The 144,179-nt window shown below is 41.6% G+C and overlaps 1 long non-coding RNA gene across 13 annotated transcripts; it reads right to left on the bottom strand.

Annotated features, from left to right (window-relative positions):
• Positions 1-18,709: 18,709 nt before the first annotated feature.
• LOC131830692 (uncharacterized) lies at positions 18,710-104,418 on the bottom strand. Of its 13 annotated transcripts, XR_009353304.1 has the most exons (15): positions 104,260-104,418; positions 103,880-103,948; positions 103,754-103,799; positions 96,611-98,326; positions 93,229-93,299; positions 92,458-92,550; positions 85,782-85,917; positions 83,885-84,044; positions 74,460-77,562; positions 58,026-58,107; positions 57,762-57,847; positions 41,932-42,064; positions 22,218-22,322; positions 20,928-21,037; positions 18,710-19,394 (listed from the first exon to the last, which is right to left on the bottom strand). It is a non-coding gene; the product is annotated as an uncharacterized LOC131830692 (long non-coding RNA). The 13 variants fall into 13 exon arrangements; XR_009353308.1 differs by lacking the exons at positions 18,710-19,394; positions 20,928-21,037; positions 22,218-22,322; positions 41,932-42,064 and adding an exon at positions 42,172-42,334 and having other exon boundaries at positions 104,260-104,417; XR_009353307.1 differs by lacking the exons at positions 18,710-19,394; positions 20,928-21,037; positions 22,218-22,322; ... (4 more) ...; positions 83,885-84,044; positions 85,782-85,917 and adding an exon at positions 91,004-91,677 and having other exon boundaries at positions 96,611-96,827; positions 97,338-97,400; positions 98,205-98,326; positions 104,260-104,395.
• Positions 104,419-144,179: the final 39,761 nt, after the last annotated feature.

Raw genomic sequence — 144,179 nt, forward strand, 5'->3', positions numbered from 1 at the left:
ATTTCTTCCTTGATATATCTCCCATGGAATTGAGTGGTGGATGGAGCCCATCCTCTCATATGGCCCCAAAGAGTTGTCCACACCCCAACTCTCTTCCCCAGAGAGTTGTCCACACCCACCGAAGTGAACAACCTTCCAGAGCCCTCTACCCTCACTTGATTCCCTTTCCAAAGTTCTGACACACTGGGTTGACTGAACAGGCTATCACAACTGAGTCCTTCCCTAGGATTAGATGTCCTTGTGGAAAGCATCCAGGTACCTTTGTTCTCTTAGCCTGTGAGCTTCTCTTTCTTTTTACCAGGAGAGGTTCAATATAAAGTATAATGTGTGTTGTTTGTATTTTCATTGATGCATGCAATTATTCCAAGATGATGTTCCCTTTGGTTAATTGTATAAACTATAATTATTGCAGGAGGTTATTTTTGACTGTAACTGCTTAAAGGTACAGAAAAGCAACTCTCTTTATCTTCAAATTCAGAAGAAAATTCTACCTCTACCTTTAAGAGAAGCTGAAAGAAATGAGTACCTTTATTTATCTCTACCTGGCTTTGAATGCGCTTTTTAAAAATTGTATTGGTTTGTGCTCAGAACCAGTAAAGCAATAGGGAAAAAATGGAACAAAATGGTTCTTTATGGGTTTCCTATTTTCTCTCTCCACTGTAATTTTTTTTTTTTTAAAGAACATGCAATGCAGTTCTGCCTCTAGATATTCTCCCTTTGTTCAACATTATTGCCTTTGCCACCTGCCTTGAAATGGTCCTTCAAGGTTTTGATAAATCAGTTGCAAAGGTGTCTGGTTTCATTGTAACATCTGTAAGTGCTTTTTCTGAAAGGCTCCTTTTATGCTACCTAGAGAAATTCACCTCAGTGAGTCTTTGGAGAACCCTAAAATCAGCTCTAATATATCAGAAAGGGAAAGGGTATTATTTTTCTCTCCTATCTTTGCTTTGGAAAGGCACTGAGGGCATTTCAGAGGAAGGAAAGCAAGTAATGAAAGGAAAATGATCATTTTGAGAGACTCCTCTGCAACTGCCTTTTTTTTTTCTTTTTTGTACTATGATGCTAAGAAGTTTAAATATGACCTTAGAGACCTATCCCAGCATTCTCCACTAGTCATTCACCCCTACTGAGGTGTTTCCTTTTTTTCACCCCAGCCAGATGAATGAGGAGATGTTACAGGGACTTACAGACACTGACATCTCCCCCAACCCACCAAGTGAAATTGGCATTTGTCCTTTGCAAGCTCATCTCTAGGATCACAGGACAAAGATTCAGAATAGATGGCCACTGGTTAGGTTGGAAGGAATGAGAGGCATTATCTTATTCTCCTGGGTTCTCAGGAATAAAACTATATATATGCCCACCAGATTGTCCCAAACAACCTACAGATCACTGGTGTATAATGGAGATCCACAGAACTTTAACCAAGAAACTAATTTTACCAAATTATCCAAATGTTCATAAATCAATCAATCCTAGGCTGGTCTGTGATTTTTCTGATTGATGAGTCCATGAGCATAAAGACTATCCAAATTCCATCCTGGGGAATTTTATATGGAATTTTCCCCTGAAGGGGACAGAGATCAGTTGTATGAAGATAGTAATTTGGGGTGTGGAATTAGGCAGTCCATGGAACTGGATGTAGAAGAGACTTGCTTCTTTCTCATTTCTGGATTCTGAGCTAAGAGAAAACTTGGCCACACGGACACAGACTGAGAACAAGAAGCACCATCCAACCTGCACTCTAAGGGAGCAAGAGCAGCACGAGAAGAACGAGAAGACCTCGTCTTCAGGTTCACTCTTGCATCTGAGCTCCAGCCCCAAGAAACAAGTTCTGAGCCTCTGGATAGAGTAGAGAAGCGTTTCTTGCTGGGAACTTCTGGCAAGAGCCAGATCTAAAACCTTTTCTGACTCACCCACCAAGGCACATGAGTGGGTTTAAGGTCCAAATGCCAATTCCATCCTAATTCCATCCTGCATGAATTGCAATAATTGATTGCTGAGAGCTACAAACTCAGATGCCTAGTAGTTCTGCCATGTCATACACTTAATGTGTACACTGGGAGAAGCAGTGATTGGAATTTGAGTAATCTGGAACTCAGCTATCTTGGGTATTGTCCTTGAGGGGACAACTGAGTCCCATTTTTTCTAACTGGTGACTAAGACATTCTTCTCCTCCCCTCTTCTTCCTCCATCTCATCCCTTTCTTACTCCTGAAAATTGTCATTGATCATACCAATACTGTTTATTGGCTATGGCCTATTCATTGATATACCAACAAGTCTTCAAATTCTATACATCTAGAACTAAACCCATCATCTTCCACCCTTGGCCAAATTCTTGCCTGATCTGTCTTTACGTGCCACTACTCATTCTCCTATTTATCAAAACTCAAAATTTCAGCATCCTTTTGGATTTCTTCCCTGGTCACAAACTTCCTATATCTCCCACCTTTACAACCTCTCATCTCTATGCCTTCTTTATTTACCAGAGCCATTAAGGAACTTCTTACCTTCCTTGCAGACAGAAGGTCCTAGAGCACCATTATTGGTTTCCCTGCCATCTGTCTATTCCAGCTAAAATAAACCCTGCACACTTGCCACACAAGTAATCACCTCATATTACTGTTTTGAATATATCAGTTATTGTTCAAAATCCTCAGTAATTCACTACTGCTTATAATGCTGAATCTAAACATAGTTGATTCTCATTAGGCACTGTAATTATACTCTATAAGATCACTCTGAATGCTGAATTAGTAAATACTGAGCCATTGCTCCTAGGTTCCTGAGAGCTTTTAGCCATTCACTTTTATCAACCCATCTATACATAATCTTCTTTAAGTGTTAAAATGCCCCTTTTTTAATACATGCTGTTGGTTCATGAACATTGAACTCATAACCAACAGCACTATAAGTCATGTATTTTTTCTGTAAGACACATAACAGCCTTCTTCCTCTTAAGGAAACTAGACAACATTTCAACACTATGCTTGGGGGACATTCAACACCAATGCAAAATATCTGGCATTAAATATATTGTAAAAAATGATACCTGATTACTGTGTGAAAGCTATGGGTGTCAAGTGGCTCAGGTTTTTTGCTACTCCGCACATGTCAATGAATGACCATGAAAGGGCCATGAGTATTGACTTTTGGGTTAAAAATAAATTCTAGTAAGTAGGAAAAACTTCAAATATGGAATCATGAATAACGAGGATTAACTATGCCCCATTTTGGATTGCAAAGCCTCCAATAACAAGGTCATTGCCTCTCTCTCTAGTATTACATCCCATTATATCCCTATACCCCACTCCTGCTCAGATGCTCAATCTTTCTGAATTTGCTTCCTATTTTTCTGCCTTTTCTTTCTTCATGCCACTCCCTATTTGTGGCATCAATTAATAATTTTTCAGTTGCAAGCAACAGATATTAGTGAGTACCATCTAAAGAAGCACAACAGAGTATTAATGAGAAGAGTGGCTCACAGACTAAAACTGAGAAATCAAAAACCAGGAAGGCTATGTGCCAGGGAAGCTGAGAGATCCAAGCAAAGGGGGCCCATGGACTTTCTAAGATGCTATCTTCTGCATGACTCCACCCCAGCTAATTCCCTATTACTCCCCCTATCTTATGCCTCCAGTTTTCTAATTCTTAGGAGAGACAACCTGATTGGCCTATTTGAATAAATTGTCTCTTACCCTCAAGGTGTCTCAATCCCAGTAGATAAAATAAGGTGGAATGATAATGGAGCTAATCTGGCTCATTTGCTCACCACTTTGGACAGTGTGACAGAGTCCTTCACCAGTGTAAGACTGGAATCAGGTCTGCTCAGATAGACACAATAATCATTGAACTTTTTTTTCTTCATATCCATAGTCTAGAATTCTACTTATCCTTCAATTTCCATCTGAATATATTGCATCATACTCATATTCATATTCAGTCCTATTGTATAGCTATATGAAAAACTTTCTTATCATTCATTCACTTACATATTTAGCAAATATACATTAAGTACCTACCGCATACAGAGATTGTTCTAAGCCTCCCTTGCTCTGGCCTTCTAGAGGGCAGGGACTATGGCCTGTTCATCTTGAAACACCGGCAGAAACTAATAATGGGCCAAATAAATTCCACATGGAATGGCCCATATCCGAGCAGCTTGATTTTATTCAAGAATGAGTTATTTTTTAAGAGTCATGGAGCTTGGTGTAGTTGACTTCCTAGTCAACATTATAACCAATTTTTTCTGTAATTCACTGATGTTATATAATTTACCTCAGAGTGACTCAGGTAGAAGAATTAGATACAACACATTACATAGCAGAATAAAAATGTACACACACAACACACCAGATTCCAGAGGAAAAATTCCAGAGGAAAAATTCTCAAAGGCTTCATAAAACATAGTACCAAAAGAGATTATAGAATTCTTTTCTCCAGTTCTGTTAAGATCCATTCACTACTTCAAGTAGCTTATCTATTTGTCAAGAATTAGCACAGTAGGGGCACCTGGGTGGCCCAGTGGGTTAAGCCTCTGCCTTCAGTTCAGGTCATGATCTCAGGGTCCTGGGATTGAGCCCCGCATCGGGCTCTCTGCTCAGCAGGGATCCTGCTTCCTCCCTCTCTCTCTGCCTCCCTCTCTGCCTACTTGTGATCTCTGTCTGTCAAATAAATAAATAAAATCTTAAAATAAGTAACCATGATAGGAGTTGTAAAGTTCAGCCGACATCCCCAAGAAATGATATCCCCCAATACAATGGCGGGGAGGATATACAATGCATAGTATACTGCCTATACTCTGAATTTCTTTATGGGCCAGAGGATCAAAATCTGGACTCAAAACAAAGAATTTATATCATTCTTGAGACTATTCAAAGCTCTTTTCTAAGATAAGATACAGTCTTTGTCCAGCAAGCCTGTGATGAAGTGGGATGTGTTCTGGATGAGACAGGAAGTCCACATCTTAACCTCTCAGTTCAGCAGGCCAGCTCAGCCTCTTGCATGACTAGCCATTCAGCGTACATTTTGGCTGATAGTCTTGACTGTCTGCATTCCTGAAATTTGTACTTTCCCAAATTGACTGCAACTCAGTACCTACCAAAGGCTCTCTTAAAGCCTTTAATTTGCAAGAAAGGGTCTAAAAGAAATGTTAAGAAATATCTTCCTTCTTCCAGGTTCTCCAAGTGAAGTCCCTGTCATAAAGCAAAGTACCTGGACCACAATACCTAGGCTTCTTATAAATGTCTTTGTGGATTTTTACCACTCTCAACTTTTACAGACAACTGACCCTCAAAAAAAAATTATTTTAATCATGTTTTAAATTTATTTTTATAAGACATTTTTACTTTAAATAAAATAAAACATTTTATTTTTATAAGACATTTTATTTTTATAAAAACATTTTTTTAATTTATATTTTATTTATTTTCGGCATAACAGTACTCATTATTTTTTCACCACACCCAGTGGCTCCATGCAATTCATGCCCTCTATAATACCCACCACCTGGTACCCCAACTTCCCACCCACCCACCAATTCAAACCCCTCAAATTTTTTTTATAGTCCATAGTCTCTCATGGTTCACCTCCCCTTCCAATTTACCCCAACTCCCTTCTCCTCTCTAACTCCCCATGTCCTCCATGCTATTTGTTATGCTCCACAAATAAGTGAAACCATATGATAATTGACTCTCTCTGCTTGACTGATTTCACTCAGCATAATCTCTTCCAGTTCCGTCCATGTTGCTACAAAAGTTGGGTATTCATTCTTTCTGATGGAGGCATAATACTCCATAGTGTATATGGACCACATCTTCCTTATCCATTCGTCCATTGAAGGGCATCTTGGTTCTTTCCATAGTTTGGCTACCGTGGCCATTGCTGCTATAAACATTGGGATACAGATGGCCCTTCTTTTCACTACATCTGTATCTTTGGGGTAAATACCGAGTAGTGCAATTGCAGGGTCATAGGGAAGTTCTATTTTTAATTTCTTGAGGAACCTCCACACTGTTCTCCAAAGAGGCTGCACCAACTTGCATTCCCACCAACAGTGTAAGAGGGTTCCCCTTTCTCCACATCCCCTCCAACACATGTTGTTTCCCGTCTTGCTAATTTTGTCCATTCTAACTGGTGTAAGGTGATATCTCAATGTGGTTTTAATTTGAATCTCCCTGATGGCTAGTGATGATGAACATTTTTCATGTGTCTGATAGCCATTTGTATGTCTTGATTGGAGAAGTGTCTGTTCATATCTTCTGCCCATTTTTTGATATGTTTGTCTGTTTCGTGTGTGTTGAGTTTGAGGAGTTCACTATAGATCCTGGATATCAACCTTTTGTCTGTACTGTCATTTGCAAATATCTTCTCCCATTCCGTGGGTTGCGTCTTTGTTTTTTTGACTGTTTCCTTTGCTGTGCAGAAGCTTTTGATTTTGATGAAGTTCCAAAAGTTTATTTTCGCTTTTGTTTCTTTTGCCTTTAGAGACATATCTTGAAAGAAGTTACTGTGGCTGATACCGAAGAGATGACTGCCTATGTTCTCCTCTAGGATTCTGATGGATTCCTGTCTCACGTTGAGGTCTTTTATCCATTTTGAGTTTATCTTTGTATACGGTGTAAGAGAATGGTCGAGTTTCATTCTTCTACATATAGCTGCCCAGTTTTCCCAGCACCATTTATTGAAGAGACTGTCTTTTTTCCACTGTATATTTTTTCCTACTTTGTCGAAGATTATTTGCCCATAGAGTTGAGGGTCCATATCTGGGCTCTCTACTCTGTTCCATTGGTCTATGTGTCTGTTTTTATGCCAGTACCATGCTGTCTTGGTGATCACAGCTTTGTAGTAAAGCTTGAAATCACGTAGTGTGATGCCCCTAGTTTTATTTTTGTTTTTCAACATTTCCTTAGCGATTCGGGGTCTCTTCTGGTTCCATACAAATTTTTGGATTATTTGCTCCATCTCTTTGAAGAATACTGGTCGAATTTTTAATCACATGACTGCCTTCTTTCTTTCAATTTTTTTCTTGAATGTACTGTATACTAGATACTCAGTGTCCTTTATACAAACACCTACAGGATAAATTCTTCCGTCAGTGGAATTCAAAGACAAAGTTTGCCCCTGTAGAATGAATTTGAAGTTTTCTTGTCATCAAATAATAAAACATTATGCAACTCATTTCCCTTTTTGTCTCTTTTTTGTTCTAGAAAATTCAAGGTCTGAATTCTGACATTGAGTTTGTCTATTGTAAAGTCATTCCTTTCTGAGGGGTGAAGAGATTTGTATCCCCTTTTCCCCTCCCTTTATTGCTCTATAGTATGCAGTGTTTAATTTTTTGAAGCTGTTTCAGACCTTCAGACACTTTAGAAATAGGTGGGAGATAATCTTAAACCAACGCAGATCTAATTTGTGATCCTTCCCCCATTAATTCAGTCTCCTGTCAAGATCCAAAATCAGGAGTAATATCTCCTTGAGTGCTTGTTCAAATGCTATTCAGCACTGGGAAAAGGGGGGAAAGTAATCTGTGTTTTACTTTCTCAAAGATGCAGCCAGTATGAACATTTGTCTGAACATCAATAACAATTAGATCTTAATTGTAAGGATATGTTCCAAGTAACATTCCATTCCCGAAGGAGCAGGTTTGGGTAATTTGAGCCTCAGATTAATTTTGTCCTTTGCCGTGAAAGTCATGCTAATAGTGGATACTAATCAAGTTCAATGTGATGAGGTAGAGGTATAGAGGTATAGATCCTGGACTTGCATCAAACCTTTGCAGTCCTCTTGGCTGATTAAAACCAGACCTATGGAAGAGGAACATTATGTGCTTACTGTTATATTATATTATTATTGCATGTAATTATTTGTGTAGCCCATATTTATACAATAATAATTTAATGAATAAGGTTAGTCAGTTCTTGTAACTCTGATATGATTTCAAACCCTTTGGTTGTCTCTCTCTGCACTGAGAATAAAATCAGAACTCCCTGTATAGCCTATAAGCTATAGGAATGACTTAGCCCCTGCCTAGTCCCCAGGCTCATTTATTTCCAGTACCTTCTGACTCACTCTGTTCCATTTATACTCCAGTCCTTTCTGTTCCTTTAACTTCATATCTATGTCCTTCAACTTCATATCTGTCATCACAGCATCTTATGTGCTTACTGTTCTCTATACCTTCCTGTCCCCCCATGTCTGGTTCTTCCAATCTCAGCTAAAACAATTATTACATCTCCTGGGAAGATGCCCAATCATTGTCTATCACAACACTTTCCTATTTCCTTCCCAGAACTTGTCATATCTGTCTTGTTCACTGTCCATTATATATATATATATATATATATATATATATATATATATATATACTAGTAGTAGTAGTAGTATGTCTACTACTACTATAATAAGCTTCATGAAAGCAGTACCTTACACATATTGAGATCTTTGCATGTAGCTAAGAGCTTTGTTCCTTTTCTTAGATTATTTTGTGGATTGATACAATTGGACCTCCCCAACTCTCAAATGACAGAACAATCCAAAATCAAAAAAGATAGCACATTAGAACCAGAACATCCCTTAGAAGTGATCTAGTCCTTCATTTCATTGAGAACAGAATTTACACATAGAGAAGTGATGTAACTAACCCAAGGTTCATGATGCTAAGACTAGACTGGGACTCTAGTCCAGGCCTCTTATTACCCTTCAGTAAATGCTCTATTTCTTTGGCACCTGTCACCACTGATCTTCCAATGGGTAAAACTTGGCCCAGTTAGGATAATTGAACTGTCCAGGTCTAACCAGACTTTTCTGGTTTTATCACTGAAAGTATCATGTCCCATGAACCCACTCAGTCCTAGACAAATTAAATGGCTGGTCACCCTAAATGGGCCAGTGTCTTATGTTGTGATGTCATCCCGAGTGTTCATGTTGATACATCTTCTCTCCTCCCAGGGTGTGTATTACTACAGGTAATAAAATATGAGCAGTACATGCTCAGATCAACTAAGATGATATTTCCTCAGAAGCTATCACTAGCTACTGATCATCAACTGAAAATCAACAAGCCCAATGTTAGTAGACAGGCCTTGAATTTAGAAACCTTCCTCTTTTTATCAAGAATCTAGGACCCAACAGAATATTCTCTTGGAACAAATGTGTCTTAGTCTGCTCAGGCTGCAGTAACAAAATACTATAGGCTCTGTAGTTTAAGCAACAGAAATTTATTTTCTGACAGTTTTTATAGTATTTTGTTATAGTATTTTGTTATAGTATTTTGTGTTCATAGTGGGTAACCTGCTGGGAGTATCTTTGAGAACAGCAATGAGTATTGACTCTTATTGAAAATATTATACTTGTGCCTTGTATAGGGCTTCCAGGGCCACTATAACAAGATACCACAAACCAGATTGCTTAAATAACACAAACTTATTTCCTCACATTTCTGGAAGCTGAAAGTCTGACACTAAAGTGTCAGCAGGTTTGCTTCTCCTTGGCTTGTAAATGTCTGTCTTTGTGCTGTATTTTCACATGCTTTTTTCCCCTAGTATATGGGAATCATTGGTGTCTCTTACTCTTCTTAAAGGAACACCAGTTACATTGGATTAGGGCCCCACCTTTATGACCTCTTTTAACTTTAATTACCTACTTAAAGGCCCTACCTCTAAATACTATTATATTGCAGATTAGGGCTTTAATATATGAATTACTGGGGATTCACAAAAGGTAAAAAGGAAAAAAAAATCACAGAAGATAAAGATTCATGGGGTTCCTGGGTGGCTCAGTCAGTTGAGCATCTGACTCTTGATTTCAGCTCAGATCATGATCTCAGGGTTGTGTGATGGACCCCTACATCCATAGAACTCCATTTTCAATGCAGAGTTGGCTTCTGTCCCTCTTCCCTTGCTTGTTCTCTCTCTCAAATAAATAAATAAATCTAAAAAAGATAAAGATTCACAAAATATAAAGAAAAGAGAATCAAAGCACACAACTATGGAAAGTCATCAGTTCACAGAGGAAAATAGCAAGAAAGAATGTAAAGGATAGGGAACTACAAAACTAGAAAACAGTTTCTAAGATGAAATGAGTAAGTTCTTATCCAAAAATAATTACTTTAAATGGAAGTGGTTTCAATTTTTCAGTCAAAAGGCAGAAAAAGCATGGCTCAATATATAACACCTCTAAGAGACTCACTTTAGCTTTACTAACACACAAGGCTCTAAAAGAATTGAAAAAAAAAGGTATTCTATGCAAGTGGAAGCCAGAAGAGCTGTGGTAACTATACCTATATCTAAGAGAACAGACTTTAAGCCAAATATGATAACAAGATATGATAATAATGACATTCTTTTTAGAGTCAACTCAAAAAGAAGATATAATAACCCTAAGTATATATGCACCCATTATTGGAGTATCTAAATGTATTAAATACTAACAGATCTGATGGGAGATATATACAAAAGCAAAAAAAAAAAAAAATAGTAGGAGACTTTAATACCCCACTTTCAACAATGCGTAGATCATCCACGCAGAAAATTAACAAGGAAATTGTGATGCTTGAACCATACTTTAGACTAAAAGAACCTAAGGCATATACAGAATATTCCATCCAACAGTGGCAGAATACACCTTCTTCTAAGTACACAGGCAATATTCTCCAGGATAAATCACAAAACAAGTCTTAGCAAATTTAAGTTTGAAATCATACCAAATATCTTTTAAACCACAATAATATGGAACTAGAAATCAACAATAGGAGGAAAGCTAGAAAATTCACAAATATGTGGAAATTAAACAACACACTCCCGAGCAACCAATAAGTCAAAGAAGAAATAAAAAAATATCCTGAAACAAATAAAAATGAAAACACAACATACTGAATCCTATGAGATGCTCCAAAAACAGTTCTAACAATAAATGCTTTCATTGAGAAAAAAAGATCTCAAAAGAACAATCTAACTCAAGGACCTATAAAAAGAACAAACTAACCACAACTAACAAAAGGAAGGAAATAACGAAGATCAGAGCAGAGCAGAAATAAATGAAACACAGACCAGAAATAAAATAGAAAATTTCAACTAAACCAAGAGCTGATTTTTTAAAGATAAACAAAATTGAGAAATATTGAGAAATATTAGCTAGATTAAGAAAAAAAAAAAGGAAAGACTACAATAAATAAAGCCAAGAACGAAGGAAGAGACATCACAACTGATACCACAGAAATGTAAAGAATCATAAGAGACTACTATGAATAATTACACACACACAACTGGATCAACTGGAAGAAATGGATAAATTCCTAAAAACTGCAACCTACCAACAATGAATCGTGAAGAAATAGAAAGTCTAAACAGACCAATAATGAACAAAGAGATTGAATTGGAAATCAGAAACCTCCCAACAAAGAAGAGTTCAGGACCAGACAGTTTCACTAGTGAATTTTACCAAAAGGTTTTTTTTTTTTTTTTTTTTTTTTTTTAATTAATCCCAATCCTTCTTAAACGCTCAGAAAACTGAAGAGGAGAGAATACTCCCAAACCCATTTTATAAAAGCAGTGTCATCCTGCTATTTAAACCAGACAAGGACATCACAAGAAAAGAATATTATCAGCCAATATTCCTGATGAACATATATTTGTATTTCCTATGGAACTGAAAAACTGTTCTCCAAAGCTAAGTGGAAAAGGTACAGTTATTCCTCATCTTCTCCAATACTTAGTATTGTCAATCCTTCTAAACTTAACCATTCTTAAGTGTGTATACAATGTCTCTGTGTTAAGAGGACAAAACCCTTTTCCAGAAGCCTTCCAGCAGACTTAATATATTGGTTGTGGCTTGGTCTCATGCCTATTGCTTAGCTACAAGGGCTGTGTCTTATGTCCATGCCTTAGAAGGTGTGGTGCTTTCAGCCTCTAGAGTAGGCGATGATTATTCAGCAAAAATGAAGAGAAATGAAATGAGTGTTATGGACAACTCTCAATGCTTCCCCAGCATCCCATGGCTCACTGGTTTAGATCTACCGCAAGCTGCTGAATGTAGTGATATGGACTTGATAACTGAGTTCTTTTAAAAAGAGGATAAAAAGGCAAAGCAGACTCAAGTTCTGCGTTTGGGTTCTTAGAGACAGTTGGCATTGTTGGGAAAGGTGTAGAGCCAGATTTGGTTCACACACACTGTATTTGCAGAATCAGACTCCTTTGACCCACAGCCCTTTCAGTGGTCCCTGAGATTTTGAAGTACAGTTCAGTTTTCCTGATTCTTTCAAGAACTTTACAAGTTATCTGGAGGGAACAAAATCACCCCTACCCTGAGGAAATCAAGAGTGAGTGGATCAGAATTGGTTGTCATCACATCATTAGTTCAAGTAAGAGATAAAGCAAGAATCCTTGTACCTCCCCACTCCTTTGGGTCTTGATGAACACTCTAGTTTCTTTCCTATCAAGAGTGCCTTCTGAAAGCACTGGTGTTTGAATGAAAACCTTAGGAATCGTCAGGGAGATACTCTTCCAACAGTCTCCAGTGTGTTCCCAAGTCTTAGGCATGTATTTGCAGAGAAAGACTATCTACCTTGCTAGTCAAATTCAAGTCAATCATCTCTCTTCTTGGGTGTTTCAAGACAGTGACAATATAATGGTAAAAAGCCTTTGTTACAGTCCATGTCACACATTAAAAATATGAGCATGATAGGAAATGATCTCTATTAACCAGAGTTTGATCTCCATTTTTATTTATGCAGATACAAAAGGCTATTTGGATTAGTAATTATGTTTTTGGCATTTCCTGGGGTTTCAAATTACTTACTGGAAACAGCCTGCTGAATTCAAATACTGGATTCTAAATTTCTTATTCATCTCTAAGCCATTGCTCAACAAAGATAATAGAAATGCTGCACCAGTAAGTAACAACTTGGAATGGAAAGTAGATCATTGGAATTCAGAGTGGATTTTTAGGATTTTGGTAACAGCTTCTTACAAAAATTTTAGTGGACTTACCATGTAACTGAGACAGATTTGAAGTTTCCGTTTGTTTTTGTTTTTGTTTTCTTTTTCAGTTCTGTTATTATGGAGTTGTTTGTTTCTATGGAAAATCTAGCATTTTTTTCAAGTCTTGCCAAGGATATGTCTGTGTTATGTAATTTACCAACATGTGCTTCAGTTCGGTTTTCAAATTTCATTATGCCTACTGCCATGTATAGCAGTGGGTGCATGTGTGTGCAGAGAAAGAGAGAGACTCTTTCAAAATTGCCTCAAGAAGATACTCAATATCCAGCCGGTAGTAGTCTATGAGAGCCAATTTCTTAATAGGGAAGGAGATAATTATGAGCATGAACACAGTACTTTTGGGACTCCGTCTCTCAGATTCCCTGGAGAACATATGTTCTCAGAGCCCAGAGGGAGATTTCTGCCACCCCCACTCAGCATGCCCTCTGCATAACAGGCTGACTCTGAGATAAGGGAGAGAATCATTCTTCAAACAACCCTTTCCCTATCTTCCACTAATGATAATGGCAAGTTCGGTGCATTGCTGTCCTACTTTAAAAATCTACTCGTGTGTGTGTGTGTGTGTGTGTGTGTGTGTGTGAGAGAGAGAGAGAGAGCGAGAAAGAGAGAGAGAGAAGGTAGGGGGAGAGAGAGAGAGAGAGGCTATCTTCTACTCAAAAACAGAAAAAAGGGGGCACCTGGGCGCCTGGGTGGCTCAGTGGGTTAAAGCCTCTGCCTTCGGCTCAGGTCATGATCCCAGGGTTCTGGGATTGAGCCCCACATCAGGCTCTCTGCTCAGCAGGGAACCTGCTTCTCTTCCTCTCTCTGCCTGCCTCTCTGCCTACTTGTGATCTCTGCCTGTCAAATAAATAAATAAAATCTTAAAAAAAAAAAAAAAAAACAGAGAAAAAGCATAAGGCATAATGCTCATTTCCTCCCATTACAACTGGCTTTATGTTCCTAGGTCAAGAGGCAGGAGTCTTATTAACCAAGGGTTAGCTCCATGCACATATTAACCTTGTTGCATTTTTATCTTTATCGCTTCTTCTCTTTCCCCCTTCCCAGTGTTCTGATCACACACTCCCCAACTTCATGGCTCTCCCTCCCCTCCTCCATCACTAATGCCTGGGAGGGGGTCTGATTAAGTACCAGTTCCCATTGTAGAGGTGACTCGAAGCAATGATACTCCGCATTTTCCCACACAACACACGTGATGGATGCCACTCACAAGCCAGACATACCTGCTGAAGATCTAAAGGGGCATGTATAATTCCCAGCCCCCAGCCAGTGATAACTCCTCCCTTTTCTCTCACAAGCATAGACAAAAATCTAAATGCAGGTAATTAAGAGAAAGCTACTGCAGGGATAATGTTGAATCTTCTTGAATGTACAAAGAGAAATAATTTGCATGTTGCATTACTTTAAATGTAATTAGCGATAAATTACTTCTGTTACATTTTACCACTGTAACTCTTAATGCTGGCTTTCCTTTCCAGATTGTTTCTCCATCCTTCCCATTCTACTTTGTGCCCTGGGAAGATCTTTTTGATCTGCTTCTCCTCTGTTTCTTTATCTTCTAGCCAGTGGAGACAGTATCAGAATCTTGCCTGGAGAAAAGGGAAGTTATTGCATTTGTTCTCATCTCTTTCTCTGCTGGCCATGGACCCTCTTCCAAAGGCCACTTGACTCCTGGCAGGGAGCGTTCTTCCATACTGGCAACCTTCACTGTAGCTACAGCTCTCTCCAGTGTCCAAGAATGATACCCTCCTCCATTCCCCCAGGGGTAAGGAAAGAGGGGACTTGGAGACGTCCTTGTTATTAACCCAGGGGTGCTTAACCAACTTGGGTTGGTTGCTGGTTCCTCCTAACTTTGTTCATACATTTGTAACACAGTCGAGTGTTCTACTGCGTCCTCTCTTCCCTGCAGGACCCTAATTTTACAGTTGAGAACAAATTGCTTAGATTAACACCCCTCCCATGAGTTCTGATGCTTAATAGGACATTGTTCTTGGTAATGCATGAAGACCAAAATCCCCTGATGTATAAAAGGAATCTCTCTAAAGTGGTGGATTTGGATTCTGGCAACTGAGAGTTAAATTATTTGAGTATGAGATATCTATTCCTCATTAGTACAGCCTGTATGGCCTTTATCTTTCTGAACTCCTAGAGCACAACTTTCTTTCCAGGCTTTTTCTCTTTACCAGATACTCTCTTTTGATCTATATTTTAAGGATCAAATTTATGGCCAAGAATCCATAAAGCCTTTCTTGACCCATGTTTTCCCTCCTTAATCCACTATCCCAGAGTTTAAAGCAATCCCTCAGGGAACACACCCAACACACACACACACACACACACACACACACACACACCTTATAACAACTGTAATTTTCATACTCTAAATATTAATTCTCACTATTCACCAGACCTCAGACAATGATGTTATTCATGATCTGAGTTTGTCTCTTGTATAAACTGGCATTACAGTAAATAATGTAAAAGCACGTCATTGACTTCAGAGTCAGAGGAGTTGGGTTGGAGGCTTAGATCTTCCACTAGCCCACTGTATGTGTATGTGTTGTCTAACTTTGCTATACATCTGCTTTCTGAAAGGAGAAATATATAACAATATTCTCATACAATTGTGAGATATATTGGGATATTTGTCATGTTTTTAAGATTTGTGTTTGTTGCATAGCCAATGCTAAGTAAATATTAGCTAAAACAAACACAGAAGGAACAGGTTGAGTTTTTTCCAGTGAGCTCCATGAAGGTAACAGACTGTCTTCACATCTTTGTGTTCTCCTCAATTAGATTTCCAATATATCCTATGGAGATAGTAACTGTAGCCATCAATGAGACCAGCCTCATATAAAAATTTATTCAGGCTACTTAGACCTTCCTTGGTAGAAACCATGTTTTAAAAGTTTCCAACCAGTCCTTTGGGTCCCTGGATGTGCTTTTTCTTTCTGCTTAATTCACTCAAATCATAGATGCCCACTCTTGCATTTATAGGTTGTCTTTTCATTATTCTTTTAGCAAGGAATCTAAATTCCCTTCTCCATATTTTGCCATCCTTGTTCCAGCTTTTTGGAAGCTTCATACAGGTATTTATCTCCTTTGAAGATTATTTTCACATTGCTTTAAGAGCAAAGGGCGCAGTTCCTGCCAAATCTAACTGCAGAGGATAGAGGAGATCATTAGTTGACTAAATATTTCCACAACAAAAGTTGGGAAATTTCACCCCAAGGGTATTGGTATTTCCAGCCATTCTCTATGGATCAACAATTAGACCAAGTTCATCTATCAATTATGAAACAGCCCAGAAAGAATTTGGACTTTTATTTTTGCCAAGCAGCAAAACAAACTGAAAAGCGTGGAAAATACCACACAAATGCCCAAATTAATTTATTTCTGTGTCTGTGACTGTTTTCCCTCTTCACCAGTCAGAAGTTACTGAATCCAAGTCAATATTTCTTTTACCACCTACTATGTGATAGGCAGTCTGTATACCCACTAAAAGAACTCTTTTGAAATGAAGTCTAATTTAATTAAAACCATCCCTATGATGCATCTGCGTTATTTGAAAAAAGTAGATTCTTTTCTTTTTGGCCAGAATGGTCTCATCTGTGAATGAATTCACCAGCTACAATGGCTTCAGGTTCTCCAAAGATGGTAGAGTGGACTGTCCATAGATTCTGGAGTCACTTTTCATCCTGGCTACAGTTACCAGCTCTGTGGCTGAGTAAGTTGTTTTGTCTGTGTGATCCTCTTTCCTCCACTGAAAAATGAGTGTAATAGGATTTACCTCACTATGCAGAGCTGAAGGATGAATGCAATAGGGCAGGCAAATAGCAGTTTCCCTCATCACTTTATATTCATGCATTTTACATATCATCTAGGACATGCTGGAACAAATGCAAGCCCTACATAACTTGGTTTTTGCTTCCTTATTTAATGACCACAAGAGCAGAAATTTGACCTGATTTATTTTGTGTATCTTCTATTTCTATGAAAGAAATAACTTGGGCTTTGATATGAGATTATTGAAATTTATCTTTTGATTACAGGAGGGAAGTCCTTGTCTTGAATCCTACATGCACATCTATCTCAGATTAGTAGATTAGTGAAAATTCGGATAATAGCCAACGTAAACCTTTAGTGCTAAGGTTCTAAATAAATTGAGTTCTGAGGCTTTATGTCTTTTTCTTCCACTTAAGTGGGAACTCTAACCGCCTATTCTGGGGAAATCTCCTTTGAAGAAGGCCAGGCCTGTTGGTGGGTACCATGGTGCTAGCTGTGGAAGACAAATTAGGCTAATTTAAGTAACAAAAATCCCCTAGATTGGATATTGGATAGCTCACAACAGAACTAAGGTCAGAAATTGGGGGGTGAGGGAAGACAAACAAATAAGGGAGGTTGGGCACCATTAAGATCCTGTGGCAGAAACAGTCTTTGTGGACTGATGCCACCAACCTTGACACTTTTGAGAAGATGTTAAGTTCTAGCAGAGCTACCATAATTAATCTCTGTTTACTCCTGTATAGTTGGGCTACATTCTTGAGATTCATGTCCTAGTTATGCAAAGGGAGAGAAGAGGGACTTTGATTTCAAGCTACCATGATTCTTTAAAAATATGTAGGTAGTTAACAATATATAGGTATAATTGAAAATTGCTAAAAGAGTAGATATTAAAAGTTTCCATTACAACACAAACATTTGTAACTATGTGAGATGATGGATGTTAACCAAATGTAGAGTGGTAATCATTTTGCAACATATACATCTACAAAATCATTTTGCTGTACACTTAGCTAATACAATGTTGTGTCAATTATAGCTCATACTCTCATGAACCCACATAGAAATGTGTTCTCTGAAAGGCTATGGCTGCATTTGGACAGACATAAACTTTCTAGGATGATCTGGCTGTGCACCCTGTATTTAACTGAGTCTGGCCTCCAAATTTTGTCACACTCAGTGGTGAAATTTCTCTGGAGCCCTGTAAGATTACCAGTGAGCATATCCATGCAGTGAGACATCTATGATGGAGACACTGATGTTGACTTACGCTCAAACATGAAAACTGGAATACGAGTTGCTGAGGTATTTGAAGACATCATGTTAAAAGCTTCTTGTTTGACTTTCAGTGCTGAACAGTGTTTGTTTGTTCCCTTCATTTCAGGCCACAGAAGATTAGTTTTGCCAGAATAAGAGAGATAGCTAAAAGGCAAAATAGCAGCTAAATGAAAAGTACTTTGATGAAAGTGCATTGCGGTAGATAAAAGCATTTATTATGTTTGGAATCATTTAGGCCTGGGTTGGAATCCAGCCCTCCAACTCTTTTCAGGATGACAAGTCTTGGTATGGTGATTTAAAGTTCTGTGAGCCTCATCTATAAATACGGATAACAGTGTCCCCTAGAAATGGACGGTTGTGAGCATGAAAGATGATCTATTTAAAGCACTCAGCTGGGGCACCTGGGTGGCTCAGTCGTTAAGTGGCTGCCTTTGGCTCAGGTCATGATCCCAGGGTCCTGGGATCGAGTTCCGCATCAGGCTCTCTGCTCAGCGGGAAGCCTCCCTCTCCCACCCCCCCTGCTTGTGTTCCCTCTCTTGCTGTCTCTCTCTGTCAAATAAATAAATAAAATCTTCAAAAAATAAAAAATAAAGCACTCAGCCACACTACAGCCCAACCAGCACTAGATCCTGTCTGCCCCCAACTCTTCCTCACTCACAGAAGAAAATAAAGAAGTCAGCTTGGCTCTTTAACTATAAAGCATGAGATTACTAGAAGCCGTTGAGTAAAATTCAAAGGTTAGATGCCACCAGTGAAATAAAACATCAGTGTAGAAAAGAGAGGGCATGGAGCTCAAGCAAAGAGGAGACAGAGCTGTGGTATCGGCATAATTCCTGTATTAGGGGAAAGCCATTTGGCACTGGAGTCACTTGTGAAAGAGGAATCTTCAAAATAAGAGAAGTAATTTTCACAAGGCACATGCTGTGTATCAAGCTGTGTCCTTTACACACCCAGGTCCTGCTTGGGGCACTCCGTCCCATGGTGTGGTTAGTAAAACTGAGGCACAGAAAGGCAGTGAGTGGATTCCTTCTGACCTCAGTTCCACTGCTTTCCAGGTCAAATGGTAGAAAACGACTTCCTTCATCAGCCCGAGTTTCTGTCTCTTCCACTGAAGAAAGCAACCAGCAAATTTGAGCCATTTCAAATTGGAGTTTGGGTCAAGTATTAGCTGTGATCTAGTCAATAATAATGAAGGCAGGCAGGGAGAGAATGGTGTCTCTGAATAAACATGAAGTTTCCACTGTTAACCACATACATGGCAAGGGTGAGGGAATTGGGGGCCGGCGGTGGCGGCAGGAACATTGCATCGGCAAATCCAGGAGGCCCCATTCACATTTTAGTGCTGTAAAAAAAAAAAAAAAAAATAGACTTAAAGATAGAGATACAGCAGTAAGATAATTTCATACCCTGTCAATGTTAATGTTACCCTTATGCATTAACTGGCTCACCCAAGTATTATTTAATCTAAGATAGGAATGGGCAAACTATCACCCACAGCCACATGTTTTTGTAAATAAAGATTTTTTTTTTTTTTTTTTTTTTTTTTGGAAAAACCACATCCACTTGCTTATGTATAATCTAAAGTTTCTATCCTTCAATCTCAGAATTGAGGAGCTTCATAAGAAACCATATGACCTGGAAAGCCAAAAATAATTAGTGTCTGGTCCTTTGGGATGTGTGCACACATCCCAAAACACATCCCAACACACTTTGGAAAATTTGCTGGCTCCCTGGCCTGGGGTAATGTACTTATGTTTGAATTTGCCATTTACTATTTAATTAGACCCCAGATATTTAAAAGTTACGTATCTACTGGTTGATTTCTACAAGTTAGAAAGCATAACCAGAAGGCTATAGCTTTATTGCTCTGTAAGATATTAACCAGTTTAGAACATTCCAACAAATTCATTTCTGTATTCCCCTTGACCTACTGACTATATAAATTCCTTTCCTTAAATTCTCCTTTGAGGGACGCCTGGGTGGCTCAGTGAGTTAAAGCCTCTGCCGTCGGCTCAGGTCATGATCTCAGGGTCCCGGGATCCAGTCCCGCATCAGGCTCTGTACTCGGCAGGGAGCCTGCTTCCTCCTCTCTCTCTCTCTCTCTGCCTACCTCTTTGCCTACTTGTGATCTCTGTCTGTCAAATAAATAAATAAAATCTTTAAAAAAAAAAATTTATCCTTTGAGCCAGATTTGCCATCTCAAGGATCCCCTCACTAATATTAAGTTGAAGAGATGTTTGATCCATGTTCATTCTATTTTGCATGAGTCATGTTTTTAATGTGTGGGAAGTTCTAATTCGGCAACTCCAAGGGACACCTTCAAATACAATGTGAATGGAGAGGGTGCTAAGTCTCAAGACGGGGATGGTAATACTGGAGAACCAGTACCTCATTTAATGCACACAACAACCTTGTAAGGTATGTTAACCTACAAAAATGGGGAAACTAAGGTAATAGCAAGACCCATCTCACTGGGTATTTTTTGGTGGTAAAAAAGATAGTGCAAGTCAAGTATTTAGCACAATACTTACTGCTTAATATTTATTCATTAAATTCTTCTTCTTATTATTATTATTAATGGCATTATCCTGTATATAACCTGTTTCTTCAGGTGAAAGTAATAGACGTTTGACTCCTATTAGCATGAGCAAACAAAATTTATAAAGGAAGTTATTAGAGTAAGTACCTTGTGCTCATAGAATCAAAGGAAGGGCACCTCTTCTCCACATTGGCTAAGGCTCAGAGGTGAGAAAGCCAGCCATGCCTTAGAGATGCAAGTGATTTGGTTTCACAGGACTGTAAACCCTGATCTAATATGGAATTGGCCTCATTTCTTCTACCCTGTAAACTGAAGCAGAGATTATAATTTCCTTACCTTTGGATCCCCATGTTGCTCAGCATGGTGCCTGCCACTTAGTACATGTTCAGTAAAAATGTCTTGAGTTAAATTACCAGCCTGTTGTTGGGGTTGGTAAGTACGTATGGCTAGCAAAAAAAAAAAAAAAAAAAAAAAAAAAAAAAAAAAAGTCAAGATCTATAGAAATAGCAATATATCTGATTTTGGTGGTACAGATGGAGGCCAGGTTGGGATGAGGGCTTTGAATGGTAGCCTGAGGCTACATTTCCTCTTCACAACTATAAAATGAGACAAAGCTAACATTTCCAACCAGCTTGAGTGTCCAGACATCACTGTTGTGTTCTCTTTCTGTTGTCGGAATCTTTCTCTGCTTTGGGGGAAGTGGAGAGATAAGACCTATTCCCCTTAACCCCTAGGGGCACAAGATTGGCCACCTTTATTACATTATGGGAGCTGTCTGCCTCAATTGCGCTGACAAGACCTGCCAGGCCTGTGCACACATCCTGGTCCTTCTAATCCCTTCAGTTCCATCACCTGGACGTTTTATTTGAAATTGATTTTTAAATGTCTGAGTAATTGAGGTTTATGTGTAGTTGCCTCTCTGCAACAGAGGTAAGCTGAGGCTGCTTATAGCCTCATTAAATGCTGATTAAATGTGATTGCATTACTGGAGACCCCGATTGGTGCCATTCCTCAGGGCACCTATCAGAGAACAGATTCCGCACTTGGCAGATTCGAGTCTGGAGAGCAGAAACTGTACAGAGCCGGGCTTTGCATCCTCTGTTCACCTTCCACAGATGACCAGCTCCCATAGGAGGGTTATTTTCCAGACTTCTCATCTGTGGTACACATACAAGCCTTTAGACTCTGGTAAAGGCAAAAGATCCACTTTTTTCCCAAAGACATGAGACTCTCACCGGAGTCAATCTTATGACCGAGAGTTCTGAGGTGGGAAGTGTAATGTCTTTTGGCACAGATCTAATGACCTGGACAGTTCTAGAACCTCTCTTTCCATCTTTCTCCCCCTGCCAGTGTCCCACTCATACCCTGCATGTATGGCCCCGGACTTGTTCTTTACCAAACAAATTGGTCTTCAGATTTGGCACAAAAGGGTCATAAGAGGGCCTTTAGGGAACAAAAGAGACCACTAGGAATGGTTGTGATCTTAAAGACATTCTCTGTCCTCCTCATTCTTGTTAATAGCTTTGCCACTGCCCATTGCCCGAGGCACACAATTTTGAAGTGGGAATTGATGGGGGCAGACAAGTTTTGATGTTGAAGTCAGGAAGTCCGGGGTTTGAATCTTACCTCAACTCATTACAGCTTGGGTAGCCATGGGTAAAATCCTGAGTCTCTGGCTCGGTTACTTCATCAATGAAATGGGTGTATCAGAGCCTCCTTCACAGGGTAAGGCTGTGAATACATCATGAAGTAAGACATGTAAAAGACTGGGCATAAACGAAGAATTCAGTCAATGTGAGTCCTTCTTCCCTAAAGGGATTGTAAAGCTCATCTAAAAAACAAAGAAACAAAAACAAATTTAAAAGAAACTACACCTGACCCCCCCACACTTTTTTTTTTTTTTTTTTTGTCTTGGATTCTCCATTATGGATCATGAGCTCTGGGTTGTATAAAAAGGCATCAACAATGTTTTGGAGGAAAAAGAAGGAAGGTCAAAAGGCAGGGTTCTGAGACCTCCAACCTCTCCTGGAACATACACTATCAGGAGCAACTCACTTTTAGTCTATTTTATGTATTGGGGTTCTATGTAATATTTCTACTGAAAACTTTACACAGCTTTAAAAAGAAAAATTGACTACTATTACTGTATTAGAAAATTCATCGTGTTCACAAGGTGAAGTTAAGAAATCCCTATTTCCCATCACACTGCAATGTCTTCTTAGCACACCAGGTGGCAGAAGCTCCTTGGCATGTATGTGAAGAAATTTCACAATCTGTCTGGACTAGTGCATCACTAAAGCTTTTGCAGTAGAGAACAGAATGCACAGATTCAGTTAATTAAAGGCTAAGCCTCTAGGATTTGGAGTTCTCTCTTTTTTTAAGCCAAACCCAGAGCAGCTAAGTTCTGTACTTGGTCTTCCCAGAGTTGTTCCTAACGTATTGTCTGTCTCTATTCTAGCACCTTGCACTGAGCAGCACATTGTGTAGGAATTCAGCAAGTGTTGGTCAATAGAAGGTTCTCCATTCCAAGTAGGTCAGACCTCAATTCTCATAGTTTGTGCTGATTTTCCCTGAAAGGCCCCAGGAATGTATGCTTTGTACTGAACATGTGTCAATAAAACAAACTAAGAGAGAAGCTTCGGGAGAGGGATATGGCAGGGAGGACCTCACCGGGGAGGCAACGATTGAGATGGGCCCTTCCGGAGTTAGGACTTGGAAGAGAAGAGAAAAAGCAAGTGATTCTTGGCAGGATCCAGCGTCAGAGCAGAAGTGAAAGGCAAGGCCGAGCAGAGTGTGTGGATAAGAAAAAGATGTGAGATTCAAAAGAAATGGGAAAATGTATTTCCCTAGGTGATACATAGAAAATGTTGGGTCCCTGGGGTGCCTCGGTGGCTCCATCAGTTAGGCGTCCGACTCATGGTTTCGGCTCACGTCGTGATCCCAGGGTGCTAAGAAGGAGCCCCACCATAGGTTCCTGTCTGAGCAGGAGTCTGTTTCTCTCCCTCTGCCCCGCCCCTCACTCTCTCTCTAAAATAAATAAATAAATATTTTTGGAAAAAGAAATTCTAAGAAAATGTTGGGTCCCTGTCTTCATTTTTGATCAGAGAATTCAGCCACTGTTAAGCAGTGCAAATAGAGATCTTCTCCCAAAGTATTTAGCCAGGAATCTGTGTCCCTTTCCAAAAAGGAGAAGAGATAAGTAGGGCAAAAGGTTAGGCCACCATTTATTGGACATTAGTATGTGGCAGGCACTTTACTAGACACTTAAAGTGGGCTCATTTAACACAAAGAGCGACCCTATTCATACATTCATTTATTCATTCAGCATAAATATATTCAGTGTTAACATGTTCTGGGCTTTGTATAAAAGCTCAGAATTTTGATATAGCAGTGTATAAAACACCTCGCATCCCCCTCCTTGTGGAACTTACATTTGTAGGGGTGAGAAGAACAATAAAATAATCAACTAACACTTGGTAAGCATGTAGAAATATTGGGTATATTTCTGGATATACCCAGAAATAGGTATCTTCAAATGCTATACTTTTAACCCCAAGGCCTTTCTCATGCTCTTGGCATCATTGGGAAATTTCTGTTCTTTTCCCTTGACATACTTTCATTCTCTGAAACAAAGGAACCAGCCAAGGTCCACTGAATAACTTTGAGAAACCTACAAGGCCCCATGCCTGCCCTTGGGATGATTTTGAGTTCTGCAGAGAGACTTTTTATTACAGGAGTCTTGAACACTACATACTCCCTCCACAGATGAAATCACATCATTGCTTTTAACCCATCTCAGTTCAGTTCCAGGTATGAATTTATAGACTGCTGCTTCCAGGCCCCAGCAGTGTCACTGTGACTTAATACTCTGATTTTACAGTTTTCCTGGTTTAGTCACTTATTGGAGCCTTTGGGTATTCTTCCCCTCCCTACTTCTTCTTAAAGAAACATGCTTATAGCCCATAGCAAAACTAAACACAGTAGAGTTCACATCTACACAATTAGGGACAAAGGGGTTCCCCTCTGCAGGCTCTGTCCTGGAAATTGACTTCCCAGTCATCTTTAATAAAGGTTCTTTAATGAAAGTCTCATCTTTGAGACCGAGGCAGGGTTTCCTGTGAAAGTGAAGAGCCTCCAACTACAAAATATTATAAGTGGCATACAGTGTTTCTCAAAATGATTTCAGAGCATTTATGTATTATTTATGTATGCATCTCTCTTCCTCTCTTAATATAAGCAACTCTCACTGAACTAAAACAATTTGGGGGATCCAGGTGGTAGATCCAATGTGTGTCTGTGTGTGTGTGTGTGTGTGTGTGTGTGTATGTGTGTGTGTGTCTTGTGTGTGCTGGGGGAGCAGGAGGAGATTTGCATTCCCTTCATTTGTTATTTTTCTTTGTTCACTGAAATGTGGCATACACATTAAATACACATTTCTCTCTTCTAGAAGAAAAATCTCTAAAATAAACAAGAGAGAAAATTCCCCCCTCTTCTTAGCACTTCTATTTAAGGGAGAAAACTCAGAAGATAAGTGCTAAGACATGCAATAGTTTTAGAGAAAACACATTATGTTAGACCCAACACAGAACATTCAAAATGTCTGTCTTCAGAGACTGACCTATCTATAAAAAGCATACCCACGTATTCTGTAGAAAGCATCAAGGAAGAGCCTTGGGTGAGGAAAGCGAGGGCAAAGGGAATGTGAACAGGATCAGCAGTACATACACTTCTCAGTATTCCTGGAAGTGCTCCCAAAGATGACACAAACCTATTAAAACTGTCCCGCTTTAGGAACCCCCACATAACCCCCTTAGAGTAACCAAAGTTGCCAACATTGTCACCTTCAATGAATCTCAACTGCAGATGAAATAAAAGCCCAACTCCTCCTCTCAACGTTCAAAACTTCCAAGGTCAAGACCCTACCTCTTCTGGAACATACACTATAAAACTCATAGAAAATTATAGAAACTCATAGAAAATTATATACCCCTCTTGGTCATAGAAGCCAGGTTTCTGCCACCCCAAGGATATTACTGTCTTCCAGTTACTCTGTATCTTTCCCCTGTATATTTACAATGATGGGTCTAAAAAAGAGATTAGTTAAGTACAGAAGGAAGACAGAACAGAGAAGGGAGCCTGGGATGAACCCCAGGGGCACTCCAGTATTTAGAGCGCATAGTATAAGAAGGCAGAGAGAAAGACAGAAAGAGCTATTCCTGAAATGGGAAGAACTGTAGGAGAGTATGGATCTCAGAAACCAAGAGAAGAGAGGGTTTTAAGAAGCGAAGAGTGGTTAACTGCCAAGTGACCCTGAGAGTGAAGTGAAGAAGGAAACACGCCTATTGGTTGTGTTAATATGGACATCATGGAGTTGTCTTCATGGGATGTAAAAGCAGGAAACCCAGCTGAGGGTGTTTGAGGGAGAAGGGTAGATGAGGGGGAATGGAGTTCTCTCAGGAATTACACTCTAGAGGGCATTTTCCAAGATAGCTTAACCTAATCTTTAACAAGTCCATGACATAGGAAAAAAAAATGTGTGTGTGTGTGTGTGTGTGTGTGTGTGTGTGTGTGTATTCCAGACTGAATTCCATTTAAGGCAAAATCATGTAAAAGATAAAATCAGTTCCAACATAGAGACCTTATTTGGATTGTTACTCAACTAAACCAACAAGAAAAGACAGTTTGGGTATAATTGAGGAAATGTCAATCTAAATTAGGTATCAGATGATGTTAAGGAATATTTGTGAATTGTGTTACGTGTGATGACGTTATCATGGTTATGTAATAAAACGCACTTATTTTTAAGGAATGCACTGAAATACATAGAATTGGAATGTCATAAGGTTTGATATTTGCTCTAAAATGTTGAAACAAAAAATGAAAAGAGAGATGAAGGAAATATGACCAAAGCTAATAATTTTTACATTTGTATGGGGAGTACATGGGGGCTCATTATAAAGTTCTACTTTTAAGTATCCTTGAAATTTGTCATAATAAATGTCACAAAATAGTTGTACTGTGAGGGAGAACAGAGAAATAGGACAGTAGCTAGAGAAGAATGTAGGTCAAGGGAAATTTGGATTTTTCTTTAAGACTCTTTTTAAAGAACAGTTTTAGGTTCATTAGAAAATTGAAAGTGAAGAGATTTCCCATGTACTTCATGCCCTGACAAATGCATAGCCTCCCCCATTATCACTTCCCTCCACCAGAATTATAACATTTGTTACAACTGATGAGCATACATTGATACAATGTAATTACCCCAAAGTTCAAAGTTTACCTTAGGGGTCACTTTTGGTACTGTACATTCTTTGGGTTTGGACAAGTGTATAATGACATGTATCCATTACTAGGATATCAGAATATTTTTACTGCCCTAAAAATACGTATTCTGCTTATTCATCCCTCTACCCTCCACCCAACCTGTGGCAACCACTGATCATTTTACTTTCCCTATACTTTTGCCTTTCTGGAATGTCTTACAGTTGGAATGATACTGTAATATAGCATTTTCAGATTTTTTTTTATCGCTTAATAATATATTTTAAAGATTCCTCCATGTCTTTGCATGGTTTGATAGCTCATTTCTTTTTAGCATGGAAAAGTATTTTGTTGTGTGGATATACCAGCTTATCTCTTCACCTGCAGAAGGAAATAAATCTTGATTGTTTTTACTTTTTGTCCATGATCACTAAAGCTACTATAAGCATCCATGTGCAAGTTTTTATGTGGTCATGAATTTCCAACTTCTTTGGTAAATACAAAGGAGTGCAATTGCTGGATCATTCTATAAAAGTCTGGGTAGTTTTGTAAGAAATCACTGTCTTTCAAAGTGTCGTACCATGTTGCATTTCCACCACAAATGAGATTCCACACTGCTTCATCGACTTCTGGTATTGCCAGTGTTTGGATTTTGGTCCTGCTGATAGCTATGTAGGGATATCTCACTGTCATTTTAATTTTCATTTCCCTGATGACACATAATGTAGACATCTTTTGATATGTTTGTTTGCCATTTGTATACCTTCTCTGATGAGGTGTCTGGGAAGCTCTTTTGCCCATATTTTAATCAAGTTGTTTGTTTTCTGATTGTTGAGTTTTAAGGCATCTTTATATACTTTAGATAAAAGTCCTACATCAGGTATGTGTCCTTTCATAAGTATTTTCTCCCAGTCCATGTATTGTCTGCTAATTCTGCTAATTGCTATTGTCTTTGACTGAATACAAGTTTTAAATTTTAATAAAATTCAGCTTATTCATGATTTCTCTCACGGATCATGCCTTTGGTATTGTATCAAAAATGCCATTGTTATACCTAAGATCATCTAAGCTTTCTCCTATTTAATTTTCTATGAGTTTTATAGTTTTGACTTTTACATTTAGGTCTATGATCTATACTGAGTTAATTTTTAGGTAAGGTGCCGGGTTTATTAATTTCCATGTAGGTGTCCAGTTGTTCCAGCACCATTTATTAAAAAAAAAAATCTGCTTCATTGTATTCCTTTGGTCCTTTGTCAAAAATCAGTTGACCAAATGTGGGCTTATTTTTTGGCTCTCTATTTTGTTCCACTGATCTATCTCTTCTTTCACTAATACCATACTATCTTGATTACTATGGCTTTACAGTTGGTAAGTCTTACAGTCCAGTAGTGTTAATCCTCCAACTTTGTTTATCTTCAATATTGTGTTGACTATTCTCAGTATTTTACCACTCCATATATACTTCAGAATGAGTCTACCAATATCCACAAAATAGTTTGCTGGGACTTTAATTAGGATTGCACTGAATCTACTGAACAATCTGTTGGGAAGAACTGACATCTTAACATGATTGAGTCTTACTGTCCATGAACATGGAATATCTCTCCATTTATTTAGTTCTTTGGTTTTGTTTACTTTAGAGCTTTGTACTTTTCCTCATATTTAGACCCTGTACATCATTGTACAATCTTTATACCAGAGTATTTCATTTATTTGTGTGCTAATGTAAATGGTATTGTTTTTATTTTTTTATTTTAAATTTTTAATTTTTGTTAAAGATTTTATTTGTTTATTTGACAGACAGAGATCACAAGTAGTCAGAGAGGCAGGTGGGGGGAGGGGAAGCAGGCTCCTTGCTGAGCAGAGAGCCCAATGCGGGGCTCAATCCCAGGACCTTGGGATCATGACTGGAGTGAAAGTAGAGGCTTTAATCCACTAAGCCACCCAGGCACCCCAATGGTATTGTGTTTTTAATTTCAAATTCCACCTATTCATTGCTGCTCTATAGGTATTCTTTTTGTATATTAAGCTTATAGCCTTACTGTTATTATGGATTTGTCCTAGGAGTGTTCTTTTCTGTTCTTTCAGATTTTCTATATAGACTATCATGTCATCTTCAAAAAAAGAAAAGAAAAAAGACACTTTTATTTCTTCCTATCAAATCTGTATGCCATTTCTTGTCTAATCATATTAACAAGGGCTTCCTGTATAATATTAAAAAGAAGTGGTGAATGGAGACAAACATACTTTATGCCAAATGTTAGTGGGAAAGCTTCAACTTTCTCACCATTACATATGATGTTAGCTGTAGGTTTTTTATATATTCTTTATCAAGTAGAAGAAGTTCCCCTCTACTTCCAGTTTGCTGAGAGTTTTTGTCATGCATGGGTGTTAGATTTTGTCAGATGCTTTTTCTTACTCTTTTGATACGATCATTGGGTCTTCTTTTTAAGCTTTTTGATGTGATGAATTATATTAATGGATTTTTCAAATGTTGTACCAGTCTTGCATACATGAGAGATTATGTATTATCCTTTTTATACATTGTTAGATTTGATTTGCTAATATTTTTTGAGGGTTTTTGCATCTATGATCATGAGAGATATTGGTCTATAGTTTTCTTTCTTATAATGTCTTTTTCCAGTTGTGACATTAGGGTAATGCTGACCTCCTCAAATTAGTTAGAAAATAGTTCCTCAGCTTCTGTCTTCTGAAAGAAATTATAAAGCCTAAGTATAATTTTTTCCTTTAATATTTGGTAGAATTCACCAATAAACCCATCTGGATCTTTGAGGAAAGCTTTTAAATTGTTCTTTAAAGAAGAAACACTGTGATGACAAGGATCCAAGAGAGAGGGAGAAAGAGATGATACAGGAAAGACAGGGAAGAGTCATGGTTCTAAGTACCTAAGGAGACCAGAAGACTCTACCAATTCCAAGTGAAAAATCTGGCCTCTGAATTTTGAGAGGAGAAGAAAAGTTGGCAAGTAGGTCAGTGGACTTGGTACTAGAAAGGAAGATACCATTCCCTTAGATCAATTCTACTTTCTCAGTGACCCATGAAATGAACTGCTCAGCAAAGAAATAGCCCATGGTGACACTGAAGGTAGCAGAAGAAAGGAGATTGTATGAAACAGATAATTTGGGAAGGGAAAAGTGTAGTTAGATTGCCAAGTGGTATTAAGAATTCATTAGAGGTGTGGAGTTATTAACTGCAATTAAGAAACATCAGCAATCTCAGTGGTTTCCCCTGGCAATATCCTCCAGAAATTGTTTAGGTGAAGGCATAAACTTAATAGTTGGTTCTAACTAGGTTGGAGCTTTGCAACATATGTACACATATATTGAGAATAATCAAACGAGGAAGTCTACATGTTTGGAAGGGACCAGTTATAAAGATGGACAGTAAAATTTACAGTAGGGAAGTAAGGACATGCAGAACAGAGGTAATGAAGCATGACACATTGAACTCCAAGGATCAGACAGCCTTCACATTAATCGAGCAAATGCCATGTTTTGGGCACTATTTGAAGTATTTTATATATAGTGAGTTATTGAATCATTATAACAACCCTGAGATGTATTGTTATTGTTTACCACTTAAAGACAAATAAACTGAAGGACAGAAAGTTTAAGGGACTTGTGAGCACCCCCACAGCTATTAAATGTTGCTTTAGAAGCCTGACATCACAGTTGCAAAGTTTACACTAACGCACTAATGACCCAGCCTCATTTACAATTTTTGGAGGTGGTGTCGTGAAGCAGGTGAGCTGATGGCTAGGAGGTAGTGGACAGAGAATGGCATGCTTGAATAGGGAGTTCAAGGGTTTGAACATTAGTAAATGAGGCAGGATAGGAAAAAGGTCACTAGAGATGAGAAGATTAAGGAAATAAACAGCCTAAGAGTTGGATGACAAATTATCACAGATATTGGGGCCTTCGAGAATGGTGGCAAGTGTTAAGGAAACAGATTTCCTTACTGCGGGACTTCTGAAAGAGAGCCTTCTATGCTGACTTCTTTTATGACATCCCAAAATGGAAAAACATATGTTGCATTTCTCATATTTATTCATCATGATATTCTTTCTCTCAAAACATATAACAATATACATAGGGATCTAGTCCAAGAAATAATGCAGAGAAACTAACTCCAGGGCAAAGCCTAGATCATATCTTCACCCAATTCCTAATGCCTACACACCTGAACTTTACCACCCCCTCACCCCAAATTAACCAAGAAATAGTTCTAAAAATATTTATATCTCACTGAGGGAGAAGCATGTGCCTTTGAAAATTATATATTACAGGAATTTGAAAGTTTCTGCTTTTATTCATCTTCATCCACACTGAGCTCTAGTCCAAATGGTCAAATGAACTGTAATTCTGATTGCCTGAAAAATCTCAGCTGCAAACCATTCTCCCAAAACAATCCAGGCCTGCTTTTCAGGCTTGAATTTTAGATGAGGCAAACAATCTGCAAGATAAACATTTGATCTTCCCCCTTGCTGAAGGCCACCCAAATACTTGGTTTTTGAGACTCATTCGCCATCACTGTCCTATGATTGTAACTGCCCTATACTTAGAGACCTGAACACAGTTCAATAAAGAGCTGCCCACCCCTTTCCTCCTATTTTCTCTGCTAATGCAAACCTTTTAAACTGCTGAACTTTTTATCAGATATTTGTTACTGTCATTTGCCATTGTCTGTTCCCAAGATGATGGATCTGTCACTAAATCCACTTCTCCCTAAGTCTTGGTGGGAATTGAATTGACATTCAAGTGCAAACAGCCCAGCCACTAACCACAATACAATTCCAGCCACCATTATCCCACGTCCAGAGTAATTTTAATCATTTGTAAGCAGCATGTGAGTGGTAAAGTTAAAGTCAATGAAGAAAGCAAATAGTATTGACAACAGTTCCCTCAAGCAGCTCTCAACCTGGCTTCCGTTGTCATATATTACCTCACCAACTAGAATGCATTTGCTTCCACAGTTTCTTGTGATACCAAATTGGCTTAGAATGGCCATCTTTCATATTGCTATGACTATATTATCATCAGAGGGTAACTATATAGTACGATTACATTTTTGTTGGAATTTCCCAAACATGATTCTCTCTTCTCTTTCCACCAAAGAGGAGCCATGGAACACATCTAATACAAAGTATTATTTGGGGGGTACCCGGGTGGCACAGTCAGTTAAGCAACTGACTCTTGGTTTTTGCTCAGATCATGATCTCAGAGTCCTGAAATCCAGCTCCATGTCAGGTTCTGTGCTCAGCAAGGAGTCTGCTTCTCTCTCTCTTCCTCTGCCCCTTCCCCCAACTTTCTAAAATAAATAAAGTTTTAAAAAAAAATTTAAGTATTATTTTTTTTATTTCACAACCCTAGGCCCATGTAAACAATGATCAATAACTTCTGGCAAACAAACCTAATGCCGCTGGTTTCTTTACAATGTTCCATTTTTTTTCTAACAACAAATCTCTATCTATCTCTCTGTAATTATCTACCCATCATCTATCAATCATCTACCTATCATCTATATCTATCTATCTATCTATCTACCTATCTATCATCTATCTATATCTTGTGTTATAATCATTGGCAGTGTGTTGGAAAACTACACTGAACACAAAATTAAGCTCAATGGTCTCAGTGAATTCTGGTGTCAACATGAAATGGATTTCGAAGTGTCAAAGAAATTTGTAAAAGTAAGGTTCACTTGTATTCCTCCACAGGAAACATTCTAAATCAGCTTTTTAAAATCAGCTTTATTGAGATGTAATTTACAAACAATAAAAAGCCCACATTTGAAATTCACAAATCAATGAGCTTTGAAAAATATAGAAAGGAAAACAACCATTAGCAAAAACAGGATATAAAACACTTCTCATTTCCATCTCAAACTTTTTTTGTTTTTTAAGATTTTCTTTATTTGACAGAGACACAACAAGAAAGGGAACACAAGCAGAGGGAGTAAAAGAGGGAGAAAAAGGCTTCCTGCTGAGCAGGGACCCTCCCCCCCATCCCACCCCCTCCAGGCAAGGGCTCTATCTTAGGACCCTGAGATCATGTCCTGAGCCCAAGGTAGACCTTAAGGACTGAGCCACCCAGCCTCGCCACCCAGACTTGCCCCCCCACCATCTCAAAATTTTTTAGTCCTTGGCAGTGTGTTGGAATGACTTTCCAGACAATGCCTGCCCCCATAGGAAACACCCATTCTGAATTCTATTTTGGAGTGTTTTGCCTGTTTTGGGCCAATTATTCACTTTATACAAATGAAATCGTATGGACTGTCGTGTAGCATGCCACATTGGCTTATCATGATACTTTTTTTTCTTCCAAGTTTTTATTTAAATTCTTGTTAGTTAACATACAGTGTGATATTAGTTTCAAGTGTAGAATATAGAGATTCATCACCTACATACATCACTCAGTGCTCATCACAGGAAGTGCCCTCCTTAATCTCCATCACTCATTTAGCCCATCCCCCCCCCACCTCCACTCCAACAACCCTGTTTGTTCTCTTAAGAGTCCGTTTTTATTGAACACTACATCTGAAACTAATAATGTTGGCTAATTGAATTTAAACAAAAAGGTTTTGTGGGGTTTTGTTTAAGAGTCTCTTTGGGACACCTGGTTGGCTCAGTCTGTTAGGCAGCTACCTTCGGCTCAGGTCATGTTCCCATGGTCCTGGGATCAAGTTCCATGTCGGTCTCCGTGCTCTGGAGGGAGTCTCTTCTCCCTCCGTCCCTCTCCCAACTCATTCTCTCAATCTCTCTCACTCTCATGCTCTCTCTCAAATAAATTAAAAAAAAAAAAATCTTTCTAAAAAAAGTCTTTTTATGATACTTTTGAACTTCATTTATTTGTTTAGCTTTTAAGTCTATGTTCCATTCTGAATTGATCTTTTTACGTGGTATGAGGGAGTCGCTGAGGTTTGTGTTTTTCCCATAGAAATAAAAAATTTTCTTTCTGTATAGAATTACGTTAATGCCTTTGTTGAAAATCACCATATGACCATATGTGTGGGTCTATTTCTGGAATATCTATTATGTTCCACTGATCTAAATGTGTATCTTTACCTAACATCACACTGCCTTGATTACTGTAGATTTGTAGTAACTCTTAAAATCATATAATGTAAGTACTCCAACTCATTTTTCTTTCTCCAAACAATTTTAGCTGTTTTAGGTCTTTTGCATTGACATATAAATTTTAGAATCAGCTTCTAATTTTTTAAAAGCCTGGTAAAATTCCTATTGTAATTTTGTTGAATCTATAGATTAATTTATGATAGGAATATCGTATCATCTAACCTATGAACACGATCTATCTCCCCATTTATTTAAAAATTCTTTAATTTCACTAAACAGTGTTCTGTAATTTTGAACATAGATTTCTTGGCATGTTTGGATATTTTTATGGTATTTTAAATATAATTTAAGTTTTTTAATGTTTAATTTTTTATTATTAATATGTAGAAATTAGATTTTTCTATTATGACCTATGTCCTGTGACTTCATTAAATTTGTTCATTCATTCACATGGCTATTTCTAAAGACTGTTTAGGATTTCCTGCACGGACATTTACATTGTATGTGAATAAAGACAATTATATTTCTTCTTTTCTAATCTGTATGCTTTCTTCTTGCCCACTGAACTGGTTAAGACCTCCAATACAAGGTTGAATAGAAGTGGTAAGAATGAACATACTCGCCTTGTTAAGCTTAATGAAAAAACATTCACTTTATCACCATTTTTAGATGGTATTAGCTGCAAGTTTCTCATAGATGCCCTGAATCAAGTTGATTTTGACCTTTCAATATATTGTATTTTCATTACTGTTCAACTAAAAATATTTTCTAATTTCTTTTAGGATTTCTTCTTGAACATATTGATTATTTAGAAGTAGGTTAATTTGTAAATATTTAGAAACTTTTCTAGATATTGTTACAAATTACTAATTTAACTACATTGTGGTTATAGAACATATTTTATAACATTTCTGTCTTTTAAAAATATTTGTAATGTTTCTTTTAAAAACCACTGAGACTTATTGTATGGCCAAGAATATGGTTTTTATTAATATTCCATGTGCATTTATAAAGAATATATTTCTTATGATTGTTGCATATTATATTCTGCAAATTTCTCAATTGGGTCAAGTTTGCTGACAGTATTTTTTAGATTTTTTAAATACTCTTAACACTTTGTTTTGTTTTAAAGATTTTGTTTATTTATTTGACAGACAAAGATCACAAGTAGGCAGAGAGGCAGGCAGAGAGAGAAGAAGAGAAGCAGGCTCCCTGCTGAGCATAGATTTTCCCCTGCCCTCCCCCCACATACGGGCCTCAATCCCAGGACCCTGAGATCATGACCTGAGCTGAAGGCAGACTTTAACCCATTGAGCCACCCAGGGGCCCCATGTTTGCTTTTTGTTTTTGTTTTTGTTTTTTAACTTACCTGTTATGTCAAGTATAGCAATATTCCTAAAAGAGTATGTTAAAATTTCCAGCTGTGTTGACAGATTTGTTATTTATTTATTTATTTATTTATTTTTGACTTCTAATTTTGTGGCTGTTATTGGGTACATTTATGTATCTTATGTACCTAAGGTACGTTAATGTTGTCAAATTATTAGGTCTTCTTGGTGCATTGTAACTTTAGTCATTATGAAATGTCCATCTTTATGCATTCTTTCGTAAGACAATCTTGATAACTACTTGCTCAAAAAGTAACAGCCACACATTCTTTTTTATGCTTACTTTTAGCCAGATATACCTTTTTCCATTTTTTATCTTTCAACATATCTGTGGCTTTATACTTACAATGTTTTTAGTATATGGCATATAATTGGGACCTGCTTTTTAATCTAACCTGCCAGTATGTGCATTTTAATTCAAATCTTTACTTTCACATATAATGTAATTATTGATACAGTTCTAGTAAATTCTGCTATCTTGCTATTTGTTTTCTATTTTCCCAGTGTGTTTGTTTTTCTTTTGTTCTTTTCCTGCTTTTTTTTTTCTTATAATCAACTATAGTAGTGAGCCTTTTAGTAACCTTTATTGGGTTTTTGGCTGTAACTTACTCTTTTTATTGATCACTTTAGGGTTAAAAATATACAACCTTAATGTATCAATGTTTATTTACAAATTGATATCGTATCTGGTCACATTTCACACATTTTCTTCTTCCCAATTCACATCACACACTTCAAAATAATAATAATACATTTATCCACTCCCACATTCTTTGTGCTATGTTTGTCATATGTCTGTGTTTCACCCTTGTTAATGATGAAGGATATTTTCTCTGAATATAGAATATGAGACATCAGATTTTCTTTTTCAGCACTTAAAAAAATGCCATTCCATTATTTTCCTACTTTCATTGTTTCTGATGAAGACTGCTATCATACTTGGAGTTTCCCTGTATGTATTAGGTTTTCTCTGCTTTTAAGATGTTTTATTTTTTTGTCTTCTGTTTAAGTCTAATGTGTCTAACCGTGGCTTTCTTTCAATTCTTTCTTTTGTGAGTTCCCTGATGATCTTGGATTTATAAGTCAATGTTTTTCATCAAATAACAAAGTATTTGGCTACTAATTTTCAAGGTTTTTATGCTGTTTTCTTGTTCTCATCCTTGTGAGACTCTAATTATATATCTGATAAGGTGTGCAATATTATTCCAAAATTTTTAATGTGCTGCTAATTTTGTTTCAGTCTTTTCTTTTAGATTCTGTTGGGGTAGATTTAGGAAGAGACTTATTTAAAGTCTGACTCTTAATTTTATGATAAAGTCTTCCTTGTGTCTTCCCTGGAGTTGGAGTGTTAATGAAGTTTATCCAGTCTGACTGGGCCGGACTTCCAATGTTTTCCGACACCTTTGATATCTAGAATCTGTTTCCTTCCCAATGCCATTAACAGTCATGGAATTTCCAGTCCACAGAATTTCACCCTTCACATGTGCAGGCTAGCCCTCAACTAAGGACTCACAAGGAACCTCCATGCAAATTTTTTCACCACTACCCTGCAGTATGCAGCTTTCCTCTCTCTGATGTTTTACCCTACAGAATATAAAGATCTTTTTTTTTTCTTTCAGAGTTAAAGATCTTCTAGCTGCCCTGAATTCTAAGTTGTGTGTGTGTGTATGTGTGTGTGTGTGTGTGTGTGTGTGCGCGCGCGCGCGTGCACGCACACTTTGTTTTGGTTTTTGGGTTTTTTTGTTTTTGTTTTTAGTTTTCCCCCTCAATAAAACAGCTGCTCATTTTGTTGAGGTCAGAAAATTGTACCCAGGCAGACAGCTGGGTGATTTTGGGGCTCATCTTGTAAGTTTCCTTTATCTCAAGAATTGCCATCTTTTATGCCTATTGTCCTATGCTTGAAAAGAGTTGCCTTGTATATGTCTTTCAGTTTTCTGTGTGTGTGTGTGTGTGTTTTAAGGAAAACTGTGTCTAGAGAAGGCGTTCCAAATAAAAATTGTTATGCATTTGCTATCTACTTCTTCAAATTGTTTTCACATAAACTCTAAAAAACCATGAGATGATCAAAATGTTCTTATGAGAGGAAAAAAAGAGAAACTGAGAAATATTTTTGGCTTTAAACCGCAAAATGACTCTGTTTCTATATGTGTACCCCATCCTGGGAGGCGAGGCTGTCTATAAGTGTTCCATATAGTGACTCATTTTTTTTTTTTTCAATTGTCAGTGTTCTCTGGAAATTTTATTCCATTGGTCTAAGCCAGCCAGATTTACTATTTTTGTAGCTTCTCTTAGATTTTTAATAACACTTCCCCTTTTTGATAATTCAGGGTCCTCTTATTAAGATGTCAGTGCTCCTTCCCGAATATTAAATCCAGAATGTTGTAGGAGAAGAAATGAGTGGCTATTTCTTTCGAGCATTTTGTTTGAATAAGAAATACCAATATTCTTGAAGCGGTTTTTCAAGTTACAAGGCCAACACTTTTGACTGCCTGAAGTCTCTTCTGTTATGGTGTGTTTTTGTTTTTGTTTTACTCCCAGAGTATTACTGGATATGTATCAGGACATTTCCTTTAAGCAGATTTCAGGCAGGAGCTAATTATGCTGACAGCCAGCTACTCATCAGTAGACAGTAGAGAGAAAGCCAGCAAAAGATGAAAGATGCTGGGTATGTTCACCAGGCCAGATGGTCAAACCGGAAGTGTGAGCCACCTGAACACACTGTGTTATTTTATTGGCCATTAAGCAAAGTGAAATTTTGCAGTAATATTTAACAACATGTTTTTTTTTCTCCCTCATTTAAAACCACCAGGCCTAAAATGTGTCAAATGAAATTTTGACTCAGAGTGCAGCCTGTGTTCCAGAAAATGTCACTGAGGGTTTTGAGGCAGCTGTCACTGTCATTATAGTTTTATGAAAGCAAGATTATAGAATTCATCGAGTTCCTTGCCTGTTGAGTTGTATATATATGGAATCTCTAGTGTTCTACTTTATTTTCACTTCAAAAGGGAGACCACGAAGTCCTACCCACAAAACCATCCTTGCTAGAAAGTAATGTAAATAGAAATCATCCTAAGCCTTCCTATCACCTGGGACTGAAATGGAGCCCATCCCTCTGTCCCTTCCCTTTGAGCAGCTATGTTCTCTGTGCATGCACCAGAATTAATCTTGGGATTTAAGTTATATACCCCAGATCTCCCCAAAGCCCCTCTCTTTGCCCAGCATGGAGAATATTTGCCTTCTTTTCATGTTGAAGCTTTTGAAAGGATTCTTCCTAACAGGATGTTGTGTATTGGTTTGAGGACTGCTGCAAAATGTCAAGAGGGCTCCTTGGATCTGTATATCATTAGTGTTTCCTGCTGCTCCCCATGTAGCATGTTTTGATCTTTCTTCCTTCTGGTGCTGCTGCTTCTTATCTGTCCCTTTTCCTTTCTCTGGGGCTGCATGGGTCCTCACTAGCTTATCACCTCTGCCGTTTTCATCTTCGGTGTGAATCTTAGTCACCTTTAAGTGGCTTCAAGTACTTACTTTAGGGGAACTTCTTATGTGTATGAAAGATGGTAGGTTTTCTTTTTTTATACTTCCAGTTTATTGAGTTAGAAATTTAAAGTTCTACCCAAAGGCCAAAAGGCCCCAAGGGTCAAAGAGTGAAATGAAAGAACTTCTCCAAAGTTTTGGCAGATTCTTCTGCCCCAGCAAATGTATTCCTGGGCTAGGGTCTGATTGGAATCCTATCTGGGCACCCCATTCTCAGGGACTATCTTCCCTCCTACCTCATCTTCAGTGGGATTTTTGGTTGAAGAGAGAATAAGGAAGTGAATGCCCAATAATTAATTTCACGTGTCATGTTAACATGCAGAATCTGATTATTCATACTGATACCATCTTCGATGACTACATAGAGGTCTCTGCCGCAGATTCAATAAACATCCTAGTGTCAGCCAGATGGCATGAGACATATGCTAGGGACACCAAGATGAATGAGATGACGCCCTTGCCTGAAAAGCGTACATACAGAATTCAGTGGTTTAAACAATGAGTCCTCAGTTTTTAATGAGTTCTTTGACTCTACAAGGGAAAGGCATCTCCAGAGAGAGATGGACCCCATTCTTTTTATACTGCCAGATGTTTCATGGCTCCTCTACTCCATACCAGGAGCTCCAAAGCCCAAACATGACTTGCCACATCCTTCCTTCAGATGCAGTGTCTTCATTTGTTCTAGCTCAAATTTCATTAGAGAAATTGCATCCATCTTTGACATTTAGTGCTCTGCCAGCATTGTGCTAACTGGTCAGCAAAGGATGCTCTAAGTCATCTTGGAATGATTTGACTAATGAAAGCAATGCAACTTAAAAAACAGCCGATCAAGGCCTGGGGAAGCCAGCCCCTGCTGGTAGGCAGGAAGGTGGATGCAGACATGAATTTCCCATGAAGCTCATGAGGCTTAAGCCTCAGGGTCCCTTCCTCGCCTGGCCTCGGGAGGAGTCCTAGCAATGTCTTATGGTCACTCTGTATTTTTCTCTGCAAAAACAGCTACCCACATTGAGTATGCCTCTGTTCCCACCAAACCTATGTCTTTATGTACGTATATTTAAAAACAAATCGTAAGAGAAAGTAGTCTCTGTCATCTGAGATTCATGTTAACAAGCGAAAAAAATAGCATAAATGCAACAAAATAAGCAGACCCCAAATAAAAAGCACTCGGTCCATTTTCCCACTGGAAATTTTCTTTTGGTGAATTTTAACCTATGCGTGGTTGGAGATGGGAGTTGGAATAATAGATATTTAATTTTTTAACTTACTTACAGTAGATATTTAAATTCATGTTACCTAATATAGTGATCCCGAAATAATACTTTTTCTACACTCAAATTTCGTGGAACAATTTGATTCAAACTTTTCACATGCAATTTTGACGTCAATCTCTTAATCATCCCTAAAGCCCCTTGTTGAATCATCTGGTAAAGTTTTCTTGAATACGGTATTCACTGCTGACTAAGTTGTTTCAACTTCAGCGCTATTTGATTCTGTGCATAATTCTGTCACTGGAAATTTTGTCCTGTGCCACTAGAACCCATAATGGAAAAAAGTGCTTTTCATTTGTCCTATAGAGGCATATTTGACATTTCTCATACCTTAGGATGATGTATCTTTTTCTTTTTTTAATATTTTATTTATTTATTTGACAGACAGAGATCACAAGTAGGCAGAGAGGCAGGCAGAAAGAGAGGAGGAAGCAAGCTCCTGGCTGAGCAGAGAGCCAGATGCGGGGCTCGATCCCAGGACCTGGGATCATGACCTGAGCCAGAGGCAGAGGCTTAACCCACTGTGCCACCCAGGCACCCCATGATGTATCTTTTTTAATGACATTGAAAATAATCTTTTTATAATGATACCTGCCATTTGTAATTGTGAAGACGTTCCCTTGAGGAATACTCATCTGGTCTGTGTTGAATCCCTGCTTCTACAGACAAACTTTATAAATATCAAACACAACTAACTGCTAAGTTTATTTCTGGTTATCAGTGACTCTCAGATGTAGCTATACATTAGAGTCACCTGGAGAGCATTTAAAAAACACAGATGCCTGCATCCACTTCCAGAGATTCTGATTTAATGGTCTGGGATGCAGCCTGTATGCTGAAATTTTTAAAAGTTCTCTAGGCAGTCCAAATGTGTGGCCAAGATTGAGATCTACTATGGTCCCCAAGCAATTCTTATTATTCAAAATAAAATAATTGGAAGAAGGACAGATCTTAACAGAGACTTTGTAAGGACTCAAATATGAAGTGATTACTTTTTTCCTAAATGATAATTTAAAGAAATATAAATGTCACTTATACAGACATATGTATAATATAGACATAAAAGTATTCTCACGCACACAAAAAGGAACTACTTTTTTTTAATATGGCGACTACCTCCTCTTTTAAAAAATTATACTTGTGGAGTGCCTGGTTGGCTCAGTCAGTTAAGTGCCTGCCTTTGGCTCAGACCAGGATCCTAGGACCCTGGGATCCAGCACCACATAAGGCTTTCTGCTCAGTAGGGAGTCTGCTTCTCTCACTCTCTCTGCCTGCCTCTCTGCCTGCTTGTGCTCTCTCTCTCTCTCTCTGTCAAAAAGATAAATAAAATCTTTTTAAAAAATAGAAGCTCTACTTGCTAATTAAATAAAATTTAGAAAAGATCAGACTATTTGTCTCATTTGAGGATTCAAAGAAGGAAGATATTCGGGTATGACATCAGTTAGGAGAAACTGACATCAGAGGATTTGCCTGGACAAAGAGTGAGGAATCATTTAAGTACAGAGATGAAGGAGAGGCAGGTGTACCAGGCAAAGGAAATGAAAACATAATACTCAAAGTCCCAAAAACATGGTGCCTTTGAGATGGCAATTAGAATTTCTTTTTAAAAACAAGGACAAATGTTTTCTTGATGAACAAAGCTATGTGTCTGGCTTCTAGAGATAACCAGCATGTCAGGAGTATTTATTTGGTAGCTCGTGGCATGGAAGTATAGACTAACATCTAGAAACGATTGTCCAATCGTTGACAGTGTTATTTACAACTTTACCCAGGACACAAATGCAATTTACTACCTGGACATTTGTGGGTCAGTGGGAAATGTTTCCTTTGGCCACTGGCATATTGGAGAATCTTCTTTTCTGCCCTTTATTTGGGTTTGTAAGACCAGTCAAAGGCAAATGATCCAAAAAGCAAAAGCTGATCACCCTAAAAATCAAAATTGAGAAAGTCACATCAAGCTTAGTCACTACTCCTAATATGACAGATGTTTCTGGTTGAAATTCACTTATAAAGAATTAAAAATAGAAAACAAATGCTCCATAAGACCCATGTATTGAGTTTCTTTGTAAAAGATAAAGAAAAGTATAAAGTTGAAAGTGGGCATGGTACATAAAGACACCTGGTTTTCTCTTCACTTGGCTTCATCAGCAAAAAAAGAGGCAAAAAGCAGAATTCAATCTTTGAAGAGGTGAAAGCCTGAAACACAAAGTCATGTACATTTTTTAAAACACTTTACATTTTTCAAAGTCTTTATGTAATCCTGTATGATATTCTTATTAGTTTATGAGATGATCAGACAAATATGGTTATTCCCATTTCCAGGAAAAAATATAGGTCAGAGAAGTTGAGGGACTTTTCCAAGGTCACAGAGCAGGAGGAGACCCAAATTTCTCAGCTCTAAGTGCTGTTTTTTCTACCACTCATAATTGATCCCTACAGTTCATGTTTTACTTCTACCAGTAGCACTAATTTAATGGAGTTCCTAGAAAGGTCACCATAGGAATGGATTATTTTCAACAAACTAAGCAGTTTTTCTTTATTTTAAAAACTGGGCATACTTATTAAAGAAATTTTAGAAAATGCAGAAGATAAACACATAGTTCACTATCATTCTATTAATATTATTTTCACTTAATATTTTTGTATATTCTTTAATCTTAGTTTTTCTATTTACAATTGCTATTTTTAATGTGAAATGCTACATTATTTCACTTTTAAGATAGCATTAATATTTCTCCTTGCTTTTATGCAGACTTTATGAATATTTAATGACTCTATAATAGTAGTTCTCATTTATGAAATGTCCACCATATTCCAAGCATGGTGCCAGTCCTAGATATTTCAATGACGCTAGTAAACAAGTTTTTATAGCTATTTTCCAGATAAAGAAACATAAGCAGGAGAGCAACCTATAGGTTGTAAACTAGAAGGGGCAGTTATGGAATTCACCCACAAGGGGTCTGTTTACCCTACTCTGCTACACAATGCATAATCAATTAGACGTTCTCTGGTTTATTCAAACATTCCCAGCAAGATGAACAGTTAGATTGTTTCTAATATTGCCAATTATAAATAATACTGAGATAAATATTTTAGGACTAGTAATACTTTCTCAGTATTATTTATACTAATATTAGCCAAACGCTAATACTAGCCAAATATTTTCTTATGCTAAATTATAGAAATGGAATTCCTAGACCAAAGAACATAACCATTTAATGTGATTTAATTGTCAATCCCCCAAACACATTATTTTCTTACAAGAGAATATAATACTCATTTATGTTCTTAGCTGAGAGTCTTTTCTTACAGTGCTTTTGCCTACATCAAAGTTTAGGTTAATGCTTCCTTATTTTTTCCTCCTGTTAAATTACAGGTGAAAAATATTAACTAATTTTTATAGCTCCACTGAGATCATCGATATACAAAATTGCATATATCTAATGTATACAATTTGATGAGTTTAGTCATATGCATATACTCATGATACCATCACCACAATCAAGGAAGTAAACATATCCATCACCTCTAAAAGTTTTCTTCTGTACCTTTGTCTTTTGTGTGTGTATGGTAAGAACACTTACCATGAGATCTATCTCAATTTCTAAGTACACGAAGACATATTGCTAACTAAGAGGCACAATGTTGTACAACAGATCTGCAGAACTTACTCATCTTGTATCACTTTATTCTCTTTGAATAACAGTTCTTCATTGCCCACTCCCTCCATTCCCAGGTAACCCACCATTCTATTTTCTGCTTCTGTGAGCTTGACTGTATTATATACCTCTTAAACGTGGAATCTTGCAGCATTTGTCTTTCTGTGACAAATTTAACTTATATGGTCACAAATGATAGGATTTCCTTCCTTTTTAAGGCTAAATAATACTTTATTATAACTATATATCATGTTTTCTTTGTTCACGGCCAATGGACATTTGGATGGTTGCCATATCTTGGCTATTGTGAATAATGCTGCAATGGAATTTGGAGTACAGATATCTCTTCAAAATCCTGATTTTTATTCTTTTGGATTTATACCCAGAAGAAGATAATCAAACTCAAAAGGGTGAAATTAGACCTCCATCTTATACCATACACAAAAATCAACTCAAAATAGATTAAAGAATGAAACATAAGATCCTAAACTATAAAATTCCTGGAAGAAAGTGGGGCAAGCTTCATGCCATTGGTCTTGAAAATTATTTCATAGATATGACAACAAAACTGTAGGTGACAAAAGCAAAAATGGACAAGTAGGACAATATCAAACTAAAAGCCTTCGGACCAGCAAAGGAAACAATCAACAAAAAACAAAAAAACAAGCAGACCAAAAAACAAACCAAAATCCCAACTCAATATAAAAGTGGACAAAGGACTAAAATGGACATTTATCCAGAGAATGTGAAAAGATGCCTAACATCACTTATTATTAGGGAAATACAAGTCAAAACCAAAATGAGACATCACCTCCTATTTGCAAGGATGGCTATTGCAGAGAAGGAAAAAAACATTTCTTTAAATAATCTTTTATTTTACTCTTTTCAATTCTCAACTGGGAGCCCTGTAACAAAGGACAGATTAACAAGAAAAGAGCAAACAAATTATTTAAAATGCATTTTTACATGAACCGGGAAGCTTCCTAAGGAAATGAAGACCCGAAGAAATGGTTAAACCTGAGTTTCTAAACTAGGTTTGATGAAAAGTTGTGGAAATATGACAAAAGCAGGCTAAGTATAGTAAACTGAAGAGAATTTAGCAAGTCCTGTTCATTCAGATTCCCCTCTGTCCTTTATTTAATCCCTGTCAGAGATAAGGATGCTGCTTTTCTCTAGGATTAGAAGGGTACCTCTCACTAAAGGCCTTTATGACCTGCTTCAGGGAAAGGTCCAAGAGCTCTTCCTACACATACCATTTCTCAAATTCAGGTTGAAATCTTCAACATGCCAAGGTAAAGATATTTAGGGGTACTGTATCTTGAAGCTCACTATTATTATCAGAAAAATGAAAGGATTTTGGTTATTATCAGAAATACCAAAGGATTTGGGTGAGTTTGTGGAGAAAAAGGACTTTTCCTACCCTTTACCCACAACTGGTAAATTGGTACAGCCACTGTGGAAAGGACCCCTTAAAAAATTAAAAATAGAACTACCATATGATCCAGCCACGCCACTTCTGGGTATTAGCTATTTATTTTAAAAGAAAATATTCTAGTAGGGTGCCTGGGTGGCTCAGTGGGTTAAAGCCTCTGCTTTCGGCTCAGGTTATGATCCCAGGGTCCTGGGATCAAGCCCCGCATCGGGTTCTCTGCTCAGCAAGGAGCCTGCTTCCTCCTCTCTGCCTGCCTCTCTGCCTACTTCTGATCTCTGCCTGTCAACTAACTAAATAAAAATCTTTAAAAAAAAAAAAAAAAAGAAAGAAAGAAAGAAAAAAAGAAAATATTCTGGTACATTTTGGAAGACCTCCGTTTTCAGCATCAGCACTTGTCTTTTCCTCCCACATATACTTTTATCTCTTTTACTTAAGATTTTTCTCTCTACTTTTCTTACCTTTGTGAACAAAACCCGTTCGCTAGTGCCCTATTTATAAGGCTTTATGTTTGATGATATTTGGGGACAATTAGGTGCATAGCACAGCCACGGGTGTGGAAGAGCTTAACCATTAGTGAACACATAGGAAGAAAATTGACAGAATAATTGGCAGAAGGACTCCTAGTGTTGGGAGGAGGGAGAGATGGAAGTTTCCTCAGCTCCTCCCTTCCTTCTCTCCCTCTGACAAGGACAAATTTTCTCCCCTCCCCCACCAGTGTTCCAAACTGCTGAGTCATGTTGCTGAATAATCATGAGGCAGATACCCAAATTCCAGCATATGTATTTATTTTAATTTGGCAAGGGTTGAGTATGGGAAGGGTGGTTGGGAGTTCTGCTTATGCATATGTATTTATTTTAATTGACAGGGGTTGAGTATGGGAAGGGTGGTTGGGAGTTCTGCTTATCACATAAGTAAAGATTCTGGAAAACTCCTTAGTATAATAGATACCATTCACTATAAGAGGTTATTAGAATAAACTCAGAAACTTTCCCTAGTGAAGTGTAGCCCTTAAGAAGTGCAGATTAAGACAAATTCAGTTGCAAATTAGAAAGAGTCTATTAGAACACAAGAGAAAAAGGGCTGCTGGGGGAGGGTTTTCCTGAAGGTGGCATTATTGAAAGCAAGGACAGTTAAGTGGGGCTATTATGATGATTTAGCATCTCAGAACAGCCTCGGAAGATAAACACCCTTGCTTTTACAAGGGCAGGTTTGGTACACAAGAATCTGTAGCTGGAAAAGGAATTACCTAAACCTGGAGTGATGTCGTTATTTTGCCACCATTTGGTCAGTGTTAGGTGAGGGAGGGGGAGCGAGGGTCTAAGAGTAGAATGGGGAGACTGAGAAGAGAGTCCGGGGTCTGTTGTTGTGCTGGATGGGTGACAGAGCCTGCTTGGAGCTGGTGCAGGAGTCAGGGATGGTGGCCAGAGATTCGAGGGAGATGACATGCAGAATTCTAGCCAGGGAAGAGGAGACAGGAAGACAAACCTTTGCAAAGGTGGGGAGCCCAGGTGCCCAGCAGAGTACCTGGCACAGGGCACACCTGCCATGATTCCTCTACCCCTCCTCCTTTGGTTTACAAAGTTTTACTCATCTTTCAAGCACCTAGTTGCATGTCTTAAACCTGTCTTCCTCAAAGAAGCCTTTCTTGATGCCATAGAATACAGATCTGCTGCCCTTCCCAAGGCCTTCTAGGATGCTGTATGTCCAGTACATCACAGCCCATATCACGATATTGTCATGTTTTCCTTGTCTTTCAGCCTCTTTAGATTATAAGCTCATGATGGCGTGAGGGTCTTGGATACGGCTGCGTGCCCAGGGCTTAGCAATACTGCCTGACACATAAAGGCTTAAGACATAGTTGTTGAAATACGGAGTGGGAATTTCGAGGTGACCCACCAAGATGTTTTAGAAGACATCCATATCCATTAAAAAAAAATACCTTTTCCTTCATCTAAGTTTCACCATGGTTGATTTTTTCACATTTTTTCTGTTTTCCAGGAAAAATGTAATGTTGAGCAAAAAAAATATATTTTTTAAGAGTGTTCCTTCTGGCTTATTTGGTTATATAATTAAAAGTCCAATTATTTTCCATTGTTTATGGTTAAAGGCTAGATTCTAGTCAGTGATATGAACAATATTATATAGAGAACTCAGGATAATTTAAACCTTTGGTGAAAAGCTGATATGAGCCAATAAATTCACATCACTGAAGAGTTGAAATTTTTAGCACTTTATTTAAAAACAATAAGAAGGGCTCTCCTATATCTTCACAAAATTTAATGAATCAGGCTTGAGTTAATGATCTCCGTATTTGCCAAGGTCTGGGCATGAGAAGCAACATCTTTTATCCCTTAAGGTAATTGTTAACTCAGAAATGTGCCTAATTAGCTAATGGACTGGTCTCTGGCATTGACATTTCCAAGGATAAATCCTAAAAGGGAAATAAGAAGTTTGCTGGGAAGGAGGAATGTGCAATTATACAATGTAAGAAAAATATCTAGATCAAGCTTTTTGTGCACATAAGGTGTAATCTTTCTTGTATGCTTGGATTTTTGTTTGTTTTAGTTCTTTATATATATGTTTATTTTAGTTCTTTAAATATATATATTTTAAAGATTTTTTATTCATTTAATTTATATATTTGACAGAGATCACAAGGAGGCAGAGAGGCAGGCAGAGAGAGAGGGGGAAGCAGGCTCCCCGCTGCGCAGAAAGCCTGATGCGGGGCTCGATCCCAGGACCCCTGGATCATGACCTGAGCCGAGGGCAGAGGCTTAACCCACTGAGCCACCCAGGTTCCCCTGTTTGTTTTAGTTCTTATTTATTATTGTTAATCACATGATTAATTCATACATTCTTCCTTTTTATGATTTTATTTATTTCTTTGAGGGAGAGAGAGAGCTAAAGTGGGGCGAGGGGCAAAAGGAGAGGGAGAAGCAGGCTCCCCACTGAGCAGGAAGCCTGACACAGGGCTGGATCCCAGCACCCTGAGATCATGACCTGAGCTGAAGGCAGAGGCTTAACTGCCTGAGCCACTCAGGTGTGCCCAATTCATACATTCTTGTAAAAAATCATCAGATAAATAATTCTATCAAAAGATCCCCTTTGCTATACCAAACTCACAGCCTTCTCTAGATATAATTTTATACAGTTTGGTGTATATACATCCAGATCCTATTCTGTACATTTACATGTATTTATGTTCATATTTAGAATTACATTTGTGTTTTGCTTGTTTTTACATAAAGGGAATTGCATTGTGTATTATCTTATAAGTTGCTTTTATTTGAAGTGACAGTATATCTTAGAGATCTATGACAGTACATAAAAATCTACCTCATTCTTTTTCATTGCTGTATAATATTCCACAGAACAGATGGAGTACTTCATTTAACTGTACCCCCACGTGATGGACAGTTAGTCATGTTCAGCTTGTCACTGTAATAAACAACATTGTGATGTGTATGTCATATTGTAGACACAGGAGAATATTTTTCTCAGAAACTGCTATTAAAATGGCTTGTCAAATAAGAGGATATAAATATTAAATCTTGATAAACATTGTGAAATTTTTCTCCAGAAGAGGCTGTATCAATCAATGTCAATACCCACACCAGTATATATGTCCTCATTATCATCTTCTTCCTTGTCTTTCAAATTTATGGGAGCAAAACTGGTATTTCATTGATGTTTCATTTGTATTTCTCTGATTATAACTGAAGTTTTATGTCTCTTCATATAGTTCTAGCTATTTGAATTTCTTTTTCTGTGAATTACCTGCTTTTATTTTTGTCTTTTTCTTATTTGTTAATAAAAAGTCTTTATATATTTAAAATACTTACCTGCTAGGCTGAAAGAAAATATTTACAACATAAATGTTATTATAGCTGAATGTGTTTTGTTAGATAGTTTGTGCCCAGGCCAGACTAACCTCTGAGGAGCCCTCTCAGGTCCACTGCACAAGCCCCAGGCCTGGGGACTGCCAGGCTGAGCCTTTGCTGCAGAACCAAAGGCTAGGGGAGGCCATGTAAGGAGGTCCGGGATGGTAAGATGAGTGATAGCTCAGCTAGGCTCCCTTCAGTAGGAAGGTGTCTGAGTGGCCAGCCCCTCACCAGGGTCCTCCAAAAGACACCCTCCTACATTGCCCATAGCTGCTCCAAAAGCCCCATCCAGCTCAAAAAACTCCAGAAAGCCACTCAGAAAGCTCCAGCCACTGGAAGGACCCAGGTTCATAGGCCAGGCCAGCAAGGAGGCCACAGAAGAGCTGTAGGAAGGATGGCTCAGAGCTGAGCAGCAGTATCTAGGCAGCAACCACAATGACAGTATCCCCTGGGGCTGTCTAGGTTGGTAACCTAAATGCAGTAGCATGGCCAGCCACCAGCTGCCCTGGACCCATAGAGCACAGCTATTGGCCCAACAGCTAGGGTGAGCAGGGCGGAGGTATACAGGAACTACACTGGGCCCAGTTCATCTTTCTGTAGCAGGCTCAGGAGCAGGCCAGGTAGGGCCAAATGGCCATGGATCAGCAGTCAGGGTGCTGCCAAGGGTTCAGCAGCAGCTCCTCTGCCAGTCCAAGATTGGGGCCCACCCCCACCAGCCTCAGGCTACTCAGCAGTAGCATAAGGAAGGAGGAAACTAGAGGCAGGGCTGAGGAATACAGAGCTGTCCTACACCCTCCTGAATGCCAGGTGGAGTCCCCAACTGGGAGTCAGGAATCCAGATTCTGGCCCAAGAGCCCTGAGTCCACTTGGCTTACACTCAGGCACATGAGCCCAGGAGACCAGAGGGCTGGTGAGTCACCCACGGATCACTGCCACCCATGGATTACTCTGAATCTAATTTTCTATTTTCTTAGATATCTAGCCAGTTGTCCTAAGTTCTTTCCTTGGTTACATGAAATGCCATCTCTAGACTATATTTATGTCTGGGTTCTATTGAGTTCCACTGATCCCTTTTTATCTACTTCCATTCCAATACCATATCCTGTTCATTACTGCAGTTTTATAGTATATGTCTAACAAGCCATATCTCCATCAGTTTTCTTTTTCTTAAAAAATTGATGTACTCTTGTACATTTTCCATTCCACAAGGATTTTAGAATTAATCTGTCAGATTCCAGAGAAATTTGACTGGAAATGCAATTAAATTTTTAGATTAATTTATGAACAATTTATTGAGTCTTCCTAAAACACAAACATGGAACATTTCTATTTTATCAAGTCTTCTTTTCTGTCTCTCAGTAAGCTTAATACTTTTCCTCATGTTCATATCAGGAAATGATATTTTATAACTATCACTGGTATACAGAAATAGATGATAGGGAGAGGGAATCCCTCAAATTTGCGGAATTTTTTTGAGTTCTATTAAAAAATTCAAAGAATACCTGACAAACTACTTAGATTTTTGGATAAATCTCAAGTACTATCAGCTGTTATCTCTTTCTGTCTAGTGGCTTACTTATTTTCCACGTCTTATTGCATTGTCTAGTATCTTCATTAAAATGTTGAATAGTATTGATCATACTTCTCTTGTTCCTGATTTTAGTAAGAATGCTTCTTATATTTCAACATTAAGTGATATGTGTGTTTGAGGTACATAAGTTTTCATATAGTTTGTATTGCACAAGAAAAAGCTAACGTGTGTGCGTTTGTGCACACACGTGTGTGCAGGCTTTAGTCTTACAGAAAGTATTAGAAAATAATTAATTTTCCTAACCTTCAGTCACATCCATTTAAGGAGTTTTCAAAAGCATTTTGTGAAGAGTGCCCTAATTAGGTTTCAAATTGTTTTCACATTAGCCAAGAGGTAAGTAAAAATTATTCCCCTTTGATTAAAATCACCAGGATGGACTTTGTGTCATTTCCTTCTAGGTTGCAATTCTGTAACCACTTCAGCTCTATGAATGAGCCCCTCCAAGCACCATTCCCAATCCCCTAAGAATCCCTCTACCACCACAATAATGACTTAAATTTTTCAACTTCTCCTGTGCTCTATCCACATGGGCCTGGTGGTTATCTCCCTGACCCTGGAGAACCTCTCCTTTCCACATCTCCCCATTTTAAGCAGCTACTTTGATGTGTATGTGACCTGTATTTGCAGAAGCTGTCTATCAAGCAAATCATTCTACACCCATATAGTATCGCTTACTGTATGCCTGGCACTATACTAGAATATTTACTGGGTAACAAAGGCATAAAAGACACTTTTTTCTAAAATTTCCCCACAATTGCTTGTATTGTAATTGCATAAGAACTCTAAGCAAGGGTCAAGAGGCACCTGGGTGGCTTAGTCAGCTGAGTGTCCAGCTCTTGGTTTCGGCTCACATGGTGATTTGGTGGGTTGTAGGATTGAGCCCCATGTCTGGCTCCATGCTCAGCAGACCCTTTGCTTGTGGGATTCTCTCCCTCTGCCCCTCGCCTCACTTGCTCTCTTTCTTTCTTTAAAAACAAGTAAATAAATCCCAAAGTGGGGAAAAAAAGAAGAACTGTAAGCAAGACCAATTTCTGTAGCTAGGAAATTCTTGGAGGAGAAGCATTCTTGAATTAGGTCCTAAAAGGCCTAATAGACATAGGTCAGCACAGAAGGTTTAAAGTGTGTTTGGTTTTGAACTAATTTATTTTCATTAGTTGCAGTCTGGACTGGAGCACACCTTGTCACTGGTCTCCCCATATTGAAGCCGTTTCTAAATCAGTTTCACATAATCAGACACGTACCCATATCTCCTTCTCAATCATATCCTGGCAGGTGCCACATCTGCCTAAGGCATCTCTATAGGGTATTCATTACTATAATCACATTTGTCCTCACCTGAAGTATTTCAGTCCTCATCTAAGTGGCCTCCCCATCTTCAATTTCTCATCTCTCCAATCTTCCTGAGACACAGCTACCATCTCAAGCTTAGAGAGAAGCTTCAAGGATGCCAGTCTTCTTCTCAGGATTAATGACTTTCTATTTTCACACTGCGTTTAAAATCCTTGGTGACCTCTTTTACCTCTTAACAAGAGCTGGTTTTCTATAATGCAACCACATGTAAGTGTTCAATATAAGTGTTCAATGAAGTTTTTACTTCTGCTCACACTGTTGTATCTGCTAGAATATCTTCCACTCTTTTTATTATCCAAGGCCTAGCTTCAGTACAAACAAACAAACAAACAAAAACCAAAAACTCATTATTTCCATCTCTCATTAACTCTGCCTTTCACTGGTTTTTACACCCGTTAAATTATGTGTGGCATATAAATTATAGTGCTGTGTTCTGTTTATGTGTAGCCATATTTCTTATCCTTCTTACCTAGATTGTAAACTCTGAGGAAGGCATTGTTACCTGCATCATTGCTGTATTTTCTTGGAGTGCTCACAATTCCTACAACACAGGAGGGCCTTTGTAAATTCCTTTTGGATTGAACTGATCAAGCTAGATAATAAAATGAGATGATCAGAGGTCATAAGTCTACCTTGGATTGGGATAACTTCCACGTATAATATTTTGCATTCATGGTCTGGAGGACTATGTATTAATTAGCTAGTTTTAGGCACTGAGAAAATCACAGTAGGAATTGTCAGCTTTTCCAACAGTGTGCCTGGACCTATCTTTTCTCTCTCTCTCTCTCTCTCTCTCTCTTTCTCTCTCTCTTTCCTAGAATAAACTACAACAGTATCCTTCCCTTTCCTTATCTTCGGAGAGTGTCCCAGCTTCTTCCATGGCATTCTAATTTTAATTAAAACAAAACCCGCATATTCATTTGGAGAATCAGTTGCATTTCTTTTCTTTTCAAATTTCAATAATACTCCCAATGAGTTCCCAGAACAAGATAAACATCCTGCACCTACAAGGGCTCAGAGAGAGCAGTTCGCACCCATTTGAATGTTATTCTGAATGTTATTCAGAGATGCCTCACAGAGGATGGGCACTCCAGGACCATTACATGGCTTTTTATTCTCTTCACCAATCCCAGAGAATCCCACAACCACAGATTGGTGCTGTGAAATACCAGTGAAAGGGAAGTGGTTAAAAGGAACTTCTGAGTTCATTTCTTTTCTTCAAGTATTTATGAACAAAAAGTTGGAAAGAAATTCACAGCATAAGTACATTTAGAAGAAGGCTAAGAGCAGCAGAAAACCAGATGACACATTCTGGAATGGGAGCAATCAAGGTTCTATTCAATCCGTTCCCCCTACCCCCCGTGCATCAGAATAGTTTCCCCTTTGAAACTTCTTGCACAGTTGCACAGGTGTATTGAATTCACACTGATACACACACACACACAAAAAGGCAAAAAAAAAAATTGTTCATATGTCAACAGCTCTAGAAATTTCAGCAAATTCTTTAAGATGCAAAGATTAAAAATAATCCACTGAAGATTATTTTCTACTATCAAGAAAATGGCAATGCTTTTTAGCTATAAAGAGTCTCTTGATCTGACCTCAAGGTATTTGTTGAGAAAAAAACATTGTGTCTATGGCAGTGCCTCATACTAGGAAGGTATATGGCTCTGTCAGGATTCAGAAAACCTACTGTAAAAGGCTAGGCAGTAAATATTATAGGCTTGGCAAATTGCAACTACTCAACTCTGCCTTGTAGCTGGAAAGCAGCCATAGACCCTACATAAACAAATCAGTATGTCTGTGTTCCAATAAAACTTTATTAACAAAACAGCCTACAGCCATGGTTTGCTCTGGGTTGGATTATATGTTCTTTGACTACAGTGATCATATCTTTCTTAGGAACCATTGTGTCTCTAGGACCAAGACTGCGTCTAACACATAGTAAGTGCCAAATAAACACTGGCAAAAAAAAAAAAAAAATCATTAGGTTAAAAACATACTTCTTGTCCTCAGCTTACCGTCTCATTTTTTGTGGAAGACCAAAACAGGAAAATGTAGAGTAAGAACAAAAAGATCCTGGATTGTGGATTCCAGGTTAGTTCTTCACTCAACATCAACTCTTTCTACCAACTTTAATGAGAGTTTATATTTCCATATCTCAAGAACTCGGTTAATTAATAATTATCTTAATTATTGAGATAGGGTTTAGGCTTAGGCTTATATTATAAAGTCACCATATTTAATGGCTTTCCAGGTTGTTTTGTGAAACTGAACTCGTGTCAGAAAACCAAAAGAAGTCCCATGAAGTTCACAAGATAAAAGATGGCAGTTGGCTGGATGACCAAGTACCCCCTCTATTCACCTTTACCTGTCACTTCTGACACATATCTCCCATGGCATGGAAGATGAATCAGACCCCCATTGCTACAATTGGCAAAATTCTAGCTGGGCTCCTAAAAGGGGTTACCTAAAGGGGTTATAGCAAGAATAGAGGCACAGTCTGAAAGTTAAGTGTTATTTGATATGGAATTTTCTCCTAAGCCAAGACTAGGGGAACTGTGGCTGGATCTTGATTTGGAACAATTTGAGACTAGTATATCAGTTAGAGTCCCAAAATAAAATGGCTGGCATATGCAGGATAGTTCAAGTATAGTTCATGTACAAAGAGATTATTCACAAAGATGTGGACAGGGCATGGGAAAACCACAAAGGATGGTACAACATCCTAAGGTTAATAAGGGAAGAGAGTAACCGCCCCTAAGCCCAAAGAGACCAGGGGAAGGAAGACTTATGTGAATCCAGAAGGGAAGAGTAATCTAGAATTAGTCACCATGTGAAGAACAGTGATCTTGTGTTGCATGACATAGCTAAATGGAGTAAACCCAACATGAGTCATGGGTCAAGATGAGAGTGGAAGTAATTTACTATCCTCACTTCCCTTTCTCTCTGATTTCCTACTGGAGCTTCTGATTGGCTGCATTGACCCATAGACCAAAGAGCAAGGATGCTTGTTGGTGTGGTCCACACATGTCAGCCTCCAGAGGCAGTGAACAGGGTGAAGGCAGTGGAGAAAAGATCTGGAGGGACAAACAGAAGATGTCCAGCACAGATGGAGCCCAAAGTTACCAAAAGCCTAGTACACTGAGCCTGTCCTCTGTGAGGGTTGTTAGGTACACCAGGGTGGCATCAGATTGATTACCCACATACTCCCATTTTTCTCCTGAATGAGATTTTCACCGTCTACAAGGAAATGAATTGAGCAATTTTCTGTTCCCTGCAGTGTAAGGAGAATCTCTTGCCAACCACTGTCATTTAGCAGATGGTAGGTGATACTGTGAGGCCTGTTTGGCTCCTTGTAAGTCAAATGTCCAGGGAAAGAGCACTGGAGTCAGGAATTCCAGCTCCGAGATCTGGCTTTGCTCCTAAGTAACTAAGTGACTGTGGGAAAGTCACTTCTCTTGGGGCTTTTCCTCATTTTCCTAATCAAAGGGAAATACCCATGGGATCTGACAACCTGTGATCAGGATCCTCAGAATCCTCTAGAAATGACTTAAAACCTCTGAAAGTTTTGCATGTGTGCATTATCAGCATTTCCTATCAAACATTTAACTACCAACTAGGCACTTAGGTACTCTGCTTAGCTTGTTCTCTGTCTCTTCTCTCTCATCCCTTCTTTCTAGAAAATCTTACTGAATTCCCCATGACAACTTTGCAGCTCATAAGTCTTTTTTCTAATTTTATCATTGAGTGACTTGCCCAAGACACATGGTTAAGAAGCAGCAGAACCTGAATTCTCTCCACCTTCTGTAGCCCTCAAGATCATGGTCTACCTACCCCATCTTCCCTTGATCCCAGAGTCAGACACACATGACTCAGGATGCCAAATGCACATTAACTGCCCCTCTAGAAGTAGCCTCAGGGCAACATGAGAGCCAATTCTTGGAGGGACAAGGTGTGAGAGTTTGAGTGTTGAGGTCCTCTCTGATGGCTATAGTGTGGGAGAGGTCAAGGAAGGATGATTCTGGACTGAGGAAATCAAGTCCTATTGAGCTGAGCCCTGGAAGTAAAGGAGACACCTTACAGAGCAAACCCAAAGGCCAGAGAGATCTTAAAGCTGAACAGGAGTGCTTCCTCTCTCACTGAAAATGATTTTTCCTGTTAGCCTTCTATAAATTTTATTGGCCCATCTGATGAAAGAAGTATTGCCCCATTCTATAGTATGGGCTCTGGAGAAGAAGTTCCCCCACCCTAAAGGGCAAAGCCATCTAAACTTTCCAGAGAGCAGAGGCAACAGAAGGTTGGTGTTCTCGGGGCTATGTGATCTGGCACATTCAAGCTGCTTGAGCCACCAGAGCTTCCTGCTGGTATTGCTGCTGGCTGCCCTGCCACCATCTGGAGAGCCTCTCCACCAGGTCTCAGCTGCCCTTTGCAAGCCAACCTGTTCTGTTGCTTACTCCAAACAGGGCAAGTGGCTGAAGAGCATCTGTGAAGCCAAGATATCCCATCTGTGAACCTCCTAAGATACTCTGGAAAAGTCCAAGAAGGACTTTTCTGACCCATCCTCTGAGCATAGTCCCTCTGAAGTCCCTTTGACCCAACATGCCGCATTTTTTTTACAGCCTGGTCAGTGGTGTCACCTACTGTAACACACCAGGGACACGATTCCCCTGAAGAAATCCCATTCCTGGGAGGAAATTATTTGCTGGCCTCTCTGCAAGGGCAGTGGTGACTCCAGAGTTGATCAACCCCGGACCTCAAGATGGGAGACTCTAGTGGGCACAGGCAGCCATTCAGCCAGGTCTCTCTCCTTTGTGTTGGCACGGCCATGACAACAGCAGACCTTGGCAGCCCTTCTGTTTGACCTGGATCACGAATGTGAAATGCTCTGCATGGCCTGGCGAGTCCTCTAGATTCCACTTTGTTCTGCCAGAGGCCTTCTCTGCACACTCCATCAATCCTTGTAATCCCCTCCTTATTGCCTGGGTACACGGATGGCTTAGCTTGCCTCCGAGCTGCCTGAAGCCTGCAGTCTGTTACCACTGCTTGTGCCAGAATCCCCAGGCTAGTCCCAGGGCAGGAGGGACTCTGAAGCTCTCCATCTGGGCGGAGAGGGACAGAAAGGGATGCTTAGCCTTGCTGTTCTGGACCGGAGAACTCTGAAGAGCTTTTTGAATAGCCCAACAGTAAGGAATCCGTTGATGGAGTATAAACCCTGCTCCTGATTTGGCCTGAGAGCCCATGCTGACATGTCAACAGGAAATTCTGGTTGCTTTGCTGAATCCCACACCTTCCTACCAATGATAGTGATGTTGAGATACCTAGGAACTTCATTTCCTCTCTCAACTTTGGTACCTGGCTACCTGAATTGCTTGCATGGGTGGGATTTCACATATAAAGGAACTGAGACACAGAGAGATGAAGGGATTCATTCAAGGTCACAGAGCCAGTCGGTGGCAGAGCCGGCAAGCCAAGGACGAAACAAGACTGGACCCGGCACTTATGATGAGCAACATGGGACTAGGGCATGGTGTGCACGTTCCCTTCAGTTCCTAACTCACCCTTGAGACGAACGTCACCCCCCTCATAATTATTGCTCTCACGAATGTCAACATATGGTTCTGGCCTTTAAGAAGTTTGCAGTCTTTTTTAATACTCTTTTTTAATACCACACTGAATTGTGTTTCTCCCACCTGTTTTGAAGACCTACCTCTTTCACATCCCCTTCCTCTGAAAGTTTCCTTCTGATTCAGAAGATGAAATCTCTGGATGCTTTACCTTGTGTTTCACTTTTTCCTATAAAGGCCAAATTCAACCAGAAACTCATGAAGTTCAACATTAAGCAGTTTCCTTCCAATTTGTCCCTTAAACCAGCTTTGACCATCCCCTCTATGAGAGGCAGTGGTAAGCACCCAAGAGAAGAGGCCCCATCCTCTAGAAATTTATCCATTTATCAAATGATCCAGAAATTTACCTTTTGCAGGAACTCTTGCAATGGGAACCAGGAGCCAGTTTCAAGAACGGTCAACGAAGGGGTGCCTGGGTGGCTCAGTGGGCTAAAGAATGGTCGATGAAGCAAGATAATAATTATTTCAAGTGAAATAACCCAAATATATATATCAATCAGAGAATGTACACATAAAGTGTGGGAAAGTAATACTATGCAGCAGTGACATCTGAGTGAGCTATAACTCTAGGTACCAATGAAGATAAACCCCAAAACATAATATAGAGTGGAAGAAGTAAGGCACAGAAAAATGTAGGTAATACATTTATATGACGTTGAAATGTAAAAAAAGCAAATAAAATAGTATTGAGTGTCCTTTATGTAGGGGGCAAAACTATAAGGCAAGACAATACAATCCACTAGCCAGGATGATGGGGTCCTTTGGGCTCAGGCAGGAGGGATAAGGATGTGTCTGAGAAGGGACATACAGGGTCCTTCTAGGGGAAAATGTTCTGTGTCTTCACTTGAGAAGTAGGGATCAAATGCCTGTCCTATTCTTTAAACTGTATACCTATTTTCATAGGTGTCTCATTCCCTAGAATGTAAGCTCCACAAAGGCAAGGATTCACCTGTTTATTGCCAGATCGTCAACATCTAGAAGGCTGCATAAACAGCCAATATTCAACACATACTTTTGAGTAAATTAATAAATTCATTATTTATGAATATTTTCATAATATACATTTTAGTAATTAATGTTTGATTTAATAAAACCCATAGACAAGACAGCTTCTGCAATAAGGTCCACAAATGCTGATGACAGACCCGAGCAGACAGAGTGAAGTGCAGGGAGGGGTGTTCGCTGTGACCAGTGTCATCTGGGGAGGACGCAGACGGACACTGAGAAGAGGGGGGAAGGGGACACTAGGCCAAAGGACCAACACAATCATTACTACTATTAACTGAAATTTTTTTTACTGTGCCAAGATCTTATTTGATTTTCACTATAAGCCATTAAGATAAATACCATTATTACCTCCATTTCACAGATGAACTCATGGCTTTCATTGAGCCAGTAAGTGGGCTTGAGGCCCTGTCGGTCTGACTCTAGCACATAGACAAGCAGAGGAGGGAATATGCAGGCACTCTTTGGTGGGAGGGGCGGGGCGGGCCTGGAGACAGGCTCCTGCTGAGCTGGGCTCACCAGGTTTTGCTCTGACCCCACTGAGCTCACTTTCCAACCAGGCCCCGCTGCCCTGAGCTTGGAGAAGACTGTCTGCAGTTCCTCTGCAGCAGAAGTGAGTGAGCGGCAGATGACCAGTAGTGAGTCACTTGCTTCTCGTTCAGCGGCGGCGGCGAAGGTGCCCGTTATCTCAACAGAGATTCCCCCTCCTGCCAAAGGCAGGTGCAGGCTGAGGAGCTGGGGTTTTGCAGCTCAGATTTCCATTTGATGCAAGCACACCACTTGAGGTCAACAGGATTGCAAACCGAGTGGCAATTTAGACCTCGCCACTGAAACTTCTGCTCATCAAAAAGAAATCCTCTTGTGTTTTCCAGGGAAAAATCATATTGATAATCAACATTATTATCGTTAAATGATGACACCACTTTCCCAGTCCCAGGTTGCATGGTTCATATAAGTGCTTTATATGAACCATGGAATTTCCACAAGGGCAGTTTGAGGCATTTAATATCTCCATTTTACTGAACAGATATCTTTTTTTTTTTTTTTAAGATTTTATTTATTTTTTTGACAGAGACATCACAAGTAGGCAGAGAGGCAGGCAGGAGAGAGGGAAAAGCAGGCTCCCTGCTGAGCAGAGAGCCCCACGCAGGGGCTTGATCCCAGGACCCTGAGATCATGACCTGAGCCAAAGGAAGAGGCTTAACCCACTGAGCCCCCCTGAACAGAGGTTTTTAATGACTTGATCAAGGCAATACAAACTATAATCCAGGTATGTAAGACTCAAATCCACATTGGCAACAGAACCTAAGATCTTAAGAACCTTACTCTACTGCCTCTTGGGCATAGCAATGCATTTAAAGGGTCAGGAAATATCTGGGAATGTGTCAAGAAAGGGCAGGGTGGCATCACCCATCATGCTTAGGACTCTGGAAACAGACCTAGTTGGGTATCCTTGGGTCACTTCAACAAGTTCTCTACCATCATCGTCTCCACCAGGTCCCAGACCTCAAGAAGATGTGAGCTTCTCTACAAGTTCATCAGATTAGCAGCACAAGCCTTAAGGCTGTGCCTCTCTTTGCCAGATTAACAAGGATGTGTGTTAAAATCCCCCCAGAGCTCACTGGGTTTCCCTCTCACATTAGCTTAAAATTGAGGCACATTTTCCCTTCATTTTACCTTAAGCTTCTATTGGCAGTGGCTCCTACTGCCTCAGATTTCAGTTTCCTTATTCCTTCCTTCACACCATCCTAATTCCTATAAGACTGGAACAGGGACTTAATGCTCTGAAACAGATCTGCAAGGCACCCAGGAGAGTTCGTGGCTTTGAAAAGTTAGAATAAAATTTAGAATAAAATGAAAAAGCAAATCAAACACTTTCTGATTTTATCTTGTTTATAACTTTGGGTTTTCTAACATCATGTCTTTCTAATGTGGACTGATTTCGAGTTATGGGACAAATGTGATTTGGAAAAAGAAATCCCATAATTAGGATATTCAAGTTCATCATACAAAAATCCTAGCCCACATCTTTAAAACCTGAAATGCTAAATTCCATTAAATTGCTTCCAATTTATATATTGGAAACAGAGCCCAGACAGACTCAAGTACAGTCCTTCTTGTACTAGGATTTATCTAGTCTCCATCCTGGGCTCAGACTAAATTGGGTCTCCTAGCCCTGCCTCCCTATGCACACAGCAACCACACCATTTATCTGGTGGCTTCACAGATGTGGTCAGCTAGCTCAAGGCATTGGCAGCTGCCTCGATTCTGGTAATTATCTCCATGTGGCTTGACCTGTGCCCTGTCATTGCTAGGACACGGAACACAGGTGACAAGAAAACGGACTGACTTGGCCTCATCCTACCTCTCTCCAGTGCCACAGAAGGCTTACAGGATGTTCTTGGTATCACATGGCAAGAAAATTGCCAAGAAGAGACCTTCAGCAATTGCTGGGAGACTCAACACTGTGATCAGCAGGAAAGCTATAAAAATGAAAGCAGAAAATCAAAAGAGAAGGTCAGACAGTAAAAACAGAGAGTCTCAAGAGAGTGAGATGAAGACTTAAAACTTGAAGATGGATGGTCCAAAAAAAAGAGGAACAATTTTAAAGACAGATAAAATTACAAGTAGAGCTACTCCTGCAAGGGGGGGGAAAAAAAGGACATTTTTCTAGTATCTAAATACTTACAATACTTTGACAGGTACAGGGTTTTGTAATGAAGTTTCCACATGTCCCCACCTCTCCCTGTATACCACTTTCCCATACATATATGAAACAAAAAGAGAAATTTGACCTTGCTGACTAAGATTTATACCTTCCTTTTGCTGTGTCTCGAGTTTCCATCTTATTCTGTTGATTCTCAGATACTTAGCTCTGCACAACCAGGAGTTGGATAATACCATTACTACTATTAATAACAATAGCAGCTAAAGTTGAGTGCTTACTGTGTACTAGGCACTGTTCTAAGTACTTGGTGAGTATGAACTCATTAATTCTTACAGGGTTAAATTTCCACTTCGGATACAGAAAAACTGTGGCATGGTCTATACTACCTGCCCAAGATCACACAGCTCCTAAGTGATGACTGTGCTCGAGAAGCTGGAGGGAAGATCAGAAGACTTAGGCAAGGAGGCTCAGGCCACAAACCAGAGGCCTGGGGGTGGTGAGGACGGAAGATGGAGAAAAGCCAAATGGGCTGGGAATCAAGGAATATTCCAGGGACGCCAGAGCAACAGCAGGTAGGAAAGAATTAGGAAGAGAAGAACTGCTTTTCAGAAACACTGCTGTAGATTATGAATTGGGCCAAATTCAATGCTCTTCAAGGGACACAGGTAAAAGTTGAGCTTCCTATTATAATATTCTATGTTTTAGACTGGGTTCTCAGATTACAGCTCTGCAGAGACTGAGACATTTAAGGACCCAGCCTTTGTGATGGATGGATCACAACGGTCCATCGTGCTTCATGGTTTCACGTATGTGATCTCACCAGTTAAGCACAATCTCACGAGGATAAAGCATAGTGGTGATGTGCATTTGCAGGGAGACAGCGGGGAGGAACGAAGTGGCTCCAGACAGCTCAGAAACAAGATGGCTCCTCTGGCAATTAAACCATGAAATCAACAAACAACGGATTCCTTTAAGAAATAATTACAGGGCACCTACTATATGGCAGGAACTGTTCTACACAATGGGATACAGCAGTGAACAAAACAAACTTTTTCTGGAGCTTACATTCTCGGAAGAAAGAAAATAAGCAAAGAAATGTGTAAATATGTAGATGTCAGTTAGGAGCTGATCCAGTGCCTGTCAGCAAAGACAGGCAAAGTCATCCTAAGAAGAATGGACATCTCCGAGCTCTACAAGCTCCCACTTTCACCTCCAGGACTGAAGGTGATATCCACTCAGGCTCAAGGGGGTTGGGAAGTTATAAAAGAATGGAAAAGGGAGAGCTACAAGAGCCCAATACAAGCAGAGCCCATAAAAAAAAAAAAAAAAAATACTGTAAGAGAAACATATTTCAAACCAAGCTCTACTCCTTCCCAGCTGTGTGACTTTGGGCCAGTTACTTACTTTCTCTGTAGTTTAGCTCCCTCGACTGTAATAATACTGCCTGCATGTTAGGTTTGCCGTATTCATTTAAAAAGTTCCTATAAAGCGTCTGCTGTAGTAACTGTTGCTCACTGTTCAAAGTATGCCGCATCCCTACTGATGAAGCTGTTGGTTGCAGAGAAACGGTGAAATTCGTCAAGTTAACTGCAAAGACTGACTAACATGTATGACAAGAACTCAGCTTGGCGACAGCAGTCCTTAATGTTGATCACAATCCCCAAACACTTAAGTTGAGGGCTGGTGCAGAGCTCAGCATAGCCATAAAGTGCCATCCAGAGGTACCAGACTCAGTCTGTCTATACACTTCTCTACATTCAAAAGTCTTATTTAAGTTTCTTTTTAACCAAAAGAGGCACCAGTAGTCATTACCAAGCACTCACTAGGTGTCAGCGCTAAACCCATGTTCAAGAGAATATAAGGGCAAAAGGGAACAAAAGGTCAAACTTAGTTTCCTGCCTCAAGAAGCACACTGCCTACTGTAAGATGTACATGAAATCTTGGATCAAAAATCTCAAAGCAGGGCCACCTGGGTGGCCACCTGGGTGGGTTAAGCATCTGCCTTCAGCTCAGGTCCTGATCTCAGGTTCCTGGGATCCAGGCCTGTGTGAGGCTTCCTGCTCCGCAGGGGTCTGCTTCTCCTTCTCCCTCTGCCTGCAGCTCCTCCTGCTTGTGCGCTCGCTCGCTCTCTGTCTCTCTAATACATAAAATCTCTTTTAAAAAAAATCCCAAAGCAGCGTAAGGGCAAGGGGTTCCCCCTAAACACCACAGATGAGAATAAGAAAGACGTTCCCTTGAGAGGAGGCTGCATCATAGGAGGCTGACGGGAGCGTGCTTCCATGGAGGACCTCTTGTGTCCCAGCCACCAAATCACACATTCTCACTTATTCCTCCCAAGCCCCGCTGGGAGAGATTCTTACACCCATTTTATAGATGAGAACACTCAGCTTCAAAGCAGTTGAATGATTTGTTCGAAGTCATCCAGTTATCCAGAGACCGCCCACAATACAATTCATGTCTGGCCTGGAACCCTTTGTTACTTTCCCAGTCACAAGGAGGCAACATGCGGTCAAGGTCAAGAGTCTGGTGGGATCCGGGGACAGAGCTGGGATTTGAACTCACCTAACTATGTGATTTAGGCAAATTATATCATCTTCTTGTGCCTGTTCTCTCAGACACAAACTATTTTTTCATGACTGTATCTCTCGTACAACATTGCTGGAATTCAATGACATAATCCTTGCTCAGTGCCTACGTGGTACTCAGTAAGTGTTGTCTGTGACTTCAAATAAGATGACACCCTTTCTTAGTTCCTCTTCCCACTGGGACTTGTAATGACAGATTTTTTTGGCTTCTGAATATAACTTATTACCCAAACACCCAGTTTGCTTACAGCAGGGACTGGAACTGAATCAGCATCACCAGCCAGATTACCAGTTTTTCACAAATGTCTCATTCTCCACTGTCCCCAACTCCCCCACCACCCTGATCACCTGCTCGGCATGGCGTCCCCACCCCCGGGTTACCCTGATGCTCTTCTCAGGGGAGGACCGGAGAAAGCAATCAGTGTCTATATTATTTCTGAACTAGGGAGTGTTTAAGCTGAGGATTTAGGAAAAAACAAAAACAAAAACAGATTTCCTGAATCAGCAAAGATTTATGCTAAATAATCCTTTTACAAAACAACCCACTGAGAAAGGAGAGCTTCACCGTGGCAGTTTAAGCAATATCGTGGGGGAAGAGACAAGTTATATTCTGTCTCATTATCCGACTCTCAGTACTTCGGGAAGTCTCCATGCTGCCAGCCAGACTTTTAGCAGAATTGCAAAACAGCTCTTTGTAAAGGTCTATCAGATATCATTGATCCATTTAGAAAATATCTACTGAGCACCTACTATGTGCCTTGATAGGCATCTGGGTAATGATGTACACCGGTAATGAGGACAGAGTAACAAAAACAACCAAACAACAAAAACACATCATGCCGTCCTTCCTCCTGAAGCTTACATTCTGTATTATCTATTGCTCCATAGGAAGTCGTACCAAAATTTATCGGCTTAGAGAAATAACCATTTGCTTTAAATTCTGTAGGTTAGCAGTTTGGGCTGGGCTCGGCTGGGCTGTTCTGTCTGTCTCATCTGGGGTCACTCACGTCACTGCAGTCATCTGGTGCCTCGACTGGGGCAGTGTGTTTGGAGATGGCCTGACCCGCCGCGGCAGGGGGTGATATAGCTATCAGCTGTCTGATCTCAGGGACAGCTTCGGTCTGCTCCACAGAGCCTCTCTGCCTCCAGTCAGGCTCGCCTCAGAAGCTGTACAAAGTTATGTCTATAATACTCAATAGGTCGAAGCCAGTCACAAGGCCATTCCAATGTAAGGGGTACCCCATCTCTTGATGGGAAATGCTTCAAAGATACATGCAACTTGAATGTATATAGCTTGGGAAGAAATTTGTTGTCTCCCCTCTTTTTTTTTTCTCCCAATTTACTGTATCTGTCAGTAGCTGAGACAAACAGCAAATATATAACAATGTTTAGGCAGAAGTTTTCAAATCCAGTTCTACATTAAGAATTCCCTAGAGGAGGGACGTCTGGGTGGCTCAGTTGGTTAAGCGGCTGCCTTCGGCTCGGGACATGATCCCAGAGTCCTGGGATCGAGTCCCACATAGGACTCTCTGCTCGGCGGGGAGCCTGCTTCTCCCTCTGCCTCTGCCTGCCACTCTGTCTGCCTGTGCTTGCTCTCTCTCCCTCTCTCTGACAAATAAATAAATAAAATCTTTAAAAAAAAAAAATGCCAGATCCTCCACCACAGACCACTTAAACCCAGGATTGGGACTAGGGAATTCACAGGATTGACCAGTTCCCCAGATGATTCTAAGTTGCAGCTGAGTTTGAGAATCCGTGGTTAAGGTGCGCTGAAGGAAACATAAGGAAGGATGGGCGATTCTAGAACAATGAGAGAGCTGTAAGACCTGCAGGCAAGGAAAGACTTTCTGAGGAAATGCTTGAGCTAAGATCTAAATGAAGCCTGAGAGCTTTGCCGCCACCAGAAGCAGAGAGGGAAGAACCAGGACAGAGGGAAAGAACGGGCTGGGGCAGCAGGGGCAGACTTGGTAGAAGAAGTGTTGGAAGAGTGTCCCACACCACAGAGGCGGTATTTCAGAGGAATGTTCTATCGCTTTCCTGAAGTCAAGTCCTTACAGGATGATCACGTCACTCGGTTTTTGTAAAGAGGCGACGCAATAAATAATTAACTGAAGAATACGCTGTGGAAAAATACAACTTCTAAAAAAGATTTTTTTTTAAAAAGAGAGCTCTTTTTTAGTTCAATCTCAGTCTCTAGGAAATGGGAAACAAAGCTGGAGGGGAGGAAATGGGCAATAGGGGAAAACAAACAATAAGAAAAAGCATGGCTTTAGAGGAGACAAGTGTAGGAAAAAAAAATTAATTCTTGAGAGTTTGCCAGGGATGGGTACTCTGTTTCGCTAGAGCGAATGCAAGCCCTGACAGCAAAAGCTGGTTAGAAGCTGAGAGAAGATGGGGACGTGGGGACTCCTGCTCCCGCTTCACTTCCCCGTCTTCCCTCCTCCCAGCGTTCCTTGCCAGCCCCCCGGCCCTGCTTAGTCTGTCCTTGTCAGGGCGCCATGATGACCTGCCAGGGAGATCTTGGGCATCTTAACGATCCAACCCCCTCCTCCAACAAAATGGCTGACTAACTGCCGAGATTGTAGCTTCCCTGGAAGAAGCCAGCTGGGTGCGGAGTTGTTACTTCCCTCCCCAGCATCTGCGCCCTCCCTGGAGGCAGCCGCCAGCAGCCCCGGGGGAGCGATCCGAGAAAGTAACGAGAAAGCACTCTGGCCCAACTCCCAGGGACGGTGCCCCCAGCAAGAAGGAATCCTGTTGGAGAAGAGGAAACTAAGGCCCAAACAAGGAATTCCAAACCCACCAAGAGCTGGCTACCAACTGAGAAATGGTCAGCGTCCCCTCCCTGAAACTACATGCATGCGGATTCCACCAACCTCTTCTCTGCTTGCGTGGGACCCAAGTCTTCCAGAGTTTTCCACGCCACTGCCAGCTGCCAGCCCACAGCCTCCCTGGCCAGGCCCCTGCCTAAGGGCCCTGAGGCCCGCACCAGAATGTCTGCTAAATGGGCAGAGCCCCAGGGCCTTCTCCAAGCCACTGACTCAGAGTCTTCAGGGTGGGGACCTTGGGCTGCTCATTTTACACGCGCTCCTCAGGTAATGCTGTGCCACGTTAAAAATCACAAACTTAAAAAAAAAAAAAAAAAATCACAAACTTCAGTGAAAACCTACATGCAATTCTCCACCCCCCGGCAACCAAAAGCATTTCTCTTTCAGCAGCCTGGTAGGAAATCTCAGACCCCAAATGCTTCTCTGGAACATATCACTAAACAGGAAGCCCCAGAATGAGACTGTGAGCCCCAACTCTGGCAGAAACAAGGTATTTTCCCGAAGAAGTACTTTTAATAAGCTTGGAACACCATTTACTCTGTGGCTGTGGTCCGTACAGACTGCCGCAGCCTCCCAGCTTCCCATGGATGCGAAGGATCTTACGAAACTTGATTGAGGAGACCCTCCATAACCAGGGTCTTAGCTGGCTTGAGCCCTTTCCCCAGATATGGGCCTTGACGTTGTTGTTGGAAATCTCAGAACACAGTTCTGGGAGAGGAGAGAAGCAAGACCCTGGCAAGAAAGCAAGACATTTCATAGGTGAAGAGTTTGGGATCCAGACAAATCTGTTAGAGAGGCAGACTTTAATGAGGTAGGGTGTGCTGATGGTGGTGAGAAATGAGGAAGAGACAGAGGGCCAGAGAGACAGGCAGGGCCCCCGAGGAAGCCCCACTCCATCCCCAGGGCATTTGAGTTCTTTTTTTTTTTTTTTTCCTTTTTCCCCCCACGTGCCTAGTTTCTCTCTCCCCTCTCTCCTTTCCCTTGGCGCTCTTCCTTTGGAGTTCCTTTTCCTTGAGTCTCTCTTCCCCTCCCACTTTCTATTCCTTTCTCTTTCTCTCTGTCTCCTTTTTTCTTCTTTTCCTCCTTCCCTTCCCCTCACCTTTCTCTTCCACTTTGCCACAACCATAGGGCAGGTGTCCACTCTATGGACAGGCGTCTGCTCTGTGCCCAGCCCCATGGAGAACACCGAAGAAAGAGGAACACACTATCAGCGGCCTCTTGGAGCTCCCAACTCATGGAGAAGATCCAAAGAACAAGGCAACGACAATTCAGTTTCAGGCAGTAAAGGGCAGAACACTGAAACAGGCATCTAATCCAGGCTGCAGTCCAAGGAAGTGACGTGGAAGCAGACACTTAAGAGGGGAAGGTGCAGTAACGCAGCAAAGGGCCTGGGAAGGTGTAGGGAGTGCTCCAGCGTGGTACAAATTCCTCATTCACCAGAAACATGGCACCTCTGAGGGACTGTGAGGGTCCAGGCCTTCCATGCCTAGTTGTGTAGGTTGCGTCCTGCACAAGGGCACTGGGCCAAGGAGCAAGGGCTGAGGGCTGCCGGGGCATAAGTCTGCCCTTCACACACGGAGTCTCCTGTATTTGGCTCCATATGGACAGGACTATCAAGCCTGTCCATCGTTACTCTTCTTCACGGTGGATCAACAAACCACTTGGACAAGAACAATAAAGCAAGAGCTTCCCTAGAAGCATCTTTCTCTGTTGGCTTGTTCAGGGAGGTTGCATGATATTGTCAGCCTCTGCCTGGTTGGAGGCTCACCAGATCTAACCAAATCTTGAACTGCCTCCCCAAGACTTTATCCTGACTGGGTGCATTCGGCACCCCTGCCTTCAGATAAGCCTCGTTTCCCTGAAGTCATCCATGCCCTTGGGTAGGACTGCATGGAAATATTTTGTTTTCTAATATTTCCAGCCAACATTTACCCAGTGATGCCTCATTACCATTTAGAGAACAACCTTCACAATGTATACTGGGAATCATTACTTATTCTCCCCCTCAGAAAGAGGAGGTGTTGTGATACACTGCATTCTTTTTTAGAGTTTGGCTCCATGTCTGATCCAAAGGCAATTTAAACAGAAGTGTTTAAGAGACATTTGCATACTTTCCTAATAATTTCACTGGCCAGAGAAATGATTCTCAGCTGCAACAATGGCCTCAAGGCACCAGTAGTACCCTCCTTCAACTTCAGAACTAAAACCACAGGGAAAACAAAAGGTTGCCTCTCAACACCTTTTTCTTCTACAGCTGAACCCGAAGACAGACCTTGCTCTGACTGGAATAGTATCGACTCAACCTTGCCCACCAGGGCTCTTTAAAGGAAGGGCTATGTGGCAGCAGAGGTGGGATTCTGAAATATTTAAGAAAATTACTATACACTGTTATCTTTGAGGAAGATGTTTTGCAATGTTTTAAACTTCCTCTTCTTTGTACAGAAGGGCTGACTTGTTTGCAATTAGAATAAATGAGGAAAGATATTTGTAAATTTCAAAATCTGCACTATCCTCCAAATAGGTGGAAAGGTATTTTTGCCCTCTAGCAGAGAAGCCTGGTGAGAGAGCTTACTGGGGCAGCAGCCTGTCCCCAACAAGGGAGACATCCTAGGCCCCAAACATGGTGGAATACCGTAAACACAGAGACTAAGAGACCCAGAGGGTTCTCTTTCTTGCTCAAAGTCTGATTTTAGAGATGAGAAAATGGCAACTCGGGGGAGACAAGGGACTTTTCCAAGTCATGTGGCAAGTCAGCAGCACTGCTGAGAGGTGCCCCAGAATGACCTAATCTCCTCCAAAGGTCTTACTTCAGCACCAGGATTTACCGTCTTTTATTCCATTAGCTCATAAGGGCTCAGTGCTACGTGGACCCCGAAAAAGTAAAGGATAGAGCCCCACACACAAAGAGCTTTTGATTTTTCTAATTATCGTGAGATAACATCATCACTCTTTCTGAGCTAGCCCACTGAGGAGAACCCTTTAGATGGTATTTAACGCAACATCTTCCTTTTCAACAAAGGAAGAAGCTTAATTCGCTTCTACTCTTTCCTTAACATTTACTGGGATCAGTGGGAAATAATGGTTTTAAGTATGGAGAACAGAAGCTGCCAGAGAAGTACTTTCTTCTCTCTGTAACGAACCAGAAATAGGCAGTAAACCGTGCGTGTGTCCGTGCACAAGAGTGGTGTGGTATGATGCATGTGTGTGTGTGTGTGTGTGTGTGTCTAATTTTAGGCTGAAACAGCACATATCTAACACATGCATGGATATTCATACTAGACTGGGCTCAAATATCAGCTCGACAACATCTGCCATGTGACCTCAGCCGCCTTCCTTAGCATCGGGTTCCTCTTGTCTGAAGTGGGAATCACAACCTCACAGTCCCTGACATGGAGCCTGGGTGTGAAGATTGAGCAAAGCAGAGAATGGGAAGTCCCTGCATCCTGTGGGCAAGGGAGAGGTCAGCTTGTCTTTTAGGGGAGTGGAGAAAGGAGTTCTATACTTTCTATTTTCCCATATTCTTTAAATTCCTAGGATTAAGATGTTTTCCATTGTGAAACAGAAGGGAAGAGACAGGAGAGAGACTTTATTAAGGATGAAAAATGGTTACAATTTTGAATGCAGCCTTGTTGACAGAATGTGAGTATGTTTTCAGAATAATTAACAGGAAAGCCAGGACTGAGGAAATTAATGACTATTGGTACAACTGCCTTCCAAATGGCAACCTCGAAACTGATGCACAGTGAGGCCTCGGTTTCTCAGTGAGGTCAGGGAAGGCCTCTGTCGATCAGTTGCTTGCTGCCCTGGGAGACTGAGGAAGTGATTCTGTCCATCATAATAATATCTTCCAAAGGTGGGAATGAATATTTGTGAAGCCCCAACCATGTGCTTGCCGATACCAGCTGCTTTTGTATGTACAAATTTAAATATCTTATTGATCTTATAAATTAGGTATAATTAACTCTGCTTTACAGATGAGGGCATTCAGGGCTGAGAACTTAACTTGCCTGAGGATACACATTTGGAAACTGACAGTCATTCATAACCCAAACCTGCCTAACTCCAAAGCTTATGCCCTTCCTTCTCTATGAGACCACCTTCCACAAAGTGGAAGGAGGTTGGCTTAGGACACTCGAGGCCAGGGTCTCACTTTATTGATTTGTCCATTTGCCCTAGGTTTGAGAACCACCATTTAGGAGCCGAGTGAATTTGGCAAGTTACTAACCTATCTGATTTCCTCCTCAATTTCTGCATCTCTAAGCATTCTGTGATTTTTCAAGACACTGCCCCCACCTTACAGGGATACTTAGAGGTTTAGAATCTATATGTCATCTACCCTCACTCAGAATGTGGCCAGAGCCTAACTTCACTGAGTAAAGAATGAGTGGAGATGCATATAGGAAAGTTCATGTGTCCCTGGATAGAGAAAATAAAACTCAAGTTCCATATTATTTCCTTGCTTCAGGGTCAGTGAGGTCCTTCCCCACTCAAATGGAGTTAAGCCATCCTTTCCTGTTCGCAACCGTCTTTGTCCAAGTTTTCTAGAGGATCCTATCCACAGGAGGCCAAGAGAACTGGAAGAAAAAAAAAAAAAAGCCAAAACAAAACAAAACAAACAAACAAAAAACATGGCCAAGAGCCTGGTAACCCTCCAGATCCAAGATTTCATAAACAGTAGCAAACTTGAGAGGAGATAAAGATACAACTGAATTCAGTCCTCGTGGAAACCAAAGAGAGAAGCCCCAAACGTCAAGGGACTCCCAATTCTAACCAGCAGCTGAGAAGTTATAGCAGCTATGGGAGGATGGAAACAGCATGGACTTCGGAGACCATGGGCTTGAATTTCAACTCCAAAGTGACTGGCTGAGTAACCTTAGGCAAGGACTCTTCTAAGAGGCAACCTTCCTTAGGGAATCCTCATTGGTCTGGCTAAAAATTTCTCAGAACTGCATGGTCTGTACTCTTTTGTCTAAGTCCTCCCCTTCTTCCCTCTCCTTTCTTAGATGTCAGCCACAAAGGTCTTTCCGGTCCTCTGCTGCCCCTTCCCTCTTGATTCTTCATAGTTCTTTCCTCCCTCAAATCTCCTGCACATCTGATCCCATCTTAGTATCTGCTTCTCAGAAGACCTGCATGGGCCCAGGGTACTAGAAGTGGTTTGAGAAAACTTGAGGATGGGTACATTTACTGGTAATGAGTGGGACATGAGACAAGAAGAGTTTTAGCCACAAGGTGGTTGCCATACAGCTGAAAAAATTCACTGAAACAACCTGAGAAGTCATGTGAATGGAGGGAAACATTCCTTACCAATATGATCACTCAGGTACTTTGAAGACATGGAGAAACCAAGTATAAAATGATAGCAGAGTTGGCCAGATGCTGGTCAGTTGTACTGATGCTCCACAGAGAGATAAAGAGAAACTAAAGTTGGTCAACCACAGCTAAAGGCTGAGTGTAAGACCCAGTTTAAGAGTGAAAGAGCAAGAGATCTACTTGGCAGCTTAATGGAGCTTCTTATCTACTGCAAGGAAGTGTAGACAATGACACTCCCTTACAGTTTTGCCCTAGGCCTGCATTAATTCTTTTCCCCTCTATAATAATATAGCCCAGTTATAGTCCTCTAAGATCTAGAGGTCTAGACCTTGTGGATATCCTACAGGATGTCCCATCGATCCATTACACTTGAAGCCACTGCCTGAGCAGTACAAACAAGAAGTGGCACCTTGGTAAGTTACATCGCTAAGGAGGATAAGAGAGAAAACTTTTGAATTTCAGGGATCTCTCATTTCAGAAAGGTTTCTAGGGACCTGTTGATCAGGGGTATAAGAGGATATCCCCCAAAGCAAAAGACAAATGGCTGCATCTTGCATCCCCTACCCCCAAAGAAGCACAGCATCTGGTAGACCTCTTTGAGTTATGGAGGAAGCACATAGTCCCCAGCATTTAGTGCTGTAGTGCTTTGGGTTTTAACTGTCAGTAGGTAGCTAGTGTAGGGGTGTAATACCTCACTCAAATGAAGAGATTCTCTTTTTTGAGGCTCAGTTTTAGACATCATAAGGTTTGCCTAGCTTTAATTCAATGCTACTTACTTTTAATCTGTAGTTCTTGAAGGGTCCTACGTGAGGGCCTTGAGTAATTTCCAGGATCCTTTATCCTTTGGAATACTGAAGTTTATTATTATTATTATTATTATTATTTTATCTCATTTGTAGTGTGGGGTTGCTAGAAGTGCCACTTAGCCTTTCAACCACTCTGCTCGTTTCTATATGTCAGACTCGCCTTACTGCATCTGGGCCCCTCAAGTTCTGGTAAATTTGGGATCTCCCCAGTGCTTGCTTGCTTGCTTTCTTTCTTTCTTTCTTTCTTTCTTTCTTTTTCTTTTTTTCTTTATTTGACAGAGAGAGAGAGATCACAAATAGACAGAGGCGGGGGAGGGAAGCAGGCTCCCTGCTCAGCAGGGAGCCCGATGCACGGCTCGATCCCAGGACCCTGAGATCATGACCTGAACCAAAGTCAGAGGCTTAACACACTGATCCACCCAGGTGACCCTCCCCAGTACTTTCAAGTATATTTCCAAATTTTACCCAACCTTCTCCACCATTCTTGGTGAGAATATTGATCTGCTATAAATCATCTAAATACCCATATCATATTTATTTTTTATGATCTAAAACCTTTAGTAAAAAATCCACACCAGGGACGCCTGAGTGGCGCAGTCAGTCAAGCGTCTGTCTTCGGCTCAGGTCATGATCCCAGGGTCCTGGGATAGAGTCTCACATTAGGCTCCCTGCTCCGTTGGTCCCTGCTCTATACTGGGAGGGCACAGCCTCTTATGGCCATCCATAAGTCTTTGCTCTAGGACTCCAAAAAAGAACTCTACACTGAGCCACAGCAGTATATCTGATATTAAAAAAGAACTTAAGTGCCCAACATAGAACAGACTATGTAAGATCAAAAGCTCCCTGTGGTTCCTATATGATACACACACACACACCACTCACTCACTATATACAGGGGCTGCTAACCCTGAAGGAGTTGGAAAAGCAGATGCTTAGAATACATAGTTAATTAACACAATGTATAATATCTTTCTTGAAATCTGTAATGTCTGTCAAGAGTATAATCTTCCTGATTATAAGACAAAATTGCTTTTGTAATACCGTAATCTGATTAAGTAGCTCAGTGCTTGGCATATAGTACTCATTCAGTAAATCTTAACTGTATTTTGGGAAGAACAAAGAAAAGAAAGAGAAGAGGCAACTTTAAGGGAAAGTTCCCTTTAAAGATGCAATAATATAAAAATAAACCACAATGATCAAAGATTCCTGAATCTGAATGTGCATGTGCTGTGTGTAATCAATCGTCAGTCTACTCCTGAGTAGAAATCAAGCATTTCTGAAACTTAGCAGTTTGTTCATTTTCCGTTCTTCACTTTTTATATTCCTCTCTCCCAGTGGAAAGGGGGAATGTAAATCTTCTCATATTAGCGGCTCCTGGTCTCTTTGGGTTTCATGTGGTATTGAGTGGATTGTCAAAATAAAAATCCAAAGAGGGACTAGGGTATTGGTTTATGTGAAGTCACTGTAATATTCAAATGAAAGCTACAAATCAGCTATGTAAATGAGCCTGTACCCAGGGCAGAATTGCAATCAAACAGCCTGCAGAAGGAAACTTAATAAGCCCTGCCTCTCCTTCTATTACCTTGTGAGTAAGTTTCCTGAGAGTCAGGGTCTTGTGAGGGCACCGAGTGAGCGTAGCCTCAGGCATTCCACTGGCTGTCACAGAACTGTACTGGGACCTGGCAGCTCTCTGAAGTTCCAGGAAGGGCTGAGCAGTTTGCATCTGTGTCTCCATCAAAAGGCATTAAATATGCATTTGATCAAGATAGTAGTTAGGAATGAAGCACCTATAGGGGAAATTTGCTTGAAATTATAGTCCTATGTAACTCCTTCCCCTCTGAAATGGCTTTGGGACCAACATGCTTACAAGAGAGTTGGTTTAAAGAATGGGAAATCATCCAGATTTGGGGGAAGGAATAGACCAAAAGTCAAAGTTAGTGACCAAAACTGGGATGCAGTCCTGCCCATGGAATTTAATTTTACCATTTGTTGGTGGTCACAGGATCATAGAAGCCAAGCAGCAGTACCTCCCAGTTTGCCCAAGATAGTTTGGTTTTAAACCTATTGTTCCAATATGATTGTTACTAGCACCAACTTTCATTCTTACATGTGTCCTGGTTAGGATGGTCAACTATAAGGCCATCCTACAAAGTAAGGATCTTCAAAATCATTCACCTTTCAGGTAAGTCAAACCCTAAGTCTAGTAGCATAGGGACTGTCACTTCTCATAGCCCAGCTCTGTGTCCATTCATGGTGAGGCTGGTAAGTTTCCTGTCCCTAGAATGATTCAAGCAAAGTAGATAAGGAGACGAGGTAAAGGGGATTCAGCCAGCAACAGAGACCAGACAGTGGTTTTATGGGTTTCCTTCTTCCCCCAACATTCTGCAAGAATCAGAGATTTAGCAAGAAACAGATCCAGAGTGGAAATAGTTGCTCAAGTTTCTGCAAGACTATGCCAGCTGGAGAAGAGTCCTGAGTGCAAGTTTCCTCCCCTTCTTTACTAGATACTGATCAGGAGAGAGGAAGTGAGAAGGAGGTAAAAAGTGAGAGCAGTTACAAATAGGATGTGCCCACCCTTACTATACCCAACCCAGGCTCTAGCTTGGAATCCAAGATCTGCAAATTCTTGCTAGATGCAAAAATTCAAGTATGTGTCAACATCTAGGAGTTTGTTTTAGCCGGATAGGGGCAGGCTTTGCTGGAGTATGAAGCAAAATTTCAGTGGCTGAAACAACAAGTTTATTTTCCTCTCTGCCACACTTTCCACTGGGTATTGGCTGGGCACTCTTGCTCATGTTCTACTTACTCAGGCACTCCATAGTTTCACAGTTACTGAAATTGGAAAAGGGGCATGTGGCGACTTACCCATTAGCTCTGGAAGTTCCTGCCAGCCATGGCACACATCACCTCTGCATTTCACCAGCCACAGAAGTTACATGCACGGGGATATGCCCAATTTCTCATGGAAGTCCAGGAACAGGAAAGACATGGAGGATGGCACCAACTATAGGTCTATGGGAAAGAGTCTACAGAGGGCATGCCAAAGTGCCTGGTACACAGCAGGAGCCAAGCATGTGCCACCTCCCTCTAGAGAAATGTCCCTGCCCTTTGGAGTCCTTTCCTCCCCCACCACCTTCCTTTTGAAGGAAACCACGATGTGGAGATGACTTAGCCTGGAGACACAGAAGGGAGGACTCCTGAGTATCCTCAGACAGATGAAGAGCTCTGCTGGGCATCGTATAGGCCAGGACCTCCTCATCCTAGTCTGGCCTGAGCACATCTGAACAGTAGCAGCAGCAAAGCTAATATTTACTTACACGGCCCTTCTCATGTGCCAAGCCCTGTTTTAAGTGCACCACCATGCATTTAATCCTCACAACAGCTTTTTGAGATAGTCAGTATCCTCTTTTTACAGATGAGAAAGCTCGGGCAAAAAGAGATACAGTAACTTCTCTGAGGTCCATGGTTATTAAGTGTCCAGGCTGGAATACGAACCCCAGGCCTTCCGTTCCAGTCCACGTTCATTGCCTGTGCACCAGACAGACTGGTTGGAGAATCAAGACATACATGTCTTGGTGCCATTCGAGGCCATCGGCTGACAAGAGATGCTGTTGTGCAACAACAGGATCTGATGGCGTAGCGTGTGCTAGAATGTTGTTCCCCAGGGAATGAAACTCCTGGAGGCTTTGGAAGTGATCCTAGCGATTCCTTAAGAGCATTAAATAGCACTGAATCCCACTGTGGTACGCATTTCCTTTTCATTGTTTTCTTCTCTTTGTTTCCCAAACTTTCTGATTATGTCAGAAAGAAAGCTTGGATGTCAAGGCCATCCTAGAACTAACCAGAGCTTGTTAATCTCACTTTGAAGGAAGAAAAAGGCTTCTGCAGTCAACAACATCCACTGAGAATGAAAGGATATCATTTTGCTTGCACTGTATTTATTTTTATAGCAATTTTCTATTATTGGAAGGGGATGCTAGATTTCCACTTATGACAGTGATATAGTTTCATTTGAAAACACTTGTTGAAGTTAAAAAAAAAAAAAAAGTGAGCCGGTATGGAAAATGAAAATCAAATAGCATGGATGGTATTCAGACATGCCCCAAATGGTACAAGTATTGAGTCCAAAACTTGAATTTGGGAAACAATATTCTCGACAGATGGGTTTGCAGAGCAGCAAGCTGGACTTAGGGTAGATGGTAAAAAATTATTTTCCCTCATGTTAGCTGCTACTTGGTGGTCAATAAACAAAACAATAAGAATCTCCTCTTTCCCAACTTTGACACATGTTCAAGTGTCTCCAAGCCTTACAGATGTACAATAAAATGAGCCTGAAAGGAAACAGTGCAATGAAACACAGAGAGCGTTGCATCAGGCAGGGGGAGAAGTAGACTTAGATCAGTAACTAGTCACCGTATGACCGCGAATGAATTTCCTACTGACCCAGAGCCTCCAAGCCATCAACTACAAATGTGGAGAAATAAAATCTATGTCCCGGGGTTCTTGAGATTATTAAGTGAAATCATGGGGAAAATACTACCTGCTTCTCCTAGCTGGGTGTTGTGCAGATCAAGCATTCATCCACACTTTTTAAGACGCCTACCACATACTGGGCAGTCAGAAGACAGCATCAGCTTTTGCCCCTGCAGAGCTGGGTCGAGTGGGAATTTACACTGACAGCAGCACTAAGAGAAACAAAACCATGGAACAGCCATGTAGGGAGGATTCACCAGAGGTCGGGTGTGGAGCAAAGGGTCATACAAGCATGATCTCATTTCACCGTAGCTAGAGCTCCTAGGACATAATTATCATTCCCATTTTATAGATGAGAATCGCAGGCTTGAGGGATAAGAAGCTTCCATAAGGTTATGGAATGGGGGTGGAGCAGAGCCAGGACTCACCCTCACAACAGGTTTCTTCCTAAAACAGATGTTATCCAGGAAAGCAGAGGCTGGATGGATTTTAGAAAGAGTATGGAGTGCATTGAAAGCACTTAGAGAGTCAGCCCTGCCTCTACCCTAGCGCTTTGTAGATTTTGACACATTAATGGGGAAAACCTGTTGGTCCTCAGTATTCCTATTGCATTATTCTTAGAGTCACATCTTCTCCATGAGGCATGTGAAGTTCTCCAAGCACCCATGTGAGCATGGTGGCGGGGGAGGGAGCAGTTCCACTATAAGAGCAATGCTCCTTGCTGCTTCCCAAGTTCTCATGCACGCAGGAATCACCCCCCGGAGAGCCCGTTAGAGCACAGATTCTAAGTCTGGAGTGAGACCTGAGAGTCTGCATTTCTCATAAGCCCATGGTCAATTCTACCGGCTAAAGGCCACAGTTTGAATAGCAAGGCATTAAAGCCCTCTGTCCATGGAGTAGAGGTTTTTTCCCAACCTTTCCCATGCAGAGAGCCCTACTCAGCTCTAAATCAAGGTGTAGCGTGTAAGGCGGATAGGTGATCTCCCTGCCTCAGTGGAAAAGGAGCAGAACCCAGAAGGACTGGTATCTTCGAGCAACAGCTTCAGGTCTGAGGGGGAGGGGTAGGTGGGGAGCCTGGTGGCTCATAACTTCCCACCAGTAAAGAGCCAGAAGGAAGCTGGTCTCAGGGGCCATTAACATTTACATGTCGCCCCAACAGTCCTCCCCACACTCACTCGAGGCACCACAAAATACATGTTATTGAGCCTAATGAAAAAGCCTATAAAATGTGCAGTTAAATTGCACTTCCTTGGGGAGTGGTAGCTTCTTTGGGGATGGGAGTCTCCTTCTGCATGGTGGTGGCCTTTGTGCTGTGCTGAGCTAGTACACATTGAGCAGGTAAGGGCGTCAAGCTCTCTGTGGGATCATCTCATTTTATCCTCACTCCTTCCCTGACTGTCAGAGAAGGATGCTGAAACCCAGACAAGGAGCTAATGAGTCAAATTCAACCCCAGATTTCTGGACTGCAATTGTATGCCAAGTTGTAGGTGTGCGCATGCGTGCGAATAGGCTTTGTGTGTGAAGAGAACCACCAAGGAGTTCATCAGGTTCTCAAAGGCACCTGTGATCCCCTCAAAAGGTCCATGCTCTCTGGTTAGATGGTACGACTGAAAAAAAAAACAACTAAAACAAATGTCATCCTGAGCAGTGGCTCTCAGTCTTTCTTCATGAGATATCTGGCCGTTTAATGTTAAATTTTCTAACCATTCCCTCAAAAGATAGTTGGGATTTTGGAGTCTTTCTGTGGAGAAGAGCACATACGGACAAAAGGAACTCAGTTCAGGCCTTCTCTCCAGTGAATCTGGGCTTTAATGATGACCAAGCTTCTGCAGGCACTTGGTAAATAGGAGTACGGGGCTACAGCAGATATGGTTGCCTTTCTTCTCTCTTTATTCTCAACTGGTGTGTGGCTGGGCTGAGTCTAATTCACAGAGATCCCTGTCCCTAATCAAAGCTCATGCCCTGTTACCATAGGCTGACCACAAGCAGCTGCCGGAGTTCTGTGTCTTAATCTGGGAAGGGAGCTCATGACGATGGTGAAGGGCACCGGCTATGTTGGGAGCCGGACAGACCAACAAGCAAAATACAGGTGTGTAACCATTGGCCAATCACCTCAGCTGACCAATCTATAAAATGGGGATAAGAATAGGACCCACCTCCTAAAGGTTCTTGTAAGGCTTAAAGAGATGATGATGTACAAAGGAGCATGGCTCCCATTCATTCAGCACTCTCCAGGGGGCTGGCCTGGTTCTATTATCTCCTTTCAGCTCGAGATTTTGAGTGTTTATATACCGTGCTCAACATCCCTTATGGTCTGAATTGGGTCTGTCTAGAGTCCAAATCCCTGGGGGGGGGGAGTTGGGGGGGAGCTCTCTCAATGATCTCTTATGTGCTCAATCCCACCATAGAGCCAAGCACACACAGGTGTTGGATAGATACGTGTTCACTTAAATCATTCTAAGTTCTAACCCAGTATGCACACTCGGAAACGAAGGAGCACGCATCAGCTGGAGGAGCACACTGGCTTGAGGTGTACACCAGCGCCAATAAGAACCAATGTGCTATTGTTGAAACAAGACCTGTTGATAAGCATCAGAGGAAAGAATCTGAGGATGGCATCAGATAATGCAGACCCTTGTTTGGACTGGATAACTTGGCCATGAGTTCACCTCTCTGAGCTCAGCTAGACTGTAAAAGCGTCAATAGCTGCCTTGTCTACCTTTCAGAGTTGGCTGTAAGGAGTGAGTGAGATCACCTCAATGAAACTGTCGGACGGACATTGTCAGTACGGTTTTCTCATCATCGTATTACAGTTATAGTGACAGGTAGAAAAGTCCCAAGGAAACTCCAAAACAATTCTGCTTTGGAGGAAAGTTGCATTTAAAGAGACAGAGGATAAGAAGGAACCAGGACTATGGAAAGAGCCATTGTCCTCAATGGAAATCTAAAAGTAACATTGCTGGTCTTAAGGCCATGATTGCAGGATTGGGGGGGGGGGGTGATGGGAAAGAAGGTGGCTAAAATTCATGGCCTTCCCAAATCTATCTTGTAGAACGAGTTAAAAGTGATTTAAATAAGATATTTACCAACATTTAAACTTTACTCCTCAAACTGACCCAGTTTTCCTGAGAACATCTGTGGCCTAGCAGCAGGGGACAGGAGTCCCATTACATAGACAACCTGTCTAAAAGGATATGTAAAACTCAGAAGGCCCCATCAGAAACCCATTCAAAAAGCTCTGAATTGGATTTGTGCAGCTCAAGAGGTGGCAGAGATCAGTAAATGATTTCCGACAGAAAACAGCAAAATCGGCGAGTCTGCCTTTTCAAGCTGCCTGAGCCAATCCGCCAGCAATGCTCACCGCAGCTGGAGAGCTGCTTCCAAAAAGGAGTAGGGAGGTGAACTCAAGCTAGGGACAGCCTCTCGGGACATCAACTGGCATCCCCAAAGCTGGCCAGGCCACCAGCTATAGTCACCAGGCTGCAAAGATTGCGAGTGGCCCTTTCCTTGGGAAGCTCCGCCAGCACTCACAGAGCGGTGCCCGGTCTGGAGCTCATGGAATAAGCCACTGGCTTTCCTGGTAATCCGTTTTCCAAGCCATGCTGAAGGATCAGAGCAAGCAGATCTGTATCCCACTCATCCCTCTGTCTTGCAAGCAGAGCTCTCCTTGGAATTAAAAAAGCTATAATTAAAGTACCTTATTTGGGCATGCCGTAATTAGTCACCAATTCAGCGTGCCATCAAATGTAATCCAAATATAAACACCAAGGCTGCAGGTGCCAATCCCCTGGTGAGCTCTGGGAGCTAGTGAGCCCTACCTAACTTTCTCATAAGACCTCGTCACTGACCCCCCCTACCCCCACCCACCCACCACCCTGGTCACTCACTGATGAGACCCCCTGGCCACTGAGAGTGACCCCCCAGGGCAATTTGTCTTCCCAGACATTTCCAAGCCCTGGGAGGTGGCCTTCCAGGGAGCAGATTTTGTCCCCTCACCACATAAAGAAACTTAAGGTGAAAGCAGCTTCTTAGTCAACACTTGAAGGAGAATAGTGTGGCTTCGTGATTAAACACAAGCTTTGGAGCCACTTTTAATCCATTCGACAAATGTTTACGAAGCTCCTGCTGTGTGCAGGACAGTGGGGATTCAGTGAAGAATAAGACAGGATAATCTGCTAGAAGCTCCAGGAGCGGAGAAACTGGGCACTCAAGCTGTGTGACCTTGGGTAAATGAGGTGACCTCTCTGAAGCTGTTTGTTTATCCATAAAATGGGGGTAATCATGTTCATCTCACAGTGCTGTGGTGAAGATGTCAACATCTAGTAGTTTGCGCAACACAAAGCAGAGCTGGGACTGGAGTCATTCTCTCCAGATGAGTCTAGCCTCTAGTTTCCAATCTGTTTCCACTGGCAATTCTGCTGCACTTCAAAGCAGGCTTGGATTAGAGGAGGACCTGGAACTGCGGGACAGGGTCATATGACTACCCCCTTCCCATTTAAAACTCATGAGTTTTCCTAGAGCCACTGGACTAGAGTTGGCCATGATTGTGCAGGGACTGTCTGCTTTGTAGAGGGAATACCTCCCCCCGACATTATTCATGTGCATGGCGATTTCCTGCTCGACCCTTAGCTCCAGAAGCCTCCTCGCCTCCTCTGCTTCTCACTGATCAGGGCATTTCCTAATTCTCCACAGAATTTCTCCCAGTCAGGATGCCTGGCTGACTCGGTCAGAAGAGCAGGTGACTCTTGATCTCTGGGTCGTGAATTCGAGCCCCACGTTGGGCATTGAAATTATCTTAATTAATTAATTGGCTAATTAATTGATTGAAAGAAAGAATTTTGCCCAACATCCAGTACATAAGGGAATCAAGTCTGGCTACAGTAATTCATTCAGTCAGCCCAAGGAGGCACTTCAGCATTTGTTCTTGTGACCCCTGGGCAGACTTTCCTCGAGTGTGTGGGGTCTTTCCCTGGGCCCAGTACTTATCTGCTTAGCCAGTGCGTTCCCCTGAATATTTACTGAGGCACCTATTACCTGAGACACTCTCTGGACTGCTTCACCCACTGCATTTTCTGTCCTCCTCAATACATGGCACCAGCAATTCCCAACTCAGATCCCAGCCTTGGTTTCTCTGCCCACAGCCATCACGTCTAATCCACCAGCATGACCTCCAAAATGGGATGCCCGATCCATCCACTTCTTTTCTCCTTCACAACCGTATCTGTCCAAGTCACCTCTAACTCAGGTGCCCTGTTTCTGTTCCTTATGATCTGTCTCTGTAGAGTGGCCAGGGAGATTTTTTTTAAAAACACAGTTCAAATCAGGTTACAGCCCCGGTCAAGACCCTCCAATGGCTCCCATCTCACGTAGAACCAAGTCCAAACCCCTTGCTCTAACCTCGTGCCCCAGCACTCTGCTCTTCCACGGCCACCCCTCAGGACTTCTGCAGCCTCAGGATGTTTGTCTTCGCTGCTGACTTGCTTAAGAACTCCTGTGCAGTTCTCCACATGGATGGAAGCACCCTGAGTGTTGACTCCTCAGAGAAGCCTTCCCAGCCATTCTCTACCACACCAGCCTTTTAAATTTTGTATCCCGTCAATGTCTGATAATCTGTGTATTTCTTTAGACTGTCTCTCTCCTCCCTAGAATGTAAGCTCCCTATAGAAGGTTATTTCTTTTTGTATCCCATCTCATGAGATCCATGGCACATAGTAGATACTCAATATATTTGCTGAGTGAATGAATATTCCTCTCAGTTATCTATAAAATGAGGATAAATCCACCTGAGAGAGGTCAAGTAATTGGTGTGACACAGCCAGTATGCCACAGAGCTTGGCTCCATTCAAGCCTGAATCTTCGCTACTCTAAACTTGGTGCTTTTCCACACTCACTGTCTTCTGTTTCATTTCTCTTTCCCTGCCTCCGCCCCCAGCAGCTAACAACATTTCAGATTTATGATAAATGCCTAAACATAAGACTCTGCCTTTTTTTTTTTTTGATGGCGTATGGCTAACACCTAGATGTTTGTATTTTCAGCCCCCATGACTCTTCTGAATCAACAGAAAACATTCATTCAAAGAAGATCCCGCCCACAGCCTCTACCTTTTATCAAGGGATGCCTACCTACCACTCATCAAGCATCTGACATTTCTGTCCTTTATGCCTGTAGAAAAAGGTGTCTACCACACCCCAGATCAGAACATGGGTAGGAAGTTTCTCTCCTTGAGAAAGAATCAACCAAGATTGCCACCCGGGGAATGGTTGGCCAAGGTTTCTGGAATAGAGGCACCATGACATCTCCAAAATTCAAGGTAGCACATGAGCAATCAAGGGGCAAAGAGTTGGGGTGGGAGCGGGGTGCCATTTGCACAGAGATCTCATAAAGGGGGACAGGGCATCCCTGGGGGAGTGTCTGGTAGCTCTGTGGAACAAAACTGAGTGTGTGAGGGGAGATATTTGACAGGTGTCTACATAAGCATACTCAGCTTTTAAAGTAGAAATGAATAGCCCTAGACTGTGAGTCAGAACACTTACCCTTTGAGCATTGTTTGGTTTCCTTGCTGTAGGGCCTTGGGCAAGTCTCACAACTTCTTGTCTCAGAATCCTCCTCTCATATGGTTGGGGGGTCAGCTCCCCAGCCCTGTTTACCTCAGACCTTTCATGGAGACCATTCAGATGATCCGTGGAACCGGACCTATGCAAGGGAAAGTAATTATTATTGCGGTTCTTATACTAATGGATCCCATTCTGCAGTTCAACTCACAGGATATAATGATGGAGGCAAGGCAGGTAGAGAGTCCATCTCCATCTTTCCATCTGTACCCTTTCATCCCTGAGCTCACTCCCTCCACTCCTTAGTACTAAAAGTCCCCATGTCCCATGTTCTACCCTTCCCTTTCTACCAACTCCCCTCAAAATCTTCACTCATCCAAAATCCAGCTCTTGAAATCACACTCTATGGTCCCTGAGGGAACGAAATCTGCCCCTGCCTCACTCCGATATGGAAGCCTTGAAAGAGGCTCTGCTTCTGAAGAGCACTTCCCTCAAGGTGCACCAAATCAAATACATCTTCCTCAGTGACCACCAAGCCAACCCATTCCACAAGACCAAGGCTGACTTCTCTGGAGGCAAATAGGAAAGGGCCACCGGCATGACAAATCTCATTCCCACAGGATTAGGATTATGATGGACAGACATTATTAGGATTAGGATTATGATGGACAGACATTATTTGCTCAGCACCATATTTCATGGCTCTAAAGTCATTTGGTTAAGAAAGGGCAGAGGACTACAGTATTCATACTGATATGAAACATAACAGTACCACTCCTGCCCTGACATAACTGAACTTCCATGCGTGCTCTGAGCGTTCATAGCTCTGGCCCATATGCCATGAGTTTGTGAAGCCATCTGAACAACTGGTCTTCGAGGGGACAGAATACATATTCAGGGGAGATATTAAGCTTCTCTGCAAAGGGGATACCCCGTAAAGGACTGTGGAAGCACTGTTTTGTGCGGGTCTCAGCCTACTACTGACAGTGATGTCATACCTGTGGGCACACACTTGAGCCCAAGACAAACCCTACATTTTTCCAACCAGAACCAGTGTTGTGGCTGGATGGTTCTTACTATGGTTCTTACTATGATTGCAAGACATATACCTCAGCAATAACCATCAGGGAACTTTGAAAAGATAGGTTTATTACTCACAAGTGCTAGAGAGTACACATCACACCTGGGGCCATACAACAGGACTAAAGAGAGACAGAGAACTCTGACCAAGAGTTCTACCTTAATTGGGGTCCAGGGAATGTGCCTACTGTTGCATGGGATCACTCCTTAGTAGTGACTTTAAAACAGAAGGGCAGGAATTAAAGCACTGGAAAGGAAAAGCAAGCTCTCTCTCAATTCATTCTGTGGGGCACCCAGGGTCTTTTTTTTTTTTTTTCTTCTAAATATCCTTTTTTTTTTTTTAAAGATTTTATGTATTTATTTAACAGAGAGAAATCACAAGTAGTCAGAGAGGCAGGCAGAGAGAGAGAGGGAAGCAGGCTCCCTGCTGAGCAGAGAGCCCGATGCGGGACTCGATCCCAGGCTCCCTGCTGAGCAGAGAGCCCGATGCGGGACTCGATCCCAGGATCCTGAGATCATGACCTGAGCTGAAGGCAGCAGCTTAACTCACTGAGCCACCCAGGCGCCCCCACCCAGGGCCTTCTAAAAGGGGAACTTCATGGGTGGAGCAGCCTGGCTCTTTATCTCCCTGAGTAGCTGGGAAAGTGTTTATTCAAGATGGATGCTTTTGAAATGCCTGCTTCGGCAATCAAAAGCTTGATGTCAAGCACTTACATTACAATCAAAAATGCTAATTGTCGGGCGCTAACACTACCAGCACACTGTACTCAGTTCAATTCAACACATATTTATTGAGCACCTGCTAGATGTGGCTAGATGCCAGGACGATGTTCTTACAGCTTTAGGGCCAGGTCTTGGTTCTGTGTTTTGTTACGGATCACACGAGATCACCATTGCATGGATGACTTCACTTCTGCAAGCCTCAGTTTCTTCATCTGTAAAATTGGGAAACAGAGTAAAATTTACTTTGTGGGACTTAGATCGTATGTCAATAAAAATGTCTATAAAAGTGATTGCAAGTAAAGGTACTAGTGAGCTGTGAGATAACCCCTTAGATGTCAGCAGTGGGAGCAGGCTGTGCGCGTACTGAGAGAGGGAAGAAAGATGGTGTCCTCCTTCCCCAGCTGGAATGAGGAACCAGTTTGTCCTGCAGAACCTCCTTGATTTGGGTAAAATGAAATGCTTGGGGTGCTATGTGACAGGCAGTAGTGGATACAGTCACAAAACCTGCGGCCGCACTAGCTGATTACTTCACCATGACTTACTGCGTGAGTCACTTACTCTGCCTGAGCCTGAGTTTTCTTAACTGTCTAACAGTGTTGGGAAGACTCAATAAGTATATATATGTAAACTACCTAGAACAGTGCCTGCCACGGGCAAGGTCTGCATGTGTGTTGCTACTATCACTTGGGACATTTAAAAGGCAGGCTGCTCCCAACTTGAAAAGGTCTTGGAGGAGAAGCCTTCCTTACTGACTCTATTTGATGTTGTACTCACTCACTACCTGTTCCTTGGGTTGTCAGATAAAATTTGGAAGCTTAGTTAAATCTGAGTTACAGACAAGTAATGAATCATTTCTAGTACAAATATATCCCATGCAATATTTGGGATATTTGACATTTCCTGAAAAAATGTATTTATTGTCTTTCTGAAATGCAGATTAAACTGAATGTCCTGTTTTTTAATTCACTCAATCTAATCACCCTCCCAACTGTTACTCTGTTAAATAATTCCAGGCAGCGAAAAATACTATGGAAGTGTCATTTTTTTTTTTTAAAGATTTTATTTATTTATTTGTCAGAGAGAGAGTGAATGAGAGCGAGCACAGGCAGACAGAGTGGAAGGCAGAGTCAGAGGGAGAAGCAGGCTCCCTGCGGAGCAAGGAGCCCAATGTGGGACTCGATCCCAGGATGCTGGGATCATGACCTGAGCCGAAGGCAGCCGCTTAACCAACTGAGCCACCCAGGCATCCCGGAAGTGTCATTTTTTAATATTACTTATCATAATGTCTTTCCGCCTAGAATGTACGTTCCACAAGAACAGGATCTTGTCGGTGTTATTTCTATCTGTATTCCCAGGCATTGGCAACATACCTGGCCCATGGCAAGAAATTAACACAGAGGTGTTTTTATGACTGAGCAAGAGGGAACTTTCAGGACCAGGGAGAGGCCTTGGAAGCATTCAACTTCCCGCTCTTCTGGTCTTTCTCAAATGCAACCTCAACAAATCTTTCCAAGTGTCATTCCCACCCTCACCCCTAGGTCTGAGCACTTTGTGTTTGCGGTATGGGGCTCTTGACCCTTCTCAGGGCTTAGACTTCGATCCCGGCTTCAGCGTGGGGTTAGGAGACACGTTATATTTTTCCTTTGAACTGTGAACAATCCATTCTCTGCATTCCAATTCTGTCACCGTCCTGGGCTCCACAGACTACAAGAAATGGACTTGCCTTATGCTAATGGCATTTCATTTATCATGATGGTGCCGAATGAGGGGAGACCATTAAGCTGAGCGTGATGTTTTATTAGCGTGTTTTTCTGAGGTCTGTGACTACAGAACACAATGAATAAAAATGACCTAAATTTCGCTTCGTGAGATGAATTCAGGCCATACTTGCTCAGTTGCCCAAGCTTGATGCTGCCTTTGGTAAATAGCTTCAGAGTTCCGGTCTTTCCTTCTAGAACATTAGTGCATGTGTGGCTTTGATGTCATTTAATTTTAATTTTTTGCACTTAGTAATAACTCTGGTCTTTCATAAAATGACATCACTTGACTCTTTGTGACTTCTAGGTTGAGACCATAGAGACTTCGGGGACTTCAGCACCAGAATGTCTACCCTGTGCCTGAAACTGACAATGTTTGCCACAGTGTTAAAGATGGTGCTGCTAAGCATGGCTGAAATTGTTCACAGCCCTTTCTGATTCAAAGTGTCATATTTGCTATGTCTGATGTACTGCATTTAAACAGAAATGGCTCTCTCTTTGCTTTGGAATTGAGTTCTTAATTGAACGGGTAGTTAGCCAAGCAGCACTGTGATAAGTTGTAGGAAACCCTTGTTTGTAAGGACTGATGGGGAGTGGAGGAAGGTCCCACTGCCTTGCTTCCTGCACTGGGCATTAGGAGAACCTAATGATCTACATAAAACTGAGCTATTTTGGTCTCATGCTCCTGTAACATAACTTTTTAAAAAGATTTTATTTATTTATTTGACAGACAGATCACAAGTATACAGAGAGGCAGGCAGAGAGAGAGGAGGAAGCAGGCTCCCTGCTGAGCAGAGAGCCCGATGCGGGGCTCGATCCCAGAACCCTGAGATCATGACCTGAGCCAAGGGCAGAGGCTTTAATCCACGGAGCCACCCAGGTGCCCCTGTAACATAATTTTTAAAAGAAGAAAAGGAAAGAGAGTGATGATAACATAGATGGGCTTACCCATGAGCCACTGAACAGTTTTCCTGGTCCCTTCAAAAGGGACAGCTGTAAAAGCCATGTCTTAGGCCTTCCTCTTTCGCTGGCAACAGGAAAGGAGGATCTGCAGCTTATAATACAACTATTCTTGGATGATGTAATACGACTTTACAGATTCCAGCAGCTAGTTTCAAAATACACGAAGACTTTTGTCCGCCTTTACTAGTCAATAACTCATCAGGGGAAAAAAAAAAAGCTATACACATACAGTGTTAATTAACAACATTATCAATACTAGCAAGAAGAAATTGGAAACAAGCTGTATGTATAATGTGTAATGTGTAACATTCTAGAAATTGCTAAGTAAATTATGGTGTGTGGACTCTGATGAGAGATAATGCATTCATTGAAATGATAATTAGAAAGACTTGGATACATGGAAAATGTTCAAGCTAAAGTATCAAATGAGAGAAAAATTACTGAATGATATGAGCATTGTGATTGCAACTATATTAGCATAACTGGGTAGATGAGCACAACTGGAAGAGGAGGCAAAATGAAAATAATAGTTATATAGCATTGGTTGGATTAAAGATAATTAATACATTATCTTTAATTACTTTCATCTGAAATTGTTTCTTCAAGCCAAAAGTCCTTTTTAAAATAATGGGTTTGTTTTGTGTTGGTTTTTTTTTTTTTTTTCCCCAAAAGCAACGGCAGAAACGTGTTATCAGTTTAAATCTTTGAATCTAAAGTCTACTCCTTTGTTCATCCTGGAGTTCATTACTAAGGTAATATCCAGCTTGTAGAATCATTTAAATTCTCTAAATACTTATAAGGATGAAGTTGAAACTACTCAGAGTGAGACTTGCCAAAAAAAAAAGTCATCCTCTTTTAGGATGAGAAGCTCTCAGATATCACCAATGACATACTCCTTGTATTACTAGTGGGAGAGCTCCAGCTCAGAAGGATTGGAGACTTGGTCAGGACCCCACAGAGGGTAGCAGGGCTAGGACTAGACAGGGCAGCCCCTGGTACAGTACAGACCTAGTACGTGAGTCACAGAGGCCTCCCTCTGGTGGGAAGGTCAGACAAGGAACAATACAGTTCCTTCAGCCCACTGGCAGGGCCAGACAAGACTCAAGTTCAGCCCCTAAAGCCCTCCAAGCCAGGACACACACTCAACTCAGCCCTGCTGAGCTCAACTACCCTGGCTGGGCAGGAGGAAGATGGACAGTGTTCCCTTGCTTTCCCTATGTGTGTATCGAGTGCTCATTTCTCTTCCTTGTTCAAGGCAAGGTTACCTGTCTGTTACATTTTCTTGGCTCTGCCCTTGACCCACGGCTGAGTCCTAAGAACCAGCAGTCTGTTCAGTCCCTAGGAAACTTTCCCTTTTGTTTAACAAGGTGCTGTCCTCACAGCTCCTGGCCCCTGGCAGAATGGACAGGGATTTCTCTTGGGGGCGGCCACTCTTTACCATCAAGAAATTTTAACTCAAGCCCTGGGGCCTCACAGTGTCTCCCAGGGGCAGAGCCTTGAAAACAGAGTGGCCCTGCTGTCCTACGTGTCATTGCTGGCACCTGGATCTAAGTCAAGGATTAGAACATCAGAGCTCCGAAGACCTGGTGCGATTTGCCTTTCAGCCCAGCTCTGGATTAAAAATGTCCTTCCTGGCATGCCTTGGGCTTTGTCCTCCTCAGTGCTCCTTATTCTGGAGTAGAACAGAACTGCTCAACTAGATATGTAGAAAGTGGAAGTTCAGGTTTACTGAAAGCTTCTTATTACCACTAACACAGGAAGAGGCAACACTGTTTCCCACCTATTCTGGAACTTTGGACAACTTACCTCACCTCTAAATCTTAGTTTTCTTATATGTAAAAAATGGGAGAATTTGAAGAAAGAATACATATAAAATTGCGGGACAGTACATAGCAGATGGTAAATATTCACTACAAGTTAAGTTATTATATATATATATATATATATATATATATATATATATATATGAATATACATATATATGTATATGGCAGGTGTTAAAATTCCCGTTTCGTGGATAAGGAGATTAGGAGATAATCTCCTAATCTATATCTATCTATATCTCTATAGATAGATATCAATATCGATATCTATCTATAGAGATATAGATAGATTAGGAGATATATATCTATAGAGATATAGATATCAATATCGATATCTATCTATAGAGATATAGATAGATTAGGAGATATCTATCTATAGAGATATAGATATCAATATCGATATCTATCTATAGAGATATAGATAGATATAGATTAGGAGATTATCTCCTAATCTCCTTATCCACGAAACGGGAATTTTAACACCTGTCTTCACCACCACCTTTAATGGCTGTGGCTGACAAGTAACTTCTAGACCTGAGCTAGTGTGGACACTGTGCAATCCCAGTGACACAAGCATCACAGAGTCTTGGGTCATGGGGGCTCTTAGCACCAAGAAGCTCCCTTGCTAGGACCTCTATCCCCACAACAGACATGAGGACTTCAAGGCTAATGGGCCAGTGTATTGATGGGACATGCCCAAGATCACCAAGCTAATTAGGGACAGGACCTGTTTCAAAACCAGATTTGCTCAACGATCAAGTCCATATTCTTAACCTTTATTTCATAACACTTTTATGCCATCAGTCAAAAAATTAATTTTGCCTTATATTACATGAAAAACATGTCAGTTATGCTAAATGTCCATCAAATCCAGAGTATATAAGACAAATTTGTTCTTCTTCTTTAATATGTGAAATTTTTGTTGTTTGTTTTGTCTCACTTGAGTTGTCGCTCTTTGACCTCTTTATTCTGAAAGAGAGCCTGGGTGCGAAGATGAGGATGGTGTGGGAGATCTTTCCAGATTACAGCAGACCCTCATTACTAAGACCTTCTGTGCATGATGAATCCCGCAGGCCCTTTAATCAAGATTTTAAGACCTAGGGAGGCTGTGGCTCCATATCTTCTTTGCGAAAGGGCTTGGTATTAGACAATCCTTGTAGCCCATTTGACCCAGTTGTTTTGCGCTGGTAGGTCAGAAGCTTCTCTTTATTGTGAACTTTTCTTCTCTTAGTCCTGTCAGAGTGAACGGCCATCTCTCTATATTGCTTTCAGAGTCTGTCAGTCATTCTGGATTCAGATTTAAAGATCCTATTAATGAAAATGTTATTTTAGGAACTGGAACGGGGGAATAACAAATGCTTGCATTAATGGGAGAAAACAAGAGCAATTGCTTCTGTGTATTACGGTTGGGTCTCAGATTCAATGAATTCTGGAATGAGATGGAAAATATAATAAGCATGATTCTGAAAATTGAATAATCAGCATTCCATGTGGTTCCAATTGTAATAGATGGAAAAACATAAGCAAAACAGAAGGATTGTTTGCTCATAAGCTTTTCTGAGACTGTCACTCTGAAGGTGGACTTACCTCTTCGAACAATGGCCCATTGTACTGTGAGAGAGGCAACACAACTTCCACAGCTGAAGTCTCACATTTTAAGTCAAATTTTGAAAAGAAAAAAAAATCCAGACACTTTCAGATTTATAGAATTAATCTTCTGTCTTTCCTCCAATAACAAGTAAATTGAATCTGCAAAATTATGTTCAGTATATTATTTTCAACTGTGTAATTATTGTTTAAAGATACATGTCTTCAATTTTTTCTGTTCCCTTTTGAAACTCAAGTCCATTTCAAATCTTTTGTTAATAAGCAATTTAGTTCTCAGAGAATGGTTTCTTTGTGTTGGTAATTAAGTGTTATATTTACACAAAGGAAATAGTGAAATACAATCTCTTCCAAAAAGAACATTCTAAAACATTCCACTGAATGCAAAAGCATGACCCTTCAGTGTCAGAATTTCTTCTGGTGATGCCAACAAAAATCCTTGAGCAATTTTACAAGGAACTAAAAGGGAAGTCTGATTTCTCTAAATGATATGGCCCTTTAGGCGTGACGTCGAGGAAATATTGAAACAATTCAGTAGGAATTGTGAAAGTGAATATACAGCAACTATAAGTATATTATTTGACACTTTAGCATCAGATCTTACCACTTTGTCATGAATTTGTTTCCTTGACTGCAAATATCTTCAGGGAAAGGGTTTTTCTCTGCATATCTGATAGTTACAGACATGAATTTTTCCCTAAAGTGAAAAATGGACATTAGTTAATATTCCAACAAACATGTAGAGGTCCCCCCTGACCATGTGACAGGCACTCTTCCAAGAGCTGCGGAAGTCTCCCAAGTCTGAGCAAGATGGAGCCCACCATCACTGGTATCCAGTCTGGTCAGGGGCATACGGGCAATGGGTGGGGGTGGGGGTGGTGGGCAGGAAATGCAAGGCATGTTTAGGAAAGAAGAGTGAACTATAAAATGATTATTATCATATTTATTATGCACCAAGCACATTGCTAAAAGTTTTATCTCCTGTATGTCATATAGCGTGATCAACTCATCTCAGTTTGTATGGGATTTTCCTGCTTTGGCACTAAAAATCCTGCGCACTAGGGTGTCTCTCAGTCCTGGACAAACAGGGACTTCTGGTCACCCTATATACATTCCTTACAATGACCTTATGAGCCTATAATCACCCTCAGTTTGCTGGAATGAAAAGTCCGAAGGCAGGGGAATGTATCCAAGATTGCACAGGTGCTAATACATGGAGGGCTGAGATACGAAACAGAGTGCTCTGAACTAGGGCAAGACCCAAATCCTTAGCCAAAATGAAGTATCTTCACTGCACAGTTCCAGATGATAAAAACAATCAAACAAACAAAGGAAATTGGTACAAAACTGTGGTGGAATCCAAATCCAAGTTTACCTGTGGGTGCTGGAGAGTCACTGATTGTTTCCAAATAGTAGAACATGGTGAAAACTTTCCTGATTAACTTCCTATTGAAGACACCAAAGAAGTAGTTCAAGCCAACAATTTGTCCATTCACTCTTCCTATCTCTAGAAATCTACAAACCCCTCCCCTTTATGGCTACTTCTTGTGAATTATAAACAAGGCAAAGAAGGCATTTTAAAGATGGAAAAAAACATTCTTCTGTCCCAAATCCACTTCAGGATTCTTTCTCTTTACTTCTTAGAATTTCCCCCATGTTTCTCTCTATAGCAGAAACTAGAAACACTTAGAAGGCCATACGCAGTTTCCTTAAACACACTTCTTTTATAGTTTATCAGGCCTCAAATCTCATTTCCTTAGAGAAATAACAGGTAGAAGAAATGCTGGATCTAGGCTTTGCTCTGAGAGAGGAGAACAGGAGCAGGCAAATAAATTGTCAGGTGGCATGATTTAGAGTCTGTATGTACGCACGCATCTTTTGTCATTTTACCAATTTCCTGTGAGTCTGCTTACTCCCTTTCATTGCCTTTTATTCTGAACAGTTGTGTGGTTTATTTTGAGGGGGAGGGGTAAGTGGAATCTACGTATCCTCTCTGTTAAGATGTATGCCACCTTAGGTCAGCATAATTCCATAGTCTGGTGCAAGAGAGCCAAGCAGAGAAGAGTCCATTCAAAGGGAAAGAGGCAATTTTCAGGATGTACCTCTCCCTGACTGATTTAAGGAGTTACATTATGCAGAAACCTGAAACAGTGAGCCTTTGTGCTGGAACATCCATTTAACTACATTCCATAATGTTTCCTGCCAAGTCACCAGGTTCCTACATTCTTGGACTCTTTCTTGTTGGAAATTGAAATCATTCCCTTTACAGAAACAACCTATCTTTCTCTGTGAGGTCTCGTCCAGTTGGTCAGAACTCCTTTCCTGGGGTTTGATGATAAATTATATCAAGAAATTAAACAGAAACCCCATTAGTAATGTTGACAATATTCCCTGCACATACATGAAATATTTAATGAAAACCGGGAGCTGGGGAGTTGAATTTGCACACAAAGAACCTGTGTTAAGACGGATGTTCTTTGAATGCAGTAGCAAGCTTTTTTTCCCCCAAAGATCTTTGCAAATATCCAAGAGCTGTCCCTTATTTTGCTTTTGGTGATAAGGAGACATCCATTTGGTAATTTCCTGCCTCAGTTGTTCCCATGCAAAATGGGATATCCAGAGGGATTTTAAAAGTCCTGGGACATTCTAAATATGGAAGCTGAAGGGTACAACCAGCCCAAATGGTTGGTACCATCTGCAGAAGTGTTAGAAGTGTGAATGGCCAAAAGAACCCTTACATTTCAGTGGATGAGTGAGCTTGTTCACATTCAAAAGAAAGTGGTTTCAGCTAAATGCCAAGTACATGCAGCTGAAGGAATTGTCCAAATTGGGGATAGCGGGCACCTGGGTGGCTCAGTGGGTTAAGCCTCCGCCTTCGGCCCAAGTCATGATCTCAGGGTCCTGGAATAGAGCCCAGCATCGGGCTCTCTGCTCAGCAGGGAGCCCGCTTCCCCCTTTCTCTGCCTGCCTCTCTGCCTACTTGTGATCTCTCTCTGTCAAATAAATAAATAAAATCTTTTTAAAAAAAATTTTAAAAATAGAACAGGGACAGCTGAGGGTCCTCGGGTTATATCTCATCCTCTCTCTTTAAGTCAGTTGGACCTTGCCATAGAGATCAACAGGGACACTCTTATATACTGATTCTCTACCCTGACTGTACATTAAAATCACCAATGGCCATTTAGAAAGCCCTGTTTCTGATCACAGCAGACCAAGTAATTAACATTTGGTTATGGGAGAATCCAGACATCTGCATATTTTTTATGTGGCTACAGACAGGGTCTTGTCAGGATGAAAAACCAGAAACAAAGAATTTAATTAAAGTAATTTTTAACAAGTTAACTAGTCATTGAGGAATGCAGGAAGCAGCTTCGGTCTGTAAGGGTGGGACAACAAAGGAATGAAGTCACTGGTATTAAAACAGAGTGGGGGTGGGGCTGACAGAGCAGAGACCCCAACTTCTGGTGGGGGAGGGTATGCTGCCAGTTGTTTCTGGTGTCTGAGCTCGGGGGAGGGATCCTGTGGAGGTGGATGGGGGCAGAATTTGGAGGAGGAGGCGCTTGCATCTCAGGTACAAATGGTTCTAGGATTGCCAAAAACTGGAAACTAAACTAACTGTTGTTACTGGAACCAACTGCTATGGCCAGGTGACTCTGTTCCTACCAGAGCGAACAGGAGGGAGCAAACTCCCTTCTCTGTAGTCCATCCTCTGTCTCCTGTAGTGCCTCCTATCGGCAGATCTGGCAAAGGAGAAATGTCATTGGCAGAATCCCAGCCCTTGCACAGAAGGGTGGGTTTGAGGTAAGAAATGAGAAGGAAAAACCAACACGGTTTGGTCCCTTAGGTGATTCTATGGGGCAAATAGTGTTGAGAACGACCGACTATGGGAAATTATGACTTAGGACTCTGCCCAGGCATTCCCGGTTTGCTTTTGTTTTTATCCCAGTCTTCAGGTCAGCCTGCCTGTAATCAGCCTGCTCCTTTGGTCTCCATGTGCACCTTTGGACTCTTGACCTTTGGGTTCTCACAGTTATGGCTTAGCCTTAGTCCATGGGTTCTCCCAGCTTTGAAAAACTCCGGGCTCATTGGCCCTGCAGGACCCAAGATAAGGCAATAAGAGGAGAGGGTTGGACTTTGATGTCTATGGAGTTTTTTCAGGCTTATGATTTCAGGGACCAGACATCCCTGGAAACAGCAGATCTTGGTGCTGATGGCCAGTCCCAATGGCACTGTGCTGCCGCGGGCTTTGATGAGAACCTAAACAGGAAAATTCTCTTACCCTGTGAGGTGTGGTCAAATGAAAATGACAGCCTTCATGCTTCTGCTTTTGCTCTCTGGCAAGCCTGATGGGGTTCTTTCTATTAATGTTGGGGTTCATCACTTACAGAACACCCAATGGGTTAGATCATAAAAGAAATAAAGCTAGTCCTTCTCATTCTAAGGACCCCCCACATACATGAAAATCCTATAAGTACTCAATCAAATCATTAGATTGAATGTCAGCAGTCTTCAGTCATTTATTCAACAAATATATATTCAGCACCTACTATGATCTAGATAGTGTTCTAAGCACTAGAGGTATCGCAGTGAACAAAGCAAAGGTATTATCCTCATGGAGGTCACATCCTGCTTAGGAAGAGAGACAACAAGGAAATAAATAAGTAAACCTCTAATGTACCAGATGGCCTATTAGTTATGTATTACTGTGTAGCAAATTGCTTCAAATTTAGGACCTTTAAACAACAAAGATTTATTACCTCCGCAAATTTCTAAGAGTCAGAAATCTGGGAGCAGAGTAGTTGCACAGTTCTGGCTTATGGTCTGTCTTGAGGCTGCAGTCAAGTTGTCAGGAGGGTCGTGGTCTCATCTGAAGATTTGCCTGACTTGGGGAGATCTGCTTCCATACCTTCTCACCATGTTTGTCACCATGTGGAACTCTCCACAGAGTTGCTTACAACTTGGGAGGTAGCTTTCCTGGAGTGAGTGATCCAAGAGAAAGAGAGAGTGAGTAAGATGGAAGCCATGGTATCTTTAATACTCTAATCTTGGAAGTGATCTCCCACTGATTCTGTGATATTCTATTGCCCCGACCCTGATAAAGTACACAATGACAAGAATATCACAGATGCAGAGATTTCGGGGGTTGTCTTGGAGGCTGGCTACCACAGATGGTAATAAATGCAGTGGAGCAAATGAAGCCAAGTAAAAGGATAGGAAAGGCTGGGGTTTGGGATGACTGTTAACTGCTCTTAATACAGATGGTCAATGAGGACTTCTCTGATACAGAGCAGAGACGTGGCGATGAAGGAGTAGCTTTCTGGCTTTCTTTTTAAAGGTTTCTACTTAGGGGTCACATTTTCTGGGAAGACCTTCCTCAGATCCTACCCCACCTATCAGGTTTACTAAGAACCCCTACATATGGTCCCAGGGAACCCACACCTAGTCTCTGAAATCTCTCGTCACTCTGTGGGGTCTTCTTCCTACCTCTTCCACTAGAGGGGACATTTCTTCATGCCATGGACAATGTTTTCATTCATCTCTGTATCTCTAGTAAAATATCAGTAAATGCTTGATGAATGAATGAAATAAATAAATGAATTTACTTTTTCGGCTTTTTTTGTAATAGAAATTTAGCTTGAACTACTCTTTAACAGTACATATTTTGTTATGTTTTGTTTTAATTAAGCATCAATTATCTTTTGTCTAAAACAAAACAAAAAAAATCCTTGGACATGGATTGATATAGCTGCTTGAAACATAACTCTCCCCTCTGCTGCTATGCCAACTGCATTACCTACAGACACTGTTAGTTTATGAAGCACCATATGGAACACAAGTATGTGGCAACTTATTGAATGGGAACATTCTGTGAGAAAAATATTTTTGTTCCCATGCAGTAACGTTTCTATTAAATAGCTTCTAAATATGTAAAAAGAAAAAAGGAAAAAAAAAAAAAAGCTCCAAGTGGCAAGAAAATACCCTAAGGAATCTAGAAAGCATGCAAAACAGCAATATTATTTTATAATGAAAAACAGATATGAGTAATATTATTTCTTCCTACCCGCCTTTCTTTTGGCAATCATTTTCTTTCTAAATATATGTCCTTCATCCACTAAATCACATGCTCTGATTCACCCACAGCCCTGGGCGGGAGGCAGCCACTTATACAAAGGACACTTGCTCACTCCCAGAAATATGTCTCCCTTGTGTCTGGGAACTCAACTGTCACTCAGAACATCAGCAGTCTCTCTCCCTGTGGCCCTAGGGGTCTAATTTAGGATTGTCCCCGGATTCAGCCCTGAGAACTAACGGTACCAAATCCACAGAAACTGTAACGTGCACCGAAATGACCTGGGCATCTTGTTAACAGCAGCTTCCGGTTCCGAAGTTCTGGGCCGGAGTCTAAGTCTCAGCGTTTCCAGTGGACTTCTGAGTGACTGGGGGTGGGATATGGGGCTGGTCCTCATGTCATCCTTTGAATAATAAGAAAGTAAAATAGGTTTGGAGGGTCCAGCGTTTACCTGTCTGCCCACCTCTATAGATGATTTGCGATTTCTCTTTCCTTTTTTCTACTTTTTCTTTTTTAAAAAAATCATCCTAATGAGGAAATTCCTAATAATCAAGAAACAGATTTATTCCATTAATTTGAAAAGTTGTTAAACCACATATTCTCCACCAGATAATTTATATTTTAAGTTTCTGTTCCTATAAAGGCTTAGTTTGAAAAACAATGTGTTTGGCCATACATCTTCACTTGAACAAATAAATGCCAAGGAATCCACAATTTAGATTTCAAACCAAACTAAATCTTTACCCCTTATCTTCACATCAAACATTCTGTGTTTCAAGCATTTCCACATTGGAAGTAAGCAAAGAAAAATATAGTCATTAAAAATAAGATGAAAAAGGTGCATTGATCATCCTGTAGAAAATTCCAGGTCTGCCTCTTTCTCCTGAACTCCAGTTGCATGGGAGAAATAGGGGGATTTCACTCATGATTTATTTTAATTTTATTTTTTAAAAAGTTATTATTTTTATATTTTAAATTTGGGTTATTCTAAATACTATTTTTAAAAACTAAAAATACATTTTATGTGACATTGATCTATTTCTCAAGGTAGTATACAGAGTGTGCAGGGTTATCACTAGACTTTGGCCTAGGTATATTCAAATTATCTTATGAAGATATGCAAATATAACATCATATTGGCTGGAGGTTGTTAGCCTGTGTTTATTTCTTAAAGATCTATCAACGTGCAAAAATGTATCAGAATGAATAGGACTTCCCCTGGTATCACTAAGTACTTCACCTTATGCCTCACCCTATTCCCACCCCTAGAGCTCTCACCCCAGTCTAAGTAGGATAGCAGCACCTGTGCCCAGGAGGTTTGGTGAACATTGACCAGGCCCCTGCAACAGCTTCAAGGGCTTCAGCATTCTCTCATCAACAAGCCACCAGCTGTGGGTCATTATGGTCCCCAACTCAACCCATCTCACAGATCTGAAAGCACCTATCTGTCATAGACAACAAGTCATGGGTGAAGTTAGATATTCATTATACTTGGGGAGTTTGGGGTAATCACAGATTCATCATCTCACTTCCACTGTGAGCTTCATTGCCCTTCAAAGAGGGTGGAAGTTGTTCTGACTTCTGAATATCTGAAAAGACAATAGTAATGGAAACCCCACAGATTCTTGCCTTTGATCAGTGACAATCTTTATACCTGTCATCCTTCTCCATTTGCTTTTGATTGCTTTTCATTATTTTCTAAATTGTCTTTGAATCATGCAAACTAAAGACCAACTAGATCAGTACCTAGCATGCAGAGGTACACAGTCGTTTAAGGACATAGATGAAGGAGAGGTGGTATCTGTAAATATCTTCAACTCAGCCACTTCAAAGGACAGATGTGGCCATGACAGTAACAAATAACACCTCCATATGAATAATTACCATTTTACAAAACTTCCACATATGTCATCTCCAGCCTTTCCTGTGGCTCCATGAAGTGGAGAGGAATAAGTGCCTTTCATCAGTGAGAAAACAGACTCCGAGATTAAGGGGTATGTCAAAGGCACCCATCAAATAAACAGCAGAGCCGTGATTTGCACTCAGGTCTTTCAATTCCAAATCTCCTACTTCTCACACTATGTTGCTTCAACTCAAGTAAGGCTAGGAGACAGAATTTTGAACCTGGAACTCCTGAGATAGTCCAAAGACATTTCCAGTACACCACAATTCTTAGTCTTGAGGCATTTATCTTGGCCCAAACATCCACACTCTAAAAATGAGAAAATATATCACCAGAATCTAATCTGAGTCAGTGCTTGCTGCAGGGGTGGGCTTCCAGAGACCCCCAGGAAGTAAAAGGGAAGCCGAATCCGAGGTGTTCCCAGTTTCTACTCTTTCCAAGTCACTTCCACCTCCTTTCTGTTTTATATGTTGGGGTGCAGTTTTTAAATACACCCACTCTTACAACTTATAAAGTGGGCCATAAGTCAGGAGACATAAACCTGTGTTTAGCACCAGCTTAGTTCCTGTCTATGTCCAGTTAGCCTGGGACACTGCTGCATTGCCTCTCCGTGCCTCAGTTTCCTCATTTGGGAAAACAGAGTGGCAGAGATCTTGTGAGAGCAAATGAAATAATACAGTCTTACTTGGGGAATAAATGCAAAGCCTTCTCACAGGCATGCCCTTGCTGAGATAGGAGGCACAAAGCGGGTGCTGGGGTAGTGGTTGACCTGAGAGGAAACCGTCAAGAATTCTCTACAGCGCGGAGCATGGTAGAACCTGCAGGGAAACTCCCCTAACTCTCCCCAAGGATCAGCCTGCCCTGGGAAAGAGCCTGAACAGTCCTGTACAGAAACTGGACCCTTTCCCTTTTCCCCATTAGGAAAATTGGCATGATCAAAAGAAGTGGAATCTTTGGGAAAAGGAAGAGGGTTTGCTGTGTTAGCATTCAGTTCTTTCCCAGCAGGGATGATGAGGAGACCATCTTAGAACATTCCTCGTGGGAATATACCAGGAAGTGTTTCCTGAACTCATGGCCTGGGAGCAAGCAGGACATCAAAAGCTGGCTTAAGTAATTCGTAACTCATTGTAACTGGAGTCACGTAATATGACCAGCATACTTTTTTTTCTTTCTGTCAATATAATTTCAACCTGAAGAGGCAGTGTGGAGGGACAGAAATAGAACAAGGAGCCTGGCTTGAATGCTGGGTGTCCACTCTGGTTGAACCCCTGCTCTGTCATTTACAAACAGAATGAGTTCAATTTCCTCCCATGTAAAAAGTGGGCCTATGTTGGGGTTTGAACAGGTCAATAAATAAGGTTTTCTTCTCCTCCAAGTAAGAAACTGAATAAAATAAAAATAGACATGAGTCGAATTGAGGGGTCAACATGAGTTTAATAACCGGCACATCAGGATTTGGGAACGCAGCCTGGACTCACGTGAAGCCGGTAATTCCTAACATTTCTAGTATTTCACCCTTAACAAAACTGAACCAAATTCGGCCAAAAGCACCACAGTCATAACCATTTACCCTCTCCAAAGTGACTCTTGGAGACAAAGGAGAGGATGATGGGCATCAGATGGGAGATCAGGTCACCTGAGGATCAGGGACCCTATGGCCTTAAGTCACCTGGGAAGGAGCAGTGGGCTGGGAGCTGTGCAGGCCCTTGGGAGCCCACCAGTTGGAAAAAGGAAGCAGCTTCCTCCAGGGGTAATGTTGTAAAAGAGAGGATGGAAGGGTCTGTGACGGAAGCCTGGAAACATGAGGACAGAGGAAGATGTCCCCCATCAGATACCATTCTCTCCCCTACCTGCCTTGTGGGGTTGGTGAAATAAATAAGATCAAGAAAATGGAGCCCCAGAGAGACAGTGAGAACGCCCTGGTGATTCTTCTTCTTTCTTCTCTCTCTACCAACCCACTTTGGAAAACGAGGAAGGCCAAGCTCCGAAGCAGCTTCCTGAGACACTTCCCTGAGGGCCACACGGTCGGTCTACCTCAGGTTTGGATGTCGGGCTGGGCCCGGCACACCCCTGGCTTCCCCAAGCGTGCAGGGCTTACCACCTGGTCCCCGTCCTGTCCGGCTGAGCACTGGCTGGACGACGGAGTCTTAACTGGGTGACACTTAACTAGCCCCCCTCTTTCCAACACGAAGTTTTTTTAGGCAGAGAAACAACAAATCCTCCTCTCTTGGTTGCCAAGTTGCTGCTTTCTCTTGCCCCTTTGCTCTTTCTGGTCTCCTTTGCTGAGTTCTTTTTAATAAAGGTCAGCATTTCCCAGATGTGCTCCTTTCTCTTTTCTTCTTTTCTTCCTCTTGTCCTCTCTGGGTGACCCCCCACCCCCACCCCACTCCACATCCTCAACCACACAAACTGCATTTGAGCCGAATTCCAAATCTGCCTCCTGCCCTAACTCCCCGGCTCACACCTCCTGTTCCTGCCCCTCTGCTTGGATTCCCTTCCAACACCACGAAGGTGACTCACGCTCTTACCTTCCGTCCCTCAAACTGCTTCTCCTCGTTGTATTCTCCAGCTCTCGCTTTCCACTCACTTTCCCTAAATAAAAATCTTAAAAGTATCCTCGGTTGCCAATTCCCTCTTACTCCCCGCATTTAACACACACTCAGTTGTGCCGGTGGCCCTCACATCTGGCTGCCTCCTGCCACGGGGCCATCACCGGCTCCGACTAGATCTTGTCTTGCACCTGCTGCCTTGCAACCGCTTCGTAAAATGATCTCCCGGCTTTAAGTATCGACCTCGTCTACAGTTGAGGTTGTCTGCAAACCGCCCCCCACCATCTCTCTCTCTCACACACGCACACGCACGCACACACACACACACACTACATAAATTGTATGAATTTATGTAGTCTCTTCAGCCCATGCTCCAAGTCAGGCTTCTCAGAATGACCCACAAGCCCTCTAGCATCCAGTCACCACCCTCCAAGTCCCAGGACCCGATGGCACTGAGTTTACATCACCATTCCCAGAACAGCCCACACCCTTTAACACTTCTCTGTTTATGACCTTCTCTTGCCTTCCCCCTTGAATGTCCTTGCCCAACGCACTCACCTCTTCTGTGCCTTCTACATCTATATTTCTGTCAAGGATGATCTCAGGTGTCCCTGCCCTGGGAAAGTACTTCCCCGCTTGTTAGTCACAAGCCTTCTGTATACCCTCAGCATTTAGCTGCTGTAACAGCTATGCATAATCAAACTGAGTAATCCTTTGGCATTTATGAGTCTCCCGTTACTAATTTTGTGGCTTTTGAGAATGGAATCAATTTTTTTTCACTGCTTTATTTCTAGCATCTAGATCTCAACCCCCTCTTAGTACAATCACTGAGTCCCTTACCACGTGCAAGGATACATGGAAGAATGAAGACTGATTTACTTTAGTGTGATAAAGTGTTCCCATTAACTGCAGGTCTGGGAATCATAAAACACAGCCCCCGGGACTGGTGTTGTCTCTACTTGGCCTCATGAACTTAGACAAGTCCCTCCTCTGGGCTGTGTTTTGGTTCTTCAGCCTGAACAATGGCCAAATAATAACTGAACAACTTCCTAATGGGCAGTAATGGTAACAGAGAAATTACAGGTTTCTGTATATTTTCACTTCTAATGTGCAAGTTCAATATGATGAAACTTAACAGTATTATATAAAATTGACTATTGTTAAACAGGTGACTTACCTCAGATACTTTATAATAAGTGAGTAAAAAACATGCTATTATGCAGAAAATGACTGAAAGAATTAAACAGAACTCAACCTACAGTTTTCTTATTAAACCACAAATATTATGAATTAGTAGTCAGTAGCATCCCGATTTTACATATAGGCTTGCTTAGATATTTTTTTTTCCTGGACATAAATATTTATTTTGAATTCATACCTCTCCCAGGCTGTGAATTCGGACCACCTTGTCTTCAAATCTCTTCCTAACATTTTGAGAAATGAAGAAAATAATCAAAGAAAGAAAAATAGAGGTTCACAACACTGCTGTGGTACTAGAACTCACTCTATGTTAGAGTCTCTCCAAAGAGAATAATTCCAAATACGGAGGAGAGTTCATCACAGTATTTTTTTCCTACAAGCAAAAAAAAAAAAAAAAAAAAAAAAAAAAAAAATGAAGAAGAAGAAGAAGAAGAAGAGAGAGAGAGAGAAGAAAACAACAAATTATAAGAGGGCAAATGGTTAAATGAGTTAAATGGTTAAATGAGTTACAATGTATTTTTGTCCCGTAGAAACAAAGCAGCCATTGTATATTCTGTTACAAGGATTTGTAGCAATGTGGGTAACAATTATGTTTCAATTTTACGGGAAAAGGCAAGGTAAAGAGCATGTGAGCAATTTGAACACAAGTATCTGGACAATAAACACAAGAAACTAGAAGTATACCTGTATCCCCTGGGCTCTTTCTATGCCTCTCCCTCGGCCAGCTGTGAAGACGGTGAAGGAGAAACATTTTGTTTTCAGGAGTGGGAACTTCCACCAAGAACTTTTCCTCAGCAGACTTCCTCTGCCAGTTTGCCCTGTGGGGAAAGGATTTCAATAGTCTTATATTCCCAACCTTGCTTCATTTTTCTGGAGTTTTGTGTTTTTTTTTTTTCAATAACTTATGTTTGATTACCAAAGAAATTTATGTTCACTTAAAAATCTCCCTAATTTTAAAGTCCTTAACCATGTCTGGTTTGAAGTGAAATTGGAAAATTATTGTTCTTTCAGCAACCAAAACTTTTGGCAACTTGCCTCCAAAGAGACCTTGGAATTATGTAACTCTCAGTTTGGTAGAAAAAAAATACTTTCTAAAACGGCCAACTTCTCTTCTGGAACCCATCATTTATTTTTTTTCTTTTTCTTTTCTTTTTCGAATTTAAATTCAATTAGCCAACATATAGTACATCATTAGTTTCTGATGTGATGTTCAATGATTCATCGGTTTCATATAACAGCCAGTGCTCAACACATCATGTGCCCTCCTTAATGCCCATCACCCAGTTACCCATCTCCCCACCCATCTCCCCTCCAGCAACAAAGTCTGATTTCTTCCCATTCAGTTTTCCCTCCCTTCCCCGAAGATCCTCTACACTATTTCTTATATCCCACATATGAGTGAAATCATATGATAGTTGTCTTTCTCTGGTTGACTTATTTCACTTAACATAATTCCCTCCAGTTCCAGCCATGTTGATGCAAATGGTGGGTATTCATCCTTTCTGATGGTTAAGTAATAGTCCATTGTATATATGAACCACATCTTCTCTATCCATTCATCTGTTGAAGGACCTATTGGCTCCTTCCACAGTTTAGCTATTGTAGACATTGCTGCTATAAACATTGAGGGGCAGGGCCCCTTCTTTTCACTACAGCTGGGTCCTTGGATAGAAACCATCATTTCAAAACAGCTTTTAAGAAGACTGTGAGTGGTTTTTACCTCCATGGGTGTTATTTTCAGCACATACACTTGGAAGTGTGACATAATTTATAGGTGGTTTTTAATGCTTTATATAGTAGTGAATTCTAGATAAACAAAAGGATTCTTCTTCTCTCTCCTAAGAATGTTGTTAGTGAAAAATTACCAACTAGAGAGAATCAAAAAAGAAAAAAGTCCAGTTAAGAAGAGGTGGGTTGGGGGGTGTCCATCTTCTCGGTGAGTGAGACAACAGATGGACACAAACACCTGAAATGTAAGGCTCATCTCATCTCTCATATGTTCAGAGGCTTCTCTGAGATCCTATCTGATCTCAATAAATCTCCCCAAGGTCCTAGTGTAGACAGACTTTCTCACCAAAATTACCAGGCACAGCAATTATAAACACAGTTTTGAGGGCCTTGCCCCAAAGCCACTGAACTACAATCTCTAGAAATGGCTTCAAGATTCTGCATCTTAACAGAGTGTCCTGGTGATTCTCTTGCACCCTTTACAGAAGAGGAATCTGAGGATTAAAAGGGGAACTTGACTTCCTTAAGGTCACACCACTGGGTAGTAGTACCTGGACTCCTCACCTCCAGGTCAGTCCTCCTCTAAGGGGAAATTAGGTCTTAGGACAGACCCATGTAAAAACAGAGTTCTGGATGTGATGGTTACCTAGGCTATATACAAATAGGATCATTGGGCTACCATAGGGTCCCACTATAGAAGTGCCTCTCTGAGGTTTTTAGAGAGAACAAAAAAGAAAATTACAAATTGAAGCAGAGCTTCTGCAAACATATCTTAGGAAACTAGTCCTTACAAAATAATCCATGAAAAAGGAATTCCACTGTTGGGGAAGGCACTGTATCCTTTCTCCCTATCTTGAATCATCTCAGAGAGTCACTTGTTCTGTGAGCCTATAAAGGCACTGAGAAGTCCTACAGTAAATAAACCCACTTAACTTTCCTCATGCTAGTAGCTCACTGACATATTTGACAGAAATGCTTGTTGTGTGCATGTGTATGATATCTTTAATAATATCTTACTAGTGTTCTAGAGAAAGCATCTAATCATTCGGAAGTTTCCCTGGTCAAATTCATGTTACAAGCAAGAGCTAGTTAGTTTGGTAGGAAAGCACTAAGCTTGGAGTCTGGAGATGCCTCTGACAACTTGCCAGTTTTGAGACCTTGGGAATCTCTCTTGCCTCACCTAAGAGATACATGCCTTTCCTGTCCATTCTACTGGGTTGTCTGGAGGACCATGCAGAGCTGCCTACAGAACAAACAGCACTATAAAAGTACAGTTCCACCATCTCTTCTTCCTCTCTTCCTCCTCTTCCTTCTTCTTTCTCATATGCTCATCACTCAGGAGGTCATCTCCATCCCAGAAACCTCATCCTGTATTTCACAGCAGGAGCCTGACAAGATGACATAAGGAGTTGGTCGTGATACAGACACGGTATGTCAGGGTGACCAATTGATCTTGGAATTGCTGTAATATCAACACTGCCTTGTCACTGGTGACAAACTCTCAAAACATTGATTATAGATGGAATTGACCTGGGGTGGGATCTTTCTCACTGAATTACAGGTCAGTTATTCACATAATTGATTTTCTTCTCTAGAGACACTGACATTGTTAATGCTGTTCCGGTCAGATGGCAGAGGACAGAACAGTTTTCCTTGGTCTGTGTTCCAGTGGGTTGTTCTCTCACCAACATGCTTCCAGCAGGAGCAGGCTCTCCCACCTCCCTAAGGGAGGGGTCCCAGTGTAGAGGAAGGGGATGCAGGCTAGAAATGGAGACATCATGTGCTGCACACTGACCTTAGGGAAACAGTCATTCATGTGTGTCACTGGCTCTGGTGTGCCCCTCAGTGGCACTGCTCCTGCTACCTCGCAGGTGCTCAGAAGATATTTCTGAATGAATGGATGAATGAGTAAATGAACTCTGTCCTACAATGCCCCGCATATTTTCTCTGCTTTAATGGAGCCTCCATGAGCCATCCTTCTCACCTATGATAGGCTACACCTTATCATGAGGTTGAACAGTTAATACAAGAGACTCACTAATACTCTCAGAAAACCAGAAAGTAGAGGTACAGAAATGAGTAGAGCCTTCGTTGGACTCTCAATGGTCTCACTGTGTAGCTGGGGAAATTTATTGGGTTGCAAGCCTTCCACGGTAAGGCCATAGCCACATGGGAAGTCATTTTATTTCCCCCAATAGATTCTAAGCTCCCAGCGTTAGAAGCCATCTTCATCTTCATCTTCAATAAAATCATCTTCTTCATCCTCACTGTGTAAGCTCCATGAGGACCAGGGTTTTTGCTTTGTTCTCCAATGCACTCCAAGCATTCAAAACAGCCCTGGCACAGAACAGATGTTTTTAATCCTTGGTGAATTGAATAACTGATATCAAGACTAGAACCTTATGCCTACTTCTTTCCAGGAACTGTGCCAAATACTCTACATTCATTATTTTAACAAAAAGAGGAACGGGGAACCTGGAGCAGCAGTAGGCAGACAAATGTCTTAAGTTGATGTTGACATACTTCTTATTTAAGAGATCTGACTCCAGAGAACGCACTCCTACCCACATCCTTCCCCATTATGAATATCCCCAGACACCTCGAAATCGTTTCTAAGTCCCTCGCAGTTCCTTGTAGGATCAGTGCTAGATGTCAAGTAAATGAGAGGACAAGACTCCAAACCAAAGTAATGGCACTGACGTGTTGACTGTGCTTGTATCTGCATGTCAACGGTCTGACACCAAAGCAGGATTAATAAAGGAATGGAGACAGGATTGACTAGATAAGCAGGCCAATGTTAAACCCTGCCCAGCCAGGCAGCTAACAAGATTTTTATTGACAGGAAAATAAAGACTTCAGAGAAAAATATGATTTGCTCTGCCCTGTCTTTAAGTGAAAAATGACATTACGGGTCATTTCCTCCTTCAAAGACACTCTCTGTAGTTTCTCTCCAGTGACCCCAATGGGACCAAGCAAGTAGCAGGACCACTGGTTTGACTATCATGGGACGGGGGACAAGAAGCATGACCACTGGGGGACAAAAGGGTGGTAGTTTCCTAGGTCTGGAGAATGTCCCACACCACCAGGAGGGACATCCCTGTGTGTGCCAAGAAGTGTGCTGAGCACTTTCCACTTGAAATGCAAACAGGAATGTATGGGCGGGGCCGGGAGTGGGTGGTTTCGGGGTGCCAAGCAATTACGAAAGCCTCCTGTTCTTAATGATTATATTTAATTTATTTCAACAAATACCTGCTAGTCACCTATTCTGTGTCCATGCCTGCATTAGAAATTTATTTCATTTATGCCTGAGTTACCCAATAATAGTAGAAACAACTAACAGTATGTGGCATTTTGCAATTCACAATGTCTTGCTCTCTTCTGCTTATTTTGATATGGAACCCAAACAATGCTGTGGGATAAGCATGGCAGGATTCATTATGCCTGTTTCATAGTTGAGGATACCAAGGTTCAGAGAATCAGCCCCTATGCGAACATTTATTGGGTGCTCAATCTGTGCTAGGCACCTGGCAAAGAGGTCCACACCCATTATCTTTACAACAACCCTACAAGTTAGATACTTTATTATCTCCTTTCTACAAATGAGAAAGCTGAGGTTTTGAGAGATTATGTTGTTTCCCAAAGTTGCAGACAGAGTAGGTGATGCAGTTGGTATTTAAACATAGGAAGTCCTATATCCTTGAGGCACCTGGGTGGCTCGGTGGGTTAAAGCCTCTTCCTTCGGCTCAGGTCATGATCCCAGGGTCCTGGGATCAAGCCCTGCATCGGGCTCTCTGCTCAGTAGGGAGCCTGCTTCTTCCTCTCTCTCTCTCTTTTCTCTGCCTACTTGTGATCTCTATCTGTCAAATAAATAAATAAAATCTTTAAAAAAAAAAAAAAAGAAAGAAAGAAAGAAAGAAAAGGAAGTCCTGTACTCTTGCTCTGAAAGTCAAGGCTATTCTGTCTTCAGAGGTTAAATAATTAGCCTAACATCATGTAAATTGCCAGAGGTACAGCTCCACTCACACCAGAGCTCTTTCCTTTATCCCTGCTGCTTGAGGAAGTTATTTGTTAATATTGGAAAGGGTCCCTGCTTCAAAGGCATTTGTCTTCTGGCAAGGAAAACAAGACAAACATAATTCAGAGCTAATATCGAGGCAAGGCCAAAGTCTGGCCTTTAATCAATTAATAAGATCTCCAAGCATAAAATATTGTTTGTGTTCAGAATAGAAAGAAAATCAATTAGTTCTGCAGTGTACTAGGAGCAGCCCTTTATTGGGACTTGAGTACATACTAATGTTGTACTTGCCTTGGTGAAAGCATTTGCTGCTCGTGGAATACGTAGATGCTGCCCACAACTCCTTGGCCCTTTGCATTTAGGCAGAGCCATGAGATTCATTTTGAACAAGAGGTTGTGATCAGAGGGGACATGTATCACTTCTGGACTGAAACAAGAAGAACACATGAACTTCCCACATCCTCTTTTTTCCCCCAGAAACAGTTCAGGTTATAAAGCCTTTGTCAGCCTGTGTTCCTAAGTTTCTTTGAGGAGTATAAACCTCCTGCTGAGCTGCACTGGGTATGTATTATGGAGGTGAAATCACTCTATTATGTGTGAGCCACTGCACTTTGAGGTGGCTTTGTTACTGTTGTAACAAAGTTACAACAGTTGTTGTTGCAGCACAACTTAGCCCATCCTAACTAATGTAGAAACCTGATCGCATTTAAAAGCAGAACATACCAAAGAAAGGTTGGGATTTTAATTATGCCTCAGAAGTTCTGTATGGGGGAGGTGAATATGGGAAGCTGGAGGGCCAGAAAAGAGAAAAGCCCCCCACCCCCAGCAGTGGGTGTGTGGGGGGAGCCAGATTGGCTACAGTTGGACTGGGGAAGTAGGAAGAGGCCAGAAAGAGTTCTCATTGCCACACCCTGAGGTTAGAATGACAGCATGATGAGGCTGGCAAGTGCCTTAAAGATCACCTTATGATTGAAAAGATTTATTTTTGCCATTGTTTATCATCTGATTATAAACCATGACAACAGGCCTGAGCAAGAGGCACAGGGCCCTTTGGATCCCATAAGGCAAGACTGTGGTCTAGTTTGTTGGATGAAGGAAGGCAGGCTGAAAATCAAGGACTAAGCTAAAAGGAAAATTAGGAGCACATTCCAGGCAGAGAAAAATGCAGTCTACAGATGCCAGGAAGAGAGACCAGGACATTGCAGTTCAGAGAGACAAAAAGAGTCATGGAAGATGAGCCTAAAGAGGTGACTGGTTTCCAGTCCCTTGCCACGACCTACTGGGTTGCAGGATTGGCCTCTCTGAGCAGCAGGGAACCCTTGGACAGCTTGCAGCAGTGAGTGTAAGGACAAGCCATAGATTTGACATCCAACTGGCTGACGTGTGGACATGGGTGGGGCCAGATAGCACAGGGTAGTTAGGAGCCACTGCACTTATCTAGGGAGGGGGTGATGACTATGGTTTGGTTGGGGTGCTGATGGGAAAGGTGGAAAGAAGGAGATGGTTTTGAATGATGTACTTGAAATCATAAAGCCAACTGGGACTGGTGGGTGAGGGGAAGAAGGGGCCAAGGGTGTCTGCTAGTTTTGAACTGCACAATTGTGTGGATGGTGTTGGTGTCAGCTTTCAGAGTCGAGGAGAGAGAGGAAGCCAGGTTTTGGGAAAGGGAAGATAATTATTTAGGTTTTGAGCAAGTTGGAAAAATCCAGATGGGGCTACAGATGCTGGGCCTTCTGGTTCATCAACAAGGAGACTTGAGGACTTCTCACTTCCCATTTCCCAAGTGGTAGTACCTCCTGTTCTTGATGCCTTCCTGGAGGGCCTGGAGACCGAGGATGGATGGGTCCCTTCCCAGAACCCTGATCAGAAGAGCTGGGACAGTGCTTTCATGCTCTCACTCGGCTGACCACATTTTCAATGAGCTGACTCAAAGGTCAGAGCTCCAGTGTTTGACCCCTGAGTCTTCTGTTTTACACATTTTATGCTTTACTGAGTCCCAGTTTGGCAGTTGACTTAAGATCCATAATAAGAACTTTTTACAGGAATCGACACACAGAGATCATAACAAACTGGGAGCTGGGGCACAGCTAATCATTTGGGGGTTTCCACTGTTTACAGGAGAATCCCATCAACATCCCAGAAGATTTCAAGGTTCCAGAGAAGGAATTGTTGCTTCTGGCTGGGAACATTAAGGAGGAATTTGCCATGAAATTTGCATTTGAGTTGCATCTTGGAGGATGAGTACAATTTGAACAGATGGAGATGGAAAGAAAGAAGAGTTTCGGCAAAGGCAGCAGGGAGGGAGAAGGAAGACATGATTCCTTCCCCAGGCATCCTTCCAGAACCCTCCACTTTGGTGCCCTGTTCTGAGCACAGAGCCCTTATGTTCCGTACTTGGCAAGAGTGATTGTTACCTGGAAAGGGGCTTCCGATCAGTCTGGGGGTAACTCCACTAACTGAAGAGAAGTGGCTGAAGACAGGGAGGAAAGGCAGCACAGAACAGATATTTCATGGCCCGCTCACTTACCTCCCGTCTACATCCTTACATATCCCATATCCGGGAGCAACCTGCTTGTTAGCCTTCCTCACACTCCTTTATGCTGCACTCTCTGCTCCAAGTGCCCTCCCTGCCTCCCTCACCTTCTGTCCAAGTCTCCTAACCTGTCTATGAGCAACTCAAAGGTTAAATGAGCACTCTCCCCTCCTGCCCCAGGCAGAGGTGGGTCTTCCCATCTCATCAGCTTCCCTGGGCCTCTCACTTGGTACCTCTTACTTTCTGAGCTTCTATTCAGTTTCTCCGGGGTCATGCTCTGATGCTCCTTGAGACAGAGACTGTATCTGATTCCACCTCAGAGACCCAGAACCACCTCGCCCATGCCTGAGAGCACCACAGAGGTGAGACAGGGGACCGAGCTTGAATCTAGAACTCACGGTGCCACAGCCCAGTTCTGACTCTGAGTTGCAAAACACGCAGGGCCAATGCAAAGCCAACTACACCCACGGAACGCTTTCATTCCATCGCCTGAAACCATGGAAGTGAAACTCTGTGCACTCCAGGGCTTTATAGCTAAGTTGGCTTTTGCTTTGTCTGAATTTCACAGCTTCATCTTGTGGGACAAATTGCTTCCTGCCAGTATATTGGTAGTTTCCCCAGGGCCCAATATGCTCCACCTGGTTGGTGGAGGAAAGAGGACCTTGGCGAGAAAAAGGGTCTCTCTGTCCAGCAGGCTGCCCAAGCTGAAGTCCAACAGCCACTGGGTGCGTGTGTGTGTGTGCACGTGTGGCCGTGGGTATGCGCAGCCGTGTGGGCGTGACCGTGGGCATGCGCAACCGTGGGCATGCGCAACCGTGTGGCTGTGGGCCTGGGCATTTGTCACGGCCTTACCAGCTCAAGCTTCCGTTTTGGAAAATTTTTGTTTGGGGTCCATTCACAAGCAGAGAAGATGAGAGACACAGAAAGAGGGAGAGAGATCTATTCCCCAGGGGTAATCGTGTTACTGAAAACCACCAGCAGCCATAGTGTTTATCTTTCTCATTTATCCAAACCCCCAACAGCCCTCTGCAGCAAATCACATTTCGGCAAGACAGATTATTCTGTCTGTAGCATAAACTTCTCCCTGCATCTCTCTCAGGAGCAGCCTCTCTAGGTAAATATAAATCTATTCTAATGGCAACATTTGCAGAAGTAATGTTATTTGCCCTGATTTAGAGAAAACACAACATAGGCTCTGGCAAAGCTGATCATTTTCCTTAGAAATTAATCAAAGGCACATAATTCAGAGGCAACACAAATGTTCCACTGGCAGAGTAGAGGGTTGGGGTGTGTGTGTGTGTGTGTGTGTGTGAGCAGGGGTGGGGGCCATGATGAATTAGTCCTGGCTTCTGACCCCTCCCCTGGGGAAGAGGAGTGAACCCCCTTTCCTATCATGCAAGTGGCTTCCAAAGACCAGTTCACAAGATTCATATGGAGCTGAAAGAGATCACATGGCTGTTTTTCACTGCAAGATGAAGAATCTATAAATTTTGCCCCCAGGGAATATAAAAAACTCAGGCTAGTCGTGACCTCGTCTGCCTCTGCAGGAGAGCCTCTGAGAGTGCTGAAGCAGACAATTACCTGGGGGGGGAAGGGGTGGGGGCAGGGAAGAGAGGGTTTTAATGACCACAGCTCTGTGGGAGAAGCAGGGGAGATGGAGGGGGGAAGATACTGCCTTTCTGAGCCCATTTCAACTCTAGCCCCTGAGGACAGGGAGACAGAATCTGTAATCAATAATTTTCTTTTTTTCTTTTCTTTTCTTTTTCTTTTTTTTTAAATTACAGTACAGCCTTGTTCTAAAGTGCCACGCATTGTAATCAGGACAGCAACACATCATGACTTGGGATCCAGACTTGCTATCCTCAAATCCCACATCGATCATTTTCAAACTAGGTGATCTTGGCTAGTTAGCCTTCCTCTGCCCCAGATTTCTCATTTATAAACTGATTTGATAGGAGTCGTGAAGATTAAATGAGTTCATACGTGCAAGGGACCTAGAACGGCAGCTGATGCAGTCAGCACGCCTGCAACCTTTCATACTCTCACCGTTATTCGTAATATTGATGAAACACGCCATGTGAGCCTCCTGCTGGCCCATGTTCTTATGGAAACCACATCACAGGAGAGGATCAAATGTGTAGACTTACATACCTCATAGTTGATTAAAAAGAAAAAAGTGCTCAAAGAGCTCAGGATGGGAGGGTAAGAGTTAAGCCAGCCAACCCGTCCCAGTCCAGGAGGTCTCTGGACCCAGGCCAAAGACTTGCTGAGGCATTCTGTTATTCTTGGGTTGGTTTTTTAATATCAGCATTTATTGTCAGAGGCTGTTCTCTGTCTTCAGAGAAGAAGTGGACTCCTAACGACATTTAGGGTTGGAAAGCGCATACGATGGAGACTCAAGACCACAGTTAATGCCAGCGGGCCATGTGATCTGTTCAAGACCCTTTCCCTCTGTGGTTTCAGTTACTCCATCTGGACAAGGAGGATGTGGCACCAATGGCCTTTAAAGAATCACCCAACATGACCTACAGTCCATTAACCACCCTGGTCCTCTAGGGAGGCTCAGCTTCTGCAGCGGGCAAAGCCTGGGTGTCACCACTGGCCCAGGACTCCAGCTAGAGAGGTGAACAGGGTCAGGAGTTCTTGGCTGTTGGTATTTCAGGAGTTTGGTTTCCATCTCAGCAGAGACAGGGGAATCAGAGTGAGCACGAGCCTCCTGGCTGATCCTTCCTGTGGCCGTCTTACAGTGAGGCTGATAACAATGACCAAAGCGGAGGGATTGGCTTCTGTGGATCAGTCACTTTCCCCCAAAGGGCTGCTGATTCTTTTTTTCTTTTTTTTTTACGATTTAAAAAAAAATTTTTTATTCAACAGATTGAGAGAGAGACCACGCAAGAGAGAACACAAGTAGGGGGAGTGGGAGAGGGAGAAGCAGACTCCCCACTGAACGGGGAGCCCAATGCGGTGCTCGATCCCAGGACCCTAAGATTAGGACCTGAGCCAAAGGCAGATACTTAACGACTGAGCCACCCAGGCGCCCCATGGGCTGCTGATTCTCAGACTTCTTCACTGTGTGACTCTCTGAGGACTCTGGGCTCTGGTAACCCCACCTTCCAGAGGACACTGCTGATGGTGCGGACCTTGCCACCCTCAATAGCCTCTGGCAACTCGACACTTTGTCTCCTTGTCCTGTGGCCTTGTCAGTCTTGGGGCCGATGACGACCTTTGGAGAGTGGAGGCTGGCCCAGCTTCCCCTGCATTTCTGTCCCTTGAAACCACATCTCTCCTCCATGGCAGTTTCAGAACAGGATCTGAGAAAATTCCAGGTTTCGAATACAGCAAGAGGGCTGCCATCTAGGTAAGGCAAGAAGAGTCCATCTGTTCTCCTCTATCAAAGAGTGTGGTATTCAATAAACCCTCTAACAAGAAGGGGGCACCGACCATGTGCTAATGACAGTAGAGGAATCTCTGAATTTGAACTGGTACTTGGGATTGTAGAGACTCTTTAAACTTTTTATCTCTTTAAGATTTATGCTACCCTTATGAAAGTGCTACTAGTATGATGTGCATTTTACAACCGGAGACACTGAGGCTCAAAAAGCTTTAGGAACATCACCAGGACTTGACCCAGAGACATTACCACAGGAAATACAAAACAGCAGAAGACTTCGCCTCTGTCTCATAGAGCATATGCCCTGTTGGAGAAACAGGATGTGGGCTCTGCCTGGCTTTGTCCTGTGCTGCCATTTGATAAATAAGAGACTATCCTGTGCAGATTATGAGACATGAAAGTCCACTCACTGGGGCCTAGAGAAGTGGGAAAAGCTGAATGGGTTTTCAGGCAAGCTTTGCGGGATAGAGAGGTTGCTCTAAGCAAAAAGAGGCCAGATCAGGTGAGAAAAATCACACAAACAAAGGCTGCCGAACTGTGCCATTCAAGATCCCATTTTCTTCTGGTTGTCTCAGACTGAGGAGGTTGATACGGCTCAGGGTCGAGGAGTCTGGAAGCAAATGCTAGGGTGTTCTCTCTCATTTGGAGCTTCGGCTGGCCTGGAGGACTAGGGGTGTCTGCACAGAAGCACGCACCAGAAAGAGCACTAAGGAGAGGTCTTCATGAAATACGCTAAGGCTCAAATTAAAGTCAAGTCGGATATTCCTAAGAGGCAGGGGCTTAAACATTTCCAGAAAACCTCACTAGTGGTAGAAAACATAAAGGTGTGCTCCCAGGATTGTTTACCGGTTTGGATTTTAAAATTCATGCTGTGTTTGTGTAATTCTAAAATATATCCATGTTTGTCTCAATTCACTTATTTAATAATTCCACAAATATCTGTTGAGCCTTTGTTCTATGCTGGGAACCGTTCTGGGCACCTGGGGAAAGCAGTGAACATACACACATGGCAGCCCTCATCCTCATGAAGTTGCATCCTAGAGTTTCTTCTCACATTTTGGTAAAAAATGGTAGTTCCTTGGAAATGCAGCACATCCACCTTGAGTTTCTTATACCCCCTGCACCTCACCTGTGGGGGTTCCTGGGGGCACGCATCCTCACATTCGAGAAGCAGAGTTCTCAGGAAAGACTGGCAATCCATGGAAACAAACAGGACCTCCCTACTTGACTCTGAGGATTGTGCTGGAAAATCTGGGGTTGGATCTTCCAAAGTCACACATCAGTCCCAGAATCTCTCTTCCTCACCTATTATCAACACTCTTAGGAAGAACAAGAACCCTGGCCCTATGATCTCTCGTGGTTGCTATGCTGTGAAAAGTGATAAGCCATCATTTTCTTGGGTCAGTGATGGTTCCCCATAACAGAAAATTCAACCCCAAACAGCTTGAAAAATAAGTACCACATTCATTATCTCACTAGGAAATGTGTGGTGGGGTGGCTCCAACATGACCAATTCCGTGTCCCAACAAGGATCATGAACATGTATTTCTTGCCCTTTCTTCTCTGCCCCACCCAACATGCTGGCTTGCCCTCCAGGTCCATGTCCTTCATGGTCCCAGGAAGACTACTGTATTTTCAACCTTTACATGCAAGTGTCCAGAGGAGAGACTACAGCTTGTGTCCTCTATGTGCTTTTGTTTGGTTGATTGTTTTTAGAGCAAGGAACCTACCCAAAAGTCCCATCACATCTCAGCCACAATAATCCCTGGCAAAGTGAGCAGGATTGCCATGCCTGGCTGGGACACTTCTCCATGCTGGAAGATGAATCTTGGATTAAATGGAGGTCTATAAATGAGGGGAAAGGAGAAATGCCTGGTGGGTTGTGAAGAGTATCCTACGCCTTGGCTTCCTCTCATATGTTGAATTTCAAGATGGCTCTACCTGATACGTTGACTGAAAGCTCCCATGCATTGATGGCTTCCTACCTGACAAACACTGTTCTTGGCACAGTAAAGGCCATTAATTCCACTTGGCCCCAACCCTGTGTTCTCTTCCAAATCTCTCTCATACTCTAATATTACTTGTCTTCTTATTTATTAGGTTGCCACCCTGGTTAGAATACAAGCTCTAAGAAGGCAGCTCTCATGTTTGTCTTGTTCAGTGTCCCAACATCTAGCATAGCACAGGGCATGTAATTGATACTCAACGATTATTTTTGAAGAAATAAATAAATGAACTCTTTCACAAGGTACAAGATTCTCCCAATGCTTCTATAGCCACTCTTCCTATTTTGCATTTGGGGAAACTGGCTGATAGAGGTTAGATGACCTTCTCAAGGTCACATGAGGAGCATATGACACAATCAAACTTCAAACCTACTTTGTCAGAGCCCACATCCTGGTTCCATCTGCAGTACCATAAACCCCTGTCCCAATGAGAAGATAGCTTTTGAGTTAATGATTTCTCTTCTTGGGTGGCTGCACACACTTAACTGCCAATTGGAGCCATTCATTCAGTCCCCTCTGCTCCTGCTCTTTTCCTGGGTTAGAACCCTCTCTACCTCTCTGTGCAGAGCCTCACCCCACATACACACATCCATGTCCAGAGTTCACTTAGGACACCCGTTCTTCTGAAGTCACCACTCTATTCCCTACCTCTATTGTTTCACCCTCTGCCTCTAGCTTAATTATTCCCACACTCAGACCTCATCTTCCCAGGGAGAATGAAAAGCCTCAAGGTCAGGAATACCCCATTACCTCGGGAGGCAACATAGAATAATGGTCAAAACCTCAGATTCCAGCACCAGAAGACCTCTGTGCAAATCCCAACTCCTCCTCTTGTGGACGATGGGACCTCGGGTGAGCTTCTTTACTTCTCTGGGCCTCAGCTTCCTTATCTGTAGAATGGGAATAGCAATGGTATGTAGGGTTTTTATGAAGGCTGAGTTAATATGTGTAAAACTTAATGTAAAGCTCATATTAAGTGTCATTCAACTATCACTTTTCACTTTTCTTCTTTTCTTTCTCCAACAGTGTCAGGCACCTAAAAAATAATTTTAAAATTCTGGGGGCACCTGGGTGGCTCAGTCAGTTAAAAGTCTGCCTTCAGCTCAGGTCATGATCCCAGAGTCCTGGGATCGAGTCCCACGTTGGACTCTCTGCTCAGCAGGGAGCCTACTTCTCCCTCTACCTCTGCCTGTTGTTCTACCTACTTGCTCTCGATATCTCTGGCAAATAAATAAATAAAATCTTAAAAAAATTTTTTTTTAATTCCTACTAACTTGAATCCACTAATCCTCTAGCTACCTTCTCAGTATGCAGTATTTCTTGCCTGCCACACTGCAGATTCCAAGGACAGGCATTGCTAGTGTTTTCTCTTTCTTCCCTTTCAGGGTCTACCATAGTAGGAAGAACTAGGCAGGTCCTTAATAAATCCTTATGGAAATGAACAAACCAAAAAGGCCTTGGGCTTTGGAGAAAATTCTCATTTGATTTTCTTTTCTGGCTTTCCTCTCTCCTTTAATTGTACATCTCTTCTTTCTTCCTGAAATCAGATTAAGCCCCACTGAAGCTAAACCAATAGTGTTTCAAGTCATTTTCCTAATGGATATGAATTGACCGTAATCCTTTTGTTTTGTGGCTACTGGCAGTTGGTCAGGCAGGTGATCGAGATGAAGATTTTAATCACTCCCAAAATATAGTATTAGCTTACAAAATGTCAACCCTCTCCTGCACTGGAGAGTCATTTATGATAACATTGTAGCTGAAGGAAAGGGCCCCAAGAAACCTTAATTGGCCTTCAGCTGATTTTAGGAACCAGACCTTCCTTGTAATTTGCTGCAAAACTCACACAATGCTCTGAAATAAGAAGATCAGTCATGGGACACTGCAGTGAGAACATTATAGAAAATAGCTCAAGGACAGATCTGTGTACCACAGATTCGTTATGAAGTTAGGACCAGACCCAACCTCCAATGTACTTGTCTTTGGGAGAACTCCTTTCTTTCTTTTTACTTTTTTTAAGATTTATTTATTTATTTTTAAAGAGAGAGAACACACAAGTGGGGGGAGGGGCATAGGGAAAGAAAGGGAGGGAGAGACTCCCAAGCAGACTCCCCAGTGAACACAGAGCCCAGTTCGGGGACCCATCCAAGGAGCCTGGGATCATGACCTGAGCCAAAACCAAGAGTCGGACACTCAACCAACTGAGCTACCTAGACACCCCTAGGAGGACTCATTTTTTAATCAAGGCTTGACTTTTAAAGGCAATAGGAAGAGGTGGTCCCAAAAAGATTTCTCTTTGATCCACACGCAAGTGAAAGCAAACAGAAATATTGATAACAGTGGAAAACAGGAAAGCTGATTTATTTTGGGCAGGAAACTGTTTTTGCCAAAAGATGAGTCTGGAATGGAATTAAAAACATGAAAGTATTTCTCTTGAGGCCATTCCAAGTGGCACCTGCACTCACGGGCATACCGTGGATCTCATTACCATAGAACAGGGCTGGCCAATGAGTGTTATTTTGCATAACATTGCTGATCAGTTATAGTGGCTGCTGAGAACACAGTATCCAAAAGGATTCTCCTGTTGCATTTCAGCTCAATAAGACAGAATGCTGGAACCATTCGGCAATGTCTACTGTGGCAGAGGACCTGAAACCCATGTACTATAAGGACTTGCCATCCTCGGCTTGGAATAGTGGGAGCAAGTGAGATTTCTGATGCAAGTAGAGACATACCTATGAAGCTCTGTTGCATTATTATTTTCAATTACCATTTCTCATTGCCAACAATAGCATAAATCACAAACATGAATATCTAAAGTTAGAGCACTTCCTTCAAAGTGTCAAATCAGTGGGCTCTCCAAGTCCCTGTTTCCTTTTCATGAGAGCCATCGTGACAGGTTTGTCAGTGAGAGAAACAGGTCTATGTTGAGGAACTATTTTATGGTAATAAAGGAGAAAAACGTAAATGCTAGTTTGGCTCATGGCAACTCCCTAAGTAAGTAAGTAAGACTAGCCTTGAAGCAAACTTCATACACCCACCCCCATTTCCACAATAGGTTCAGGAAGGTCCTTAAAAGAGAGGTCTTGCTCATTCCTACCAATTACTGGAAGAACCAGCTGGTGAGTAACTTACCTGTTCCCTGACACTTGACTTGAGATCTGCGTCATTGGTTCAGAACAAAGGAAACAGGAAGCGATATGCAGGAGAAAAGATCATGTCCCCAAAGGCAACTTGGGCTCCCTGCTGACACTGCCCCCAGCCTAGGCTCTGACAGCCTTTTGGCAAATCCATCCCTCCAGCACTGTTCTCCAGCACTGACAGCTTGAGAGAGGGCTCGGGCAATTTTCCCTTTCTTGAGAGGAGTCAATGCCTCAAGAAACCACTTCTCTGCACACTGTGTGGGGATCTGCAGTCTAATGGAAAAGGCATCATGGGTTCAGGACAAGGGGAGGTTTCCCTGTGCATCTGAGACCAGAGTGCCAGAGACCAGCAGTAATAGAGACAGTGCAAATATTTCTAAAGACGTTTCACTCTTTCCAAGGTTCAGGCCTCTAAGTCTCAATGGCAGTTTGAGATGGAAGAGATGGAACAGAAGTTTTCTGTGAAACAGCTGCCCACAGTCCCACATTCTGACTGATCAGCTAGCTTCCCTCTAGCTGATGAAAACAAGAAGACCTCTTCAGCAACACCAGGAAAGATCAAAAACACAACAGAGTTAGACTAGATATCGGCTCAGAAACGTCACTGTCCTCCTTTCCCTCCCTACCCTGCCATCAGTAACCACAGAATGAGCTCCGGTTGCTAACACACTTCTTGATGAAAATCTGAACAATGTTTTCTGTTTTACCTTATGAAGTGGAAAATCCCCAAAGGGGGAAAAGAAGGATTACAGTCTAGTTGGAAATTAAGTTAAACTCAATTAATTTGCATAAATGCATTGAGTTGCTTTGGTATTGTAATTAATTCTCGATTTCTAAAGAGGAGCTTGTCCCTGCAGACTGTGTCCCAGAGTGCGCCATGTGCAATGGCTCTAACTTGGCTGGCAGCCTGGCTACAAGGGCATCAGCAGATGGACGGTAAGCTCTCTGAGGACAGACACAAGGCTGCTGTTGCTCTGTTGGATAAATACATGATGTGTTCACTTGATAAATATTTATAGAGCATCCACGGTGGTTGTACATCAGCACATTCATGGGACCTAAAAGTGAACAAAACAGATGGCTGCCTACCTTCATGGATCTTACATTCTAAATGGAGAGAGGCAGATTCTAAACAAGCAAGCCAATCAACAAACGAGACCCTTTCAGGTGTGACAAATTTTATATGGTACTATAAAGAAATAAAATGAGGTATGAAAATAAAAAGCAGTTCGAGGGGAAGACATCCAAGAACTGAGAAGTAAATGACTGAGAGTCAGCCATCACTCCTAGCAGGGGCAATGGTGTGCACAGGTGCCATAGGTGGGCAATCTTGGCATGTTCCAAGGACAGAAGGCAGACCAGCATGACTGGAACCCGGTAAATGAGAGGGAAAAAGACATAAGAGGAGACTGGTGGAATAGAGAGGGACTAGGTCATGGTATAGAGTTCTAGTCTAAGTCCAACATTCTCTGGGTTCTAGTCTAAGTCCAATGAGAAGTCACTGGAAGGATTTTAAGTGAGAGAAATGGCATGATCTGATAAAAGTTCACTCTGGCTTTTATTTGCAAAATGGATTATAGAGGGTCAGAATGGATGCATCTAAGATGCATATTCTCATTTTAAATCTGGGGTGGGAGTAGGTGAGAAACTGTTGAGCAAGAATAGAGAGGCAAGAAGTAAACTGGTTGTATTGATTGAATATAAGATAAGCTGCTATATCAAAAAGATCCCACAATACAGTAGCTCATAAGAGATACAAGTTTATCTCTCTCTTGTGTAAGTCCACAGTTGAGCAGTCTGGGCTTACTTAACTCGCCCTGTGAAGTTATCAAGGACATAAGCCACTAAAGCCATGCCCAACCTATGGCTTCTATCTCTAGATCCTAGATAAATGCTTTCGCTTTGCCATCCCACAGACATGAAAAGGGGGCAAAGGGAGAAATACAGGAAGTGGTGTACTGATCAGTGTTTAGTAACTGGTTCACTTGAGGGTGAAGAATAGAGGGTGTGGAAGGGAGGGACCGGATATGCAACATTTGCTGATTTCCATGGTGTAAATACTTCCACCACAGTTGACTTCAAGTTATCTAGTGGATCTCACTGAGTTCAGTTAGAGATGCATACAATGGAGTCTCATGGGTCCTGATAGGTTGACTCTGGCATACCACTGGCTCCAGAGCAAAGCTTCTACTATAAGCTAATCCCATCTGAGATCATGACAAGTTATAGCGCATCCAAGAACACTGGGCCGTAGGGTTTGTGGGAAGCCACACATTGATTAGTGCAAAAGCATCCAAGATTCTACTTAAATTCACAGAAAAGGAAATTTTTTAAATGATAGGCATAAGTATGGGGGATGCTTACAGCAATAAAACTATTCTGAATGATATTCTAATGGTGGATACATGCCATTATACACTTGGGAAAACTCCACAGACTGTCTAACAGGAAGAGTGAGTCCTAATGTAAATTAGGATTAGTTAATAATATCAATATTGGCTTATTAATTTTAACAAATGTACTATACCAATGCATATGTCAACAGTTGAGCGAAGGGGCAGCAGGGAGTATGTTGGAACTCTCTGTACTTTCCATTCATTTTTTTGTAAACTCAGAAGCACTTTAAAAATAGTCTATTAAGGAGCACCTGGGTGGCTCAGTCATTAGGCGTCTGCCTTCAGCTCAGGTCATGATCCCAGGGTCCTGGGATCAAGCCCCGCATCATGTTCCCTACTCAGCAGGAAACCTGCTTCTCCCTCTCCCACTGCCCCTGCTTGTGTGCTGTCTCTTGCTATGTCACTCTATCCAAATAAACAAATAAAATCTTAAAAAAGATAGCCTATTAATTAAAAATATATATCGAGAAAAAAGCAACAACATGTGTATGTGTATAAGTGTGAGTGTGTACACATGGGTGTGTGTTTGTGTATGTGTGTGACAGGAGGAACCTCACAGACCTGATGGCAGGAGACCTGAATGACTGTATTCCAAGCCTTGCAGAGCAAGACCAAAGGTAATCCTGTGAAGGAAACGCCCATATTTCTTCAGTCAACCTGATACCTTCCTCTACAATAATTTGGAGCTTATGGTGGACCTGCCAAAAACGGCACTTTCACTGATTGGAGACATTTCCAAAAAGAAGAACTGTAAATCAGTGGTCATTCCTGTCTTTCACCCCTTCCCATACAAATCTCTTCTCTGCAATCTTATTGGAAACAAGCATGTGTGTTCTGTTTTGGGGCTGGGGAAAGACACCAAGAGGGACCATGAGAGGAGTCACTATCTGCTTCTCCCTGCTCCTACCCCAAAGACAAATAACTAAAAGATCATCTTTCATGTCCCAAATATCCCATTTCCTTATTACGTTCCAGTAGCTTGAATGATGGCCCCCTAAAGATGACTATACACTAATCCACAGAACATGGGAATATGTCCCTGATATGGCAAAAGGGACATTGTCAATGTGATCAAGGATCCTGAGATGGAACTTAATCCTGGATTGTCCGGTTGAACTCAATGTAGTCACAAGGGTCCTTATAAAACAGATAGCTATGTAAGGGAAGCAGAGGGACATGGAGAGAGATTAGAAGGTATGATGCTGCTGGCTTTGAAGATGGAAGATGGGCCATGTGCCAAGGAATGCAAACAGCTTCTGAAAGCTGAGAAAGGCAAGGAAACTGATTCTTCTCTAAAGCATCCAGAAGGAATGCAGCCCTCTTGACCCATTTTAGAACTGCTGACTTCCCAAGCTGAAAGAGAATTAAAAAACACTAAGTTTGTGGCAATTTGTGCCAGCAATTTGTCACACCATAGGAAACTAATATATGTACCTTCTACCTAGAATTCTGCTCCATCTGTACCTTCAAACTACCCAGGTGTCTCCTCTGCCTATCCTATTCTTGAAGCTCTTACCTTAATTCCGTGGTTCCCAGGACAAGCCCAAACAGAACACATGCCACCATCTTGTCTCTCTGTTCTTAGTCTGGCATAACTGCCAGTGGGCAGATAAAGACACTCAAAAGAGCATTTGTTCAATGAGGGTATGTTTGTTTGCAAAGTCATTCCCTGCTTACAAGGATAATGTAGGGCTTTTATAGTTTTTAGTATTTTGTTTTCAGCTGTGCTGTTTGCTTTAATCTACTAATCTACACTCTATCCCATAAGAAACCAACCCACACACATTGCGGTTCTAGGTGGAAGAACATAGATTTTGTTTGTTTGTTTGTTTTTTGTTTTGACCTGCCCCCATCATCTGAGCTCTTTATGGGGCTCCTCTTCCTAGAACTTCTTACTGGTAAATTCCATCTCAACTTCTTTTAGTGTGGGGTACCAATCTAAAGTAGAATCCGATGGAAGCTCTATAGAGCCCCAAAATACACAGCCATGGGCTGGGGTCCAAAAGAGACAGTGACTGTACCTGAGCTAGCAGAATGGCTAGCATGTGAAACTAAAAAAAAAAAAAAAACAAAAAAAAACAAAAACATCTGGGAGCTGCACGGGCTTATTAGGCTCACAAAGAGGGAAATGCTCCCAAGTCACAGATTTTACCCCCAACCTGGCCATCCACCTCAGATACACAATGTCCTAGCTCATAAGGGGACTAGGTGACAAATGATAAGGAAATGAGATCCCAAGATGAAAAACCCATTCAAAGGATGTCTCCTTCTGCCGGGGTGGGGGGGAGGTCATAGAGTCTGGGAGTACAGGAAAATGCATTGCAAAGAAAAATAAAAACCAGTAGTTCAACTTCTCTTCTGAACCAGATCAGTTAATTCTCCTCTCAGACCTTGGTTTGACCACACAGACAGCAAATGTCTGGGTTGCTTTTTGCAGCATAAATATAATAAGAAAGGCACATTCACAGGGCACCTGGGTGGCACAGTCAGTTGAGCGTCCAACTCTTGATTTTATTTCAGGTCATGATCTCAGGTCCTAGGGATCAATCCCCAGGTCCATCTCCATGGTCAGCACAGAGTCTGCTCTAGATTCTCTCTCTTTCCATTTCCCTCTGCCCCTCCCTCCACTCATGGGCCCACATGTGTACACACTCACTCACTCTCTCTCTCTCAAATAAATAAATCTTCAGAAAAAAAAAAGCAAGACACATTTGTTTTTAACTCAGGGTAAGTCAGAAAGCAATGAAATGATGAAATGATCACATTAACTTTCTAGATTTTAATATTGAATCATTTCCCTTTTTTGGTTCTCTACAAAATGACTGAATTCATTCAACCAAAAATATACACACCCAGTTGGGCAGAGTGTTGTTCCACTAAGGTGGCAATGACCGTGGGACAATCACCACTTTTCACCCCCGTCCCTCTTTGATTCCATTCTATGAACCTGGGAAATGCCAAGTGTCAAATATTTCTAGTTACCTAAGCCCTTCAAGATGGAGCTTCCATTTCTTGGAGATAACACTAAGCAGGAGACTTCAGAGAAGGCACCATTTAAATGTCCCAAATTGATTTGCCTTATGATGTCGGGAGCAGAGAAGGAGGAGGAAGATACCAATTAAACTGAACCCTCAGGCACAGACATCTCATTACAGGCATCTGTTGAGTGGAAACTGCTCAGGACCACCTCCACTGCACAGTCCTCATCTCCAGTGACTGCCCACCTCTTAGAATGACCCCAGGCTAATGACAGAACATGATTTCAGTCATTTCAAATGAGACCCCGTAACCAACATTTGGCTTTTCTGTAGGGGTTCATTTAAAACTCACTCCCCACAGTTCTAGGCAGAAAAACTCATATCAACTTAAATACAAGGAAATGCCCCAAGCTCATGCAACTCCAAGGAAGACTGGCAGAGTCCACTTGATATGAAGAAAGGTACTTGTGTCTTTCTAATTCTGTTCTGTATAGACAAGTGTCACACAAGGGCATTCTCCTGGTGCTCAGCTTTGGTCCTAACTACAACACATGAAACGATGGGAGGATAAAGTTCATAGAAGAAGAAATACAGGTTAACAACCGTAGGGAAAAAATTTGATCTCCATTGTAATCAAAGATGTTTAAGTTTACATAACAGTGAGAAACTACTCTTGTCTATAAGATATGGGGAGATACATACAAATATGTAACATATATAGATATATATATCAGATATATACAAATATACATATGTATATGAATAGATATAGATAAATATCAGAACCGGTGAAGTTGGGATATAATAAACTTTCTCATAATATGCTAGTGATACTGTTTTAGAAAGAAAACCAGTCATTTATACAAGAATTTAAAAAAGAACCCTATGAACTAATCCTACCGCTTCTGAAAAGTAGTTGAAGGCAATTTCCCAACACTTACTGCACGAAATCTTCAAAGCAGTATTATCCATAGCAGCAAAAACAATGAAAATAATAAAAGGAAGCATTTTAACTAGCCCCTAGATAACTAGGGCACACCCACATGATGGAATATTATGCAGCCTTTAAAAAAGTATATTGCCACCATCTTAAAATACCTGAAAGATGTTTAAAATGTAAATATCATATTACATTTAAAGGAAAGGATAGCACTGTGGTCTGAGACTATTCCAGGAATAATCTCAGTCTTTTGGTACTGGTTAAAACCTGATTTGTGACCCAGTATGTGGTCATTCTGGAGAAAGTTCCATGTGCATTGGAGAATGATTATTTTGTTGTTTTAGGGTGGAATATACTGTATATGTCTATGAGGTCCATCTGGTCCAGTGTGTCATTCAAAGCTTTTCTTTCTTTATTGATTTTATGCTTAGATGATCTGTCTATTGCTTAGAGTGGAGTGTTGAGGTCTCCTACTATTAATGTATCACTAACAATATGTCTCATTAGCCATTAGGAAAATTCAAATCAAAACCACATTGAGATACCACCTTACACCAGTTAGAATAGCAAAAATTAACAAGGCAGGAAACAACAAACATTGGAGAGGTTGTGGAGAAAGGGGAACCCTCTTATATTGTTCATGGGAATGCAAGCTGGTACAGCCACTTTGGAAAACAGTGTGGAGGATCCTCAAAAAGTTTAAAATAGAGCTACCCTATGACCCAGCAATTGCACTACTGGATAATGACCCAAAGATACAGATGTAGTGAAAAGAAGGTCAATATGCACCCCAATGTTCATAACAACAATGGCCACAATAGCCAAACAGTGGAAAGAACTGAGATGCCCTTCAACAGATGAATGGATGAAGAAGATGCGGTTCATATATACAATGAAATATTAATTACTCAGTCATCAGAAAGGATGAATACTCAACTTTTGCATTAACATGGATGGAACCAGAGGAGATTATGCTGAGTGAAATAAGTTAAACAGAGAAAGTCAATTATTATATGGTTTCACTTATTTGAAGAATATAGGGAATAGCATGGAGGGTATTAGGAGAAGGAAGGGAAAAATGAAGGGGGGAAAATCTGAGGGGGAGAAGAACTATGAGAGACTGTGGATTCTGGGAAACAAACTGAGGGTTTTAGAGGAGGCGGGTGGGGGGATGGGTGAGCCCAGTGATGGGTATTAAGAAGGGCACCTATTGTCTGGAGCACTGGGTGTTATACCCCAACAGTGAATCATGGATCTCTACATCAATAACTAATGATGTACTGCATGGTAACTAAAATAACATGATAAATAAATAAATAAAATAATTGTGATGACAGAAACAATCCCTGGCTATGAGAAAAAGAAACAAGAATTAGATCTTTCTCTAAAAAACAAAAATTAAAAAATATATAGGAAAGGATAAGTTGTATATACCATAGGCTGACAGCTTCGGGGGGAGAAACATTAGAATAATGTAAGGACATCAAAATACAATTGGAAGGGGGTGCCTGGGTGGCTCAGTGGGTTAAAGCCTCTGCCTTCAGCTCAGGTCATGATATCAGGGTCCTGGGATCGAGTCCCGCATCAGGGTCTCTGCTCAGTAGGGAGCCTGCTTCCCTTCCTCTCTCTCTGCCTGCCTCTCTGCCTTCTTGTGATCTCTGTCTGTCAAATCAATTAATCAATCAATCTTAAAAAAAAATAAAAATTTAAAAAATTAAAAAATTTTAAAAAATACAATTGGAAGGTCAGATTGTGGAAGAAATTTTCATTCTTATTTTGCATTTTCCAATTTTCACATCAAGCACATACTATTTTCATAATCAGAAGAAATGTAATTTTAAAAAGAAACTATGTTTTGAAACATAAGTAAAAATGAAAGAATGAAAGTGCAAGGAAAAAGTAGCCCATTTAGACCTCTACTCTAGGGAACAGGAACTGTAGGAAAGCCCACATCCTGTTTTAATCCATATGCAAATAAAACCCTCATCTTTATATGCAGATATTCATGAATATGGAGAATCTGGCAGCTGAAACTAGTACTTTGATGTATGCCAATGCATGCAGAGCTATTAGAAAGAGGATTTGTGATAATCCTGTTGACACAACCCAAAGAACCTTACCTATTCCAGAGCCCAACTGGAGCTCAAAAATATCATAGAAAGACAAACAGCACGGGGTAATTTAGCAATTAAGGGAATCACAGTAAACAGATTGGAGGATGAGCTCATTTATCCCCATTTCCAAAGTTTCAATAATAAATTTCTTTGGAGGGTAAGATAGAATAAAAACCTTGAAAGCGAATACTTCCATTGAGAAACAGTAGGGGCAGGAAATGTTTCCTTTCCCACTTTGGAAAGGTTAGGGCAATGAAAAGCTACAATAAAATGCTTTGGAATCCCACAGAGCAGCATGTATCACAGGAAAAAATTATGGCTCTGGCTGTGGAATGATCCTCTGCACCATCGCTGAGCTGAGACACCCCTGGCACAGGAGCTTTGCTCACTTCCAACCCCAAACAATTTTGTATGTAACAGATTCTGGAAAAATCCCTTTAGACTGGTTTGCAGGAAGCAGTATTTGATGTGGGAAGCAAAGGCGGAAGAAAAGTTACTCAATTTCGTTACTCTCTCCAGCCTATTGACGAGTCCTCGAAATAGGCAGAGTGATATGCCTCTAGGAACTCAGCTGCCTTGATGGTAATACTTTGTGAAGGGCAAAAGGCAATCTCAGTCTGACCCCAAGGATCCTGTGAGGGAGTCTACTTTAACATACAATAATGCCTTTGGTTCTGGGATCAAGTCCCACATTGGGCTCCTTGCTCAAGAAGGAGCCTGTTTTTTTCTCCCCTGCTTGTACCCTCTCTGTCTCTTTCTCACTCTCTCTTGCTCTTGCTCTCCCTCTTGCTCTGGCAAATAAATAAAATCTTTAAAAAAAAAAAAAATTCCTTTGGCTGGGACACCTCAGTGGCTGAGTGGGTTAAGCTGCTGCCTTTTGCTCAGGTCATGATCCCAGGGTCCTGGGATGGAGACCCGCATCAGGATCTCTGCTCAGCAGATCCTCCTCTCTCTCTGGCTGTCTCTCTGTCTACTTGTGATCTCTGTCTGTCATATAATTAAATAAAAATATTTTTTAAAAATCCTTTTGGAAACTTCCTTTATCTCTACACGTCCCATCCAAGATACTAGTTGCCAAACATTCCCCAAATGTATGACCCACAGAAATACATCTGAAGGGTTTACTAAATAGTAATAAATGACCTTTTCCTAAACAAGAGCTAGCCCTCTCAAGATCCTAGAAACCTTGTTTCCAAAATACCTGGGAGGCTTACACCATCCCTAACCCCTCCCAACCAAAAAGTACATAACGGGCCATTCCTTGACCCTCTGCAGCTCTTTTTGCCCAAGGGACCCATCCCTGTGCTTTAATTCCCACCTTTCTGCACCAGAGACATCTCAAGAATTCCTTCTTGGCCATCAGCTCTGAACCCTAACATCTTTCCTACATCAACTTTGACTTCCCTGTCAGACTGCTGCCCCATGGAACCTGCTCTGACTTGAGACTTTTGATAATCTGCTTTGCCAGAAAATACATGGAATGATAGAAGAGAATCCATTTTAGGAAGTTACTAAAGAAAAAAAATTAACAAAGATGCAATCTTGTTTTAAAGGCCCAATACATGAGTAATATTGTGAACGACAGTGAGTGTGGGGCAGTTGACAATGAGTTTCCGCACTAAATGTGAATCTTTCATGTCTTTCCTCCCTGAGACTCTGCTTCTGTAACTATAAAGTGGAGGCAGGAGGGTGGATAGTGGGGTTGGAGTTGGGGTGGGGGTTGCATTCGGTGAGTTCTGGGTCCCATTACGGGGTTAACGTTCACTGACCCAAAGAAAAGGAGACTGAGAAGTCTCGCTTAGGGTGGAGGGAAGCCCCTTCCAAGAAAGAGATTATGCAAACCGCACAACTGGTCCCAGACAGCACTGTCCACATCGCTGATGTACAGTTGGTAAGACTGCACAGTGCCTTCTGGATGTTAGGGTTTAACCACACCCAACACTCAGTTGTCTACTTTGAAGCCCTTGCCCCGGAAACCAGAATCAATTGCTCTGTATCCCAGCAGACCTCAAACTATACATTACTCAGGGAATTGTCTCTGAGCTCAAGTTCTTAATGGTCAAGCTGTCAGCACCGGGTGGCCTCACTTACATTCAATCTTTCCTTCCGTGGGCAGGAAACAAAGCCGCTGCCTTGGGTAGGGTCATGGCCCCACCTGCCCCATCAGTCTGCTGCCATCATTAGAAATTCCCCTTGTTAAGTCTTTCGATAGTTCCCAAGACTCTATCCACCACAGAGAACATGTTCCTTTGAACAAAGACCCCAGGTGACAGTGAGAACCAACTGATTCATCAAATCAGCTGTGTTCACAAGCTATAGTGGTTGATCAATATGTTGAATATAACCCCTGGTAATGTGTCACTAAAAAAAAGAAGAAAAAGTCACTAAAATGCAGAGGAAGTGATATTGACTAACTTCCATTCTAGTCCAGCTCTATTACATACTTGCAAAATGGACCCAAAAGGACTACTTATTCTCTGGACCTTGGTTTTCTTTTCTAGAGAATGTTTGGGCCTGTTCAGAAGGATTTTGCAGTTTTATTCTATTTTATTTTACTTTAACCTGTTTAGGGTTAAAGCAGACTCCAAAAAATCATGTGACAGATGTGGGTGTCTGTGCAGGGGACCTACAGCTTTTATCAGAGTCTCAAAGGGATCCATAATCCAAAAGTCAATTAAAAGCCACTTCTTTAAGCAAATCCAGAATTTGCACACAGGAGAGGCTTGGTGGCAGCATGCTGGCTGGCGAATGATTATCTGCAAGCTGTATTTGCCCCCCTAGCACAATCATTTTATTTATACCATATGACACAGATCAATAGGAAGGGCAGAATTTTCTAAAGATGCATTACCTCAAGCAAAGAAAATAGTAGTTATTAGTCCATGTTGGTGGTAATGTTACTTTCTTACAAAGTGTGTCACTGCTGCTTATGATGAATTTGGGGATGAAGGGGAGGCCAAAGCATCTCCAGGTCAATTCTTGGCTCCAAGAACTCAGAATGCTCCATAATTTCCATTTGGAATTGTAAGGTATAGAGAAGATCCAAAGAATATGGTGCTTCTCCATGACAAGCCTAGGAGACCAGAAATATGAGGGGACTGAGGCATGCCACCTGCAAGACCGAGGAATCAGGCTCATGGGTACCTCAACCAAACCTGTCCCATCTCATAGCTGTCTCCTTAAAAATCTACTTGCCTCTACACCCTGTCTCAGTGTGACTGCAGTGAATACACCAGCCTATTCTATTCGAGTGGTGGTAAGAATGAGGCACTGAATGAACTAAAAAGGATGGTAACAATTTTGCCAGAAAGAAAAGTTTGATTAGATTTGCATAATCATGATGTTTTAAATAATGACAGTCCCCACTTTGGGCTTGGATGTCAACTCTCCTAGAGGTGTTACCGTCGTTATTCCATAGGAATCATCCACAGGAAAACACACAATAGCAAAAGAATATTGTGTCCAAACCTCTGTGGGGTGATGTGGAAATCAGCATTAAGTGAGCTGATGGCACATCATTAAATAAGAAACCTGGTTTCCCCATAGGCTTCCCTGGAGAACTGCATTAATTCAGAAAACTTCATTGGGGGAGGGTAACTCTTTCCTGGAAAGCATAAATGTGCAAAGACTATGTTTAAAGTCCTTGTGGACCATTGTTCAGCCATAATCACCTCCTGGGGGAGTTTTCCAAGCACTCACAACACACAGCACTCACAACTGATACTCAGGTATCAATTTATGACAAATACACAGAAATTTAGGAAGGCTATTCAAGATGGCCTTAGGATCATAAGTAAGTTGGTGACCTCCCAGTGACCACCATAGAAACAATAACACCACCACAACTACTAGGCACTCAGTGAAACAACACTGGAAAGAATTTAAATGTCCAACATTAAAAAAAAAAAAATGGCAGCAAATTACAATATATCCATAAAGTAATTATGATGCTGTCACTGAAATTTATGCACATGAAGAATATTTAAGGACAGGAGAAGAAAGTTATGATATGTTAAATGAATAAATCAGGATTAAAAGCTGTATATAAATGAAGCATGATCCCTGCTCTGTTTAAAAAATAATCTAACAGAGATAACTATTAGTAACATTTGTTGTACAAGTGACTTCCTATACAAGTGACTTTTCTTTTCTTCCTTATAGTTCTTCATTGAAAAAGATAAACACCTTAAAACCTGATCTTTCTGACCAAGAAAGAACTTTTGAATGGGGATATCTAAAAATAAAGGGCTTTTCCTAAAATTAGGAGAACATATGTTCCCCCCCCCGCCCTGGGGTGGTAATCTGCTATATCCGATGAACGAAAGGGACTGAATATATCTGGTCTACCGCTGGCAGGAGCTTCAAACTCCTCATTAGCCTTCCCTTCCTGTCCCTTCCCCCTGCTCCTCTGAGTCCCAAGATAGAACACAGCAGAGCACAACAGCCTTTGTCCTGTTCCTAGCCGGTGAATTCTGGCACAATCACAGGGACCCACAGTTCCCCTACTTGTGCCCCCGAACAGACCCTGAGCTAGAATGCCATCCGTTGCTAGTACTTGGAAGCCAGCCTGAAGCACCAACACAGGTACGGAACTAAGAAAGGAAATTATTGCAGAGACAAGATTCCATTTCCACCATCAACAGCCACTAAGCCTGGCTTTGAGGATTCTTCTGCCAGAAGCATGTTCTCCAAGTCAGGTGTAGGAGAAAACGCAAAGAATGAACCCTGCTAGAATCCTAGTTCCACCTGTTATGAAACATGTGGCTTTGGGCAAATGGTTCAAACTTATTGACCCTCAATGTTCCCTCTCTAAAATAATATCTATAACCTAGACAATTGTTTCAAGAATTAAGTGAGACCACATATATTCCGTATTCTGGCCAGGGCCATCTGTGTGCTCTGAGATCAGTCAACCATCCCTGTGAAAGGAAAAGCTTGGCCTCGTTCTATTGCTGTGGAAATATGTTAACCCTAAGGCACAGCTATCCATAGTGACCCAGAACCCACTGCAGAGACAGAAAAAGAAAAAAAAAATAGCGTTAATGAAAGTCTTCAATTAAAGGACCAATTAGTGGTACCAATTTCCTAGGGAATTCAGATTAGAAAAAAGGCAAAACAAAGAAGACAATAATCAGAAATGGCTGTGAAGGAGGTCTCGTTTGAGCTGGGCTTTGGTGGGTAAGAAAAATATAGTTTTTTCTCTCTCTCTAAGCTAATACACTTATTCTTGGTAAATGCCCCCAACAGGACCGTCCTGCAACATCACTTACATAGTCATAAAAAGGTGCAGTCACATTTGTTTTAAATAGCTATCCTTCTTTCCCTTCCTCCTTCCCTTGCTCTCAATCCTACTCCTATTTTTCATTTTAAGGAGTTTAAGGTTAATGTGTTTGGGGGTTTGTTTGGAAAAGAAAAATATCACAAAATTGGGAATATTTGCAGGTTATGGAAACCTACAAGTTATGGGGGTGGTCTTCTCTTTCAGATGGCAGATGTACTTATCAGTCAAATGGTTGGATGCTAGACTAAGCATCACAGATTTTACCCTGAGATGCATCTGTTTAGGTAGAAAGTTAGCCCAGGTAGGTACCTACAGTCACTTTTAGGTCCTGTGTAGAGCTCCATAATCCCACAAGCTTCCCTAAGAGAGGAGGCTGTTTTTCTTTTCTTTTTTTTTTTTTTTAAGATTTTATTTATTTATTTGACAGAGAGATAGAGAGCACAAGTAAGCAGAGCAGTAGGCAGAGGGAGAGAGAGAAGCAGGCTCTCTGCTGAGCAGGAAGCCCGATGTGGGGCTCGATCCCAGGACCCTGGACCATGGCCTGAGCCAAAGGCAGCTGCTTAACCAACTGTGCCATGCAGGCGCCCCGGAGGCTGCTTTTCTAATTGGCTCTAATAATTCCTGAAGTATGTTCCTCCTTGACTATCTGTTTTGTTGTCCAAGAGATATTTACCAATTGGGAAAGATGGGATCACACAGCATGCAGTGCCTCCATGCCTGGGGACACTGTGGTTAATGAGGAAGAGTAAATCCTTGCCTTCATAGAGCCATATTCTGGGGAGAAATAGGATGCATGCCCATATAAACAATCACACACAGAAGATGAGTTCAGATGGTACAGTGTGTCACGAAGAAACATGTCAGGGCAATGGGATGACTCTAGAAGGATGTTCACCAAGACCTCTTGAAGGAGATGCCTTCTAAGTAGAAACCAGAGCTATGACAAGGAGACTTTCCTCTTTATTGACTTCAGCCATGTTCCTCATTTCTCCTAGAGAAACAATAGACCCTAAGGAATAACACTCTCTAGACTGTGGTGCTGGTCTGCCATTCTGCTTCAACAAGCATTGACAGCAGACCTATGATGAATGAGCTGTAAGGAAGGAACAGTACTACAATGGCTAAAACACAAGTATGTGAAAGCATCACTAATTACACTGTGCAGGGTTTCTCTTCTAAAACTGCTACCTTCCCAGCTAGACTAGGGTCAACATGACAAACTGTTATGGCTGCACAGAAAAGTAACTGAAGAGCTGTCTGAAGAAATAGACAAGGACTTCTCAGAGAGAGTGATGTTTCCACTGGTTCATAAAGGAAGAGTTGGAATTGTCTGGGCTGAGAAGGCAGAGATTTCTAGCACAGAAAAGAACTTAATACCTGTGACTAGAGTCAAATAAGCATTTCTGGGAGAAAGGAGAGCTGAAGCACAAAGTGGGGGTGGGAAGACCACTTGAGTTACAACTACAAAGAGATTTGGATGCTTCACTAAGACACTGAGACACAAATCAGTTGGCAGTGGTTGGGGAATGGTAATCCGGGGCAAGACATGGCCAGATGATTTCACTAGGAAGATTATTATGGGTGCTGGTTCGAGGCAGGTAGAATCCAACCAATCCAAGGGAGAGAAGGTCTGACTAGAACATCTCTTTCCCGGACAACATCAAACCGCAGCCTGGAAGATCCTACCTGATTGATTTGCTTAATGAATTGTATAAAAGACAACAGGCAGAGGGTTAAGTCATAGTCATCATGGTTTGTTTTCAGACAAGCCTTCACAACTGACATATGCTCATTCTCTCATAATTCATCCTTCATTCAACAAATTGAACTAAATAAACACTTCCTATGATCCAGGTGTAGGACTTGGCATTGGGGTATAGAGCATCAAACTTGACCATGCCTGTCCTTGAGGAGCCTATGGTCTTGAGGTGGTGTTGGACTACTAAACAGACTGGAAGAACAACCAATCCAGAGAGGAAATCTCCGCAGACGGGGTGACATCTGAGCAGGGACCTAAAGGATGAGGACTTATTAGCCAGGTGAGAAGGAGGGAAGGATGTTCCAGGCAGAGACTGATACACAGTTTGGGGAACACTTCAGGAAGTCAGTGTGACCATGGTGTGAGCTTCAGTACAAAGAGGGCTAGAAGAAAAGCCCAGCAAAGTAGATTATGGACATTTTCTGAATTTCTGTAAAAGAACAGAGAACAGAAAAGAAAGAATTCAAGCTGATGATGGCCAGTTCATCATTCATTTTCCTATGGTCTGAATTTCCTTCTGCCTATCCCTGGGCAGAGTAACCTCCTGAGACAAAGGAGAAAATGGGAACTTTAAAAAAAAAATTCTTTCTTTTTTCTTTTTTCTTTATTTAATACCACACTGCTAAGTCAATATGTCTGGTTCCCAGTGCAGGCTCTCTATTTTCTTTTCAGTACATTTGCTTTACAGTTCAAAATATGTGGCTGGGGGATCCTATCCTTCAGTCGATCTATGTCCAGTCCCTTCAAGGCTGGCTGTTGCTCAACCAAGCAGGACTACTTTTCCAGAAGAAATCAAATTGATAGACTCTCTCATGTCCTACAATTTCACCTGCCATAAATTCCAAGCACCTAAGAGAAAGTCCATCATTATCAATCAGAGGAGTTTCATTGTAGGCTTTGTCAAGGTTTGGAGAGTACACAAAAATTTAGGGTAACATCAAAGGCAAATCAGAGCCTCCAAGAATTTGCACCTGAGGTGAGCCATGAGAGATTTTATGAACTCTGGGAATCAAACTGAGGGTTTCACAGGGGAGGAAGTGGGGGATGGGTTAGCCCGTTGACGGGTATTAAGGGAAGGCACGTATTGCCTGGAGCATTGGGTGTTATATGCAAACAATGATTCATGGAACACTACATCAAAAACTAATGGTGTGGGGCGCCTGGGTGGCTCAGTGGGTTAAGCCGCTGCCTTCAGCTCAGGTCATGATCTCAGGGTCCTGGGATCGAGTCCCGCATCGGGCTCTCTGCTCAGCAGGGAGCCTGCTTCCCTCTATCTCTCTCTCTGCCTGCCTCTCCATCTACTTGTGATCTCTCTCTGTCAAATAAGTAAATAAAATCTTGAAAAAAAAAAAAACAATGGTGTACTGTAGGGTGACTAACATAATAAAAAAAATTATAAAAAAAGAATTTGTACCTGGTGGTAAATATGAGTATTAATTATCTGCCCCCTTCAGATATCATTACATAATGTGTTAAATTGTCAATCTATCTCCTCCTCTAAAAACACTTATCAATGCATAGCTAAGAAAACAAGCCAGGGGAATCCAAATAATCTGAAATACTTTTTCCTCCCCATACCACACTGGCAGCCTTCATTTTACAAATCAAGGAAAGAGATGGAATCACTGAACAGCACCACACATTTTTATAATCTTCTGTCTCGGGACAGCCTCTGCAACTTGAGGAAATCAAGCAGGGAGAAGAGAAACTCTACATGAACCAACTTGCTAATCATGCCTCATTCTCTGTATCCCAGAGTCTGGCACAGAGCCTGACTTATAGGAGCTGATTGTTTTTCATGGAGAGTCTTCTTGAGTGATAACAGCTTCATGGACAGGCCAGTATGGATATAGAGTTGAGACAGAAATTAGGTCAATGGCTTTTAATCATTTTTAGCCACAAAATCCTTTCTTTAAAAAAGAAGATAAAACTAGGAATTTCTGAGTAGGTGAGGGGTGAGGCCCTGAGTCACACCCCCCACTTTCATCCCTGTTTCATTGATCTGTGCTAAGTGCACATACACTTGATTGTGCTCATTGCTTCGGTATTGATGTTAACCTTTCCACTTTTGCTTTTACTCATCTTTTTGTCCTAATGCTCAAAGACACAAAGGGTAGTTCATCAACTGCACTAAGTAGATTTCCAGACAGAAAGTGTGACACCTATCTCCCTCTTAGAAATATCCTCAACGAAGGAGGGATTCCTCTGGAACAAAACCTCCCCCTTACTTGGTACGACTTTGGTCATGATTATGTCCTTCTCCATTCCCACTAAGGGAAGAAAGATTGACAAGTGACTACTCTTAACAATTTTTCTCGAGTCCTTTCCCTCATCACACCCCCACCCCCAGTTGTCAGATTTACATACGTTTATACAAAATGGAAGGAGGTGACTAGGTGGTAGATGTGGTAGCAGAGCTATTAAAAACCCCAGGAGCGGGGCGCCTGGGTGGCTCAGTGGGTTAAAGCCTCTGCCTTCCGCTCAGGTCATGATCCCAGGGACCTGGAATCGAGTCCGACATTGGGCTCTCTGCTCAGCAGGGAGCATGTTTCCTCCTCTCTCTGACTGCCTCTCTGCCTACATGTAATCTCTGTCTGTCAAATAAATAAATAAAACCTTTAAAAAAAAAAAAAACCCAGGAGGCATTTGCCTTCCAAATGTTTCAGGCTCACTATAGAACTTGGGGTATAGAACTTTGTCCCTTTTTAAGTACTAATTTTCAATTTCCAGATAATAGGAAAAGCTCCATTTAGCAACCTGATACTCAATGCATATAGTCTTGGTGACTGCAGAATTTTCAGAAGATAGACAATCTCTCTGACTTTAGAGAACTTATAAGTTAGTTACAAGTCAAGACACACACAGACATGTACACACACACACAGGCATGTACACAAATGTTAGTAAGACAAGTCAATAGGCTATGAGTTCTTAGGGAATTCTAGAAGCATGGAATACACTCTCCATGTTGTGGTTCAGAGGAAGAATAAACACTGTAGACTGGGTGATCAGGAAAGGATAGGCCTGAAACTGTACTGTGAAGGATCACTGCCAAGGTTAGTGTGTGGTGGCAGGAGAATGTGAACAGAGCGCGTCTGGGTGGCAAATCTGCCATCTGGCTGGTCTGGAAGGATCACACAGGGGAGCTGTAGGCAGTCAGGGTTGGAAAGTCTCAGTGCCTAACTGTGGAGTCTGGGCTCTACCCCCTAGGCAGCTGGAAAGCCATATGGGTTCTTGAGCTGAGACAGGACAAGATGAGGTACTGAAAAGGAAAAGGGAGAAAGACAGCAAGTCCAAATCTTTCCTTTAGCTCTATTTCAGAGTTAGGGATATGGTTTCATCATTTAAGTGGTCTTACAGAGAACATCCCTGATGAAGAGCCTGGATGGCATAGTCACAGGGGACCAGACCAGAAAACAGGAGTTGTCAGAAGGCATCTGCAGATACCTGGCACACACTCACCGGAGAGCCTCGCCCAGCTACAGCGACCAGAATGAGCCAAATTCCAATCCTCTATTTCCTTTCTTTTTGCACCAAAATCTGTATATGCTTCTTCTCAGACCCTGATTTCCATATGTGCTCTAGCTGACAGATGTCATGACTCAAAACAGCTCCCAATGTTTTCCTCGGTCCTTGCAGAGATGTTGGATGCCTGAGCCTTGAGACATGCAACATAAAACTCCACATGGCCTTTCAGGGCCTGTCAGAGTTATGCAGTGAAGAAAGAGTGAATGAACCCTGGGTGAGGCAGGGATGAACATGCTGTTGAGATGGTCCATGAGCATGGTCCGGGGAACTGCCATGTGAAGTCACTAAGGCCCACAGTTCTTCTTCAGATGCTCGAAGTCCTTCCGTTCACTTGTGATTCTGACTTCCTCATCTCTGGAGGCTCAGATGATCAGCGGTTATGCCCAGTTGTTGGGCTCTGGGATCTCACTCATTTCAGAACAGCTCTCTGCTTCTCAGATTTCATGAGTAAGACAGAGAGAGACAGAAGATGGTGGTGATACAGATCTTAGCCTGGAGCTGTCTGACAACTTGAGGGAAGAGGTTGTTTCTAGATTCCCTTGTCCCAGAAGTTGGGCCTAGGCAGTGGGCATAAAGGTAGCCATCAGCTGTGCAGGAGACTTGTTTTCCTATTAAAGACTATTTCCAAGAGCAGACTGGCTCTGAAGTAATAGATAAGGAGAGAATGTCTCTTCCCTCACCTTTTGACACAAGGAATTTCTGAATTCCTTAATTCCTTGAGCTGGGATTCTGCTGTGAAGTGTCAAGCTTGGGAGAGAGGGGCCACCTCACTGATAGGCAATCTCTTTGGCTCACACATGGAGTAGCTATTGCTAAAGGCTGGGACTTCACACTGGATCAAGGTCAAACTGAGCTTCTCTGGTCTGCTGGCATATCGGGAGGAGTTCCTGAACACGAAACGGATGCAGCCATGTGTATTTCACAGACCTGGTTTCTGGTGAGACTCTTCTATACCACATGCTCCCTTGTACATAAAAAACCCAGTATCTTCTTAAAGGCTCATCCCTTGCAGGATAAATGCTAAGCACACAAAGAAATGCTAAGAAAAAAATATCTAAGTTTTAAACTGTTTACAGTAATCGTATTGTTAATGATGTAGTTGAAATTGCCATTTTGAGATATTTACGCATATTGTGAGATAAAACAAATAAGTAATTACGTGATATTCTAATTCTCTTATTTCAGGTGTCCTTGAGAACTGGATTTTCAGAGTGGGAGAAAAAGATACAGTTGGAATTTTTTTTTTAAGATTTTATTTATTTATTTGACAGAGAGAGATCACAAGTAGGCAGAGAGGCAGGCAGAGAGAGAGGAAGGGAAGCAGGCCCCCTGCTGAGCAGAGAGCTCGATGCAGGACTCGATCCCAGGACCCTGAGATCATGACCTGAGCCGAAGGCAGCGGCTTAACCACTGAGCCACCCAGGTGCCCCAGTTGGAATATCTTAACAAAAACTTTTGGTTTAAGAAAGCACTGGTATGAATTCAGGATGTATTTTAGTTTAAACCAAACAAACCAAATAGAACACAATTCTCAGTTCTGTTCACTAAAAAGACTTAGAAAGGCCTAGAAATATTGAGCTATTCCTAGAAGCAGAGACAGAGAAAGGGACCTGGGTTCAGCAGTTTTTCTGTGGGGGAAGAAGGAAGCAAGAGGGAGTCGTCAGGGAAAGTACAACAGAGAAGGAACAGAATCCAGTCAAAGGGCATGTTATTGAGGTCATAGCAGTGAGCCGTGGCGATTAGATTCCGTGCAGCCCCCTGAAAAGTGTACAGAACGCCCCCCAGAATCACCCTTCTGCACACAGGAGGCCAGAACATTCTCTCCCACTGCCGTTTCCCATCAGATGAGCTGATAATTCCAATGTTGATAACTCCCCACATTTAGAGAAGACTCTGAGGCAGAAAGGGGGAACATGCGCCACACACGCTTGAGGGATAACACTTCCACAATCAGTGAGAGTCTGAGATTTCACAGAAATTCTGCCACAGCTGCAGCTGAAATCAGAGGTGGACCAGCACCTACAACACAGGGCACCAAGAGCTACTACAAACTCATGTTGTGATATTTATACATGAAATGCCATATGCCTGCCTGGGATAGTAGCGGCTACATGAGGCTACAGATGACATGAGTGAGGCCAGAAACTCATAATTGTTCAAGCTGAGTGAAGAGTACATGGTTTGTTAAATTAGTATGTTTTTGTAAAATGTTAACACTTGCCATAGCAGAAAATTATGTGAGAGAGGGAGGGGGGAAGGCTGGAAAGAGGCAGGAAGGGAGGAAAGATGCAAAGAAGAGTAGGTGTAAAAGAAGAAAAACAAGAGTGAAGGTCCTAGAATCAAAAATTCTGGCTCTATTGCATTGGACAAGACAAATAATCCTTCTAAGTCTTGGCTTTCTCATCTAGAATGGAGTTGGTAAAAAAAACAAACCAACCAACCAACTTCCTAGAGCAAATATATACACAATGAAAGTGAATCATTGTTCAGACAATGTCCTACACAGAAAATGGTCGATAAATGTTAATATTATGAAAACTCCATGTCCAGAGAGGACAGAAAAGGGTAAGCATGCCGATTCTAGTTGACCAGGGAAGAGTGTCAGGAGGAAAGTGAATGAGTGTGCAGAAATGCTGTGATTCTGGCCAGCTCACATACTTTGAAATGTTCAGAAGAAAAAAGTCAGAAAACTGGGTTGTATGTGTGCTTCTGAGGGGGGATCCTGTAACTAAAATAGGAAGCCCCAACTTCCCAATACACTGGAGTGCTCCCCAACTAAGAAAAGTATGGGATGACACCTGTTATCCCCTATTGGAAGGAAATGGTAACCGAGTAACCTCATTTAGAGGTTGAAGAGGAAAGGCATATAGCATGGTGTCTGGTATGAAGCACACTTGAAATGCTGTCATGAGGAAAGAAGTATTATTGAGGGGCACCTGGGGGGCTCAGTGGGTTAAGCGTCCAACCCTTAATTTTGGCTCAGGACATGACCTCGGGGTCATGGGATGGAGTCCCACATCTGCCTCTGAGCTCAGCACAGAGTCCCCTTGTCCCTCTCCTTCCATTTCTCCCTTACTCATGCATTCTCTCCAGATAAATAAATAAATAAATAAAATCTAGGAAGAAAGAAAGAAAAGAAGGAAAGAAAGGAGAAAGGGGGGAGGACCGGAGGTAGGTAGAGAGGGAGGGAGGAAGAAAGGAAGAAAGAAAAGAAAGACAGAAAGAAAGAAAATCCTATTGTGTTGGTGGTTGCTGCTGCTGCAAACCATCTCTCTGTCTCTTGACATTGAGGCCACCATGAATCATTCGCCTCAGATTCTAAAATGAGATCATCCCCTCCTCATCAAATGCCTTCCATCCTCAAAGGGCCAGCAAGAGAACTGAAAAAAGTAAATGAAGACTCTTGTGAGATATTGAGAGCTATAAAAATAAACCCTCTTATTGTGAAAACTCCACCAGCTAATGTTGTTCTGGAAGCAAAAGACTAAACTTTCTCATTCTCTGAGAGTGAACCAGAAACCTCCTTATTTCCACACTGCTTTTGAAACTTTAACCTTTGAAGGCTTTGATCACATGATGCCTCAGGATCATTTTTCTGACCATCTCTAGTTCTTTGCAAGAGGAACCAACAACACGGTAGTCACCTGACCTCAAAACATTCCAAAGGCATTGTGGTGACTGATCAATAATAATTTTCCTTCTTGTCACTTGCCTCCTCCATAAAAAATTGAGTGCCAGAAAATAGTTTGGCTACTTAGAGATTCTAACTAATTAAATTTTTATTCCATTTTCCTGGATTATGTGAATCTAATGTTACCTTAACATTAAAAACCCCTACCAGTCAAGTCCAAGTTCATATCCAACCATTTTTACAGTTTCACATGGATATATTAGAAATGGTGCCTGGATTGCATTTATTGACTTAGTCTTGTCCCTTTATTGGGCTATTGTGAATATTTTTTTCTTAAATTGGAGAAAAAGATTATTAATAAAAATTTCTTAAGCTCTCTTGGGCTACAACCCCTTTTAATAAGCTGATGAAAACCGTGGACCTTCACCTTGGACAATGTACACGTGTACCCAGAGCACATTCATAGGCTTATAGGGGTTCCAGGGACCCCAAGTTAATGACTACTGGCTTAGATTTTCTTTCACTGTTGAATGGTTAAGCCCTTCATAAAAGAGAGTGGTCCTGTGCTTAAATGGCACAAGTAAAAAATAGTTATTCTGAGGTCTATAAGTCTCACATAGAAACCATTCTTATTGAATTTAGGCTAACTGAACTTTTTTAGGTTATTAAAATTTTGCTGAGAGGTCCTTTATTAATTAACTGATGATAAGCTCTTCCTTCCTATAAATGGGACACATTGGAAAATGTCCTCTCTCCCTAAAAAAACATGACACACTAGTATCTGTCACCTCTGCCTACACTCAGCTGCTCTTCCAGCCACCATGGAAGCTTCCTGGTATCCTCCAGAGGGAATATGTTTCACATCACAATCAAACAGAATAGAGAAAAAAGTTGACTCCTAGATGAAGAAGCACTGAACAGAAAAAGAAATTAAGAATTAGAACTTCTAGGAGAGGAAGGACATCACAGGCAGCATGGAGTTCACTCTTGCATTTTTTGAAAACCTTCATATCTAGCTGGATCTTTATAGTCAAGAGATTTAATTTTTCATTTTAAAAATGAATGAATAGCACATTTCACTAACTCTCTCAGATGGTCCCTGAACTTCGGGGATTTGTGAAACAGATGGGGAGCTTTAAAGCCAAGTCTCCTGAGCTAAGATGC

The sequence above is a fragment of the Mustela lutreola genome, chromosome 4 (genome assembly GCF_030435805.1).
Source record: "Mustela lutreola isolate mMusLut2 chromosome 4, mMusLut2.pri, whole genome shotgun sequence".
NCBI classification, from domain to species: domain Eukaryota; kingdom Metazoa; phylum Chordata; class Mammalia; order Carnivora; family Mustelidae; genus Mustela; species Mustela lutreola.